This window comes from Falco punctatus (genome assembly GCF_963210335.1).
Source record: "Falco punctatus genome assembly, chromosome: 1".
Lineage (NCBI taxonomy): Eukaryota > Metazoa > Chordata > Aves > Falconiformes > Falconidae > Falco > Falco punctatus.
The window spans coordinates 35,352,014-35,496,192 of record NC_137580.1 but is presented as its reverse complement, the minus strand read 5'-3'; the positions used below and the strand labels follow the sequence as shown (position 1 = coordinate 35,496,192).

The following is a 144,179-nucleotide window of genomic DNA, read 5'->3' as shown; positions in this document are numbered from 1 at the left end:
CACTCTTCTCAGACCAGCAGTGAATGTTCAGGACCAAGACCAGAGACAGATCAGAAGAGGGTTGGAGTGAGGGCTTACAGCTGGTGCCAGCCTCGCTGCTTCTCCTGAAGAGATGGGAACATCCCTCCTTCCTCCCCACAATTGTTTCTGGTCCTCTGCAGCTAGAACCAGACCAGGGGCCCAGAGCTTTGGCATTGGCAATGCAGGTTGTGGGGCTGTGGTATTTTCGGTACCAGAAGCTGTTGACTGATGTAGGTAGATGTCATCTTTGCCCATGTTTACATCCCACTTTAAGTGCTCCTTGTAGCACAGCATCAGAACACGCCACAGTTTTTTTAAAATATATTCATCCATTTCATTTTATAAGTATAGAAGTTCTTTTCTACAGAGGAGCAGAAGTACAAAAGGATAGTGTAAGACCACATAGGAAGACTCTGGTAAAGCAAGGCCTTAAATTTTTCTCTTCTAAGTCCTAAAGCTGACCATTAGTGAGCTGATCCTTTTTTATTCTCTGCATGTTCTTGTTTTGCTAGCAAATATTGTAAAGCTGTGATTTTCTTTTTCTACTTGGCTCACCTACCACATATGTATGTCTTCAATTCTGGAGACTGAATAGGTACATTTTTAAAACCAGTGAGCCAGTTGGTATATATAGTACTCCTATGTTTAAAAATGCCTTTGAAGACTTGTCCAAAGCTCACTGAAGCCAATGACATATTTGTTTAATTTCAATGGAGTATGTATCAGGATGTGGATGAAAAGACAAACTGTGGTCCTGCTTCTGCACTGAGAATTAAAGCATGCATCCTTGAAGGTGTAGGACATAATTTCCTTGTAGGAGTAATGAAAGCATCTGGGATCATGAAGAAATGGCTCAGTTTCACACTTTCTGAAGTGTGCACTACTGCCTGAAGCAGTACCCATCTGAACAAAACTATCATACAGATGCCTTCTCTGAGGAGTTTTTTTCACCAAATTACCTTCTATTTTGAATTCAGCAAGACTGGAGAGAAAATGTATCTCAGTCTTTAAAATAGATTTAGAAGAACTTTGTAATCTGCAAGAACTTTGTAAAGCAAGTGAAAATAACTACCTGCATTTTACTTTGCATAGCAACGTTTTCATTGGGCCAACAGCTATTGTTCATAGAATCATAGAATAGTTTGGGCTGAAAGGGACCTTTAAAGGTCATCTAGTCCAACACTCCTGCAATGAGCAGGGACATCTTCAACTAGATCAGGTTGCTCAGAGCCCTGTCCAGCCTGACGTTGAATGTTTCCAGGGATGGCCATCTACAACCTCTCTGGGCAGCCGGTGCCAGTGTTTCACCACCCTCATTGTAAAAAAGTTCTTCCTTAGACCGAGTCTGAATCTGTCCTCTTTCAGTTTAAAACCATTACCCCTTGTCCTATCACAACAGGCCCTACTAAAAAGTCTATCCCAATCTTTCTTATGAGCCCCCTTTAAGTACTGAAAGGCAACAATAAAATCTCCCTGGAGCTTTCCCTTCTCCAGGCTGAACAACCAACTTTCTCAGCCTTTCTTCATAGGAGAGGTGTTCCAGCCTTCGGATCACTCACACAGCCCTCCTCCAGACCCAATCTAACAGGTCCATGTCTTTCCTGTGCAGAGGGCTCCAGAGCTGGATGCAGTGCTCCAGGTGAGGTCCCACCAGAGCAGAGCAAAGGGGCAGAATCACCTCCCTTGTCCTGCTGGCCATGCTGCTTGTGATGCAGCCCAGGATATGGTTGGCTTTCTGCGCTGTGAGTGCACATTGCTGGCTCATGTCCAGCTTTTCATCCACCAGTACCACCAAGTCTTTCTCTGCAGAGCTGCTCTCAATCCCTTCATCCCCCAGCCAGTACTGATACCAGGGGTTGCCCCAATCCAGGTGCAGAACTTTGCCCTTGGCCTTGTTAAACCTCAGAATGATGGAACAATTATAAAGTCTTCATGGGTCAATTTTTGGACTGTCTTTAGAATAGAAATGGAGGAAAAAACCTTGCCTTTTAAAGCAATAGTAGCATGAAAAAACCCACAATTTTTCAGTGTGTTATTATTAACAGAGTTGATTATTTTATAAAAAAACCCCTGAAAGATGGTTATTTTCTTTTTCTTTTCTTTTTTTTTCAGAGAAAATGTGTTGTTTCTGACAAAATTATTAAGTGAAAAGAAGAATGTGATAGCTCCCATTTCATCTATGTCACAATCTTCTGGGGTTTTAATTTCAAAATATCTTTATTTCAAACTTTAATTTACTGTAAATTACAATACAAGAAATCAACTTTGACACAGACTGTTTTGATTCGACCTTAAATATTTTTTTTCAGGAAGGGAGAAAAATGTGCACCACTCTGGAGAGTGAATACATGATGGGCAACATTGAAGTATGCTCACTAAACCCACAAACCTTTCAGCTGCTGGCAATAGTTCACTCCTGATAAATACAAGATGACTCTGTTGCACTGTGAGTGCAATAGTGCTGTGAGACTGCAGAACCAGCTTTGAACAGCAGAACACTTGAATGTGAGACGTTTGCTGATGAGATGTGATCAGATGGAACTATTTTTTTTCTGACAAGCCGTCAGTACCATCTGAAGCCAGTACTGTTGCAGATTTACCTCTGGTTGAACTGCACTCTCACTCTACTTTCACTGTAAATTTGCATATGAAGATAACAGAAATTGTTACAAAGAGAAATAAAATGGATTTCTGGTAAAATATAGACTTCTCTCAAACACTTTGTGCTGTCTTCAGAACAAAAGCCTAAATTTCAGCATCTTTCTGGACCATTAAGCCTTCTGAACATCTTTCAGCTTTCTCAATTACCCATCCATCTCTACAATCAGCCTGCTGTTACTGAGGAAATACCCTTCCAGAGGGGTATTAGGAAGTCTATTTCAGTGATTATTTTATAAGGAATAATGACCACTTTGTTTCATTAGTGGCTTTCTGGTTCTAATCAAACATTTATTTTTCACATTCACCAAACAAGGATGTACAGCATATGTTAAGGGAACTGTGTGTGTACCATATGGCTAAGAAGAATAAATGCTGTATAAAACGGAGAGAGTGAAAGAGGAAGAGTAAGGTAATATGGTAGATAATGAATTCAGCTACATTATATGATTTTATTGTTATGAGGCTGCAAAGATGAAGGAATACTATGGAGCACACATGGATTTTAAACCCCAGTGACTGAGTTTTACGTTTAATATTCTAAACTGCAATTTCTTTTCCCTCATCCTGATCTGTAGTCATGAAATGACAGAGGTGGAAGGCTTAATTCTTGTATATAGTTGTCCTGTCTAACTCCACCTTCAACTGAGGAAAAGCACATTAAGTCCAGATATGTGAAACTGAAATCACCACCAAGGCAGGCCTGTGAAGTGTTGGCATTGGGGCAGGATTTTCTGTACTGCAAAACAGCACTCTGATAATTTCTAAGTACCAAAAACACATAGTCTGGCTTATATTAAAAGATGTAGGCTCCAAAATAAATTTAAGGATTCCTTTTAGAACTTGGCTGGATTTCAGAAAGTGAATTTTCCCATTGCTCTAATCATCTGTTGTTAAGGTTGAAAGTCAGGAAGCATCTTGAGCTCAAATCACTAGAATGAAGGGCCGAAATAAAAATGTTTTGATTTCCTAACCCAGAACCTTAATGTTTAAGAGGTGTTCTGGAAAAAAACCCATGTTTGTTGGATATAGCATGAAATATAGATGGGACATTTTGAGCCATTATTTACTGCAAAGTTTTACCTGATATTACACCTAGGTTGCTGTGATTTGGAGTTTGGCTGATTCTATGGCCAAAATCCCACATAGTACTGAAGTCTTCAGCCGTGGTATTAATAGTGAAATCTGCATTTGGCTGGGCAATTGTCTGAATTGCTATGAATACAAATCTGAAGAAATTAATCAGATTATAAACTGGCACAGAGCTACCTACTTTAATTCACACAGAGTCTCATCTTAATAATGCCACATTTCACAGGAGAGTTAATTTTGTAAGTTAAATACAACAAATGCTCACACTTTTACCTTTAAGTTGTGTATTACAGAGTCATGGTTGTACATTATATACTGTCTACAATCTTGCTTACATAGATTATAATTTATGATTGTTACAGCTACAGGTTATTTAATACCAATATCTAAAACCTGTGCTCATTAGGATCCTAACCTGTATCTCTCCCTTGAGAAGCATATTATCATGGTTGGCAATATCAATAATTTTAGTTAAACACACCCCTGCCCTGATTTTATGATTTAAAGGAAGTTACTGAGAACCCTCCAGTTCTTAACATATAATTTAGGATCAGCTAAACATACACAAGACCATACTTAGTGGAGAATTAGAGGTGTATAAATCCATATTAGTTTTTCTTTCCAATTTTTGTTTCAAGCATACCTGGTAGATTTATTGCTTGACTGTGCTTCAGTACTCTGACTCCCTGCGGTGATTTCCAAAAGTCTGCAGGCAGGAATATGCCCTCACTGCTGCAAAAGATTATGACATCATGGATGTTAAAAAGAGAATGAATGATGTGGTTAGCCATGCATTCAATATATTACTAGAGAGGGGGTTATATGGAAACATGGCCTTTCTGTCAGGTAGAATGAACGAGATATATAATTTGTTTTGTCCTTCTCTTAAAAGAACAAGGGAAAGGAGATAATCTATCTTAATAAGGGCATGCTTAGAGTATCAACCAACTAGAAAGTAATATATTTTTAAACATCCATATGTGATCCCCTTATTAAATTAGGATGTTGAGCTAAATTTAAAGTATCAATATATAAATCAGTCAGTCAGTTAAATTAGCCAGTTTTATACTGATAAATGGGAGTTAATAAAGCAATTACTTCTTTCTGAACCATAAGGCTCTGGTTTCCAAATCAGTTGTATGAGTTATGGATTACTGACATAATTTACAAGTTTTCATTTACCTAACTTACATCCTTGATTTCTGAGGAATTAGTCCTTTATTGTATTAAAGGCATGACAAAGCATCATTTGCATAATATTAAGGTTGGGGCAAAGCAACAAAACTCTGACTTCTGACTTCTCAGTTTATGGTAACACAGTGTTCTTTACTTTAGCTCCTGTTGTTCATAATGCAGAGAGTTAAGGACAGAATTGTTGCCTTAATATTGAAGGTCATGACTTTTCAATGTGTGTGTCGTGACCTATGTTCTATACTTGTAGAGTTTTGCCTTTTTTTTTCTCTCATTTTTGCAAGCACACACCAGTAGCAGGCAGTTCTGCACCTATGTTGGCCATTTGCTGTGAAAGAGGGGGTATTAAAACTTGTCAGTGTATTGCCACATAACCTTCACATTTTCTATTTTTATGAGGCTCAGCCTTGTATAGGTTGACGTCATTGAAGGGTTGGAAATGATTACAATGTGAGCAAGGTCAAGCTTATACAGGGTGTGCCGTAAATAAATTTTCATTTTAAGTTTTCACACGCTTTTCTCCTTTTAATGCTTACTGCCTGGTATTTATCTTATCATTCTACTCGGCTCTTGGACCACACAAGTCTTGATAAGCTGCACAAACTAGCTGAAGTCAGGTAGAATTTTACTGAAGTCCAATTGGCTGTTTACAAAGCAGTTCTAAAATTCGAGAGGAAGGTAGTAGTTTGCAGATTAAATTTTTTACTGTCCTCTACTTTGCTACTGGTTAGGAGCATAGTAACATAAATGGTAATAGCCATTATGAAAGACAGTAATAAGAACATTTCAGGAAGACTTCATGATGTATACTGATGGTGTCTGTCCAGTTCATTCAGTGTTTCAAAAGACTGAAACAAAACCAAAAAGCCCCAAATCAATAAAATGGTATTCTTATTGAAAATAGCATGTTTCTCATGAAGAACATATTTGGTTGGGAAGCAACAAGCAGCAAGCTGAGAAATCAAATCTGGCTACATAGTGCCTGAGACATTCCAGGTTAATGTAAGGAATGAATAAGAGTATAGACAGAAAAACCAGGTAAAAATAAGGGAACCAACAGCCTGCTGAAGCCAACCAACAAGATTTATGTGGTCAAGAGTAGGATTACCCTGCGATCTGGCCCAAATGTCAGACTCCATTTTATAGACTAGCAGAATTAACAGGAGCCTGGTGAAAGAGCAACTTTAGTCTCCTTGTTTGCTTTGCCATGTTTACCTTGCAGGCAATCCAGAAACTAGATTTAGCACAAAGCATGGATTGAACCATCTGAGAGATTGGCTTCCATCTCCCCAGCATAGCTCCATTCAAATATCCACTGTTAGTAGATAAGCAAGGCTCCTAGAATCTGTCTTTCCTAATGGCATGACCAATCCTGTTGTGAAATATGGAGGCAGTGAACTTAGGCACTCACTATAAAGAAATTATTTTAATTAATAAAAGCAACTTTTCTATGACAAGAATTTAATCCCCCCCAAAATGCATTAAAATACTGTGAAATACTTACTTCAGAATTATTATACACTAGTATATGCACAAGTGCATTACATATTTTAAAGCTTATAGTATCCAAGCTTCAAATATTAATGAGCCAAACAATAATTTGTGACAGAGGTAGTCAGGTGGTGATCTCCTTGGTATGTGTTTGAGACCAAGCATGGTTTTCAGATGTCAAACTGTATAAAAATGCTTCTGAGGAAATATCATAATGGGTTTTCTGTAATTTTACCAGTTTACCCTCAAACCTTATGTAATTGGATAATATCTGTTATGTCAAATAGCTCTGACCAGAGCAATTTGGTCGGCACTACTGGCATTAATATTACCATAAGACAATAAGTCTGCCAGTTCTGTTGGTGTTATGTATCCTCTGAACCACATGCCTGGCTAACAGAAAAGTAAATGAATGTTTAAATGAAACATAAACTTACCAAATGTTATTGAATAAGATACATTCCTAATAAAATATTAAAGCCTCTTAATAAAGTTAATAAAGTTAACTAGAAAGACCAATGTTTGGTAGACCTAACAGAAACTGGCTAAACTGACTGAACTATTCCAGTGTTGACACAGGAGCAGCCAAACTGCTTCCATTTACACACCTTTCTCTTTGGCCCCAATGAAAATGGAACTCATTAATCATTTAAGAGGAATGGAATTTTGGCAGAACTTCATTTTTACCTTCAGTCACCTATAATTTTATGGGAATTTATATAATACAACTTCCTTTAATATACCTTCCAAGGTGCTAAAGGTAAGCTATTTGTTTACAGTATACAGAGCAATGCCAAATCTGGCTGGTCTGGAGGCAAGATTTCCCAGACTTTTGATCTGCAGGCTCTGGTTTCCAGAATGTCAAGATCCATGTTAAAAAATGAATCTGGTGTACAGAGTCTGTTCATCCCATCTCCAAAATTATAAAACAGAACCAGAAAAAGAATAAAGGCTGATAAGAGATGATTAAAAGTATGAAATAACTACTGTATATAGTTATATATACATATATATAGAATAGTGACCAAAAGGACGATGGTCTGTATAGAGGAAGTATTTCAAAATCAAGAAGTGTGTGGAAGAGGTGAATATAAGATGTTTATTTACTTTTTCTTCACAGAACTCAGCCCATGAAAACACTGATAACAAAAGGGCTTTTGTCTCTCCCCATATAACTAAATGGTGGTCACAGACTACTATGGTATGGAGCTGTTTGCTGCAGAATGTTACAGAAGGCAAAAATACAAGTATTTGGATTCAAACAGTATTAAAGTAATTCTTGGAAGACAGATTCATCAGTGACTTTTAAATACATAGGAAACTGCTCAGTACTGCGAAAAATTGAGAGATTGTTCAGATTGTTCTGTACTTGTTTTTTTATACCCCTACATGGCCACTGTTGGGGGTGGGATAGCGGGCTGTCAGACCTTTGTGCTGAGATTGAATGGCTGTTATACTGTTAGGGTCCATGACACTTTTAACATGCTCAATTGTTAAGAACATCAGGGAAAGAAAAATTCTCATCTGTTATGACTGATTTTTACCCCATCTCTCTAAATTGCCCTCCAGATCAGGTCTCCTTTTTACTCAGCCATGCATCCTTCCTTTTCCCCATTTCCTTCGTGTCACATATACCCCTGTTAGCATTATTATTAGGAGGAATTTCGGTATTCTGTATGGCCACATCTGTGCTCTATAGATAGTAATTTTTCCTTCAGGTTTGAACTAAATGACTGAGTCTCACTCTCATCAAACACTGAAACCTTTTTCCGAACACAATCAGGCCTCTCTTTTTGCAAGAATGGGATATCCTACTAAATAAAAACCCAACAAATGAAGGAAATACATACAATGCTCCATTTAACCATTGACCACTATATTGGCTGCTGCACCAGCATAATATTTCATACATTTATATGAGTAAAAGAAGCACTAGTAGAGAATTAGTGTAAAAATGTATAACCTTGCATAGTATTTCCTTCCATGCTAGGGGCATGGTATTTATACAATTACAATTGATCTTTGGATGAATGTACAACTTGTGAGAATACTAAAAATACGGTTGTTTTTAGGAACTGTAAATTGGTATTGCTCAAACGTGATCCTGAAGACAAGCTATATCAATACAAACCTGTATGAGGCTGTTGGTGTGTCTGATCAGGAAAAAAACACAGAAGAGGAAAAATACACCCACTCTGTAATAATGATCCTGAATTCTATTGTAAAGGCCATGTTGATTCTGAATATCCAAGTCATGATATCAGTCAGGCAGAAGCCTCAGATATGTTTTGTTTTATATATATGTATATATGTATTCTATATAGAAAGAATTCAGCCACTATGTTCATCTCCTTAAGCAGATAACTACATTTTCATACCTGATTGTTCTGAGTCAGATTAAGTGTTTACATTTACCTCTTGTTCTATTTAGCATAGAGGGCAGTGGTTCTAAAGCCCGCATGACCATGCCAGTTAATGTAAGCAAAAATCAAAATCCTTTTGGCTTTGAAAAAAAATTAAAATTGGGTCAAATTCAGGCTGTGTGTACTTAACATTCTCCAAAATGTTGCAGATGGGTTGAATGGAAGGCTGATTTTGATGAATGTTTACAACTCTGAAGCCACAATGCAATGCTTGTAAATTCTTTTGGGATGATTAGAGTGATAGTTTGGCATCTACCATATGAGGTGAACTAACATGATAACTGATACAAGTAGATCACCCTATTACTGTTCCTCTGATATGGCTGATATCACTGATATGGAATGACTGGCTGAGTAGGTGAGGGAAGAGTGGTGGATGTTGTCTATCTTGACCTTAGCAAGGCTTTCAAAACTGTCTCCTATAATACCCTCATACATAAACTCTGGCAGTGTGGGTTAGATGAGTGGATGGTGAGGAGGACTGAGAACTGGCTGGATGGCAGAGCTCAGAGGTCTGTGGTCAGTGGGGCAGAGCCCAGCTGGGGGCCTGTAGCCAGCGGTGTGCCCCAGGGGTCAGTGCTGGGTCCAGTCCAGCATACCCACAGCAAGTTCGCAGATGACACAAAACTGGGAGGAGCAGCTGACACCCCAGCCGGCTGTGCTGCCATTCAGAGAGACCGGGACAGGCTGGAGAGTTGGGCAGGGAGGAACCTCATGTAGTTCAACAAAGGCACATGTAAGGTCCTGCACCGAGGGAGGGACAACCCCCGCACCAGCACAGGCTGGGGCTGACCTGCTGGAAGGCAGCTCTGTGGAGAAAGACCCCCAGGTTCTTCTCTTCTGGTGGACAGCAAGCTGCCCATGAGCCAGCAGTGTGCCCTGGTGGCCAAGAAGGCCAAGGGGACTCTGGGGTGCATCAGGAGGAGCAGGGCCGCCAGGTTGAGGGAGGGTATCCTCCCCCTCTGCTCTGCCCTGGTGAGGCTGCATCTGAAGTGCTGTGTCCGGTGCTGGGCTCCCCAGTTCAGGAGAGACAGGGAACTACTGGAGAGGGGCCAGCAGAGGGCTACAGAGTTTATTAGGGGCCTGGAGCACCTCCCTTATGAGGAAAGGCTGAGAGAGCTGGGGCTGTTTAGCTTGGAGAAGACTGAGAGGGGATCTTACCAATGTCTACAAGTGTCTTAAGGGTGAGGATGGGGCCAGGCTCTTTACAGTGGAGCCCAGCAACAAAACAAGGACAACAGGCACAAACTGCAACACAGGCAGTTCCACCTGAATGTGAGGAAGAACTTCTTTACCTTGAGGGTGGCAGAGCACTGGGACAGGGTGCCCAGGGAGGTTGTGGAGTCTCCTCTGGAGGTGTTCAAAACCCACCTGGACATGACTCTGTACAACCTGCTGTGGCTGAACCTGCTTTAGCAGGAAGGTTGGACTAGATGATGTCCAGAGGTCCCTTCCAACCCTGACCATTCTGTGATTCTGTGATATTCAGCTGCTCATCCTGGTGAATTTTTAGGAATCCTTTTTGGTTGAAAGAACGAAAAATTAATTTTCAAAGGAGCATTAATCTAAGTGAATAAGTACTTAATTCCCTTGTACACATTAAAGGACCCAATCAGAGGGGTTTTTTGTTGTTTTTTTTTTTTTTTGTTTTGTTTATATTTATGTCTCTGACATTGTGTTTTTAGACCTCTTGCACAAAACTGGAAAAACTGCAGAAAAACTTCTTAGGCTGCAAGGATGAAATGGAAAATGATCTTATACACTCATTTTTGATTTGGATTACCATGACACATTTTGTAATGGCAAAACCAATATAAACCATTTTGGATGGTTTCATTCGCTTCCCTCTCACTGGAGAAGCTTGGGTGCCTCTCATTGTGGCTCTCATATGCCGCTGCCCTCCAGAGAGCTCATTGGCTGGTGCAGGCAGATGCCCTTCCCTCTGGAGGCAGCACTTTTGAGTACACAACTGTATGGGCCATGCAGGTGCCAGGAAGGTGCATGAGCCCAGAGGGATTTTCCTTCTCCATGCCAATAGTGGACCCTCAGGTCCCATTCTCGTCACCTTTGCGGTGAACCTCCACTCTCCGGGGAAGATTTATATTCTCTTGACATGGAAGAGTTAAACGAGGGGAAAAAAGACTTTTACACAGCCCTGTAAAAGTCGTGTTTTGCTGGCAAACAGCAGCAAACTTGCTAGGCTTTCTTCATTAGAGCCTTGCCATTTAAGCCATCAGCGTCATTTTGTGAGGACATCAAACATGTGTACACCAGATGCCTGCAAAGCAGAGCAGCACTAAGGACCTGACTCAACTTAACAATAATCTGCGGACAGCGGGTGTGAACCTGAGCTGGGCCAACACCTCATCAGACTGCATGGCTAATTGATTTCAAAATTAGAGTTGGTATTTCTGAACAATAATCTTAAAAGGCAGCAATAAAATACATCAGAATCCTTTGAGCTAGCCAAGCTTTCATCCAAATGGCTTATTACAAAGAGCTGGCACACCTGAACTTTGGCATAGACAAATAAATCCCAAAACAGTAAATGGAAACCACATTTGGCACTGGAGGTTTGTCAAGAGAAGTTTGTAGTCATCAGGAAACAAGATTTTGGATTTTTTTTCCTTAGTGGCAGGAAATCATTCACTGGATGTATTTTACTCCAACTGCTGTGATTTATGCAATGAAAATATAGGTAGTGTTGAGGAGAATAGGAGAATACGGTGGTTTTTTTCTCTCTTTTTTTTTTTTAAACGTTTCACAATCCTCAGGATCCCAGAAGCTCTAAAAGCACAGCAAGGGTTACAGTTATCCCAACAGTGATAACTTAATTGCATCTGTCGGCCTCCCTCTTTGAACTTTGAACTGCTGGTTTGTGGCATCATGGTCCAAAAGGATTTAGATCTGACTTTTGTGTGGCTACAATAAATTATACCCAAGTATCTGAGCAATGCCTGGAATCTTATCTTGAAGGCAGGATGAGGCATCTCACTTAGGGGATGGTATAAATTTGGAATACAAATCTTTCCAGGAACTAGCATATCAGACCTGGTAAAAAAGATTGTTTTTTCCTTCAGAATAGGTTGAATTATAGGAAACTCAAGAATATGTAAATAAACTCATTAATTTCCTCAAATATTTCCTGAAAACATGGCTTCTCAGAACGACTTAAAGATAGGACTAAACAAATCTCTGAACTCAGAGGCTGATCTGTGAAGTACCTGAAATCCACTTGGACTGCTTGGCTCTTTCCATTGCTTGTAAATATTTTTATATATTCGAATTTGATGAATAAAGATGTAATAGTCTAGAGGCAATTGCAGCTTTCATCATTAATTGGTCTAAGTGAAATGTTACTCACTGTTTGGTTACTAGCTTTGTGTTTAAAATTAGTGGTTAAGTTTCACCATTCTGACAGTCTCTGCTTAAGTTTGTGACAACTGAGGTAGTCTTGTTCACAGTTTTGTATAATTTATATTCATATTAGTATGGTGTCAAAATTAGCTAAAAATGTGAATGTTGTTGGTAAGTATTACATCTTCACAAGCAGCCCTAAGAGAAGTACGACTACAGAATTGTACATTACTCTGCCAATGGATATATGCAGTCTTTTAGCTATGCATGTGACAGACGTAGTAAGCTCTGCCTTGGACACTTCAAAATATTGGTTTTTCTTTCAGTTTATGTCTAATTACAATTTTCAGGCATGGCCTGATTCTCATCTCACAATGTGAGTTTCCAGATGTATCCCTGGATTTTCACTGGGTTATTTGTTTGAGCAAAATTGGTCTGTGATATGCCAACTTTCCGATTATACAGGACCCAATTCAGTTATACATGTTTTAAACCAGCCTAATTCTATTAGCTGCCAATCTGTAGTGCTGTGAGAGGATAATCAGACCTTGGAGATTCATCTTGCCCTTTTGAAAATTTTTGCTATCCACACTGTTACATCTCTTTATCTTGCCAATGTATTATTGTGTCTCCAATGGGCTAGGCATGTGAGAGCACCTTTTAGTTGTGTACTATATTTTAGCCATGATCAGTTTTAGAAATGTTCTTCACTTGCACAGGTTTGCAGTGTGTGGGGCACCTCACATTTTGATGCATTAAGTAACTGCAAAGGTTGCTCCTCTTACTATTTCAGTCTAGTAAAAGTAGCTGAAATATTGGATTTTTTTAATAAAATACCTTATCTTTTAGGCAGCTTTTGGTACAATAACTCAGGTTTCTCACATCCATACACATATTGACTTAATATCCAATTACTTAGCCATTAATGCTCATCTACTTGTTTGTCTTTAAAACAAAGAATAAATTAACTTAAACGTGTAACATGCAAATAAAGACTAATGGGTCCGATTCAGATCTCTCTTACATCTGCTCAGATGGACTTCAGCAAGGGATGCATAGGTACAAATGAGGGCTGATTTGCCTCTAAATTTTTGCACTGCTCATAATGACACTTGTGTAGTATAAAATCAAGGACTTGTTTTTGTAAAACTGAGTAAGAGACTGATACTTTTAACTCAATTGCAGCATGTGGTTCTTCATGTTTTCCTCCTTCTACATGTATTCATATGCAAAGCAAAAGAATACATCAAAGTGACACAAACAGCATAACAAAAATCCGTCTACAAAGTCCTGCGCCAGCTGGTACTCTTACATGGTTTAGATTAGAATTGAGAGTACTAAGGCTGGACCACCACAGGAGAAACAGCTAGGGGACACTGTGAATGTTCCCATGCACAGTATTAGACAAACACCTGGGTCAAATTAATCTAGGCTTATCCACTGTGAAAATTCACAGGGTTTAATGGCTTTTCTTACCTGTGAAGGGGTGGTCTAGTTATAGGACTTCTGTACAGAGTCTGATGCAGAGGGGTGGATTTCAGATTGTTGTGCTAATGTTAAAGGTCAAAATCTATAGTAAGAGGCAAACAGGTGGGAGTTAGCATACACCAAACAGAAAAATACAGCAAAAGCATGAATTCCTCAGTTTTCATTCATTTTTGAGTTTCAAAGAGGAACTCAGATGTTACTGAGTAAGTTTTCAAAAGAAAACTATTCTTACGACTATAATGAAAAATAATAAAGTGTATTCCTGCTGTATTCTGCAGGATTATTCCGTTCTAGAGATAGTGATACATGTGTCATGTCTGTACTTCTGCCTACTTAGTTTAAAAGCTTTTCCTTTATTTATGTCTTAGACTATGCAAAAATACTTCATTATAAAATGGTTCTCTATTTTCTCAAAGTTTGGTCACTCTGTATCTACATTTGATGTTAAAATATTGAACAGGATCATGCTGTACTTAAAGCTTCTTCAGCTAGGTCACAGCAGAACCAACAGAGAGGTGATATGGACCGTACTCATTTACAAAATAAAAGCTTGGCTGTATGGTGTAGTTTTAAGAATACGCTTCAAATACATCAACAGTCCCGTTAGCTGTCATGCATAAAGAGAGGTAATCAGCTGGTTTCCTAGCTCTAATGCTGCAGTTAAAATAGCTTTGGATTAGGGTTTGTTTGTTTGCTTTATCCGTGCATTAGTCTTTGATAACAATGCTACAAACAAGACTGCACTTGTCTTCTATATGGAGATGGATGAACTGGCTGCCTCCAAAACAAGGCCAGGAATTCGACAAGATAACAGGAGAGAAATCAGAAAGTAACTGGAATTTTTACAGGGCTGCTTCTACACTGTTAATATCTCCTAAGGTTATTGTACTGCTAGCTGGAGCAGCTCCCTGACTTGGTGCTTACATTGCTGAATGCTCGGTGGGTACCTCAGTGTCCTCAATGACATGAAGTGTTTTAATGTGGCCCACCACAGCCAACAGCAAGCTGTACCATGGTGTAGTGTTACTGCTTTATCTGTAGTGATAAGGCAACAGCCTTGTTGCTGTAGGAAGACTGTTGCCTTATCATTATAGGTAAAACAAAAATCTTGCCAGTAAGGTTTAATGGCTATTAAATATTATACTTAATCTGACACTTGTGTACATATGTCTGTCAATGTATCAGACATAAGATTTGGGTTTTTTTTCCAGTTTAAATGAGCTGATCATCAACCTATCAATACAAAAAGTAGAAATGAGGCATAGAGACAGAGAAAATGAAGCAGTTCCAACAAAAAGGTGATCTGAATAAACCGTGAAGTTGGAGGGTGGGCAGAAAAGGCTAAACAAATGTGTTATGCTTTGGAAGAGTAATGATTTTGGGATTCTAATTTATTACAATTTAATATAACTCAAAAACCAACTTGGACATTTAAATCTGTAATTGCATATAGAATTATATACTGTGGTACATAATGATTGGTGAATGTATGATTGTCCAGAAACGGACTCTTAAGGAGAATGCTACAGGACCCTGCCACCATTGCTATAGTATAGGAAATTTGGGAGGGGGGTGGTGGTGTAAGTAGAGTTATATAGTTCTCATGCAGGGAAGAAGAGAACACTGAGAAAGTCCTACAACCTGACAAGTACTGCAGGCCAATATGAACTACTTGCATCATGGCAGTCAGTTGAGGTGGCCCTCTGGGAAGAGAATGAAGGGCTTCTCAAAATGCATAGCTAAAAACTTCAGCATGTGGAGCTCTTTGTTGATTTCTGGGGCTTGGCCCTTACAAAGTTACAAATAAAAACCCCAAAGGAAAAGATGAAGCAGACATGACAAGAGTTGTGGAGAAAATTATTTGTAATACTCAAAATAACTTTAGAAGGGTATGATACATGGGTGTACCACATGAATAAAACTTTAAATTGGGCTGGAGTTCTTCCTCCTTCTCCCAAGATGTTGCTTTGCTAAATCATGTGGGCAGTTTCAGAATACGTAATGCACAAGGCACAGCCTGTTAAAGGCAATGATGATATTGTATTAATCCTCCTGGTACTTCTTCAGTGTGTTTGGCTCTGCTAGCCTTAACTTAATGCGGATAGGAGTCTAATAGACATTGAGGAAAGTGGAAACTGCGTTCCTCCCCACTGTGGACTACATGTGAGTGTCACAGTGTGACCTGGCCTGTCAAAACAATGTCAGCAACCTGCTGGTCTAAAGAAAAGCACACACCTTACAGAATGACAGTGTGCTAACAAGAGTGCTAATGAATTTTACTCAGATCAGAAGGGCCAAATTGTCATTTGTACACTTAAAAATTAATTTTTATGTTCTACCAAATATTCCCAGCTTCAGTAAATGTCTGATACAGCTCCACTGACTTGAAGGAAGCGGTGCTAATTTGTGCCAGCTGAAGATGCTGATGGCAGCGATGAAACAGGACCATAATAAGATGGCACCGTTTGAAAGTGGAGTAATGTAAAAAGAGAAAATAATAAAGACACTAAGTTGTCTGATGTATGGTATGAGGACAATAACTTCAAGATTAAACAACATGCTGATTAATATGCCTAATTCTAAGTGTATTATTTTCAGAATTGATTTGAATTTTCTAGTTACCACTTTATCTCTCTTGCTGTGGAAATGGATCTATGCCTTTTTTTCTCCTTTTATAGCCTCATTTTTTCTTCTTTGTCAAGCATTATCAAACCATGACACAAATTCAATTACGCTGCTGTGATGCCAAAACCTGTGGTCCTGGCAAAATGTATCATGCAGCATATCTAGGTAAGTGAATTAAAAAAGCATCTGAGCAGGTATCTGGTGTGTGTCACAGTTCATTCTTCCATAATAAACTATGTTCTCTTTCCCATTCATTTGTCAATCATAGTAACTAAAGATTATTATTTGCTGTATGTACGTGACACCAGCAATTTGCAAAGTCTGTTGGCAAGAAAATCAGGTTAGAATGACAGAGTGAGAAATTAAGCAGAAGTCTGATGTAATTAGCTACAACAATCAGTGCTCTAATTTCTGATTTATTGTTTCCTGTTTTCCTGCTGCTTTCAGTCCATGCATACTGTATGTGCTTCATATAGGTCAAACAATTGCCTTATCAGTCCTGGCAAACCAAGAGGTCACAGTTAACAATATTTATTTAAACATGCAGGATGCTTCCCACTGCAATTAGGAAATAACTATTACTAATAGGTCTTTGGTGCTATTTCCTCATTTATACAAATTTGTAAAGAAATAAAGGCAATAGGGAATTCAGATTTCAGACTTCTTCATGAATATTTTGTGCAGATACGTTAGCATTTTGTTTTGTTAAACTGACCACAATGAATTCCACCAAATGACAATCTGACAAGATACTAATGTGCAACCTTTACATTTACATATACCAGTTTAATAACAATGGACATGTAGCATATTTTGCATTATGTAATGCCAGATCTTAAAAAAAGAGACTATCCAAGTCTCGGTCCCTCTAAAATCAATGAGAGTTTTGCTCCTGACTGTGATGGGATTATGACTTGGCCCTAAAAATTTGTTCTGGCTGCCTTTTTCCCATTGTACGGAGTTCAAGGTCTTTGGATGAGCAATCCCTTTTAAGTAACCCAGGACTGTGCATAATTTACTCTTACACAGTTCTTGCAATTCCAGTAGGAATTCACATGACTGCTTGTTTTGATTTGAAATCTGCACAATAAATTGTGCATCTCACAAGAAAGACATTTTATTCGACTCTTCAGGTAACAGACATACTTTAATAAAAAGTGAAGCTAAGAGACACCCTCAGAGGTCATCTAGTCTGGTCTCCAAACTATTCCTAAAAATAAACTAGAACTGAAACATTCCTGACAGAAGCTGGCCTAGCCTGTTCTTTTAAAACTCCAGAAATGGAGATCCCACAACTTCCTCATGTAAACTATTCCACTGCCTACTCCAGTACCCTTACAGAAAGATAATAGGGGAAAATTCCGACATAAATAACCTTGTTGCAAATTAACCCCTTACTTATTTTCTTTCCTATAGTAGACATGGATATTAATTTAATATGTTTTTCCTTTGCAGTAATCTTTTATTACACAGCTATGTCACATCTCTTCTTAGTATTTTCTTTTCTAAAATAATCCATTGTAGCTTTTGTTGGAATTCACATTTTCTTGACCTCTGATCATTTTTTTGTTTTGTGCTGAACCTTATCCAATCTTGATAGAGCAATTGCAATACTAGATGCTGTGCATACAGCTCTTGTGTTTATATTTCCCATTGTGATATTTGCTTTATTGAGATGTAAAGGCATTTTGACTCACATGATACACTGCAAGATACAGATCCTTTCTGTAGGACTGCTATCTAGGCAAGTCATTCCTCATATAGTATTCGTGAACTGATTGTTCTACTTAAAGGTTTTATTTGCCTTGATTGAATTGCTTTCTATTTATTATAGCTTCTTTCTCCATTTGTCTTGCTTATTGTGAATTCTAACCTTGTCCTCCAAAATGCTTGCACTCCTCCCAGCTTGGTATCATGTAAGAATTTAATAAACTTACTGCCTGTTGTACCACCCAAGGCATTAATGAAATGGCTGCACGGTGCCAGACTCAAGACAGATTTCAGTAGAACACTAGCTGATACAGCCTTTCAAAATTCTGTTTTCCAGTCTCTTCTGCACCCTCATTACAGTAGCATCAGGTAGAAAAGTTGTTTTCCTGTTATTTTTTTTTGTTGGCTTTTTTCGGTTTGGTTTTGTTTGGTTTGGTTTCTCCCAGTAGGTTAACATGTGTGCAAAATAGTATTGACTGTTTTAATGAAGTGAAGCACATAATTTTTAGTTATTGCTTATCACTTGTTAATCTTTTAAGGGCTTAGTAATAGATGCTTTGTTTGTTTTCTAATGGTCTGAAGTCAGGCTAGCTCTTCCATAGTTCCGTGGCTCTCCCTTTTCCTGCTTTTGGGAATAAGCGCCATACTTGTCTTTTTCTGATGATCCAGAACATTGACCTCTGCAGATTCTCTAATTTCTAATGATCCTAGGATTACCTCACCACTGAAATATCTCTGTGAAGTCCTGAACAACTCACTGCAGCCTGAGGTTTTACCTTGTTGTCAATGTTAATCACAGAACTCATGTAATCTCAGATGACAACTTTTCGTGAACCGTGAATCAAGAGTATTAAACATTTTACCCATCTTGGCATTATCTAGCAATACTAACAGTACTGTTGGCTTTTCATCCCTGTCAACTACCAGGCTAATTCATTGCTTACAAAATTTAGCTGCTAGGAGAACAGCCACCTGCTCAGAAACACTGGGCAACACTCATTTGTGAGGGCAAATTCTGGAGTCATCTGTCAGAGCCCCAGGGCAGTGCTGGAAAGGAGTCACGACTGCAGCATATAATAGCAGCAGATTTAGCATGTAGGCAATATCAAGGAGCAAATATTCCACAGACTTAGTTTATATCATGTGACACCTGCTGCCTATAGAGTTGTGTGACATTGCTCTACAAACGGGTGCACCAGAATGGAGGGAAAAGGAGTGATGGGAGGGGAAGAACATAAATGTCAAAACTAGCAACAACATGAACTGCTAATATTATTTTCAGGAAACAGAAAAGGAAGAACACTTCATCTAAAGAATATGCCACACAATATTCTTGCAAAAAAAAAATTGGACTAGGGCAACTTAAAAAATAAAGCTTGAACTTAAATAAGTAGAATCTATGCATGAATGGAAGATGATGGAAAACTTCAGACATTAGGTACCAGTAATTTATTTGAAGTAGTTTTTATAGCCAAAGTTTATTTTCTGTTTTCATCCAAACTACATTTTTTATTTAATTTTATAGTTTATTTATATATATATTAAATATTTATTTATATATTTGTTTTCTTTTATTTATATTTTAGTACATACAAACTACAAGTAGCCTCTTACATTTATTTATTGGCTTCTTGGACTGTAAGTGTCTCTTGTATTACTGTTAGTGGGTTACCCTGTGTTTCCCTGTAAAGGCTCCTTTATGGACTGAAGGCTGCACTCAAAGCATGAAATTTCGCTCTCCAGCTGAAGGGAACTTACTGTCAATTCTGACTTTCTAACTATTGTTTATAATTTGTTTTTATTTTTTTTAATTTTCAAATCCTTACTTTTCTTCCATTTGTTTCATAATTATTCTTCTCCTTGAAGTATATTGTATGGGTTGGGTTAAAGTTGGAAATGAAAGTCGCCTGGCAGTTTTTCTCAAAGATTTGTAAAATGTATGAGCACATGGCCTGAGAACTTAGTTATAAGCTAATATTACCCAGACTGAATTTTTCTTTTGGCTGGTTAATATTCCCTTAGGGTTTGGTCTTGTTGCCATTGCTATCAATGGGAAATCTCCCATTAGGTTAAAAGGGTGTGGAATCAGGTCTTTAAAAATTTATATTGAAACATGACATGGTTATAAATGTTAGTAAATCTTCCAAGAGTGATCTTTCAATGGCCCTAAGAATTCAGGTCTAATTCACACCAACTTGCGCTTTCTGAAAAAGAGCAATGCACTGAAATGTTGCAAAATCCTTCCTCGTTCCCTATCCTCCTGAAAGATAAAAGAAGTGTGTGGGGTGCTTCTGAAGAAACTTGTGCATTGAGGATGGATAACTCCACGGAGCATATGCATTTGGTTAGATTCCAGCACACGTTCAGGAGCTTTCTGTAGATACTTTGAACACTTGGGTTCCTGGGCTGAGATTTAAGCACTGGCAATGACCTGACCTCAGGCTGCAACACAACCTGAGTGTGTACCAGGAAACCCACACCAGCAAAAAGGGAGCTGCTGTGCCATCCAGCCTGTACGGTGAAGGAGGTAGGGCTTCAGAGCACAACAGCCTCACACAGCTGAGACACAGACATTTAACAGCAAGATCAAGCAGTGCTTTAGCTTCTCTTTTTGTCTATTCTGACGTCCGCTGTCTGCTAGCATTTCTGGCTGCTTCTGAAGTTTCTACTTGCTTCTGATTTACCCTTACTACTTAGAAGGCTTACAATTTTGGAAACTTTACTTACTAGTATTACTTATTTCTGGTGCGTATCAAAGCACTTCATAAACAGGCAGAGCTTAATCCATCGTTCTTCACTTGTCGAATTTTGGGTAAAAAGGGACAGCACAACTAGAATGTAGCTGTCAAATGTGTGTGCCTGAAGGTACTGTAGGAAAATATCACCGTGCTGCTGTGCTGGTTATCATTCAAGAATATAGGAAAATATCGTAGAGCTTTCTGTGAGCACAGAATAAAGTACTGTAAAAGCCATTATCGAGCTGAAGAATTTTTTTTTCCTTTGACAGTTCTTTACAAATTTACATCTTCACCAAATGTTCAGCTAACAACAATCATTACAGCTTCCCAGATGCCAATTTACACCACCTTAGAGTAGATGAAGATAGCTGTAGGATATCATAAAGATAAAATACACACTGATATATAAAGTCCTTTCACCAGGTCAGGCTGGTCAAAATGTAAGGAACTATTTTTCTGCAAAAATAATAGCTTCTTGGCCAATAAGCATGGCTGTCAAGAAAATCATTGGCAAAACCCCTCTTTTTGAATTTAAATTAGTTCTATATTATTTTTTTAGCACCTGTGTTTCTCTTTCTTCATAATGAAATGGTCTGGGGCATCGGGGTTCTTGTGCTCTACTGTCTCTGTTCCCCAAAACTGAAAAGCCTGGCACATTGTTGCTCATTAAATAGGAAAATTTAGTAATGCATATTATCAAATTATAACTTCTATGAGACATTCCTATAACATTTGTCACTTTTAAAAAATGTCAGAGTTATGTAGAGCAAAACCTATAAACCTGTCTATCGCTTTAGCTTAAGACTCCTGTGGGTCTGATAGAGTTAGGGTTTCTTGTACAGACATATACAGAGCAGAGCACCAGGGAACAGAGCAGGAGTCTGAGTGAACAGCAGATCTGTTGCTTTCCACATGCAGTCCAAACGGAATTTCTTTGGTCTGTCCTGAAGAACCTCAGAAACCCCAATGGAGGGGATACCTCAAATCATAGCAGCATCAACTGCATTTGAAGTGTCACTGTTGACAGATAATATAATTTTGAAGGACAAAGATCCACAAATACAAATGTCTATTGTGTCCTAACATTCAACTGACCAAATACATAGTGTTTTTACTGCTATGGACTAAAAATGTCAAGAATTAATATTTTGGCTTCCAGTTAAAAAAAAGAAGCACCTGTGACTTGCTAACTCCACTACATTTATGTTCTTGGTTAAAGCTAAGCACATGCTTCAATGCTCTGATGAATTAGTGTGAGTTTTTTAAAATAAATAATTATTTCAGCAAAATTATTGATTTCTACATTTCCATTCATAGCCAATTATTTGCAGCACATGTAAATCCAATGTGACATTTTGAGTATAACACTTAAATTTAACGTTTGTGGCTGATAATCATTGCACAGATTATTAATCCTAGATATTAATTTTCTACAATTTCAGGAAAGTGTCAGCACAATGCTATTGTGGTCTGCAACCATCCTAATATTTACGTCCAGCAAATTTTTAGTGGACTATTTTTGGGGGAGTATTTTTCCCAAGATAAGTGAGTCAATCTTACTTATTCACTTCAAAATTGTAATGCTGATTTTTTTTTTTTTTTGCCAGTTAATTTGGGGGTAGAAAATATAATTTGGGCTCAGTCGCCCTTGTTTGATAATTTAATACCAATATTACTTACATTATTAGTTTTACTGGTAAATCAAGGAGCAAGTTGCCGGAATCCAGCTGTGACCCCAGGGCAGGAACTTTCTGCTGGCTGTCACCTTCTGACAGTTCGGGCTGTTAATTACCTCCAACAGTTGGAGCACAAGCACCTCTCTGTCTGCCAGCTGGCAGCCTCCACCTCACACTGGCAGCCTGAGAAGATTTAAAACCTGTAACAAAAGGCTGCTATGTAAACAGTTTATTGTATAACACATAATGGCAGCGGTAGACCCACACTGGGAATCAAAGGTAGTCTCTGCACTCAGGAGTACTTAAGACTGGAAATGATGCAAGGTCTTGCTTGCCTCTTTGTGTCAGTCAGCAGACAAAACCGGGAGCCTAAACTGAAACAGTGCGAGCTAAGGCTGCTCAGACAATGAATACTGCCATCTAAATGTCTGAATTGTTGCAGTACTGTTATTACTTTAACATGTGAAAATAACACAGCAAGACTGCAATTGCCTGGTGACATGCCAGTCACCAGCCAAGAGGAAATGCAAAGATCACCTTTGAGGTTTTCTTCTCAGAAAACAAATGTGGACTTCATGAGCGTGTTCTCAGGTCCCCAAGTCCTTAAGGTGGCACAAATGTCTCCTGGAGCTTTAGCTGATATATATCAAGGAAAGAACTCATAATTATACATCTGAGGGAGCAGTGTCATTGTGTTGTATATAAAATTTGTGAACTGCTTGAAAGGTGTAAGAAGAAGGTTCCTTATTCCAAATTCATGGAAGGATTTCTATATGTCCAGAACTGCTCAGAGCTTGCAGCTAAACCAGTGTCGGATCCATGCAATGTGAAATGCCCAATAAGTGTCTTGTATTTCAGCTTCTGGAAGGTGTTATTTCATGTCTTTACTTGCCAATCATGCAACTTCAGAAAACTGAGGCACCCTAAGCAAGGGCCAAAGAAGGTACCCAAACCCTTTTGTTAGCTTCAGCTGAGTGGTTAGAGCACTTGCTGAGAGGCAGATTGACATTGCCATCCACCCCAAGTCTGAGAAGGTTCAAGCCCCCGTCTCTCTTTTGCCTGGAGAGCAGCCTGATAATTTCCAGGTGAGCTTGGGCCACTGGAGACCTAGAACTGCAAAACTGATGAAATCAAACAGAGCAAGCAGGAGCACAATGATGGACCAGGATGAGACGGATTGCCCTGGCAGGGAGGTGTTCTGGATCGCATCCCTGTTCTCTGTAATGCTCAGGTATTTTATGCGCTGGCTGCTTGGTGCAGTAAGTACAGTGGTTTTGTAACAGAAATTTGTGGCGTTTTACAGTCCTGAGATAACAACAAAATCACAAGTTATTTCACAGTTTCCAATTGTGTGTATAAAAATCTGAATGGAATACATATAGGTAAGGAATATCCCCTACTATTAGGTTTGCATATCTAATTTAAGACTGTTCAGACATCTGCTATCTCTCTGCCATACTTAGTTGAAGGATACTAATACTGGTGGTAAGTCAGATCTTCCTGGGGCCTTTAAATGGTATCATTAGAACAGCTGAAATAATTTTTGAACTGTAAAAAGCGAGTGGAGCAGTAAACTTTGCATTTCAGGATAAGAAATAAGTGAAAAAGAGATCTGTAAAGAAATTATTGCTGTGGACATGTTTTTGATCATTATAGAACATCCTTTCTCTCTCTCTGTCTTACTAGGTTTTTACTCAGAGTCATAATATTCCATTCATATCTTGGTAGAAATACTATTTCTTATGTGGAAATAAAATTTCATGTCAGTGGTACGTTTCCCACAGATGTCACAATATTGTTTATTAAATTTATTCTAATAAATATTGCAGTTTATATTATATGAAATGACTCCTAGAGAAAAGGAACTACTCAGCTTAGTGAAAAGAGTTGCTATTGAACTAGCGAGTCCTAGGGATTTCTACGGTAGAATTGAGCATGAGTTCCCTTATGTAGATACAGTTCCCAGTTTTTGCAAGTATTTCACCTAGCTCATCTTTTAGATAGACTTCACTACAGAATTTGCTTTTCAACATGTTTCAGCTCATGTGTGTGGAAACAGCTCTACCTCCTCCATCCCTTGCAGGCGAAGGGAAGTTGGAAACAGAACAAAGCTGTTCAGGAAAAGGGGAGGCCGAACTATCAGCTTTGCAAAAATTAACAATAGCTGCGCAGGTACAACCTGCCTGCTCTGCTGACTTCTAAATGAGTCTAAGCCTCCCAGGCTGGAGATGTCCATATTATTTTTAAAAAAGAAACATCTGGGAATGGCTTTTATATCACTATGGAGCATGCTATTTCACTCCTGTAATGGCAATTTGTGTATTCCTGACAGCTGTTTCAAAGCTTCAAGCTTAATGAGGTTTAATCCCACAATGTCCATTTAGACCAAATGGCTCCTGAGGTAGGATGTAACAAATTGTGGTTTTGGCTACAATGGTGCTTCCCAGAATTTACACCAGTACAAACAGGAGCAAAGTTTGGTCCTGTTTGCATAATGCTGTATAATAACAATGCATAACACTGAAAGATTCCTAAAATGTGTATGTATTCTGGATTTTGAAGTTTAATGTTTGAGAAAGACAAAAATAACTTTAAATCAGTGTTTTATATGATTTATACATGTGAAGCATTGCTTGTAAATTCTTTTTACATTAGTATTGGAGGACGCTTTGCAAATGATGCCCAGAAATGCAACCAATTGCCAGTGTAAAGAAAACCTGACTTCACTACTAACTGAACTTCTCCTCTCTAAAGTTGTGGTAAACCTTCTGATAGCTCTCATTCCTGCACATAATTCCCCTCTCTCACGATTAACTGCGTCACTGCTGGCCCAGCAGTCACGTCTACCCCATGTTGCCATATCACACGGATGCTCCCTTGAAGCTGGGGAAATGTCAGCAAGATATACCTGGTATCTATCACCAGCAGTCAACCTATCAGATAACTGACTGGAGCAAAGCCATTTCAAAGTAATATTCAAAATTTTCTATGGTTTTCACAGATTGGAAGCACCCTGATAGTATCGCTTTTTTTATTTAAGATGTTTTTTCATTTGAATAAACTTCTATTTTATTTGGCAGTTAAAATAGAAAATATAGAAATATGTCAGCGTGGTTGTCTTTATCATATTTGAATATATTATTTAACATATTTTCTAGAAAAGACTTTTTTTAGCAAATTATTGTTTTCTAGCCTTTTTTAGTTGTAATAATCATTAAAATACAATTTCTTTTGCTTGAACATTTTTGTATTCCCCTCTCTTTCCCAAAACATATTTAATTTGATTTTTGCTAGAACATTTCTACTAGAAAATCTTTATGGTTACTTATGCTGTTTCATTATTTCATTGGAAAAATTCATAGTTCTTTATTCATAATTCTTTTTCTTTTTCCTAAAATAATCAGATTTCACAGTCTATTTCATAGATACAGTGCTGGGCTTTTAAGATGCTTTGATATATGAGCTCTTTCAACTACCTTAAAATTTCAAGTTTCACATTTTCGTTCACATAAATTTTTTTTAAGGGTTGTTTTTTTTAATGATGACAACTCCCCACGTCCATGCCTTCTTTTTGCCCAGCTGTATCTTCACATCACGTATTTGTTTCCGTTCACATCATGTATACGTTCCTGTTTCACGCCGCTCACTTCATGTGGCTAATTTTATGCATGTGAGTGTTCCCACCTGACTCAGTCACTCTCCTGAAGTTTGTCATGGCATTGGTAATGATGCAGAACAGTGAGCACAGGGAGTTCCTTGGCATTCACTGTCTGGAGCCCATTGTAAGCTGCTGAGTGACAGCCCTGCAACACGAGCGAGCCTGCTGGCCTGCTGCTCCTGTCTGATGAAGACATAAAATTCTGCACTTGAGATTGGAGGAGATGCAGCCTGTGGAGGAGGGATCCCTTAATTCCCCTTCTTTTTGTGATTTCCAGCGCCATAGAGCAGAGAGAAGTGAAGGAGAGAGAAGTGCAGGAGGAAGAGGCATTGCTCAGGCTTTCTTTGATCTGCTCCAGGTGAAGCTTTTCTGACCCAGGCAGAACAGATCAAAGAAAGAAGCCAGAATACAGCGCACTCGAGTGTTTCATGACTGTAGAAAATACTGCCACAAAAGTGCCCCTTTCTATTTTGAAAATGTGCTCACCTTACATATAACCTGTCATGGCACTTATTACTAAAACCAGATGATCACCAACTATTGATTATTTTATATACCTCCGTCAGGAAGGCATTAGCTCTGTAGTGTCTCAGATAAAAAGCCTAGTATATGTAGAGTGCAATAAACCCAGCAGAAACAAATGAAAACAAATTGCCCATCTATTTTATTTCTAAAAATATCTTTGCTTAAAGAGATTCTCATTTCAAGTCTCCAGTAACCCAGTGACTGGTAGAAGACTTCCTTTGATGGCTAGTAAACCTTCACTCTCTGGGTAATTGGGTCAGAGGCAGCACACACGCTGGCACATTACCGTCTCCTTCAATCTGCAGTAACAACTCGTCTCTAAAGAATGGAACGGTGTAACCGGGTCGGGCCTAAATCCTGGGTGCAGCATATACGTTGTGCTAAGCTACGTGCTGCGTGCTTTATAGCCATAATTAGATAACTTTCTGACCCAAAGGGGCCTCTGGCAAGGGCTTATCTTTGTGATTGACTTCCCATGCCGGGAGCGGTGCCACTGATGTCCATCGACTCTTCGTGGACCTTGCTGGGATTTATCACAGTGCTCGCACGTCACATGCGAGACATGCCTGCAGCACCAGCCACAGGAACAACCCCTTTGCTGAAAAGTCACAATAGCCTGGCTTATGGGGTTTGCTGGTTATATTTTCGTGCCTGGAACTAACGGGCAATATCAGCCGCGGGGCTGAGTGCTGGTTCCCCTCCGAGTCAGAGAGAAGGGTGCCATCTACTGAGGCACTCACATCCCCTCCAGCACACACAGGCTTTTCTCAAAAACCTCTCAGCTCTGTGCGAAGCTGAAAAGCTCATAAGACCAAAGTAAACCCACAAATTTGATGAAACTCACTAAAAGAAGCATTTCAGGAAGAGCTGTGTTTGTTCAAATTACTGTGTTATACCATTTGCTTTGTGCTAGGAGTGAGTGGCTTTATGATGAACAGGGGGGCTGATGCAAAAGATCATTTTGGCACATATGCTTTAAATTCATTATAGAAACCTGCCAATTACACTCTTACAGAATGGGATGAACGGAGTAGTTATTGTGTAGTCATTTCAGTTGTTAACCCTGAATTTACTTCGTGTATTTTTATAGAATCTGGAGTTTCTATTAAGCCTTTGTTAAAATCCACTTGATACTGATGGTTGTACAGTGAATTATCATTTTATGCCACGTACAGACCTCAAACCCATTATCCTGCAAACAAGTTATAGAACTATTTCTGCCAACACTTTTAGCTGATACAAAAAAAATTCCATCACTGTGACATTTTGTATAAGGAGGGTCACAAATAAACAGCATATTTTCCTCTTGCAGGAACATTTGTCGAAAGTTGCCTTCTAGTACTGTAGTCAGTATGTTTGTTTCAAAAGCCAGATCTGTATTTTGGAGAACAGACTCATTTCATTATCTGTTGGTATCTGTCTTCTTTAATGAGAAAAGGGCACTAAAGACACTGGAGAGACAGACCAAATACCTTTATATGTGACTGTGAGTAAATCACAGGCTGTGCATAAGCCCAACACATGCTTTCTGTTCATAATCCACAGGGGAGTGTACTAATCATGCATTTTTACTGCAGCTCGATGTATCCAAACATTTGACCAGGTAAAATTATTGGAGATGTCAGGGAAAAAGATATATTTGCTGTTCTTACTTTCACCTCATCTTAGAACATAAAACCCTGTAAATAAAAGCTAATCTTGGCAAATCATGCAGAAAAAGTCAAAATCAAGTTGTCAAAGTAATAAACAGTCCAATACAGCTGACAGGTTTCTTTGTTACAAAATAATATACATGTCAGCTGTAAAAAAGATAGGCTGAGACCTAAATGTACTGTTTTTGAAACAAGTGTGAAAAGTTCTTGTTCTCAGGATCCTATACAACTAAGCTATGATAAAGTTTAAAAAGAAATTTTGATATTTTTTTCCCCCTAAACATTTCTCATCACCCTACCCTGATCTAACAATTTTTTCCAGTCTGATAGATTGCAAAAGCAAAGAGAGTCATTGGCCAATAGCTTTACTGGCTTTTGGAGATTTTTTTCTTTTATCAGTGAGTGTCATTTGTGATTGGAAATAGTTCAGGCTTATGCCATTTGTGTCCTTGCCTTTCTTATTAACAGATTATGAAATAAATATGGATTTTCAAATGCAGATGTAAATGCCATGACTGTGTTCAAGAAGCATTTATGGCAGATCAAATTGTTCTCTGATGTTTTTGGACAGATTTTAGAATCAACAGGTTAAATTAACAGGAGTTGTGAATTATATCTGAATGGTATTTATAAACAAGAGTCAAATTTATGCACGCAGGAAGATATCGAGAAGTTTGAATAACACTGCCAGCATGGTACTGCCAATAGTCTTCCTCCCCTGCTTTACCACTCATTGCTAGGGTTCTGTTTTTTAAGATAAGTAAGTCTCTAACCAGGTATGTGTATATTGATTTAAGCTTCCAAATAAAATAGAGCACTGCAGCTGTTATGCTAGAGGTCACCCGCTTGCAAAAGTACTTTTTTTTCCCTAATCTTCCTAGTGTATTGCCACTTCTTTAATGCAGCTAAACTAGTGTTCAAATTATTTAAAGCCAAGTTCATGTTTCTGAATGGAGAAATGCCAATTTAATTTAGAAGCAGTATGGCTTAACTGTTTCTTGGTGTTTGATATCATCACCTATGATATTGCAAAAGGTGATTGAATACTGTTTTCTGAAAAAGCATTGAAGAATAAGGGTTGAGCATACCTGCTAAAAAGTTTAAGTGGATTCTATTTCTTTTCCATGCTTATTTTTGTATTATTGTAGTTTACAGAGTTTCTGAGCTCACAGAAGCCCTGTTGTGCAGTCACTGGACAGAAATGCAACAAATGGCAGTACCTATTCAATGCACCTTGTAATGATTTGTTGCGTTTTTCTTTTAATACTGCCTGCACCAAAACTGTGAAGAGTCATCAAAGATTTATTGCAGTCTGTCTGGGCTACATCCAGAGAAAGATGTCAAGATGCCATAGTCCAGTGATTACCAAATGGTATTTTTAATGAATTGTTTTAAAGTTGTCAATAAGCAGAGAATAATCAAGAAAATACTGCCCTCACATCTCCTAGTTAAATGTGAACAATATGCATGTGAACTTTGTAGCCTATTGCATGCATGGAGGGCTATGAATCATGAACTCCGGTATTTTAACTCCGGCTTTTATATTTAGTCATCGTTTGGCTTTGGACACGGAATTGAGGCACTCCATATTTTACCTTTTGTATGTTTAAGAAAAGGGAGAGATGGCAACAGCATACTTACCCACCTCCCCTTTTAAGGGATGATCAGTTAATGCTGTTACAACACTTTGAAGATAGGCTTTCCAGAACTTAAATATGATTAGACATTTATACAGATAATAAACCATCCATACTTACCTAGGATAAGATACAGGGGATTTAAAATACACAAGCTTCCTGGCATAACTAACTGCTTGAGATTAGGAGGAAAACCTTTCCTACAGGCAGCTTATTACTCAGGGTATTACTTTTGGTGGTTATGAGGTAGCTTGCATGTTTCTTTGAAGCATCACACACTGTTGGCTGGAACAGGATACTAGGTTAAACAAACTGCTGGCCTCAACAAGAGTGGCAGGTCTTAGTCTTCTATGTTTCTAGATCAGGGGTCCTCAAACTATGGCCCGCGGGCCGGATACGGCCCCCCAGGGTCCTCAATCTGGCCCCCGGTATTTACAGACCCCCCCACCCCCTGGGGGGGAAACCAAGCAGCTGCAGACGACTGCCTGCCACTACATCCGCGCGCCGGCCCCCTGGTTAAAAAGTTTGAGGAGCCGTGGTCTAGATTCTCGATGGCTGGTGGAGATGAACCCTTTTGCTTCTGTGTGCCTTGGTAAGGTGCACAACATACCTGGCTATGGCTGTACCATATGGCTAAGACATGTCCCATATGGCTAAGACATGTCCCATATTGCCAAGCTCTTAGGTATTTCAGGTTTTTCACATTTGTTATATGGAATTTCAAAGCTTGCGGTTCTGATTTGGTTCAGTGGACATAATTCAGATAAGAAGAGCCTTATTAATTAAAAACTCTCAAAGCAACCCAAGTCCCTTTGCCTGAACTAGAGAGTAATTAACCAAGCAATTGTGGCAACAGATTTGGGGTTGTGTCACCTTTGCCGACAGAAGCAGAACAGCACACCTGAGTATCCCACTGGTATACCCCAACTCTCCTCTAGCCATTGCCCACCCATTTTGGGGATTGGGTTAAACCCCAGCAGGTTGGCAGAGAGGACCTTAGGCCACCTGTGTCACTGACCGCAATGCCTGTGAGCGGGTCACTTGCCTATGTGGTGCTGGAGCAGGCAATGTGGAATCTGAAAGGGGTTTGCTAAGGCATACTGAAACACTAAAGTTGCTGCCAAAATAAAGTCCTTTGTTGGACTACTTTGAGCAAAAGAAAATTAAAACAATAGATATGAACTTACTACTAACAAATAAAAACATTCCTCCTTGAGAAAATATTTTTTGCAGTTTTGCCCTTGTATTTTTAAATACACACCACTACATGCAGTGTGTGTGTGTGTGGTATATGTGTATGTGTTTGTGTAATAACTAGTTTAATTTCAGGCCTGTTTATTTTTTTTAACTTGCTTATCAGACAGCATGTCTCATTTAATTTTTATTCAGTTCATAGTTTTGGTTTTACTGCCTTATTATATTCTCTAAGTTCACCGGATATTTCTCTTTCTTCACCCTTTCCCCCCCTTTTGTTATATGCTTTATTATATATAAATATATCCATATATACACAGAGAGAACAAAAGAACTGCTTATGAGAGATCTTGAAACCCTTTTCCTTCACTAAACAGCGAGGAGAGATTTACATTTATATGTAGGGAGCTGGGGGCTGGGAGGCAGAACGCTAACACAGACAGCAGTGAAGTTACACAGATAAATTTTTCAGTTCTTTTATCTAGTAAACATCCTAATGATCAACATCAAAGGCTGAAGAAAGAATCCGTTCTTCTCTTTTGTGCCAGATCGAGAAAGAGTGGGCTCTTTTACATCTCATATGGGAGATATGAGGAGCCTTTGAATGGATCATTGCTTTTTATGAGTAGTAATGAGGTGAGAAGTATTCTAGTGTGTGGCACAGGCTTTCATTAAAAGCGTGAAACAGAATGGCTTATGGTTAAAAGGAGTAATTTGTTCTAACATACTTGCTAAATTGTGCTGTAACCATGCCAGGTCACTGGACTACATTTTCCATAGGATTCCCGAATGCATTTGTGTGTAATTATTCTGCCTGTATGGAGTTCAGGGATTTTTCCAATGGCTTGTGCTAACTAGTTGACAACACTCATTCCTTTACTGGAAACTTCTTTGAATGCTAAATTTTAAGAGGTGCAGAAGAGCCCAGATTCTGTTGCTCAAGCCTATATTTCTTCAAAAGAATAAGAACCAGCAAAACAACATAAAATGAGTGTAACTGATCGAAAAAAAAAAAGGTCTTAGTAACACAAAGAAATCGCAGGAAAACTATTCCCACAGTTTCCGTCTGCCAGGATTTTATCAGAGAGGTCCGTGCAAACCAAAGGTAACTAAGCCGGGATGCAGCACTGTCTCTTACAGTAGCATGTTTGAGCAGCCCGGCTTCCCAAAGTGCTGCTCCATCGCTCGGCAAGCAACGGTGCTCCCCACTTTGGAAAATCAGCCACTTGTGTTCTGGGGCTGCTGAGAAACATGATAACAATTATGCAGCAGCACAGATACCACAATGAGCAAACGCTTTTCCGAGGTCTCATTCCTGTCATGTTTGAAGTGAGGAAACTTCAGTTGTGTGCGCAGTACAAATTTCTGCCCAGGTAATTTTTTTGGGAGGACAGAAGGAGGTATAGTCTCCTGGAAACACTCTTGAACTGTGAAGGAGTGGAATAAATCACAATGGCAAAGGAATAGTTTTTCCAGAGCAGGTTATGCACACATTAGGAATCCTTTTGTCAGCAAAACACTTGTAGCATCCAGGTCTGACCTTTAGGCATTAAACCCATGCAATCTGCTGAGGACTGTGCATCCAGTCGGTGGCAGAATAAGGAAGAGAATGCAGGCTACAGCCTTCCCCTGCTCCAGTCACCACATCGCACCGCCTCTCTGCTCTCTATAAACATGGCTCTGTTCCCGGCACTGACAGAGAAATTGCCTGCAGTCCTTGCCATGCAAAAACCCGACAGGTCTGAGTTTTAAACTTGATCCAACGTAGGAGTAACAACTGATCAGGAGATTTTTCTACAAAGCTTCCTTAGAAGGAAGTGCTAAGTCATCTAAATAAAAAAAAGCAGAAATGATCAGCTTCAATTTATGTCTTTTACAACACACACACACACAAAAAAAAAGTGGGGAAAAAATCAAAATAGACAGTATGTTTTTTTTTTTTTTTTGTTTTAAAAAAAACTGTTTCACTTTAGGACAAAAAAATAACTAAAAAGAATAAAAATCTTACCAAAATATTTTAATTAACTCAAGCCAAGCTTTTGTTTGGAATGCGCATTGATGAAAATTTATGAGATTTCAACTTGTTGCCCTGAGTCAGAGCAGGAAAATGTTTGAAATCCCAAAACCACCTCATTCCTAGCTTTGAACTAAGGGAAGGGATGGGAGTGTGTGTGTGTGTGTGTGTGCGCACACGCGTGTTCATGCGCATGTGTGTTTGGCAGCAATTAAAATACGAGAGCTGTGCTTAGATCCATATGCTTCCTAGAAACCGATAAAAGTTCCCGTGTATAACTGATGGAGAATTTTTCCCATAATATTAAGACAGCTGAGTTAAGTACAGTTGTTTCTTTAAATCAGCTTACTCTTTCTTTCTGTACGAGTCAAGGTAGGTACGAGTCCTCTTTAACTTATTTGTATGAATGAAAAATAAGTTCTGCGAAGAACATGAAATCTAGTCCTGTTACTATTTGCCACTTAGAAACCTGAGAAACAGATTAATTGATTGCACCAGATATTTTCTAGCCATACTGTGAAATGTCGAAGAATTCAATGTTTTATGTTCATCCTTAGCGCTGGGGTCATTCCTCATAATCGTATTCACAGTTTTATTTTAAAATGTTAGTGATGATGATTTAAATGGCTTATTTCAATGATGTGGAAAAAAAACCCAAAATGAAGCAGCGAAGTACAGTCTGCTTTGCTTAAACAGCTACTCCCCCCCAAGTGTATATATATATATGTGAGTGTGTGTATGTACATATGTATAAGTATAGTAGGTATGTATTATTATACATACATATATATTATTACATAATGTGTATACATTACACTGAACATGCAACAAATTCCACATTAGATTTTTGTATATGTTACATTGTTTACCCTAGTTTTTCAGGCAGAGAGGTTAAGTGACAGGACTAAGATTGGGCATTATGTCAATAGACATCTGGAAATCCTGAGTCCAGCCAGCAACTATATTTTCTCCCTGGGTACAAGTAAGGAAACTCGTCTGGGTTCTCAGACAATGGGATGAACTCAGGTTGTTGTGAAGGTTTCAAAGGATGCCTCTGACAAATGTTGGCTACTTGCTTATTGGGAAAATCTGAATATCATGGCATTGAAAGGTCTTCATGGGATGAATAAGATAAATATGGCTTCAAACCATATTAATCAGAATGCCTATATCCACACACTCTAAAGTTATGACATTAAAAGAAATTTTCTATTGTGTATTATGAATCACAATTTTTAACATACGTTTTGGCATTGATGCCTTCTCTATGGTTTTAAACAGTGTTTGAAAAGAGGTCTCTATTTTTTACAGATGTTTTGAAATTTAGGTCTGCAAAGCTGTTTTGGCCACCTTGCAAACACCATAGAGTTTGTGCTGCAACTACAATTAATACACATTTTAAACCAAAATTTACTTCAATATAATGTCACTAGGCTGCCAGTGTTGCCAGACTTTCCCCTTTATCCCACTTCAGATGTAGACTGGTTTTAAAACCATCTGTTTGAAATAGTTTATTCTGTGAATACTTGCTTAATTGATAATTGCTTAAAAGGGGGAGAAAATAAAGATGAGCAAATAAAATACTTGAGGCTATTTGGGAATCAGGACAATGCAATACTCCATAGACATGGCTACCAGGAGGCAGGATCCTGACCACCATTTGAAGCTCTTGAGCCAAGTTTACCCATGGAAGACATGAAGATCTAGAACATATTGATCCCAATCTTGCCCTGATCTTCCAGACAGCATTCCAACATCTTTTTGTTACACAGAAACTAAGGTTCTTAAGTTTGCAAAGGACTCTCAGATTCTGATAAAAGGACCATAAATACTGCTATTGATGCCTTCTTTATTAGCAATTATTACAAAATCAGGAATACGAGCATTGAAAGAGAATGAGACGCCCTGTGTCTCAGCTTCTTTTTACAGTGTGTGTACAGTTCTCAGCATATTCCTATATGAGTTTCACAAAGTTTAAATGACTTGACGGTATATTCAAACCCCCTATTAACAGACAGAGTCTGAAAGGGATATGTTTGTGCATATATAGTTGCTTTGTGCAACAAATTCATAAATTACTCCAAATATTTCTTTATTAATCTTGAGCCAAATTATCTTCAATCATTCGTCTGCACATTTCTTGCTTCATGGGACCTAGCAGTGATGGTAAAAAAAAAGCAATATTAGAAGGGAAACAAATTTACAGAATCTAGTGTTCGTGCTATTTTTAGGAATCTGTGTCAAGGTCCCATTATCCCTATCTATCCATAAAGTATCATACAGTGGAGGGGCATATGTTTTTCTCAGGTAGTTCCATTACAACCAAAGTCCTGTTGTTTTCTTCCTGTTACCTGAGAATCAACCTAGCATTCAGGAAGAAATTACAGAAGGCAGGGATACATGGCCTCTTCACTCCTCTGATTTTGTACAGGACTGGATTTCTAATTTATGTTATTTTTTGCCGAGCACAAGTTTCTCAAGAAGACAATTATATTCTTTACGGTGACCGATTACATACTTCTGCTGAAAGTTTTACTTAGTTGCCTTCTTTCCATGTCCCTCGCCTTCAGACACAGGGCAAGTCTTCAGCTGGCAGGCCAGGCTCCATTCACGCTCTCCGGGGCTGTTTTTTGGGTTTTAGGCACCAATGCCGTGCCATGACTCCTGCAGGGAGCTGCAGCCTTGCTTCACATTAACATCCATGCGCTGCCAGAACCTTTGACTTACTTGCCCAAAATTTCCTTTCACTCTGAAAGGCCTGACTATGTGCTGAAAGGTCCCGTACGTCAGGGTAACTCATTGCAGATATAACCAATTTAGTAGATTTTGGATGAGAAGTTTCATTTCTTGCCCTTGTCCTTCACGCAGGTGTATGGGGCAGATGTCATCCAAGTTAAAAGCCATGTGGGTATGGAGCTATGTGCACTCCAGTGATCCCCTGCCGCTAGATGTTGTGTATGTACCTTAATGACCTGCTGAGACAGCAGGGGGGAAGGGTAAGGGGACCAAAGTAAGAATTAGCACATTAGTGGTTTCAACCATAAATAGATTATCTCTACCCCGCTACTAAACTTTTCTTTTTGGAATTTACAAAAGCTTGCTTGACATAAAGAATTTCTCTTTGTCACTTCTGGAAAAGCTGAAAGTCTGTCCTGTGGAATTAGTGTGTTTCTCTATTAAATTTAGGATTAAACCTAAGCCTGTTACTGAGTACTTAGGGGTGCCAGAGGCTGGAGCTGAGTAGAAAACTGCCTGCAGCAATCTCCCTCTCTAACCTGCCCGGGGAAAGAGACCTCAGCTGTCCCAATGGCAGCTGCAGGTAAGGGCATCTCCCTCATTTTTCTGTGCTTACAGATCTAAACCAAACAAACCTTGGTGATGTTGCTTGTGCATAGTGCTGAAATTTCACCGGTGTGTTAGTCCTCTAATTAAAATCCCCAAAGCATGGAGTGCAATGAGAAAAGTAAGTCCTGGTGCTAAATGGAAGTGTGAAATGGAAATGTAGCTACAAGAAATGAAAATAATTCCAAAAGGAATTTAACAAAAAGAAGAAAAATGTGACGGTCAGTGAAAGGGAAAATTACTGCTGCTGCTTTTTTTTTTTTTTTGAGGTCGTCTTTAACATTTTATACCACTGCACTGATCTGACATAGGGCACAGCCATATGAATAGTTGCACTGGCGCAGCTGAGTGGGCAATAAATTGAAGCTGGGGTTGACCAAGTAAGGAGATGAAAACAGGAAAAAATTCAGATTTTTTTTTCTCATTTTGCTGTTGAATTAATCATAATTTGAGACCAAATCTGTGTTTATGGGGGTTTAACTCCCTGTCCCATGTTTATGCGCATCTCAAAACACCAAAGCAGAACAAGATTTCCTGGTATGACAGCTGGAGTGACTGTGCCCTGCAGCCGTGAGGGACAGTGGGGGTATGGTGCAGGATATGGAAACGTATGAAGTACTGTATCATGTTCTGACCTACTGAAATACGTGGGTCACTGCTAAAACTGCCATTTCCCATAAAGGCTACACTATTCTAATGTGTTTGTTAACATTTTTCTTTTAAAATGCTTAGAGGAAATTAATTTTTATAAAAACAACAGTTAAGCCTGACCTCCAGTCCTTAAGCTCCTACTTGGGCCTTAGAGATCCAGCACATATGGTACAGTATATTATAACCAGCTGCTAATTGAGGTCCCTGCAAACGTGGCTATTAAGGTCAACTGCATTGAATGAGGACAGCTCAAGCTTTAAATCCAAGGGATATGTGCCCTTCTGCTGGCTACACACAGCTCCCTTTGCTACTGTAAAATGGACTTATCCATTTTCCTAGCCAGCTTTGTTATTATTTGTAACACTTCTAATATTATTATCCACTTATAAGTGCATTTGGAGCTACACATCAGAAAGTGCAGGGCCATTCCTCAGAATCTTTGAAACAGAAGTATATATACACATTGGATTATATAACATATCATGCATATTAAATTAATCCTTAAGTTCCTGTCTTGGACTTCTTTGCAGTGTATTTAGATAAAAATGAAGTGTAAAATTAGAAATCTATAAATTATAATATTTTAGAATCAATGTCAATATTGCAGATCCTAGCCCTATTTGTACTGTGAGAACATATTTCAAACAGTGCTATGTTAACCTTGTTGACTCTGGCGTATAGGAACAGAGCACTATTTTTAGCAAATTCAGTCGATGTGAGACAAAGCTTAGGAGAATCCAACAGCACTGTCTAATAACAGAAGTCTGCTAATGTACATGCAATCTTAACAGTGACTGTAGAGCATATTTGTTTTTTAGACTTGTTTTGTGAACATCCTGCCAATGGAGCGTGAAACTCACACATATCTATACATATATCTTAGGCTTGACTATCAAAGTCAACAGAATATCTCCTATTGCTCCCAAATGCTTATATTAATAAACTGTGTAAACAAAACATTCATGTATTCTTCACTGGGTCTGAAGTCTTACAGAACTGTTGCTGATTAAGGAATCTCTTTACTTAGCATTTGACTTTCACATTTATTTTTCAAAGTATTTCCGTAACAGGACAATGTGACTGAAGTTTCCTGACCCTCTGCCAATCACAATATAACCTTCAAAGGAAAGAGATAACCTCCCACTGAAGTAAGCAACAAAGAAATGTTCTTCAGAAGAAAATCCAGTAAAATTCAAATAGGGAGTGCAAAACGGGAACTGTTTTTGAGAGCCAAATATTGAGATTAATTTAACTCTTTAACTGGTTAGCCCCATAGCAAAGGGACTGATTTAAATCAGAGTTCCTCCTACCCAACCGTGCTGCAGGCAGCAAAAGCAGAGTGAGATAAGACCTTCTGTGGCACACACTTTGAAAGGCAGTGAGAAGCAAGGATGTTTCTGCTAGGACTGCTTGATGTTTATCAAATGGGAAGAGCTGAGATAAGCAGGACTTGAATCCTTGTTTGCATTAGAGCTGAGTGAGCAGTGAAGCTTTGGTCCCTTGAGGTATTCTAATACACTGATATTTATTTTCATCCTAAATCATAATGAAGATTGTAACATCGTGTTTTGTGGGTGGTTTTTTTTTCCTTTTTTTAATGAACAATTCCAAATGAACATGATTTTAAAATGACGGATTTGTTTGACTGCTTTTGCCTATCATGCTACAGCACCCCATGAGCATAGTAGCCCAGATCCCTTGTGCCCAAATTCTTTTCATGGCCAGGTATTCTGGCTGGATGACATTTCTTTTCAGGTACTAGATGTACCTTATCTCAATCAAAGGTATGACTGCAGAGAATAATAGAAAGTGTAGAAGAAAGTGCTACTTCTGTGAAAGTACCTGTGACAATGATGCTTCAATTTATAACCCTCAGCAAAAGATGATAACCTCCCCCTGATATAAGCAAGCAGAACAGTGTTCTTCAGAGGGAAATTCAATTGACAGAAAATAAAAATATTTTTTTTCATGCTTTACACAAGTTTCACAGAAATGGTAATTTCCACTGAGCCCATTTTTTAATCTGTGTGTCTTCTCCCTAGATGAATAGCAAAATGATGCTGTTCAACTGCTGAGAAACTCAGCTCATTTCAAGTACTGTAGTTAACAGTGTTACCAAATCATCATTAGAGGCTTTGTCTATTTTCAGCATTCATTTTTAATTTTTTTTGTGAATGGTATTTATATTACTTTCTAGAAACTCCACTTTTTGACCTGAAAGTTGGAACTCTTTATCTTTGCTCCATGGTGGTGAATTCTTTTCTTTTTTATTTTGTTTAAATTCTGAAGGGAAACAATTCAGAATCAGGCTGTGTATGGGCCTGGCACAAACCATAGGCAATGACCTTTTTTCTGCTTGTGAGTAACCTCCGTGAGCATGTGTGTTTATTTGGAATATGTGTCTGCAAATATTGCTCACACCTTCACTATCTTCTTCGAGTGGAGGAAGCATAATTATCTGGAGGAAGCATAATTATCATCCCTATTAAATTCCACAATAACCCACCATTGTTTTAACCAGCACCAGCCTTCATTTACAGATGTGAAACCAAAGAAGGAACTGCTGTCCTTCTTGCCTAATATTCAGTCTAAGCTTCTAAGTAAAATGCCATGTTCCCTCTCATGAATCAAAAGACATTTTATTTGTGTGGGTGCAGTGCTTGCTGAAGTCTAGAGCAGGAAGAATGGGGAGAGACTGTACAATAAATGATAGTTCAGAAGTTAGCCAGTTGTGGTCATAGAGTCATTATCGTCTGGATAATTGTTTTTCTCACTGCAAGTTAGTCGTGTTTTATTTTGCGCATTTCTCAAGTCACTGAAATTTACCAGCTTTGTGGTAGGAAGATGGTCTCATCCTTTAACAGAAGCTGACAAAGCAGATTTAAACTGAAGCAACAAATACACTGTTATGATAAATATTTAAAACTAAATATTGTCCTTGATTTTTTTCCTTGCCCAGGTTTCATGAAGGCCACTTAAAGTTCTGTTTTGGTACTAAAAGCAAGCAAATATGGAAGGAGAAAGGGAAGAAATCCCAGCTTGTATCTTTAAAGTTTTGGAATGGTGTAAATTATTACAGTGGTTTCACATTTTCATGGGATCAAGGCAACAACAGTAAGCTCATAAAACAGATACCACTAATTATGCAGAGGAGAAGTCATAAAGTCACTGGTGGAAGCATGTTTTATATTCATGAACACATCATTAAAATTTTAAGACGCACTATCAAATTCTACATTTTAATACTACACCAAACAGCATTAAACCCTCCCAACAAGAAATTCAGATTGTTTAATGATCGTGTTTGTCACACAGATTTTATATGTCTGCTGTTGAAGCAGATGTGGACATTTCTGTTGCTGGACAGCTTTTACCGCTGGACAATTAGATATAATTTTTATCTAAACAGTTTATAAAAAAATTAAATACAACAAAAAGAAAAGGAAATCTCCAAAAAGTTAGGAATGTTTAATTGCAGAAATATTTAAATTTACCCAATCACATAAAAATCCTTTTATAGCATTGTCAATTTGTTTTTACTTCTCTTGTATTTCTTTTTTAATTAAAAAGTCATTTTAAAGTAAAAGGATAGTGATTCAGTCAGGCTACAACCCAGCATGCAAATGTTAGGTATTTTAAATGAATCTTTAAATCAAATGTGGCTTTAAGTTAGCCATTTAAATTAAGGGAAAATTTAGTAAGAGATATTTCAGGCTTGGCTGCTTGGCTGAATCTCTTGGAAGGCTGAAGAGTGTCCCAAATGATTTTCATTACTGTCATGAAGTGACTGAGGCCACTGTGAAAATACACATATGAATTTTAAGGGTTGAAATCCTTCGATATAGAAAGAGTTGCAGCAGATGGTAAATAGATGGGTTCTTGTCGAGACATCAACAGCACAGGCAACACTTTCAAAGCTGATTCTTGTAATCTACAACAAAGGCTCCTGTTTGTGGGTTTGGACTAACAGATGCAAATAGCTGTGCAGTTGCACATTCACACATGATGTCCCTCCCTTACCCCTCGTGCGGACAATGCAGTCTTACTGCTCTGTTCCCCTTCACTTCAGAGTGAACTCTGTTGCTTCAAACATTTGGGACCTCTAGAAATAACTTCCCCTCTAGAAAGAGCAGGCACAGTCAAGCAAATTAAGAACCATTCTTATTTACCAGTGTTGACAAGTAGAAACTCAAATATTTAACACAGCATCCTTTAAAGGATATATTTTTAAAACTTGACAATTCATTTTTTGATAAAACCTTATCAAAAGGACTAAACTGGTCTATCTCTACTTAATTGCTTGCTTTGTGATGTCCAGGTACTAGCTAATGCCATAATTAAACATTTATCTGACAAAAATTCAATTGAGAGTTTCAATTATTAACACAGAATTGTTAAAGTGAATTCTGTTAGGACTCAGCAAAGACTTCTGTGTAAAAAAATCAATGGCTCAATGTGGCCTAATATTAGGTCTTCTCTAAACTTTCCTTTCTCCAGAGCCAATATTTGGCCTACACTATCTGCCAGCATCTTTTTAATGAGAAGCACACATCTAAAACCTCTCACAGCTCTCAAAATTTGGGAGTAAATATTTTTAAATTAAAACCGCATGCTAAGCAGTGCAGATTTGCTGGTGCAGATGTTATTTTTGGCTCATTTTCTTTAACTGATTCGTAACCAATATACTTCAAACTACGTTTCCACATTTATTATTCTCCTGAATACCACAGATAAAGTGAAAGACATTAATAGCATAATATCTCAAGTTATTTTAGACAGTTTACTACTTAGCAGGAAAATCACTGTTAAAATTCTGTGAATAAGGTGTATCCTCATGACACTATAAATATAAAAATTGAGAAAAAAGAGAAAATGGATATAAAAATTACTTAGAGAATGGGACAAGAAGGACCATTTTTCATTAAATTCTACACTCCACCTCTCTCAGGAGGCTCACACAGTCCTTTGGCATTTAATCCCTGATTGTACTGTATAGTTCTGCAAGCACAGTACAGTCAGGTCAGCTTTTGGGGTTTTCATTAACAGTGCTCCCACATTCATCCCACGTATTTAGGATTCATAATAATGCCTATTTTTGCTGTTGAAATTTATGCCCATTATCCACAGTGCCACTCTCCTCTGGAAGAAACTGAAATCTCTGGTGAAAATCACAGAGGTTTCCACATTCTGCTAATTCTTTGTTAATTCTCTGGTTCTGAGGAACTCAGTTGTCAGCCCTATTATGTTGGCCAATGTTTTTTAAAAATGGATCATACATTTTTTCCATAAATTGATCTAATTAGCCTTATTCCTTCAAATGTTGGCTATTCTTGAAACCACACTATCTCAGAAGAACATGGGCATTCTTTCTGGTCATGGGTGGAAAAACACTAACATACTTTTGGATTTCAAAAATTGGGATCAACCCACATTAGCATTCAGAATGGACAGTACGATGACAGAAGGCTTAAAGCACAGAGATACTGTCCATGCCATGTACAATAGTCTGTTGAAATATTTTCCTTAGAGACCAACATTGCCAGTTGCTTCTTAGTTCAAACAAAAAAATTTTCTTCTTTCAGCTGTATTTAAATAGGGCAAACAGGTTTTGACTGTATGATTATGCTATTCTTACTGTTCTGAGGAACTACTCTGTAAAAAAAATATTTTTAATTTGCATATCATGTAGGGTTAATATAACACTAATTTCTAGCCCAAAACTTACTTAGAGAATTGAGATACTAAACAATTGTGACACTGGGTAAAAGGACTTTTTTTAAGCCAGCCAAGAAATGTGAAATTTGAGAATGAGAAGTTCCTCAGCCACAGACATAAAGACAAAATAATAGACTAAAATCAATTACCTATACATGAGCTTACACAGGGAGTCTGAACATAGATTTAGAAAAATGTCTGGACGCTATGGATCCAATCCACTAAACATCTACTATTTTTGTGTACTACTATGATAAGTAGGCCCACAACTGCTAGAGAACTCATGACGGCAGTAAACAGCAAATGCAGCTTTTGCAGGTTTGAGTCTTTTGGCAGAACTGCAGAGGGTTTGCACATTTCTCATTTTTATGTCTTGAAACGTTTTTGTTTGAGGTCTTCCTGTTAAGTTTCACCAATTATGACTTAGACCTGTACAAGATAATTCTCTATCCTTGATGCTGAAACTGTTCACAATTTCCTTAATTACTAATAAGCTATAAAGTAGAAAAACTAAGCTGTTCTGGGGTTCTTACATCTTTTGAAATTATTTTACAAAAATTGTGGATATTTTGCAGTCTCACATTTTTTTGAAAAAAACCAAACCAACCAAAACACAAACCTGCAGGTCATTCATTTTTATTGCCCTCTGGAACAGAACAGAAATGTGCAAGTGATGGAAAATGTCAAAACCAACATTTTCATTGAATTGTTAAAAAAGTCCTGATATTTTGGTGAGAAAAGATTCAGGTTAAAACTTTTTTGAATTACATGTTTACAGACTGTCATTCCATAACCAGAATAATAAATATTTAAAACAGATAATTCCCTTTACCAAATCTAATAATGACACCTTGCTAGAGACACTGACTAATCAGTCAGCAATTAAATCTGGGTGTAATTTATCAGACAAACTTAATTAAATACATTTTATATTGTATATTGACTCTATAATTAGGATTAATTGGTACTTTCATCAATTTTAGTGAGGTTAAGGATTAAGTAGGCTTGGAGAATGATCTGACCTTTCATTGCAATTCTGCTCCCACCAAAATCTTTAGCTGTTAAATTCACAGTTGTGGGTTTCATAGGAGATTGCTACAAAGTAGTTTTGGTGCTGTATGGTATTATCCATGCCTCACTTTACCTAGTCATGAAATAGCTAGACCTTAACAGAATAGTTGTTTTGAAAAGTTATGTCAAAATCATATTAAAATATAAATTTTTCCATGTTTTGATGTTTCTTGTTACAGAATAGAAGCTGAAAAAATAACCAAATTAAAAAGAATAGAGCAAGATTAATGTTTATGTTTACAGGAAAAAATTCTTGAAGTTAATATGGCTAGCTGAAAATTTCATATAAAAACTCTTTTTCTATGAAAAAATGGTTTATGATTTCAACTTTTCATGAAAATGTCCCTAAACAAAACATTTTCAGCCAAAAACTTGTCTGGTTTTGGTTATTTGAGAGGGAGGAGGCTGAGGAAGAATTAAAATTTTGCAGTATGGGTCTAGAAGTGCTCTGCTGCACTTGGTTATGTATATTTAAGACATATCTCCCTCCTGGCATGATTTGCAGTACAATAATGGAGCAACACTGAGAAACCCACACTATTGCTCTGTACTTAAATTCCCAGAATTGTCAATCTGGCAGCTCTCACAGTACAACATTTACATAATTTTTAAATTACAGACAATTATACAAAACCCTTCTCCATCAAAGGATCAGTTTCCTTCCCCACCCTCCCTCTGAAGTCAATAGCAAAACGTCCTTTCTCAGCAGTGGGGAAAAAAAAATATCTTGGTAATACTTACAGAAGAGCACTGTATGCTCAAAATTGTTATGATTTTTGCTTTTGCCTAACACTATGGTATTTGAGAAAGTATGTTAGTAATGGGGATGTTATAAACAGTAGCTATGAAGGTGTTGGTGCGTTGTTCAGGAAGCGCGTGTATGGTGACTACAGAATGCTAAGAAATAAACAGGTAATAATGGATTTTTAGGGTTGCAAAACTGCAGACTCCTTTGACTTGAGATGAAAAAGGGTTTGCCAGGAAAACTATTGATGGTTTTGTTTTGGTGGTGTTTTTTTTTTTTTTTTTTTGTAGGCAAAATTGGCTTTACTGAAATAAATGTAAATTGTAATTGTCAAACAAGGAAACACAGTTTCTCTGGTGCCTCCTTTCTGCTGCCATCAACCCTTCAGCTATATAAGAATTACATTCTTTACAACCGTAAGTGTGAGACAACGCAGCTCTTATCTGTCACTGGTACTGTGAAATTTTTTAACCAAATTGTAGACAGATGGATAGACAGATGCAAATACAAATGACTTACCACTCATTTCATTTCAGACAGTGATGTAAGCATGTGTGTGTATGTGTGTATAATATACAACGTTTATGTGTAGGTCCACATACGCACACACTTATTGTGATTGGTGTTTGGCACGTAACTGTGAGACAAACAAGTGAGAGAGAGAACTTGGTTGCTTTTTTTGTGCTTTTATACAATGATTCACAAAAGTGTTTAGTTATAAAAAGCTAAATGTGAATGCTTTTTCTTTTGCTAAAGCAGCTGCTCATATGAAAAAGGAAAAAAACCAACAAACCCAGCAACTTTTCTTTGATTTTACTGCAGGATACATGCTCAGTTGCTCTTCTAGTGGTGCCCACAGAGCCGTGTAGCAGTGGACCTTGCCCCTTTTTGTAGTTAACCAGCAAAAAGGCTGCATCTGCTTATTCTCAGACATTAATATAGCTAAAAGAATAAGACATCAGAGGTCTGCAAATGAGAAGGTCTTTTTAAATTTACAAAGCATTTGCTCCTGAATCCACCTCAGCCAGTTTTGGGAAAGCGCTTTTGGCACCAAGTCACCCTTCAGGGAAAGACTGATAATGATCACTAAAGACATACTACGGGCTCCTGCCTCCCTCACTTCAAAGGCCTTCTCTCTTAATCAACATTAAATCATCATTTCGCCTTGGATATAGGGACAGCTGTACACAATCTATTTGTTTTAAAACAGATTAGGAATGGTTTTCCTGCCAGAGTATAAGCTGCATGATAAATGTACTTGTAAGACATAACTAGGAAAAACATCGCTCCCTTCGTTAGCTAGATCCCAAAACTAGCTGAGAACACACAGCGTCATCCCAGGACTGGATACATCCTCAGTTGTTTGGCAATTCCCAAGGGCACTCAGAAAAGAAAAGTTTAAAAAATCAAGTGTGTGTTGATCCTAACTGTGCATTCTCATGAGTTGTCCGTAAGCAGCAATAGTCATAATAAGTAGCATAAGGTTTTCTAGATTTTCTGCTTTCTTCTTCCTTTTGTTTCACCTTAGAGTTACCTGACTTCATCCACTGACAGTCTCACAAGGTGACAACAAAGGCCTTTTATAATCCAGTTAAAACCTGATAGTCAGTTGTTAAAAAATTAAGTAAAAGGCCCTGAAATATAGAGGAAAAGATCCCTCCTCTAGATCCATACTGGAGATATTTTTACATAGTTGCTAAGCAGCCCTCTACAAGCTGGTTTTCTTACACAATACAAATGCACTGACATGCACACAATTTGAAAGAGAAGCCCAGAAAAAAGGCATATTTCCAGAACAGGACAGTATGTATTGCAAAGCAGTGGTTCCAGAGAAAGATTTGGGAGTCAAAATGAGTACCCAAATGGACATCATTCCCAGTACAACTTTGTGGTGAAATGAGATACTCAGTTTTTGTATGTGTAGAGATAATAATAATAATGGAATACTGAATGAATCCTATTGCCCACTTTTTAGAAAGATAGTGAAAAATTAAAATTGGCATATCAAAATATAACAAAGAATATTTCTCACAATGAGAAACTTTGAATGTTCAGTCTGTATTATATTCCAAAATAACCCAAAAGATTGAAAAGCAACTTGATTGTGTGACATTTATTCCTTCATGAAGAGAAAATTGTGTTTGAAATCCTTTACATATTAGAGAATAACAAAATGAGTTTAAGAGAGTGGAAGCTAGAGTAAGACTAATTCAAATTAAAAATTAGGTCCAGCTTCTGAGAGGACCAGTAGAAAAATCTGTCAAATGAACTGGCCCCTTCTGCACTTGTTGTCTCTTTTGCTATCTTTAAGCCAAAACCCACCCACTTTTTTTTTTTTTTTTTAATTTTAATGCAAATTAAATTGAATTCAGAAGAAGCCAACTTAAAAGTAGTGCCTTCCAAAATAAGAGCAATGTAACTAGGCGGGTGATCCACCAGGCTGTGTCTTGAGGTCACGTTTTCATCTCATGTCCTTGGTTCAAGTACAGGTGCCACTGCATGCCTAGCATTCTCATTCAGCTACCTCAACTGTGCATGTGAATTGACATGCCTATGGATGCCACCAGTTACAATCAGTACACATACAAGGGATTAGGACTGGTGTGTCTACACAGAATGACAGTTGTGCCCAGCTATTACAATGGTATTGTTAATTTCTAAAAATACCCATTATTGTTAGGACCTTTTTCTAAATCCAAGAAAATAAATTACTAAAAACAAAAATTCAGGTTTCTTTATGCTTTTATGATAAATCACAGTTTTGCCTTAAGCACTTAATCTTTCTTTAATTATTCTTTTCAAAATGAAGAATGTCTGTTCTTGATGCCCTTATGACAAAATTCAGACTATTCTACTCTAAAGGAATCTAACTGAGCAATATTTCTCTCTGTTATATACATATGACTGTGCTATTTTGTGATAAAGGTAGTAGAAGATGAGGCATCTTGCCAGAAAAGTAGAACCCGGTGTAGCAAGGCAGATGATACCATTGACTTCAGCTTTCACACTGTGTTTATCACATGGTGGATAGGGAGTAAATGAGAAACATAGCTTAATTTCTTTATGGAGGTGTTGTCATAAAGAGTATTAGACTTCCATGAAGCTACTGCCAGGCATGGGAATAAAGGGAGAAGAAAAGATGACTACATTAAATTTTAGCTAGTAAACAGTACAGGGAAACAGCTAAGCAAAGGGAGATCAGGGTATAAATGGAGTAAAAACTAGAGAGATTTTTGACAAAAAAGGATTAGAGAGGAGACAGTCCTGGTACCACTGGGCAGAAGAAACTACACGTGTGGGAAAACCGTATCCTGGCTAGAAAAAGGCTTCGCTTGCTAGAGCGGTGTAGAAATATTGAGTAAAGGGAGGCCCGTTCCTTGTCCTCCCAGAGAACCTTTCTCAGTGGATGAGAATGCACCAGATGATCTAGCTAGCAAGCAGGATGCAAGGAAGGAAAAAGCATATAAAATGAATCGTATGCATTTGAAAAACAACAGAATGCAAATCAAGGCAACATAAATTATAGAGAGAGGGAAAGAAAGTTACTCCAGGGGTTTTATCCCCCTCCCCCCACAGGATACAAGCTATTTCCTTTGACTTTGCAATAGTAATTTCAGAATGCTACTTCTGGCATTGTCTGAGCTGCATGTATTTTCAGCACTTGGCAAAAAGACATTCAGAAGATAGAGGTTGTTCTTTTACTTGGGAAAGGGAATTAGACTTCTTGCACTGTGACAGTAAATAATGCATTTCTCCACTGAGGTCACCATTGCACAGACAACAGCAAATTTGGCATTTCCTAATTTTTGGCTCCTTGACTTTGCAACCTAAATAACTTTCTTCTCTTCATTGAATAATTGTCCACATGGAGTCCATTTTTATTTTGCGCGTGCTCATGGCTAGCTTCAGGCACAGGGAGCACGTACAGTCCAAGAATGGACTACATGTGCATAACACATTTCAAAGAAGTACAGTTCCTGAGAGGTAAATAACTCCTTATTAATGTGCAGTATTGAGAAGATTAAGATAGCGTTCTCTGACCATTGCCGGTGCAAATTACTGATCTTTCATAATGTGCAGTGGATAGACCCGGTTTTGATTTCTCAACAAACTCTCACTACTAAGTAATTCTAAGAAGTAATTTGAGGCAATTAACAATTTGATATGACTGAAGAATTGCGTCCCTTTTTAAAGTACATCAAGCTGACTAAAGATTAAAAAATTAATTTCCAATAATGTACACCAGTATACTATATTTCTAAGATAATGTTACGTAAAAACGCTAAACAATGTTACTAACAGTAATGGCAAGGGAAAGGGTTATGGCTTTAATTTATAAAAGCAGTTATAGGACATAGGAATAGCCATACTGAATTAGATCAAAGCCCCAGCCTGTAACAGTGACCAGTAGCAGATGTTACAGGAATATAAGAGATGGTAACCCCTCCTCTTCTATGCAATCAGACACGGTAAGTTTATACCACCAGACTTCCCTGCCGAGGGGCGGATATGCAGCAAGGTAACAAACGGCCAATATCTTTACCTGGTTATTGACAGAATTCTCTGCTTTTCAGAATTCTGTTCCATGCAGTGAAAGATTGCACTCTTTTGACAGAAGATGAGAAGAGGTTTTGTATATTGCTGATATTCACTGAGCAAAGGATATCATCCTCTTCAGAGGAGTTACGACACACTGGATGCCAAGATCAAGCAAAAAATCCGAAGTGTAAATCCGAGTTTGTTCCTATAATATCTAATAAAACTGCTGAGATCGCTGGGTGTTTGCCACCTTTCAGTGCCAGTATATAAAACTCACAGACCCAGCTAGGTAACTGACCCTTATTGAACTGACAACTTGTAACTTTGATTTTTAGTTTTATCTAGTACAAAAAAAAAAAAAAAAGTAAAACTTAATTTAAGAAAAATAAAACACTTCAAATGTGTACATTTTTAGTCACTGAGTGCTGTCATTTCTTCCTTGTGGGAAGAGACACTTGTAATAGATATACTGGGACATAAGAATTATGTTTTCAGTAGTTTATATATTTCAGGGCTTGCTTTGTCAGTAACTGTAATTTTGAAAAATTGGTAAACTTAAAAGAATTCAGATGGATAGTTCTGCTTTCAAGTAGTAGCCAATGGCCACCAACATGCAGTATCACAGAGCTTGGGAACTCAGTTATGTACCTGTCAGACACAAAGAAGAAAAAGGGAGGAATCTAAATCATGCCTAAACTGTACCTAGTTTGGATCTTGCTGCTCCTTTACAGACCTGATGAACAGAACCTCAGCCAGCAGGTTTGTTCATAGGAAGCTATTCTGAAAATTATGATGGGAAGGTCAGAGCCTCAAACTGCAGTGGAGTTGCTTGAACTTATCGGTGTATCTGGGTACTAACTTAGAGGGAATATCAGGTCTTGTGTAGAAGTAGTACAACAAAGTCCATCAGTGTTCATGTCTTTCAGTTTACATGCCTCCCTAGACGAGAAAGGGTTAAGCATGAGTTAGGGATGCATGTGAAAATATATGGGTGGAGTAGGAAAAAAAAAATCTCTTCTAGTTTGAGCCACTCCATCTGTTCCCTTAATTCAGTGGCAGACCTTGACTGGACCCTGGGATCTGCTAGTCCCACACTTCATACAACTTCTCTCTGTAAATTAAGCTGTTGGCCTGTGCTGCTGAGGGTTTAGGAAGGTGAGTGATGACCTTGGTTTGAGTATGTTTGTATAGAAACATGTCACTGCAGGATGATGTCTTTCCTCCAGGGACATAGGGCCCAATACTAACCATTTGTTAAGAAAATACCAAAGCTAAACATATCCAGTGTATGAAAGGATCCAACACCCTTGCCAAGTGTAACTTTCACTCATCTTTGAAACATCAGTGTACACTATATTTTAAAGGTTATTTTTAGCACTAGTCTTTTAAACTGTTTCCCATCTGATGTTAACATCTTGCAACTTTAAAACTAATATGAGTTATTTTTATTATTAAAATGGGAAATCTCTTTAATATATTGTAGTATGGCAATATGTTTAATATATGTTTTAAAAAGGAGATCTAAAATAGTATTTATTCTCAAGAATGAGGACACACAATTTCAGAAAAGTCACACAATGCTTTCAAGTTCTATGTTTCTTTATATAGCAAGGATTAAAAGTAAAATTTTAAGGAGGATATAGATCTCCTTTATTCCGTCTTTGCAGTATTTTCCTGGCAGTCTTCTATGTTCCTGAGTTCTGGTGCATGTGTGTTGTTTGGAGATTCTGTTGTAGTTGTTCAGTTTTCTAAGAAAGTTCTGTTGTTAAATGACAGGAGTTCTCCTGCAGCATTAATTTTGAAACCAGATAAGGTGTTCAGTCAGACCAGTAGTTTGTGAAGTCACAAAAAAACACAAGTCAATAAATTCAGGTTAGAATCACATTTTTTTAAGCCAGGTAGTCTTAAAACTGAATTCCTAACTGTGGATTTAGATCTGAACTTTAGGCATCCGAGTCTGAAAATGCTGACCATGTTTAATATCCCTATTCAGGATTGATTAATATACAGTCAGGATGTTTTTCCATACAGCCAGCCTATAAATGTTACCTTTCTAAAGTTCAGCCCATACTTACTTGGTATGTCTTTAAATAATTTATCTTCCTTCCCTACACTTTTTAAATATTTCAGCCTAGTTTAGGTTGTGAAACACTTGTGAAATTGCTGATTCAGCACTAGAGCTTCTCCCAAGTATGAGGGATAGCTGGTGTGGGGGACAGCCTTTGTTTAAACAGGAAAGAATGAAAACCTAACACCATCAGAGTCAATAGGAGCTTTGCCACTGGCTTCCATGTGGCCTGGATTTTACCCAGGGAGCCACCTTTGGTCTTAAGTAGTGTAAAACAAGTGTGGCTGCACTGAAGACTGTGAGGGTGCAATGTACAGAAGTGGTATGTGAGGGGAAATCAGACAAAAACAGTCAGAAGAACTACAAAAAGCTGGTCAACAGAAAGTACCTGTATTAGAGGAGAGTGCATTTTAACATTTTCTCCCCTGCAATTTTTTTTCTAAACATATATTTCAGGAAAGACAGCCTACCACCACGTGGAACCATTCCTAACGGGTGTGTTGTAGAAAGTGAATTATAACAATGCTGTAACTGTGGGGCTTTTCTCTCCTGTAATGGATGGTGAATGAAGTTAACTAAACCCGATCATAAACCATTTCTAAATGTCTCTTTTCTTCCACATGTAAACACATGTTTTTCTCCACATGTAAAAAAAAAAAAAATCATACCTGAACTTTTATCAATTCCCAGTTCCTGCTCACTCCAGCATAAACAGAAAACTGCCAACACATTCCAATTGTTCCTCTCTTGCAACTGTGTCCTTTAAAGAACTGTATTAGTTAAGAATGACTTAATGTAAGGAATGCACTCAAACTCTTTAGCTGAAAATAGTCTTTATTTACAACCAGTTTTGTATAATTTTTTTGGAAGCTGTCATTCCATTACTTTTCACATAAGTCAAAGCAGAAAAGAAATGTATTTGATTAGAAGAGCAGGAACTAAAGGTCATTGCATTCAAGAAGCATATGCTTTATTTGGCCCAGCCCTGAAGAACAGAATAAAAGACTGGAAAGATATATGGAGAAACTCTCCAAATGTTTTCTGGGTGAGAAAACACTTTTAATTTAATAAATTAATAAACTAGTAAATAAACAGAATAAAATGTTAAGTGCATTTTGTTTTATACTGAGTGTAAAGAGGAGAAAAAAAAATCCTTTTAACAGCAGCCAGCTCATTATTCCCAAAATAACTTCAAGAGATGCAAAAGCCTGCATGGTTAGAGGGCCACAGCTAGATGTCTTTTGGTGTAGGTAAATTGCTCCGTGGGAGCTGGGTGCAAACCACCTGTACTCCCCTCCTTCCAGAACACAACTCTGCTTTGTGACAGCTCTCAAATTCTAACAGAAAGAAGCCAAAACCTTTTAAACCCTCTTAATATGAGAGCTCTCAGAATTTGTCGATTGAGAAGTGCACATTAGGAGGTCGTGTGAAATCCAGAGCGGCTCCAGAGGTGCATGCTGGGGCTTGAATTTTATTTGTAATTAACATGGTGGGCTGTGGGTTGCAACAGTTGAGAAGGTAGACGCTGCTTTGAGGAAGGTCTGCTTCCAAGCAGAGGTGAGGCAGCCACCTCTGAAGTTCAATAACCCTCTCTACCCTACCTACTGTAGACTGTTTTCCTTTAGCAAAAACTTCTGTCAGGTTTTCTGCTTCAAGAGAAGAGACACGCACAGAAGTCTCCCACAAATTATAAAGCTCCTCACCCTTTGAGCTAGCAGCAAATGCCATAACCTGGCTAATAACTGAAAACATCAGATGCTGAAGATATGCCAAATCTGCCAGTGCTTCAGACCTCCTGTGACAGAAACTCCTTGTTTAGCAGGGACCCTTCACGTACATGGTCACCATCCCCACCTGCAGAGAAAAGGTGGTTCCCTACTTTAGATTACTCCAGTTGCTACACAGGTGGAGCATCTTTGCATGGTAGCTGGAGAACAGCTGTTCCCTCTGCTTCTCTATTTCTTGCTCTGTTTCCAGCCACTGCCTCTTGCTGCCAGGTCTGAGGAAGAACACAATCCTCCTGGGGCAGTGGTTAAATATAAGACATGAAGCACTACTTGAATTTATTTCCCTTTACTCCTATTTCTCCAGGCTCTAGTAGAGAACAAAGTGAATGAAGCCAATGGGACAACAGGCTCTCCAAAGAAGCATTTTCAGAAGAGGTGATAATACAAAAGGTCAGCATTATCTTGCTCCTCTTCTTTTTTTTTCTTTGAGTTGTGTGAACCTGGCATAATTGTAACAGATTTTGAACAGTATGTTATCTTACCTCAGTTTAACAACCAAAAGCTTCCTTTCCTTGGGGCCTGTTTCTGTGTGCTCCCAGACAGAGGAGAGGTGCATGGGCTAAACAAAGCCTGTTTATACATGACACTTTGAGTGAATTTACAAGCCTGCTTGAAGACTTAAACGAGCTCTTGTCTATAAGATCTCCCTGTGTGGCTTGTCTTCTACTTGTCAAATACGTATATTTTTATACTGATTGACGCAAATCTGAGAAAATACTGGTTTCATCTTTTTATCTTGTGGGTTTTTCCTACTCTTTCTCTCAGTAGCCTACTAGTAAAGCAACATCTCTTAAATTTGTTTTGTTTCTTATTATATTAATCACTTGTATCATAACCTTGCTCATTCATCTTTTGCCTTGGTTAGTACCAGTATCTGTAGATGCTGTATGTTTCCACAGCCATGAGGCCTGAGCAACCAGAGGGACTGAACAAAAGAGCAATGACAAGAAAATTATCTTAAATATCTTCGCACTTTGTGTTTATTAATGCTGACTGTAGAGAAATAAAAGAAAAACAAGTTATACCCTGAACACTTAAGATTTTATTTAAATATTTTGGATTAACATGGTATACCTGTGTTTACTGCATCTTTTTTTGTTGTTGTTAATTAAGTAAAGTAGATTTATGGCTTATGCAATTATGTCACCTCTGGTTCCTCACTGGAATTAGTTGTTTTGGTGAAGAATGAAAAGTGTGACTCTGTACCACTTTCAGAGAGGAAAATGATGGTTTCAAATTTTAAACCAGATTTTCTCCAAATGTATTTTTAGTCACATTTTTGAGGGAAAGTCTGTAGATGTCAGTCAGTGTTCATGTGCATGCCTGTGATTATATTTCTATCTTACTAAGAGCCTAATATTGCTTCTCAGTATTTCAAAGCTGTAGGCAAAGCTGTTAATGAAAAAGATCTATTTCTATGGCAAGTACTTGACATGGTAAACAGAAAACAGGCTGAGCTTTCAAAATTCAGATTTGGGCTCAATGTTTTCAGACTTGATAATTTATTCTCTGTTGCCCCCTTTTAGAGATGAAATGAATGTGTGAAATTTTGGCACAGTTGGTGTCTGAATTTGTCACACCCTTTTCCCAGACTGGGGTGTTTGGTTTTGTATTCTGAGGGAATTGTTCTCTAACAAATTACAAGAATGTATCCTGGCAGGCTGATCTGAATATTTTCACTCTAGATTTATTTTTTGGTGATCATTTGGTGTCTTTCTTTTAAGATTTACTTAAGAAAACCCCACGGCAGTGGAGTACCTAAAGAACAGGTACTTCTCTGCTCTTTTCCTTTAGAATTCAATTCAAGTTCAGTTTTAGTTTTATTACTCTTTCCCTTCCCTCTCTGGCAATCCCCTGGAGAAAAGCTGGCATCCAGGGACATTAACATGGTAACACAACCCCAAGACTGCACTGCTTCAAAGTGAAGGGAGGCAGAGCACAGGGAATGCATGAGAGCCAGGAACAAAGGTGTTGTGGAAGGGAAGAAATCAGACCAGCCTCCTCTGAATTTCTTCTCTTCCTGGACTGTCTCATGGCACTACATATGCAGAAACCCCTCCACCTCTTGAAACCAGGAGAAAAGAAGCAGGCTAGATTGGGCGCCTTGGCTGCCATTACCAAACAGAGAGCAGCACTTGGTCCTGCCCGTGCAGCCCTGGTGCTTTGGGGTAAGTCTCCATTCAGCAGTTGAACCGTGACAGTAATGATGGCAAGTAGTTCATTGCAGAAGGTTTTAGCGTCCAAACAGAAACAAACCTTGGAAATTACATATAAAGACCAACAAGGAAGAGATGTTAAAGTTGAAAAAGCCTAGGGTTTGAAAATGGAAACACTGAATTTATACATTTATATCTCTATACAATCTGAACTCTACAGTCTTAACTCTGTTGTAATCTGCAGGTGCATTAGGTTTGGATTTTATTAATTCTGCTAACTCACAAGATGTGAAAATGAGCAGTGTGAAATTTATAGTGCAGTGGTGAGTGGCACGTATACAGACAAGGAACTTCTCAGCATAGAAATACTTGTGCTAAATTTGAAACAATAGCCTCTTAATTTAAGATAGTTTTGGCTATGTAACTTAAGATCTAATTTGAAAGCTAATTTTCTTCTGAAGTCCCCTGTAAGAGTCACTGAGATTTTAGAGCTTGAGAACTAAATGTGTAAAGAAATCAGAAGCTGTGAATAGTAGTTTAAGTCTGTTAATGCCTTCCAAACTCAGAAAAGTAATAATTTCAGCCATTTGACTTCTGCAGTGATGGCAGAATGCTAAATTTATTAAGCACAACAGACATTATCACAATATTTTCTAATAATACTGAAATAATAATTGGAAATAATTACTGCATGGCATGTTAATAGTCGTGGAAGAAAATGCAAAGTAGGAGAAATTAAGTTAATACAATGCTAAATCGGTTGTTTCTTATTAAGCTTACAGAAAATTGTACTGAATATTTAGGAGTTTTAATGACCCATAGGAAATTTCATTTACTTCCTTTTGATTCAACACTTTCTTAGTGGGAATTGATAGCTACTGAGTAGCATTAATATTGTAATAGTAGTTTATTTGAGGGGTTTCTATTGCCACCTAGTGGCTACCCCCCCACGCCCTCGCCCCCCTTTTTCTGTGCACTAGCTTGAGCTCTCAAAAGATAATCAGCTGCCTGGAGCAAAGGATTTTGTTTACTGACAAGTGAGGAAGTGATGCAAATGATTTAATTTTTTAGGCAAAAAAGAAAAGGCATGAAGTTAAGCTTCCTTGTTATATGGACGAAAACAAATTTGAGTAACTAAGATCTTCCCCAGCTGACATAAATCAAGATCCATACAAAACTTAGTAATGAACACTACTTAGAAAAAGAGAAGCTATACAAATGTGCTTTTTTTTTTTTTTGCTGCTCAAAGCAAATAAGTATTTGACGTGGCTCTCTCTTGCCTGAGTGTTAATCTTCTGTAGTTCTTTCTGATTTCTGTGGAATTGATCCATTTTTACCCCTGGAACAAAACCTGTTTCTGGTCTTACAAAAAGAGTGAGAAGTTCATGTTGGTCTTGACAAGGTATATTGAGATAAATCATAAGAAATATGAGGTCTTCAGTTCTCATGACTCTTTCTTGATAATGGTAAATATAAAACAATTTTCTGAGCTTTTGCTCTCAAACACTCGCACCTGAGAGTTAAAATAGAAATAGATTAGAGTCTCAATACCCCTTAATTATGCCAATGTAGAGTCTGAGGGTTCACTGGAGCTGGTGGAGGTACTCATGTCTATTGAGGTAAGACTTGCTGCAAATAAAATTAGAATGAAGCCCACAAACTTGAATAAAGTCCAGAAGGTTTTCTTTGTACCTGCTCTCCTGTACAGTATTGTAATATAGATTATAATACAAAACACCTACATGTAAGAGTTCTTTGTATCAGTTTTGTTTCTCCACGAAAGTTTTTAAAAATATCCTTCCCTTTGAATGAAAAACTCTCTTGTATATAAATTACTATAGTTTTTTTGTTTCAGTATAGGCTAAAAAATTGGCAATTTTATTTCTCGAAAGTTCCATTTTAAAGACAAGTAGAAATTGTAAGCATTAATTTTACCTCCACTGCTCAAACAGAAATGGTGTGTTCTGTGATAACCACTCCTTCTTTTAAGATAAACCACACAACTTGTCTTGGCAGACATTCAGCTGTAGAAGACTTATCTGCTTGTAAAGTTTTCCTTTGCATACATGGTCACTCAGTTCAAATACAGTTTTAAAGTATAGAGCAAAATACAGAATGGAAAAAAGTGTAAAATCTTTGATATATTGTCTATCCTTACTGTGTGTATATGGAGTTAACTCTCTCTTTCCTCATGAATGACTCCCCTAGACCTGGTATGTCTTTTCAGAGTCACAAGAACTGCCCATCTGAAATTTGGAATTCCTGCAATTGGAAGCTTTTCTGAATGTTTTTAATGAATAAATTGGCTGGGAAAAGGAGGACTGCTATGAGCCTGACATGGGACTCAGATGTGCATTAATTTTTCCATTTGGTCAAAGCTTTTTTGTGTAACCTTGGCCAGTTCACTTGGGTTCAGATTTTCAGTTATTAAAATACATTGAGGTACTTCTTAAATACTCTTCTGCCTCAGTTTTCCACCTATAAAAATAACATCTTCTGCAATAGCCCTTCTTTTCCCTGTCTTGTGCTTATTTATGGAGAGTAACTAGGAGGAACAAAGCACTTACCTTGCTTTTTGTGTCTGCAAATCCTCCTGAAAGACTGCAAGTTCTTAGAGGCTCATGAAGTCTGTCTTCTCACGAGAGGATCTACGCTTAGGATAAGGAGGCCCCAAACTGGTTTTAGGCTTTGAGTTGCTGCCACGTTTCAAGCCGTAAAATAAAACAGGAAATCAGTGTGAACGGTCATTCTTCAAACTGAGTGTGGCTTATTCACACTGAAACTTCTAATTGCGGAATGAGTGATTACAGTGATTGCACCCTAAAAAATGAACAAGGCTGATGGAAGAGGCAGGATGCTACAGTGAGTATATCAAGGCTACCTGCCAGTCCTGCATCTGTGCTTGCTTGACAGCTCCAGGACAGGGGCTAAGCTGGTGTCCCTGGGAACAGCAGTATCTCCAGTGGTTCCTGATGGAAACTAGAGCCAGTAAGAAACAGCAGTGGCTTGCAATTCCAGTTCTCTTACTTACATGCAACTAATCTATCTACCTAGATATATGTGCTTATGTGTGTGTACGTATATATACAAACATTTGATTCAGAAAAAGCTTGTCCAAATTTCCAGTTCAGAGGGCAAATTTTCAGTGTCCTCTTACATTATTTCCTGAAGCGTGTTTCAAAGTTAGTCATTCCTGTGGGAATTAGTAAGCAAGTAAACTTAAAATTAGGTATTTTTTTTTTACTTTTATTCTCTCTAGAGACATTTTTCAGCTGAATGCCCTGCCTATGCTAATGCAATAACCATCTTTGAAGCACACTTTAAGAGGTTTATTTATAGCATATTCCAGTTTGCACATTGTGTATTTTTCCTGAGTGAAAATAAACTTTGGGATTTCTTTTGATTTTTTTTTTTAAGGGGAAACACAACTTTCAAATGCAAGTTCTCTCAAATAACACAAGAAAAAGCCTTTACTGAGTTATATGTTTAAACTCATCTGTTGTGTTTCAATATGATGAAAAGTACAAATATCTTAATTTTAGGAGTGGTAGTAACCAAATGCATAATTTGCCTGGTTAAAGACAGGAGTTAATGGCAATTTGAAGTTGACTTTACAGCTCAGTAATTGTTAAGTCTCTTGAGTGCTCTGTGCTGCCAGGTTGAGCTGTGGTTTACAGGGTTAGGCACTGGTGCCAGGTAGCTGGTGTGCCGCTCCTGCAGTGCGGTTGCACTCTGGCCAAATGTAAACTTTCCCAGTTGCGAGCATTGGAGTGGCTGTGTTTAAGCTACAGAGGCCTAAGAAAAATTTCTGTAAGGGCATAACAGAAAAACTCTACCGCTAATTGATAGGGTGAGAAGGTCACAGGGAAAATCTGGTCACTTGGATGCCTGAGACTGTAAATATCTTTCTGAAACATTATGGTGTTTGTACGGCTGCAGTGGGTAAGCAAAAAAAGAGAATGAGGCATGTGGGAAAAGATTGAAACAGTCGAGGTACAGAGAAGTAAATGCTTCTAGTTGCTCTCCAATGGGCTCAGTGATTAATGATGGGTTTTGCTGAGCCTCTGGGTCACCAGGGATTTAGATGCTCACCACAGCAACCCTCTGGGATAAACGGAGGTGAGTTCAGGAGTTGTGCCTCTCCATAGCAAGATGACTGGGTCCTATTCAGGTCCTCACCAGAAACCTCCTGGTACTGTAACCAGTACTGTATTGGGTGCCACAAAGATATTTTTTTTTTTAATGGTCTGGGATATTTTGGATAATGGGAAGGATGATTTTATTTAGCAAAACTGGACATGATGCTGGTATTCTCTGCTATCATCCTGGAGGTGTCTGTCTTACCAGCTGGCAGTGTGCAGTTTATCTCCAAAGTAGCTCTGGGCAGCGCAGTCTTACCGCATTTGGGTTTAGCACATTTGCAAGTGCCTGGGTAGATGCGTACCTCCCTGGCTTTGCAAGGGATATCCCCTGCTCCAACAATGTATCAAGAGGAAGATGGGGATGTGTTGCCTGCTCATCATCCTTGCCATGACCTGGAAACAGGACAAAAAAAGTGTTATCGGGCTTTAGGCTTCTACCTTCACTTCTCTCGGTACTAATGTAGTAGCACATAAAGTCTCCCATTCAGCAAAGCATGTAATTTAAGTGAGTAGGCACGTGAGTAATCCCTTTCCTCTTCAGTGACGCACAGCATGTGTTTAAATCCTATTAAAGCTTGTTGGATTTAAACACATACTTAAAGATTGGTGGAGTTGAAAGGCAGATGTGGAAAATGAAATTGAAGAAATGTAATTCTGCCTGTTAGCTTGACAAAGGGCTGACTGCACGCTCACTGTGTGTGGATTCTAGCTGCAGTGTCTGACAAAAATATCCTGGTACAAACGGGAGGATTGCCACACTTTGCAGGTAGATTAGGATTTAGATCCTAATTGTCTTCATTCTCCAGGTGATTTGCCAAAGTAGCATACTGGGCACAAGGATGTTTTCCCTCCCACAAGTTTTGGGTCCAGTACAAGTATTTGACTATTTGTCAGTCTGCTCTGAAGATAATTTGCATTTGGAAGTTTTTGGCTACTCATTCTCCAGCTAAATTAACTTTCCTAAGAGAAGCTGTCAAGCAGCAAGTTTGAGAAGGAAATGAAGTGCATTCTCAGGCTCAAGGAAAAGATGTTTTAAAAATATTCTTAGTTCAAAAAAACCAAACACACCAAACCCCAAACAACAAACAAATTAATTGGAAAAAAATCCCCAAAACCAAACCAACACCACCGCTTATTTTCCACTAGTTGATAATCCTGAAACTCCCTCTGGGAACAGCAAGTCATGCTGCTGAGGTGGGGGGAAAAAAAAAAAAGGCCCCAATGCTATTAGGCCCCCTGGGTACTGTACTGCTTTGCTCTCTCATGGCACACAGTTCATTTCCTGACCTCTGGAGAGATGGCAGGGAAAAAAAGGAAAGAAAACAACTCTTAATGCTAAAGAACGAACATGGAGTTCAACTTGAAATATAGGGAAGACAGTCTTTCAAAAGTTGTAGCTGTATTTAGCATCAGAGTTCATGAGATCCACATGTCCCATCATCTTTTTCTACAAATCCCAGAGGGGAAAAAACACATTTATTATGATAGCCTGGAAGGAAAAAAAAAATGTCTGTTCATCAATTTCCCCGTTTTTTAAGAGATAACCACTGACTCTACCCGTATGTTATCTTTATCCTGAGGCAGCAAATTTATCATAATTTATTCTGCTATATTCTAAATTTACCATGTTGATTACCACTGCATAAACAATGTCTGGCATTTGCCTCGGCCAAAGAATTGAGGCTGGCGCAGATTTGGAGTAGAGATCTGTGGAAGAGCTTCAATTTACTGAAGTGGCTGTAATATCAGTACAAACACCAGAGATAGATAGCTAAGGATATGGTGGTTTTAAAAGGAAAAAAAAAATAAGGATTCTTCTCCTATGTAATGCTAATGAGCCACTTACTGAAATGTATCTGTTTGGAGAGGGAAGTCCAAATGACCCAAGGTTAAAAAACACTAGAAAGTGGTCTGCAAGTACAGCCAACTGGACTCTTTTTCATGGAAAAGCTGCTCTTAAGGCTTCTTAGGGATCAGTGGGTAAGGGTTAAGAAAATCTTTTTGTAATTACTGCGTACAAATATAAGCAACATGAAAGCATTCTCATAAGGTTGGACTAAAACCAGTCCTAACCTTGGGGACTAAAAAGGATTTAAAAGGAGGACCAAAAAAAGGGGAGGGAATATTTACCGAAAAATAATGGAGACCCCATACAAGCAAGTAGATGGAGCAAATCTTGTGTAATTCATAATTTATTTTATTATTATTTTATTAAAATTCATAATTTAATTTATCTTTCTTCATGTCCTGTTTTTCTGTTGTTTTGTGCAGCATACTTTTTCCAGAACACCACTTCTTCTGCATTAACGCTATGGGTGAGCTGTGCCTGACTTTAATGAAGCTGGAAAAGTCTAAATTGACTTCCCTGGCCAGCATTTCCCTCTGGTCTTTTTCTTCTGTGAGACATATCCAGACAAGGTGCAATGTATATATATTAATTTTATTAATTAGGAGTTAAAAGGAACTAATGACAATATTCAATAGCTTATTCCTGGGTCAATGATATGTTTTCTATTGTAAAAAGAAACAAAACCATAACCAAACATAAAACAAAACAAAAAAATCCCAACCCCCCAAAAATAACCAACACCAAAAAACCCCCAAACAAACAAGCAAACAAAAAAACCACATTAAAAAAAAAAAACCCAAACCCCACCAACTTGCCATTTTGGAGCTCTAGCTTGTGCATTAGCTGATTAAAATGAAAAATTAGCTCCTGCCATGTGTGGAGTGTGCACTGTCATGATCTGTGTGAACATGAGAACTTTGGGGCAAGAAGTGTGTGTACAATCTTAGCAAATGCATCTTTGGAAGCATCTTGGAAAGTCTGTCTCTAATATTCCGTGGTTTTGTTTGGAATTTTTTTATCTTTGCTTAATAGTGTTAAGGAAATCCAGACATGGCTATGTTTCTGATTTTCTGAGTTAAGCTAGAAAGATAATTTCAAATCGTTTCCCTCCAGCTTGGCACTTTCTACTGAGTCTGCTGTACTTTGCTCTTCTTCCCTTGCAGAGAAAGCTTAAATTTAATATCAAAGTATGATTCATCTTTAAACAACAGCAAAGGAAATATGCAAGGTTATTTCCAGTGACATCAGTAAATATACTTTCTTCTGTTTTCAAAGACAGAATGCATCCTAAGGGGAGTGCAGATATTAAATGTGACTCTGATACAAGAGATGCAGTGTCAGAAAATTCTATTTACCTTTAGACCACAATTGCCCTGAAACTCATGCATAATGTCAATTACTTGAATTACACCAGCGGCTTCCTAAACTCATGGCATTGCTTTGTGGATCAAACTGGACTGAACAAAAACTTGCAGAACTAAGTATCAGAATGTATTTTTCATGTTTCATTAGTCAGTTCTGTTATTTCAACCTCTGTTCAGCATCTTTGAATCATGCTATACACAGATAAGCAACATGGTGTATCTTGCAAATAACACCAGGAAAACATGGGGAACTCAGTATAAATAAATTAAAATTCAGCACAATTCCAAAGTGTCTTTTGTGGCTGTTACTATATGAGTAGCAAACTCACAGGCTTGACACAGCTAAATGCAGGAGCATGTGCTGACCTTTGAGCATGTCACCTCACCTGCAACGTTACATGCTTGAAGGTAAGCACTCTGCTTCAATGTTTTGCTTTCTTGGGGTCTACAAAGTATGCTAGCTTTCCACTTTAAATCCCAAGAAAGTTTTTAAATTTGGTCTTTGCTTTTTACAGAGCTGTATTATGATATGGAACACTTTGCATGACACTGCATCAGCATGAAATCTGATTATTGTTTTTTCTAGTACCTGAAAATGAGATTATAATAATAAGAGCTGAAACTGGGTTTTTTTACTTTCATTTATTTGCTGGTGTGCTGAAAGCAAGCTATAAAACCCAGTAACTGCAGGCCAAATCAGTCTCCCATCTCTATGCATATGCAAGGTAGGAAAGAAAACAAGAACGTCAGGTCTCTGCACCAGGAGTGGGCAGCTCCTCGGCCCCCTGTAGCACAGATTTAAATATCTTCATATGCAGCTGGCCAGAAGATATTTGGGACAGCCAAAGGCAGCCATGGGAGGTCTTCATTAATCAGTCTGCGCTACCTTCTGTGGCAACTTTACCAAAGTCTGTGCAGCAACAGTATTGATAGTGATCTTTAGCCTGTGTGGTTGAAGCACAAATAAAAATGGGGGTGTATCTCTGTAAAGGTAGCTTCTCTATAAGCCAAATAAAATGAAAGGATTTTTGCTTAAAGTGACTGCACTCAGCAGATGTTGCAGTGTTTGATAAGCATATTCTGTGATTCTCTAGTTCTCCTTCTCCGTTCCTAAATCTTAAACTTGGTTTTCTGTAAAGCCAGCAATTTCTGTGAAGAATCCTTCTGTCAGTTCTTTTCTGTGTTCTATTATGAGTGTTTCTTTATACAGTCTCAAAAATCCACTTTGTATAATGCTGAGTACATGTTTATAGGAATTGATTTTGACGGAGCAATTTGAAATGCTAAATTTTTCTTAATGCCATCACAATCTTCTGGGACTTGAAGACAGAGACATTTGTTCCTACTTGATAGCTTCTGAATAATTGCTTTGAATATTCTATTTGGAATTGGAATATTGGAAAGGAAAAATACAGTACCCCCTTCTAAATGGTTTGGAGGGATTTTTTGGCTGGAAGACAGAGACTGAGTCTTTATTAATGTGCTCTTTAAAGCCCAGTATTGTGAAATACAGTATTTTATTGCAGAGTTCATAACAAACACACTTTGCCAGGAAAAAAAAGCTGTGCTAATTCGTTTTGTGGTATAGCAGTTTCTTCTGTGGCTTTAGCAGCTAAGCAGTGTTATCCATACATCGATTTGGAAAGCAGTTTGAGATTTTTCAAAAAGGTATGGTTAAAACCAATATGGTTAAAGTAATTGCAGGTATTTAAATTCAATTTCATGTACTGCCATGTTCTGAGTAATGCCATTAAGAAAAGATGGAAGTTCTTTCACAAAATATAAACTAGCCTGAAAATATCTGTAATGTTGTCTTGTAATTTGGTAATTAATATAAAAATGTGCTAGTCTTCATGCAAAAGAATATACTTTTTCCCTTCACAGGCTGCAAGTTAGGATACAGGTGAACAAAGCAGAGAAAAGGGGTACACTACTAAATTTAAGACATGAACCAGTAATAGACTCACTGCTTTTGATGTGGCTATGTAATAAATTGTTAAAGACACAGAGACTGCATAGAAGACTTTGCTTGCCGCAGACCCACACAGTGCTGGGTGAGATGCAAGTGGTGGTCACTGCTGCAGGGTACAGAGTGGCTTTTTGGAGTCTTGATCATGCCACTTTGCATGTTCTTGGAGTTCAGGTGAACTACTTTGGCCCAGCTTCTCATGTGGACTAATGGTTGCCTTTGGGTGATGGCACTGCCCCTTCCCAGGAATACACCAGCCAACATCTCAGCCATGTGATAATGTCTCAGGTAAAAGGGCAATAACATTGTGGAGTGATTGTGGGTTTATTTTGGTATTGTATTGGGATTTATTATAGGGAGGAGGGGAAGTGTGAGCTGGATAGAGCAGCTCCTTGAGAATAACTGGAGCCATGGCTCTGTTAAAAGTACTGAGGAATGTGTGTCAGAATATACATGGAATGAAATACACTGCAGAACGTGTTGGTACCTGAAGATCTCCTTAATACATTGCTCAACTCTGGAGAAAAATGTATGCTCAAAGAATATGTTGCTTTCTGCATACAGAGTGCAAACCACCAAGCTCTAATGCACTGTAGTGAAAGTGGTGGAGGTGGTAATATCAGCATTTTGGAGAAGAAATTGTTGCCAGCAGCAGCAAACGTAATCTCTGTTTGCAACTAGATTTATGAGATCAAAATCTGAGAGAAATGTCACACCTGTCTCCTAGGGCACTCCTTTACAACATTCTAAAAAGGCATAAAATGGATCTGGGCATCCAAATACTATTCAATACATCTAGCACAAACGGAGGGGGGCAAAACCTGAAGATGCCATAAAAAGAATTGCCGGTCAGGCAGCTACATTACCTGTGAAAATTGCTCTTTATGTGAATGCTGAAGTTTCCTTGCACCTGCTTTGCATTTCTGACTCATTTTCTTGGAAGTTTTTCTTTAAATTTGGTCACTGAATTTTAAGCAATTGAACTTCTCAACTGGCTTGCCAGGGCAGAGACAGGCTTTTGAAGGTAAGAGTTAGGTTTCCCAGAATAATATCGCTCTATCTGTTTAGTTTTATCCATATATTGCAAGCTGTTTCCACTATGACAAGTCTAAACATATTTTTTTTTTTTTATCTCAGTCTGTTTATATTTTCAGCATGTAATTTAAACAAGATATTATGATGTCTTTGTATCTGAAGTAAACATTTGCTACTTTGACACTGCTAAATGTGATGCTGTAAACTGACTGGATCTTTTCCAGCTCTACCTTGTGTGCCTTGGCTGGCCTAGAACCAGATTTTAATGTTACTATTGGGACTACATTTTCAAAGTAGTAAACAATTAAACAGTAGCAATGTGTGGTGAAGAAATATTTTTACTGTAAGACTTCAGCTGGCTCAGGTTTCTGTTTCCAGTGATTTTACAAGCAAACACTAAATTCCTTCTTTGTTCTTTCCTCGGATAACTTACAATCAAAACAGGGCAGGAAAAGTTCAGCATCACAATTTTATACAAGAAATTAAATTTTATTAATGATTTGATTCTGTGATTCTCTGTCAATTACACAAACCCAGACTTTTTTAATTGATGGTCTCTTAACTGCTATTTTTATCATACTTTCTGTTGATGGAAATATAGGACCGAGGCCACATACTATACAAAGTCTTACTAAACTGCATTTTAGTTTGATTGCAGGCAATAGTCTGCAGCAAATAACTATGGCCTGCAATAGTCATGCAGCAAATAATATAAGAGTGGACAAGAAGAAAGCTTTGAGGGACATTGTTAGGTGTATTCAGTACTGACTTTCACACTGTTATAGAAATGGAATAGGAAAACTTGTATGAAAATCTATACTTGTCCTATCACTTTATGCATTCTCGAAGACTTACGTTCAAGTGGGTTACACCCTTTCAATTTATATTTTTTGTCTTGTCTGGATCTCAAATGGAAATCTCAAAATGGAAAGCTACGTGTCCTCCAATATGTTAAAATATCTATAGGAGGGTTCGTAGGTGTCACATTGTGTCTGCTTGAGAGGCAACTTGGACTTCAGTCCTATGGTGTGCTAAATTTAATGATAACTTAATCTCCAGTCAGAATAATGGGTGGACTCATTAGTAGAGAGAATCCTTTAATGCAAAACTTACAAAGAACAAACATAAGAGCAAAAAGACAGAAAGCTAAATTTTCCTCACAAGGGAGGAAAAACCTCACTCTCTCAAAGGTCTTACCCTATACTTTGGATACACTGTTGACTTTCAGTGGAAATATTAGACAATACTGAACAGAATGCTGGGTAACATGAGAAGTAATGGTTATTCCTTGGATTGCTAATGTCTTTGCTTTGCATGGGTTTCAGCAACATGGGTCTGGAGAAGTGTGTTGTGTACCAGTGGTGCTCCCAAACCTGCAGTACATGGATCACTGGCCTGAGCTGCAGAATGGACTGAAATGGTCCCTCTGCTGCAGCAGAGGTCACAGACGCAGTTGCGTTCAGGTGTCCTCCCCTAGTTACAGCTTTCATGTAAATACTACCCAAGTTACTCTATTTCCTGCTCTAGCCCTTGCTTGTACTTCATCTAGTGCCACAAAGTTTTAGCAAGCTTCATTCTGGGACTGATGTGACAAAGCAATGCATGTCCTTGTAAGCTGTCCCACTGGTAAAAATAGTGTAAGATAACTCAGGAAGCCCCTTCCCTCTCCACTTCTAAGTAGGCTTTTTTTGTGCTGCTTTCCCAGACAATTTTCCAAAACATTCAACTGTAGTGTCACAATTTAATTCCTTGTGCAGTTGATGTTCTTTCCACTGACTTTAAAGAACTTTGGATCAGGCCCTAAGTAAATAATGAGAATTTCTTCTGCCTCAATTTACATTTAATTTCCAAACTAAGCAGTTATGTCTTTAATCTTTATTCTTTAAATTTTTTTTCATGACTCTGCTTGTTATTTTAAGGAAGCAGTAATATATACAGCATCTATATACACCAAGTGCAAGATATATATAGATAGATATATATATATACTCCCTGAAGTTCAGTGGATTGTCTTGGTGAAGGAATGAATATATGACTGTAAGAAACTCTTTAGAGTTCATCCAGAATACATAGCTGCTCATTACATTGCAGCCTGGATTCAGTCAAAGATGAATTTAATAGTAATTTAAAATTTTATTTTTTACCAGTGCAAACCATGGTAAATGGTTCAGAAAAGATGTGTGTTCAGGGAAAGAAAAAGCCCTCTGTTAGCATCCAACTTGCTGCTTCAGCCTGTAAAAGTCAGGAAATGTTAATATATGTTCAACAACAAGTTAAAGAATAAAGCCAATTAAGTCATCTACCATCCAAGGCAAAGTTGTTCCCAACTGTACATTTTCTAGTGTTTGGTCCCAAAACTAAGTGCTTTCAGTTCCATTCCTGTGCACGTGCACATTTATGTGAGGGCCTTTCAGTACAAAATCATGTAACACTAGAAATATTGGCTTCTCCCTTCCAGTTTCCAAATTAACCATTGTCTATGAATGATGTCACCACTGGCATGCTGTTTGTAAGCTGTTTTTGCTATGACTAGAAGTGCTTTGCACCATACTGTACATTCTGTCACACGCTAGCTTTCATTTTCATTTCAGAGCGGAAGGGTGGCAGCGGAGGAAAGAGCATGTCAGGTTGCAGTGGCTGCCATGCCCTCATCATGCGCCGTGCCAGGCCTCAGCCTGCACGTACCCCTCTGCCCTTAGGGAGGGAAACCTAATCCCCCATTTGAAGTAACCTTAGCTGAGATAGCGTTAACTTAACCTTAGTTATGTTAACTTTGAGCCTCATGACCAGTAGAAAGGCATCTCTGGAGGGGGGAATTGGGGTTCTGGGTGCCTCTCCCCACTCCTGGTGGAAAGGGTAACAGAACTCAGTGTCTGTGGTTAGGTGGTCTGGCAAGGTGGACCTTACCAGAATTTTATGCTGCTGAGAGGAACAATAATAATTTTAGAGGAAAAAAATTAGTATCTGGCCATCACCTATGTGAATGATGGTGGCCAAAGCATATTTAGGGGACAAATCTGAGAATTAGGAGAGGGACTGTTAAGGTGATACATAAAATCTTAAGTATATAGACCCATTGGCTGAAATTTAATGCTTTCATTTCTGTACTAACTTTACCATACTAACATTACTTTAGAATTAATTAGCACAGCTTGTTAGCCTTTCCCCTTCTTTAAATGATGTGCTGAAGTGGTACATGATGCACTTTTTCAGAATGTGTTTATTTTTTTCCTAATTCTTACATATATTTTATTAACGCTTTATTGAGAGCTGCCATGTACGTGTTTTGCTAGTGCTAGCAAAGCAAAGAGGAATAATACGGACTGGAAAAGCTACGGGCCAGATGGCACACGGAGAAATGATGGTGGGAATACACTCTTTGGGTTTGAAATGTGGGTCTTTGGGAGAGGAAGAGCAGGGAAGGGGGAATGCTGGCAAGTGTGCCATCTCCCTAGAAAGTAGGAAGGACCAGAACATAAGAACATCTAATGCTGCAGCTCCTGCAAATGTAAGAAAGAGAGAGCAGTGGGAGATTTCTTCTTTATTAGCCTTTAACATGAGATCCGTAGTGTCTGTTCATATAATATCCTTTTCATACAGATACTAAGAATGCAATTTAGATCACTTGGGGTTTATTTAACAAAGGAACAAAGCAAAATAAAAACAAACCTCTCCCAGATTGTGAGGAAAGTGTTTAACTTTCAACAGTTAAGGCATGACCGAAAAGCAGGAACAGAGAAACCCCTCACCTAGCTATTCTGAACCAAGTGTGCACAGCAGCCTCTCCCCAGATGTGTACCCTGTGCAGAACCAGCCTGAGAATGAATTTCATTGTAATCCTCTTTGCTCAGTTCCAGGCTATGATTTGATTTCAAAATTAAACCAAATTAACAGACTACTCTGCTCGAGTGCCCAGTTATTTCAGTGCTTCTCTTCAGATATCACTGGTCTTTCTACAGCTAGGATTCACAGCTTTTCTGGCCGCTTAAAAATAGTAACGAGTAGATAGTTTCAGATTATGTATGAATTGGCTGGGAAATACTGTTGTTGCTTATACTTGTTCTCATGATCCTGCTGAAATACAACCTTATTTACATGCAGCTCTCACTGCAGGCTGAAAGTGTGCTTTTGAAATAGCTCTTGCTCTGTGGCCAAAGTGAGTTGCAGTATTTGCCTTTCTACTGGGAGAGCTCTACTTAAATATCTGGTACAACCATCCAGTGAACATATTATCCAAAGTAATTGAAAATTAACATGGACAGTGACTTAGAACGTCCAGGCATCAGGTTTGAACAGCAAAAGGATTTAGTTGATCCATTTCAATGTAGAATATTGATTAACCTACTTTTGTTGTTTCTGGTATAAGCCCAGAAGATGGTGTTGCCTTCAGACTCACTACCTGTACGTCCATTGCTGATTAGCTGGTGAAAGTAACTGCAGACCCTGTCGAGCAACTACTTATTTGAGGTCCTTCTATCTGAGCACATAGCCTGTAACTTACCTTTTTAGACAACAGAGACATAGATGTTTGAAATCATGCCCTACAATGTCAGTTTATTTCATTAAGTATAAAAGATAATCTAGGCAACAGGTTTTGCTGTGTAGGTAACTGTACACATGACAAGTATTTAAATCTGATCAGATGATTCACATCCTTGTAAGTTAAATTATTAAAATACATTTATTTAAATTTTTTATGCCTTATTTTAAAACCAAAGAACTGCAGATGATTTGATGTAATAAGCTCTGGTTAGAAAGTATCCTAAGTCTCCAGGATAGCAAAATAGCAAAGACTTATTTGTTCTGCCCCAAGAAAATACATGTTTTGTTTTCTGGAATGTACACCAGTAATGGCACAAAATTAATTTGGCTGATGGGCAGGGCCACAGCTTAAATGTCTCCTGTACTTCTCTTTGAGCTGATACTGAGTGTGGAGGTAACTGCATGTAACTCAGACATTATTTTGGGTGAAGGAATTCGTACAAAAGACAGAGTAAAAATTATTAAGCCTTGTTTACTGGCCCATACCTATGAATATATAAGCAAAGTTCAGCAATGAGAGCGAGCATGATGACAACGGTAAGCCCACTGTTACTCATGTATGGCCTTGTAAAGCTGAGCTATATCTACAGATGTACAGCCTTCCTGCACTTTGTTCCAAAGACAAAATGTCTTGTGACTATATTACTGTGGGGGATAATTTTTTAAACCAAAACCTCAGCCCTGGGAAATACCTTCATGGAAACCTGTAGACATTTCCAAATAAGAAACTTGATGTTCAGGTGCCCTTGCCCTAAAGCATGTAGGATTCTTCAAATTAATCACAGTATCCCCAGAGCTAGTTTGATCAAGTCCAGAGACTGGGCACTTGGCATTGCTCCTCTAAAGATAAAATATGCCTTAATTTATTATTTTTTTTTTTTGTTAACCAAGGAGGGGGTAGGGAGAATATGCTTCTTTCTTTTTCTTTTGATTCACTAAGAAAAGAAGCCAGGAGAGGGGACGGTCATGAGAATTAAAGCCAGAGAGCTGGTTCTGTGCTGCACGGCAGTACTATACTGTGGCCCTGCTCCAAGGTGGACCAGGTTGCTGTAGCGAAGGTGACTGTAGGAATTGTGCCTGATTTATCGCAGACGCTGGAAAGAGATTAAAAAATAGGCGGACAGGGAAAAATAGGCTCTCAGTGAATGCTGCCTTGAGATCCCTCTTTTGGGGTGTTTTCACTCCTGTAGATGAGGGAAATGGCAAAGTATGCAAATGCCAGTGCTCTCATTCAGATGTTTATATTCATAATATCTTATGTTAAATAATTTGGAAGACCTGTGGCCAGCTTTCCAGGAGTACTAAGCCCTCATGAGTACTGCTGAAATTGTTCAGTGCTGATTTTCAGAATCTATGTATTTAAGATCAAATTTTTCACAGAACTATGTATGTTAAGATGGTCTCACAAATTTATGACTGCTCCTGATCTGAATTTTTGGTTTCTCTATAAGGATAAAAATACCAGTAATCTCATGGGTCTTAATAGCAAGGTGGTATGAAAATAAATCTGCAAAGCACTCCATTAAACTGAGTATGAGGGAGAAAGGTGGAAGTGCATATAAAAACATGAAGTTCATACTTCTGTGTTCAAAGCAGGGCTTGGGTAACGTGCCTCTGTGTAATACTTAAACATACAATGAATGTTGAAAACATAAAAAATGCAGTATTACAATTTCATCAAATAAGACAGGAGCTGTGTTGAAAATCTAATGTAGGACAATAGAATTAAAGCTGGGTAAAAATAGATTTGCACAGAGAGGCAGGTGATAGGGTAGGTTGCATGAATTCAGGCAATATTATTCTGGCAGTTCCAAGCTTAACCTGTCAGCCTTAACATTTGTTAAGTATCCTCTGGGGGGATACAATTTATGCAATGTTTTCCCATTTTGCTCAAAGTGCTGTGAAGAGTTAGCTTTGCTTTTAAGTAAAATAGTTTGAATGTTTAGATTCAGGAAAGTAAGGGTGCTTTCAAGCAGAAGCTGGTATACATGATAAGAACCCCATCATTCTTCGGCATACTTTGTAGTTGTAATGAACCATTCTGCAGTTCTGTCACAGATTCTCTAACACCTAAATGCACAAAATCTTTGTTGATGTTGAAATGTATGATACTATTACTAACACTCATAGAACAAATCTATATACCTTTGAAATATCTAACTATCCCTGTATGGTAGGAGGCCCAAAATTCTGAATATGCTGTTTGGATGCCTTAAATTCCACTTTTGCACAGAGTAGGTGCTGAATCTGAGAGATTTGATACCCATAAGGAATAAACAGCAAAGTCTGAATTGGGAAAGCTTCTGAGTTTCTTTGAAAATAACTCCAACCATATCCTAGCTCCATTTGAAAAGAGGGATCCTCTCAATCCCTCCTCTTTCTGTGTCCTTTTGCCTATGGAGAGAAAACCTATACACAGAATCCAGATGAGAGCTACATTGCCTTCCTTCCAGTCTTCCATTTAGAATGAACAGGGGCACCTTACTGTCCTCACCCATGCACTAGTCTAGACAAAGCCAACATATCTACATCTGGTGTGGCTCTCAAGAAGGAAATTAGGGAAATTGTTCATTTCCCATTCACCAGCATGAATGACTAATATTCAGTGTGGAGAGGGGAGGTGCATTGTCCTTTATTTGTATTCCTGTAGTGCCTTTAAATTCTAAACATTGGCCGTGAGCTAAACTTGTTTGTTGGTCCATAGACACCATGAAAAAGGGTACTGTGTAAAACTACAGGATTTGAGCAATAAATATACTATGATCTTGGAAATTATGTGGGTTTTTTGAGGCTGCACATTTGCCTAAGTTCTTCACTATAGAAATTTTGGCAATTTCTTTTGTCATTTTAGGAATACTATGTCTATATAGAGAAAAGATTCAATTACTCTGCAATGTGTATGGAGTGCTTTCCTGGCTGTGATTTTGGCACATGATATGGGAAGTATAACTCTACAGTTCTCTTGATTCTATGTCCCAGTGAAGTCAATATAAAGCTTTTATTGATTCCAGTGCCTCAGGATCTGGATCAGCGTTTTCAAAATTTAGCTTCAGAAAATTAAACATATATTCTTACAAATAAAGCTTACAGGACTGTGGATAGTAGTATTTGTGTAAATCCAGACCATGTTTCATCTCTTTCAGTTTCATTTCCGTGCACAGTGTACGCAGCATATTCCTTGGTAGTTACACACACATAACAGCCTTTTAAATTTGCTGGTATCATTTCACTCTCTCATAAACACAAGTTTCCTTGTGAAAGCAATTAGTGAAAGTGACATTACATTGCAGAATCTTAGTTGGTGAAGAGATAAGAAGAAAGCTGCAAGATAGATACGTTAATATCATTCTTGAAGCAGAATGAAAATCTCAGCTTCAGCAATGTCAACAAAAACATGTTTCTTCTCAGATTTAATTTCCATGAGAAACTATGTTAAATTAAAACCTTCCAGTGCAGTGTCCTTCCATTTTTTGCATTTTTACTACCTAGAGATCAAACAGTTTGACACAGCAAAAATTCTAGTGAGTTAGGCAGAAATGCTGATTGGTCTGTTGGCTGGTGGCCGGGGGAATGTTATGACCGAGTAATTATGTGTTCTGGACAGATGTATTAACCAGGCTTCGAGCTGGAGCCACTGGATATTATTTTAGTCATAAGACTAGAGGAACTGAATCATTTTCAAAGAGCTGGCTGGCTGACACTGCTTTAGTGATGCCTGTTCCAATGATTCTTTGGCAACAACTTCCAACACTGCACTTATGACACAGTAAACAAAAACTACATTAAAGGTTTGTTTTTTAATCATAAAGAAGTTGAACATTTCCACTGCACTTTTTTGCTATTTATCAAGAAGCACTGAAGGCTATTGTAAAGCTTCCACCCTTGTTTCTCTTACCAAAGAAGGGGAGCTGTTTAGCAAAACTGTTTTAGATCTGGTGATAGTAAGAATACTTCAGAATTCAAGGTTTTTATCAATTAATTGACTTCTTATTGCTAAACCTTCTGTGTCATATTTGTTTATTCACTCACTTTGTGAGGTGAGAAAGAATGGGGGATTTTTTTGGACTGACAAGTAGAATGAGGGAGGTATTCATTGTCAGCTTCGAGTTAACGAGAGGGTGAGATTTCTCCTGTTCTGGTAAGTAATAACATTATTTTGCAAGATCCTGGAAAATTATATTGATAGGTGCAAAAAGAAGTTGGATGGAAAAAGAAATCTGTATGAAATGCATCTTCACTAAAAAAATATGTAACTTTTACATGCAAAAGGGCATAATGTGTGCATATTGTAATATTTAATCTGTTCTAAATGTGATACTTGAGATATTTCATTGGGATTTGTCACCTGGTAACCAGGCATTTAAAAGGCCTTTGAGCTTTGATGAGAAGTTGTTTTATTCATTACTAAGCCACTTGATTCTTGCAACTAATTTGCAAATGCACATTGCCAAGGACGAGGTTTTTTTGGACGGGTGTTTGATGTTTTTTGTAGTTCTGATTCCTTCACTGGTTCTTTCCCGAGGACACAACATAGAACAAGAGCAGCCCTTCAGAACGAAGCGGGAAAGAGTCTGTTGTTTTGATTTCCCTCTGCAGTGATGGATTATGAATGTAAACTGTTATGTAAGGTCATTTTGAACATTGCCCTGGAGGCAGTATGTCAAGTGAAGCATAGCAAACAAGTCAAAGTTTCTCTTCCTTGGAGTCGAAATGGGTTTAAATGAAGAAGGCTCTTTTCTGCCCTCAGATTCTGAGGGCACGGTATCTGACTGGAAAAATACAGATATGTACCTAGAGCCCTGGAAGCTGGTTATAGGAGTCTTGAGAAGTTTTATTTTTAGGTTTCCTACTTGTTCAGTTGGCTGTGGTAAATGGCAGGCTCTCTGTGCTGCAGGTTCACCCTGCATAAAACACAGGTGATAAAGTAGTGGGGCTGACAACAGCTACCACGGTGCTAAATGTCTGAGGCTTGTGTTTTGTTTGGTTTGGGAGTGGTATGAACAGATGAACAGTAAAAACTGATGAGAGAAAGTGTGCTATGGAAAAATGCAGAAGAGGAGATCAAAATTCTTCTTTCAGAATTGTGCAGGGGTAAATTCTCCTGTTCCTCGATGATTCATGGTGTCTTTTGATGGTTCTGTGCATGCTGCGGTGCCTTTATAATTTGTAGACCCTGACCAATTATGAAGGAGCAATTTGGCCTGCGTGTTTGTCTTCCACCCAGCTTCTGTTGGCAAAAGAGGGGTTTGTCTGCAAACTCCCTCCCCATATACCTACACTGCCAAAACTCTGGAGTCAGCTTGCTAAGACAGTGAAAGAGGGAAGAGTGAGACACTGATTATGTATTTGTTCCCTTTCTTCACCGGGGTAGCCCAGTGTTTCAGAAAAGCATAATGTTTCTCTCTGAAAGAGGAAAAGAAAGGGAAAGAGATAGTAAATGGGTTCAATGTGCGAATACTTTATAATTGCTTTTGTTTTCTTAATATTTTTATAAACTGTAACTTGTTGCCAGTGCAACATCAAATATTGCAGAGTTCTACATATTTCCTAGCTTGATGGAAACAGCAAACAGCAGATGAACAGATGCTTCTCCAACAGGGAACCGCTGAAGGCATAATCAAGGGTTCCTTACATGCTTCTGTTACATTGCCAGTTCAGCAATGAACTTGGTCAGTGCTCTGGTTTGGGTCTTTCAAGTACCTTTCTTGTCCTTAAAAGACTTGAAAGAAAGTAATATTTTTTTTCCTTCTCAGAATCATGGAAGGGAATCAGAAAAGCATACATTTAATTTTCTAAATAAGACTTTGTGTTTATGTGCATCCATGTATCTCTGTCTGGGTGTGTGTGTAATTTATTCAGATTATAATCTGAGAGCGATTCATTGGAAGAACAACAGACAAAAATTAAAGCTCCAAGTGGCACTTCTAAATTTGTTCCAAACTCACAATGTGTCTAGGAGTCTGGCCAAGGTCTGAAAAAGTCTTCAAGAGCTGCTTTCTTCACTGGGCCAATCAAAACCACCCCAAGTCAATAGGAGAGTCTCCTTTTGCATTTGCCTGATTTGGAATGGGCCCAGTGGATCCAACAGGTTGTTGTGATGAGAAGCTAAATTACTGCATATGCATAAACGAAACCCTGCTGTCATACATGTCTAAATTATGCTCATTTAAATCCCCAGGACATGTATGAACGCTCAACAACCATTAATCCTTATCTGCCATAATGAGCTTAAGTTGTGAGCTAAGGTCTCTGGAAGATTTATGCAAGTTTCTTCTTTTCCTTAACTGAAAAAAATTGGCTTTTTTTTTTTTTTTAAAGAGTAGTAATAATAATAAAAAATTAATCCTTCTGGTTTAGTTGTGATTCAGTTACATCTAAGATATTAACACTGAAGTATACAACCCAGACACTGAGGTCTCATGAGGCAAATACGTTAATGGTTTATAGATTGCAATAGCTATTATCCCATTTACTCTCAGAACAAGCTGAGAGATATAAAAAATGAATGGTACAATGAATAAATCTACTGTAACCTAGGCTGAAAGTTTTCTAAAGATGAAAAGTGGAAGGTCATGGGACTTCAGGCTGACACTCTTTTAATAAAGTGTGTTGACAATTGTGTCAGGCAACTATAATCCTTAGACTACAACTATACATGATCCTATAAATTGCTGTAAATGGAAATAAGCAGTGGTGCTTATGGGGATTGGCTTAGTTTACACAAAGCAAAACAACCCACTGAAGGTACAAATGAAGGCCATCAATTTTTCCCTTCAGTTAATTTCTTTAAAGTGTGTATATACTAGTAAAACTATGAAATCAAAATTAGAAATATATTTTGCATGGGATACATGGGTGCACAAACAGAAATGAGATAGTTAAATGCTCTCAAGCACTGGGACCATCAATCCACAATTTTTTTTGATTTTGAATGGTAAATGGTCCACTAATATAATCCTAGGAGATGAGAACCAACAGGATATTTAGAGAGCAATCACTGAGAAATGACGTTTCTCCTCTTTGATATTTGGAAATCAGCGGGAGGTAGGAACTGTTACCTTGAAAGAAATGAAACCCTGCTCACCTGCAAATTGGTGCCATCTTTCCTCCTTCATTCACAGCAACTGTTTGATCCTGGCTGGCTTATAATTTTAGTTTTATAAAAATAAATACTACATTCAGTACTGTCCTTAAGAAAAGATGGAGCGTTTTCATCTCGTCCACTGTATGCGGCTGAAGTAAAGTGCCACCTCTGTTTGCCGTGCTGTGTGTGCTAGCTGTAACACACAGGTTAGTTTGCCATCTGGTTGGTGGTAGGTTGCTTTTGAGTGATTAGATTAGGTGTGTGATTTGTTTTGCCCTGCTATATTGGGACTGGACATTTTTTACTTTTGTTCTGGTTTTTGGTTGGGGTTTTTATTTGTTTGATTTGGTTGTTTTTGAGTACAAGAACAACTAGGAAGGTCATGCCACTTTTAAATACGTACACAGCAAAAGCAGAGTCTGATTTACAATTTTTGGAAGTATATAAAGTGAGAATAAATTAATTTTCAATGTTGCTACATGGGCACTATATTTATACTCGGAAGGCCACCATGCAAGTATTTGTGTTTTCTCACAAACTGGATCACTTTCATACTGGCAAGACTCCTGATACAAATACATTATGGATACAAAGGAAAGCAGACTTTGAATGCAAATATTTTGTTTTGCTTTCAAAACAAAATAAAAAATACAAATCCTGGTGCTAGTGGGTTAGGGATGAGTGGGGACTAAAACAAAAGGAGTGTTTTCATAATTTCTGATCAATAGATGTTTGTACAGCACCATGAAGATGAGAGCATGTTAAGTATTATTAATTAATATTCTTTCAAGATATTTATAAGATATTTATAATATTTATGTATTTGTGACAACAAAAATGTTTCAATATAAAAGTGAATTATCCCAGAAAAAATGCCAAGCTTTTGATCTGCTTATACATCACATCACTGCAAGCCTTTTCCTTTCAACCTAGAGTTACATTCAAAAGCAGACAGATATACAGCTGACGTTTCAAACTGAACGACACTACGATAAACTAGGGTTTCTCTAGAAGATAAAATACATCATAAATCGGTGTAACACTTACCTCATTTTAAATATTACTGTCTCCTTTTATCAGGTAACACTATATAACCTCCCCTTACCTCCTTTCTTCCCATATTTTATTTGGTATATTAATTCTGAACAATGATCACAACCAGAATTTTTTTTAATTAAAATCAAATATATGGCTTTAGAGGCTTAGGTTATCTGATAAAAATATTTTAATTAAAAAGATACCAAGTCTTTTGATTCCCTGATGAATTGATAATAATTGAAACGTACAGTGTTAATTTTAATCTGCAGCCAGTTGTTTAAATAAATAATTCTTAGCCTTCTTCAAAGTCAAAAATTAAGAAGTAAAAATAAATCCCTTAAAGGGAAGGGGAATCTCTGGCCCAATGGACTTTTTTATTATAGATTGTCAAAAAATCACCCATTATTAGAAAAAGCTTGTTATATTTACTTATAAAGTTATTTTGTTTTGTTTTTCTAAGGATAAGGAATTACTTGTCTGACTACAGTACCTGAGTTGTTTCTACTTTCATGGCATTCTACAGGAACATTACATCTCTTACAAATATATTTGCTTTACAATATGCTGGCTCCATCATGATCAACTGGGAACCAGATTTGCCTGAAGTGAGGATTCCCCCCAGGCCTTGCCCGGAGTATGCAGGCAACAAGGACATATTTCAAACCAAGAAAGCTATTTGCATGTCCCAAACAGGGTTGTTGTGTAGCAGCTCTGCAATGCCCTGTTAGAACAATATGGTTTAAGGAGAGGGTAGGAAATAACATTCTAACACCTCAAGAAAAAAATCAAGAGCCTACAAAACCAGGAAAGAGAAAGTAAACATTGATTTTTCATTTTTTTTTAATTATTATTATTGATACCGTAAACCACTATCAGAACATTTTTTTCAGGTATTTTTGAGAACTTCTGGGTCAAACTTCTATTTGAAAATATGCTTCAGTACAAGCTTTTTAAGATGGATCAGAAGTTTAGGAGTAGTTAATTATTATTTTGAATTGACACCCAGTGTAACATGATTTTGAAAATTGGGACTGAAACCAAAGTATAGCTTTTGAGTGGCAGCTACCATGTAAGAATTTCTATATAAGAAAAGTTGGAAATGCAAGATACATGTGCATAAGTTACTGAAGCAGTCATTTTTTTCCCCTTTGAGACTGTTCTATTTAATTAGATATTAATTCCAGGTGGGATGTCACCTGGAATTCTTTCATTTAGAATGATTGATTTTTAAGATCTAATCTATTTTTATAAATCACTGTATTGTGATTTTGAATGGAGCATGACTCTATTCAGGACAGTGATTTAATTCTGTTGTGACTATTTTGACCTTAAATATTAAACACGCATGGGATACTCAGTAACAACTACTAAGGAAGGCTCTTCTGAATAAAAAAATTCTAGATTTACTTTTTTACAGAAATTTGAGATGTCTTTATTTTTCCAAATCTGATGATGACTAACCAAAATCAACTAACTACAATCAAAATCAACTAAATTCAAATAAACTGTTATGTTTTCTTTGTTGTTAGGGTTTTTGAGGGTTTTTTTACATAACAGTTTAGGTTAATCTAAACGTGCACTGTCTCCAAACCACTGGTAAAATAAAAAGCTTGGGAACAGGGAGATGCTGTGTGTGCCTTTGAATACTATGTAAGAGTAAAAAAATGCTACTGTGCTTCCCACAGATAAAATAGCACCGACTATGCACGGTAGCAGACCAAGTACACTGAGAGCGTTTGTGCAGATGTCAGGATATGGAGGGTTATTCCCTCCCTTTAATATGCCTTCTGCCTAACGAGCCACCTTATTTAGGCAGCTCAATAAGTGTTGCAGTTTTCAGAAGTGCAGGACACTTTCCACTAGCATTAGTGGGAATTGTTGGCCAGACTTTATCTGAGGGCCAAATAAGATCCTGAGAGTTCAGCTGTAGGCATATACCTCTAATGCTTTTGTTCAGCAGCCTGACCTCGTAAAATTTCTTATTCTATACATAGTTGATTACTGTCACTCTTTCCAGATCTTGCAAATATTCCCAGTGTCAAGATTTTGCCCAATTGTTTTCTTGTGTATCAATTTTCACTTTGCACACATTGTTTTGCTTTGATCCTGTAGTAGGGGAAGGAGTAGTATTAATTTATGCATACTATTTGTTATTTTATATGTTATTTCTGAAAAAGTTTCATAAATTCTAATAAGATTTGCCATTTTTAATATTTCCTGAACATGTCTGTGTGTTTAGGGTATGAGACAGGATGAAACTCAAATTGGTAAATCAATGAAATCAGAAAACAGAATTTAAGAAACAGGTAGTTAACTAATTTAACTCTGACATTAAATTAAAAAATGTTGGTGTCTAAAGTGATGTTGCTATTTTCTCATCATTTAATTGACACTTTTTTCTTCCTTGTATCCACCTGATTGCCACCAGGTAACCATAATAACAGAATTAAGGAGGCATTCTGGACAGGTATTTTAAATCAACATTGATTCTTGGTGAGTAGTATTCCCACTTTAAGGTAAAATGGATTTGTTATCAGCTCCACAAAAACATGTTTGGTTGGTACTTTTTAGTCTTTTTTAGCTCTGTAGTAGGAAAAAATAGAAGAAGATCAGTGTGCAAAGCTCGCCTCCCCCCTTGGTTGATAGCGTGGTTTAGAAACAGGTTTGCTGCAACCAGACATCCAATGGCTTGTCTTTCATCTCGTGTCTGTGCTGTTCGCTCCACAAGACAATGGGAACAGCCAATATGAAGAAATTTGGGCTGCTTAAAAGTTATGTCAGCCTGTGCTTTTCTTGAGTATAGCTTAAAACAACATATTTCTTCTCTCCTCTGTGATTTTTTTTCCCTTTAATGAATTGATCTTTTTATTATCTCCCTTCACAGAAGGGCAACATTTGTTTCTTTATTTTTGTTTTGTTACTACAATAGATAACAGGATATTGCAGTCTTTGTGATGATTTAGAACCAAGGGGTGGGGGGGAGGTGTCTGTCTTTCCTTTTTTTTACGTGCTATTTCTTTACCTCCTTTGCTTTTGGTTTTGCTCATCTTGGATTGACCTGCACATGTGCTGTAGACAGTCTTCTGGCTTGCATGCATACACGCACATGTGGTGCATATACCAACAGGATCCACCACGAGAGTCTGCATGCATCCCTGCAAATAAAACTGCTCTCTCTTTTGAAAATGTGGCTTACTGACATGTCTCACAACAAACAAAAAAACCCGAAAACCAACACAACCTCAAATCCAGCATATCCTGAAAGAGGAATGCTCAAAAGCAATGCTAATGTCTGGGGCAGAGGTCTGTGCTCGTGACTGCTTGTAGCTTCCCATTTCTCTACAGGAGAAATCCTAGTACTGTGTGGGTTAGTCTTTAAGCTTTGAAAAAGACACACACACATTGCAGCAACTGCACCCTGAATACGTGCTTAGTGCATGTTTTGATGATGAATCAATTCATGTTAAGAGCGTTTTTCATTTTCTGATGATAAAGCACAAGCAATCATACAGATCACAGAAGAAAATAGTTCTAAAAATTTACATATTCACCAGTTAAAATGTCAGTGGAATAGTCTTCTAAATAAGTACATTAAATTGTTTACTCTTGATTTTTGAAAATAATTTTATTGTTTTGAAAAAAGAAAATCACAAAATTTCAGAGGAAAATCACATCAATTCCTTTGAGATAACGTCTGTCATTCTGGTTATATGTTGAGCAAAACTATAAACTCATGGAGTTATGTCTGCTTACATATTTAGGTCAGAAATTAGTTTTATTTATGAAATTGACTTTTTTTTAAAGCAGAAATAAAGGAAAAAATTTTAAACATCACAAATATTGCTGCCAAGCTTTGCATTTTATAAGTCTCTCTATCATTCTTTAAATAACTTTATTCCCACATCAGGGAAAAAAGACCCGACTTCTGACTGTGCTTTACTGCTAAAGGTATGAAATTTTTTTTTAAAAGGAAGTGTAGGATCAATTTACTGTTAAATGTATTACAGAAGTGAAATATTAAAACACTGCAATGGTATGTTGGAAGCATTTAATTTTGATAGGCATGATGTATAGCTAGGGAAGTAAGTGTACTCAAATAATTATGCTGTCTTTGAAAGACTAGGCAATTTAAAAGTAGATTATCCAATGAGACCGAAGTACTAGTTGTCAAATTTTCAGGAAGTAATTAAACAAGCAGAGGGTCTCTCTTTTTTACTGGCCGTTTCTGGGTTACATAGGGATTATGAAGAGAGACAAGAAAAATGACAGAGCAGGCTAAACAGCACATCAAACTCCCCTTGAAGAAAGCTTGCTTTTTTTTTTTTCCTTAGCAGCTTTCTGACTTACAAGTAAGCTAGGTAACATTTTGCAATGTTTTGGTGCAGGTATAAAAGAATATGTGCCCTTTGGAAAAGCAACAGACAGCATGGACATCTTTTTTTTTTTTTTTTTTTCATACCTCTCAATGAAATCTGTGTTGCCCCTAAAGACTAGTTCTCTGCTTAGCCGCCTTTTTTTTTTTCTTTTCTTTTCTTTCTTTTTTTTTTTTTTTTTTTAGGGCTTTTGTTTAGAACTCAGCTCTTCTGGTCGGCTGCCATCTGGCACTCTGCCTTTTCTTTCCAAAAGTAGGGCTGCAATTGTTTCTCCAGCTGCTGTCGGTGCTGCCTGAGCCTTCGCACAGCTCCACACCACTCAGGGGGAGCCTCAGTCCTCCTCCAGTGTACACAGCTCGGCTTCGTAATGCGCTGGTTTTTCCAGTTCACACACTGCAACACATAATAGCTGCCTCTGGGTTTCTCAGCAAGATTATGTCAGGTAATGAGCAGATATTTACGCGGGTCTTGGTTTGGCTAAGAAATTTTGGTGTCAGCCCCTTGGAGCAGAGAGCAAGGGTCCAGCACGGGGATGCAGTTATATGATCAAAAAACACCCACTGGCCAGCGGCGACATGGAGGGCAGGGCTGTGTCTTTAACCCCACCTATTTCCACTTGCCTTGCTTAGGGATGGACAAAATTGCTCAATTATTAATGATTTGTAAGCCTAAATACTTCATGGAGAAGCAAGATAACTCCATGCATCCTTTGACTTCTACTCAATTTCTTAAATTTCTTTTAAACACAGAAATTGTGGTTTCTCCTTTAACACACACACATACACACACCAAAAAAAAAAAAAAAAAAGAAAGAAAAAAAAGAAGAAAAGTATTCTAGCCCTTTCAGGTTTTGAAAGGCACTGAGTCTGTCTTCCATTTCCTCAGTGTCTGAGCAACAGTAACACAACCATGTGCAGCTCTTTTTTATTTAGAGTCAATATAATTGCAGTTGATAAGGAACTTGATCCAGCGATTACTAGATGGTATTGTGAGAAGATATCTTTTGGATGAGCCACCTTGGGGAATTTCTGCAGAGAAATCTATGCTTTCTGGATCCTAGGTGGGGTCAGGGTTTATTTGCAGTTATGCTGAATCAAATTCAAGGTACACAGGAAACTTTAGAATCAGAAAGTACACAGTTACAGAATTTAAGTAATATGAACACCAACTGAAAGCAGAATTAAATACCTGAGTCTAAAACTGTGATTCATAGATCTTAAACTTTTAGTGTGCTTAATTCATAGTTGTAGCTTTTCATTCTTGTCCCCATAGTCAGGTTTCAGCAGTCATAAACAAATCACGCAAAATGTAGTGGTTTTGTAAATTCTTCTGTAACCAACCTAGGAATCAACCCTTGAGTATCTAGGTAGTAAGTGCTGTATCAAATCAAGAGGTTTTCTGACTTCAGAAAGCTGAGAAAAAGGCTGATTTATCTGCAGTATGTATTCTAGAGCATGTCTAATAATATAATGTACTCTGAAATTAATTGCAGGAAAAAGAAAGGTTCAGTAGTTCGTTCTTGTCTTTACTTGCATGCCAGGTCCTCTGGTAGTCAGGCTAAAATGGCAAGGTCAAGCTATCCCAGGAAAAAGAATAGCCAACTTCAGTGTAGTTATAATGTTTGAATACTTTGAACTATGGTTTAGTTTTGAATTCTCTAAAAACATAAAGAGCCCTGAACAGTAAGTCCAGCTCAAGGCTGGGCTTTGGCACATAGACACTCATATCAATCTCATATCAATTGTTTTTAAGTGAAATAGAGCTGAAAACTGAGGCTCTTCAGAATATACATTAACTTTAATGGTGTTTATGAATTTGTAACAATGAATTATCTAGCTTTTGGCAGTAATGCAGTACTCCTGCTGTTTTCTTAAAAAAACTCAACAACATCCACACAAAAAAAGAAGCTCTGATTAACAGAGAGTAACTCCATTTCAGCCGTGCCCTGTTTTGTCCAAATGTCATCTCATCACCAGAGTTATATTCCTAAATTTGTATACACAGAGCTGATCTTCAGGGAGGAAAATAAAGCTCAGCATACCATTGTGCACTTTTTTGCGTGCATTGCTCCTTTTCTTTCTCTTCTGGACAGGCATGTAGTGACTTTCTAAAAGCAGCCTAGCCGCTGTTTGCAAGATAGCCAAACTATTAAGCATTGCCTGAATAATGAGATGTACTACTTCTACCACAGGGCTCACAAGCTGTTTGGCAGGGTTGTTAACTCAGGCAAATAGAGACATTCTGCTTCTGCCTATCTATGCTGACTGTACAAACCAGCTCACATCAGTCTGCACCGTCCTCCCAGCTCTTCTTGGTCTAGCACCAGGACAGTTCTTCAGGAGCCCTGGCTCTTTATATGCTCCTTTGGGTAACAGCTCACCATCCATCTCATGACAACACCCACAGAACATAATTCAAAAGTCTGTAAAAGCAGGAATGCAGGAATCTTATACATGAGTGTCCAGCCACGAAAATGGCTTTCATGCTTATTCTAATATTTCCATCCCTCTTTCTCTGTGTACTCCAGTAAAGCAGATGCAAGAGGAGAAATCATCCCAGAAGGTGAGGAAGCAAATCAGATCACTGCAACAGGTTTCTCTGAGAAATGCCCCAGTAAAGGGTCACAGGCAGTAAAAATCCCACTCCTGTCCCTGCAGGAGCCTTTGGGAAACCTCTGGCAGTGTCCTGTGCCCAGATTTGTCGTTGCACTGCCCAACGCAGTAAGCAATATCTGAGACCACTTGGGGGGACTCAAGGTCTGTCTGACTGGACTCTCAGAAAAATAGGAAGGGAACCTAAGTATTGTGAATAGCCAGACTGACAGTATAATTGTCTACAAGTAATTGTTTCTCTCTTGACTTGTTCCTGAGGCATGACTCTCCTGTGAGCAAACTGCTGACCCTGCCATTTTCAGTTGCCCAAAGAGCTAATTCTTCCCCCCTACCAGCCAGCGCTTCTCTTACCTGGTGCTAGGAGTGGTGTGGAAAATTTCCATACTGACAACCAAGCCAGCAAAGGCTCTCTTTACCTTCTTTTTTACCCTCTTATACGATATGCAGGATTTGTCTCTAAGACATAAGGATTTATAGCTGTTTACCTTACCCATTCACTGCTTTAAACTGCAGGACATAGGCTCCTGATTAATGCTGCTGACTACTGAACAGCTGCTGTGCTCTGTTACGATGACTGGAAGTTGCCAACGTGAGCTGTTGGAGCAAAATTTCCTTTTTAAAAAGTCTGTAGCTGCCTGTGCAGCAAATAATCCAACATTTCTATAACAAAACCCTAGAGGTGAACTTGTAAATGAAATGTATGCTTTCACTTTAAAAATGGGAATTTGAGAACCTCAGTAAGAAGATATATTTTTTTTTTTAATTTTGAGGCAATCCCCTTAAATGTTTTCACTTCCACATCGCATGAATGGTTATATATTTTTTAAAAACAAATTACCTTTACTCTTTTTTTATCATCTTTGTATTTCTACATGAAAACTGCATTTTCAAAACAATTTCTGGTAGCTGGAAAATTGAGATAGTAGGACATAATGACTAGAAGATGATAGCTATTTTTCTTAAGACTTTCTGCAGTTAGAGTTGCGATGGCCTGGAGTAAGGTGAGAGGCCATTGCTCTTCTGCAGTTGCACCATCTGATTAGGAATGTGACACTACATAGTGTTGATGACACTAAACAGGCCCTTTTCACCCTCTCCATGCCTGGTAAAGCCAGATATGCACCTGCATATCAAGAATATTATACACTGGTTGTAAAGACACTTATGACTGCATCCATAATATACAGGAGAGGTATCAGAAAAAAATACTACCGATATTTGTTAGGAATATGTATATGTGTGCATCAATTCTGTTTTAGGACAGGTCTGTTAACAGACTGATTTTTTTTCTTAACTGAAACAGCTGAATGGAACTGGTTGTACTGTCTGTGGAGTCACCAGCCTGCTAGTTTTAATGGAAATTATGCTGGAATCAGTGTCGTGGGAGAGGCTGACCTGAGAAGAGGCCAAATGATTGCAAACCGGTTTGGGACAGGTGGGGGAGGGCCCCCTTCACACCCCGGAGAGGGGTACCCCGACGGTCATATTTGAGCAAAGGAGTGTTTGAGAGTGGTTCTGTAGATGGCTGTAACACTGAGATCTGCAGACTGCAGATCATCGGTATATTTTCATGTGGAGAACATTGAGACATTAAATCGAAGCTGTTAATTGCAGTTGTTATCAATTACTGTGGGTGCGGAGGGATTACAGGCAGGAATATGACTGATCTGCAGTCTGAAAGCGTGTGTCCAGAGCATCCTTCGGCATCGTGCATCCTCTCAAGCTGCCGAGCGAGAGTAATTCTTCAAAAAAGAGTGGTGTGAATAACTTCACAGTTCCAGTGAAAGAGTTTGGTCGTATGCATTTTCTTCTGCGTTTGGAAAATTATTGGGCGCGATTACAAATGCAGGGAGAAAAACTTGTGGGTTTGTCTGAGAGACGCTGAAAAGCCTTCCCTCGGGGAATCGTTTTCAGCCCTTTGTCGTATTAGCTCAGAGTTAGAAGGCTCTGGATTTTGCCACAAATAATTAAGATACAACTGATTTCGGGGACCTCGTTTGATCCTTTGGTTTCTGTGCAGAGAAACATGAGTACGAATGCACTGGCCAATACACTTAGTTTAAAAAGAAAACCCAAAAAGCTCTGCCAAAGCTTTTTGTTTTTTTTTTTTTTTTTCCTCTTTTCCCCAGCTAAAAGGCCATGTTCTTTCTTTTGCTAGTCCCGCTGTCCTCCTCGAGCAGCACAGGTTATTTGCAGATGGGGGGGGGAGGCGGGAAAAGGTGTTTCCTTTCATCGGCTTTTATTTGCACGTTTGCAGCCGGGTTGCAGGTTCCCCGCCGCTCCCTGCCCCCGCCTCCCGCTGCACCCCCTCACGTAAAGAAGAAGCCCCTGGGGAAGGTTTTCGTGCCTCTCAGCCTTTCCCCCTGTCTCCCGGACTCCTCCTAATACTTTTTTTTTTTTTTTTTTTTCCTTCTTTGGGGGCGGCTGGGCTGGAGCTGAAGGCGAGGGTAGGTGCCCCGCCGCGGGCTGGGGCAGGCTCCGAGCGCCCCGGCCGCCCTCCCCGGCGGCACCGCCTACACAAAGGGCTCGCTTTTGCTTTGCAATGAGTTCGCTCAGATTTATTTACTTTTGCTCTTTCTGCCGTCCCTACACGTATGTAGTGTTTGTAGCTCCTGTCAGCTTTGGGATTGGGTTGGGGGTTTTGTGGTGGTTTTTTTTCTTCTCCCTCTCCCCAGGTTGTTTATTTGTGTTTCTGTGGAGGCGGTTCTAAGTCAGATGCCGGTGCCGGGGAGGGCCCCGTCCAGCCCGACTCGGCGCAGAGCCGGCTCCCCGCCGCGGCGGGCGGGTGGCGGAGCGGGCTGTCATGAGCCGTCGGGACGGGTGAGGGCTCCGGCCGGCGCAACCCCCGCCTGGGCATGGCTGGGGGCTCCCCGCGGCTCTGGGAGTGCCCGAGGAGCCCCAGTTGGGTGGGCGGCTTCTTCCCGGCACGTTGGAGGGGGCATGCCGAGCCCAGCCCCAGCAAATCCCTTAAAAAAACAAAAAAACCCAAAAAAAAACCAACAAAAAAAACCCAAAACCAAACCCAAACAAAAAACCACACCGAACCCACCAGGGTTTTCTAGGAGAAGAAGGATTTCCCCATGACGGAGGGGCTGAGGCGAAGTGGGGTGACCCGAAGCGGCGGGGACCATGCTTGGCACCGGCGGGTCCCGCGGGGCTTTCCCGGAGCGCCTTATATGGCGGGGGGCGGGGGGGGGCGCCCCGGGCACGGCTCTGAACCGCGGGGGAGCTGCTGCGTGTTACACGCACGCGTGTGTCGTTCTAGGTGACAGAGGCAGCGGCTACCGCAGGAGACGGGGGATCTCTGAGGGGAGCCCGTCCCGCCAGAAGGGAGAGTAATGGCATCCCTCCCGGCCGCGGAAGGTAAACTTAATCTGGCCGCTGTGGGTTGGGGGCTGGTTGGTTTGTGGTGGTGGTTTGAGCTTTTTGGTTTGAGTTTCTCGTGGGGTTTATTTTGTTGGTTTATCCCATTTATTCGTTTCTTCTTCTTTTACTTCTCCCCCCCCCCCCTTCTCTTTTTCCTTCCTCTCGGCGTTTACTGAATGGCACGGACCTGCCGGGGGAGAGGGGGCTCTGGCCCCGCGCTGGGTGGCGGGGGAGCAGCGCGGGGACGTGGCGCCCGCCCGGCGCCCCCTCCTCCCCCCGGCGCCCCCCGCCCCTCGCTCCTGCCGCGCAGCTTCGCCCCCAGCGCCGCGGCCTCCGAGCGGTATCAACGGGCGGCGGCGACGCGGCGGGAGAGGGCACTTCTACCCCGGAGCTCCTCCCGTTTCTTCCGTGAAGAAATGGAGGGTCTGGGGGCGCTGGGAGTAAAGCCGAGGGTCTGTCTATGTTGCGTTAAAACGGGGGAAAAAAGAGAAACCTCTCGGAGCGGCCACCTGCTCCTCCCGCGGCTCCCCCCACGCCGGAGCTTTTATGGTCCATACACAGTACAACAGGAGCGGCCGGTCACCGGCTCAGCAAAGGAGGCGTTAGAGGCAGCAGCGCTCGGGCACCGCGGGCCGAAAGCCCGGCCGCCCCCGGCGGGCGCGGGCCGCGGTGGTTCCGCAGGTGGCTGAGCCGCGCCTCGCCCCGCCGGCTGGGCACCACCGGCCGCCTGGGGGGCGGCAGCCGCCGGGCGCAGGGCTCCGCGCCGTACTAACGGGCATTCACCGAGAGAGTTACTGCCAAATGAATGCCGGGATTCAGGCTTCCATTTAATGCCGGATAAACATCTCAGTAACCATGAAAGCAGGCCAATAACTTTATAGAGGAAAGAAAAATATTTAAAGTCGGTAACCTCTCCAGTAGCTGAAAATTACCTTCTGACAGCAAACGGGATTTTTCCCTCCTCGTCGAATCAAAGAAACTTCTATACTTACACTTCACCCTGAAAGGTCTACTATTTTAAAAGTAACGACACCCCGCAGGACAATTTTTCAGCTTTAGAAGTACCTTTTGAACCCAACCAAGCCGAAGCGTTGCCTGCGGGCAGCCCTGCAGGCTCAGAGCCGCCGAGAGCGGAGCATCCGCAGGGTGTGCTAGGACTGTCGCCTACCCGGGGGGGCGCAGAAGTGTCACCCTCCACTGCGGGTCCTGAAGCTTTTCCTACAAGGTTTTCTTTTTGATCTGCTTGCTGTCAAACGAAGTAATTGCCGAAAGGAATTACCCGCTCTGGCGCTGTGCCTTCAGGTAGCAGAGGCTTTACAGCTGTAAACTTCGCATTTTCTGAGCGTCTCCGGCTCATCTCCCACCCCCCCACCCCCACCCCCAAGCAGCACCGCATCTCCCGAGGGCTTTACAATTCGAATCTGGTTCGGTGTTAATCGCGAAGGGGTGGATTATGTCGCCGTCTCTGCCCATTTAAAATGAATCGACTGGTTCTAGTGACTTGGCGGCTGTGGGTGGAGGCCGAGCGGGGTTTTCGCAGCGCGGCAGCGCTGCCCCCCCGCCGCCCCCGGGCCGCCCCTCACCGGGGTCCCTGCTCGGAAAGGCAGATGCGGCGTCGATGACCGCCGCTGCCGCTGGCTTCGCGAGGGCTGCCGCCTTTTGCCGTTGAAAATCCACTTCGGCAATTTCCCCAGGTGGGTCCCTGTATATTAATATTCTCTTTAATGTTAACGTTACTTAAACTCAAAGAAAGAAAGAAACAAACACAAAAAACAACCCCCCAAAAAGGCGCTTGCGACTTTGAATTTTTACCTCTTCTCAGACATGGTTCTAAGCTCTTAATTTTATCCGTGTGAACGAAAGCCGTAAAGATTGAGGTATGGATTCATAAAGGTAGGTACATAAGTGAACATGCAGCTATATGTGAGTGTGTGCTTATATATATAAGCAGTTTTCTCACTTGTTCATAGCACTTCCCTTGAAAAAGAAAAGAGGCTGAAACGGCTAGCCCTCCTCAGATTAAAATCTGCCTGTTATTTTTAAGTGTTTAAATCCTTTCATCAGGATTACGGTTTTATTCCAAATGATGAAGTATAGGGATCTCGCTTGTTGCAGGAAAAAAAAAACAACCCAAACCAAACGAACCAACCTCAAAATATTTTCTCCACCTTCCCACCGCCAAAACAACGAAACCCCTGAGCATCCGAGCATTTTGGGGTTTTCTTTTGCTTTCGTTAGTCAACGCTGAGATTTAACAAACGGTTACAGGTTGGAAAACACATTTGAAAACAGTAGGGTCACGTTACGACAAAGGTCTGGCCAGCATTAATCCAGTGTTTGGAAAACAGTTGACAGTTGTGAGGGTTTCCCCCCTCCCATCCCTCTCCTTCCTTTCCTTTAAAAAAAAACCCCAACCTTTCCACAGGGAATCACAAACCCTGTCTCAGTTGCTCTAGGTGGAGTCCCCTCTCCATTTCCACTTGCAACCAGCACGAAGGGGTAAATTAGAAGATCATTTAATTATTTTCATTCTAATCTCTTTAATCCCCCTTATACTAGGAGCAAATGATGATAATGGGATCCACATGGAAAAGACCCCCGGGAGGGCGGGTTAGGGCAGGGGGATCTTCCCAGCCCTACGCCCTGGCAGGTGGAGACCGGGTGGGGCGGAGCAGGGCTCGGCTCGGCTCTAAAATAAATAACGCGTTGGAGTAAGGCTCCTTCATCCCTGGGCAGCTTATTTTATTTTATGCTTTTTTTTTTTTTTTTTTTTTTCCTCCCCTCCAAGTGACGCGGCTGTAAAGTGACCCAGTTGTCGCCCTGTAGTAACAGGGGACCCTCCTGAAACAGGGAGGCGGGGCGGGAGATAAGACCCCGCTGACCCCGCTCTCCCCGCTTCCCCCGCTCTCTCCATCGCCTCCTCGGAGCCTCAGCAAGGACGAGCTGATTAATTTTCTGCGTTCGCTTCGGTGATCCCCGCGGGCACCCGCGCAGGTCCCCCGGCTGCAGGGGCTCCGCTCGAGCCCCGGCCGGGGAGGTGGAGAGGAGGAGGAAGGGCAGCTTATCAGCGGTATCAGTAATAACCGCTGCCGTAGTAATACTGCCGTCTGAGGTTGCAGGAATAGAGCCAACAGCAGCATCACCGGGCGCTTGGCTTTCTTTGGATGTTTGCAGATCTGTACAAACACGGAACTTGCCGCTTTTTATAAACACATTGCAGGACGCAGTCAATCAATCATACTGGCAAGCAAGCAGACCAGGAGCCTAGGATATATGGAAGGTATAAATATACGCATATAAACCCTGTCAACTTTGTAGTATTTACACTTTTTAATTTTTTTTTTCCTGTAAGCCGTTCTAAGAGAAACTATCTAGAAAGATCCCAATAAAGCTAGGAAATCACAGTGAAAAAGTAGGAGGTGTTGTTAGAAAGTTATGTATTACATTGTATGTTTTAATACCAGCAAGGGAAATGTTAGAAAAGAGATGGAGAAAATAAGTGTTTAAGCAAGTTGGAGACTTAAAAAAAAAAATAATAAAAATCCTATTATACCTATGGTAAGGGACACAATTTCAAGAGTATGTGGCTGAAAAATGTGAAACCTGGTGATTTTAAAATACGAGGCAATAGATATATCTGGAAAAGACATGAGTTTACCAGATTTTCTAGTCAGCAAAGTATTCTTCATGTTGCAGTCATTTCTAGTCTTACTTTAATTTGAAACATATTTGTATCCAGGGATAGGTCCCTGCAAATGCACCTCTGCGCTTTTTTTTTTTTTTCTCCTTTTTTTTTTTTTTTTTATGATCTTTTGATAATAAGAGCTCTGCACGGCATGGAGTTTGTGCCCTCTCTGACACAGAGTCTTTTGCTTGCAGGAGGACATGTGTGAAGAAGGAATCCATAGCACAAAGAGCATAACAGATCTGTAGCATCCTAGTAATGCAGAAAGAATAGTTACATGCCAAGGTAGGAGAAAATCAAGGTCTGGGATTTAAAAGAGGGGCATATTTTGGGCTGGTGTAAATTAGGAATTTCACTGAAACAGAGAGGTGGCTGATACTGCAGAAATGGTGTGTGGTTGTTCTTATGTTGCCATAGTCTGAAACTGTGGCCCTTTCTTCTGGATAGTGAGCATCAAGGAAAGCCCTGGGCTGCTGTGGCCTGGTGGGAGAATGATGCTCAAGAGAGCAGAAGCTGTGCTTTGACAGGAGTATCAAGGGAAGCTTTTCCCAGCTGGCAAAACCTGCCAAACATGTTTGTAGAACTGGGGACCAGAGTGTTGGTTTTGCTCAGGAAAGACCTTGTGACTGCCTTGCTGCTATAGAGCCATTTTCAAGCATATTTTTCTTTTGTGGCAGTTACTGCATTTGTTGTAATAAAGTTTTCTTTTTGAGAACAAACTTGATATTAAACTCACCTTCATTTCATCGTCATCTGTTAAAACAAATCTTAGAAGGAGCCCGAACCAAATACTACTCATGTCAAGAGAGTGGTTTGTGGTGCTGCCCTTCCAAGCTGGCTGGGTCTTGCAGACATAAATAGGAAAGTTGGTGTCATTGGTTTCTCAGAAATTTGAAAGTATGTGTTTAAAAGGTGTGTATCATCAGCATAATAGGGATTGGGTTATTCATCTGCTTACACATAAAACCCCCTCTGTAAGGACTTGTGTTTAAAACAGATTGAATCACTTGATTGCTTAAAGGCCATTTTCATTTTTGTATAACAATTTATACTTATCACCATGTGAGAGCTTCATCAGTCAAAGCTTTATTCTTGTGAACCTGATATATGATTTTCCATAGCGACGTATTATGGAGTCCTTTCACAGAAACTTGTCTTGAGCTAAGGTAGATAAGACTGACATAGTTGGGGATAAAATTATTAATTGACAATTTTCAGTTAAAATAGTACATGAAATAAAAATTAATAATAACTAATAAAAATAACTAAAAATTTTCTGTAAATATTTGATAACTTTGATGTAAGTGATATTTTTGTAAGCACAGTAACACCAGTTCCACATTCTAACTTTCTGGGGTAGTAATTGTAAGGTGACTCTCTTCTCCTCTCAGATACCTGTGGATCAGTTTGGGCTCACACAAAGTTTACAATCTTTATGCACAAAAATTCCACAGGAATGGTATTTTAATGTTACAGAAAAACTGTGAAAGCTCACACATTTTTTTTTTTTTTATATACTCAAAGATTCACAGTCTCCCCCCCTCCCCAAGTATAATTGATTGTTAAGAATGATATAAACAAGGTCTTTTGGAAATGAAGAAAGTGAAAAAGGAGGAAAGGGGGAGAGAATAATATAATACACATACCTGGCAGTGTAAAAACCCCACCCAGCCAGCCAGCCTGGTTTTCTTCAGCCTTTGAGCATACCTTCTAAACGTTGTGATATGGCAAGTGTCAAATCTCTTTCTGAAAGATCTTACCTCTGAAGACAACGCTACTGACTCACCAGACTCTGAGAAGTGCCAGCCAGAGCTGACAGGTTGCTATTCATTGGCATATGAACAAATACATTCTCCTTCGCTACGTTATTTGGTATACCTGCACACTGAGATTTGGCTACAAAGGGGGTGAAACCAAAATGGCACTTTAATCACCACTTAAGCAAATCAGATTATAGTTTACTAAAACTGAGACACCTTTTCTTTTAGACCAATATTCTGCTATGCCTGTACAGGTGGGACTCTGCTATTTATTTTACAGACCTCCTATGCATCATGGGCATTGAATTTCATTATTTCTCTTTTCTCTGAGGTTAAATGCTTTTTGACTACAGCATTGCTTATGTTAAGTACCAGTATTACTTGCACTACTTGTAGTAATCAGAAAGCCTCCAGAGAGTCAACCTGCTTTTGTTTCTCTGCTTTACTGAGAATAGGTTATCCAAAAAGATTTGAGAATATTGCGATGTTGCAGTCGGTAACACAGTGACATTTATCGGCTTAAACAGTGTGCTGAAACCATGGGTCTGTCAGAAGGTCAGGGATTAAAGATACTTCTAAGCCTTTGCTTCTTTCAAACCATAGTGACATCTTGACTCTACTCTGTGAGTTACTGATTGGCTTTTGACAGTTGTGAGGCTGGAATTTCACTAGGGTGTATCTTGGAAGTTGTGTGGTAGAGGTTAATGTTGATAAGGCTCTGCAACTGTTACCTCACAGTCGATGCATAATTATGCTTAGTTCAAGCATGTAGTGAACAACTTCTATAATAGACTAAAGACCACTAATTGGCATTGGTGGAATTAATTTGAGGATGATTTTGGAATAATTATGAGGTTGAAGTTATTGACATAAAGCTGTTTGATTGGCAACATAGGCTTCCTTTTCTGTTTTATTGTTGTTGTTGTTTTGTATAATAGAACAATGTACTTAAAAAATGTTGACTCTCACTGAGAGTACATCTTAACTGCTAACTTCTTGTTTCTGTTACTTAACCAGTGTTAAGAAATTGCAGAGAACATTTTATGTTTTAAAGATAACAAGACTATGCACCACCCATTTACTAATTTGAGGGGAAGAGCAGAGTAGGCTGCAAAGGGAGGCTGCTCAGCCTCACTGGGGACAGCTGTGGAGAGGAGCAGACTTGTCAGAAGGGAGGCTGTTCTGTTACCACAGGAAAGAGGGAGGATGACGTATGAATATGGCTGGGACCAGGTATCCTCTTACAGAAACCACCAATCTCACCTCTCAAAACTTCTGTCTTAATCTGCATTAAAACTAACAAGATACTAGTTTTAATGAAGCCTTTAATGAAAAGAAAATAACTTCCTTTAGCTTTCCTCCCTTTTTACTAATTTCTGTTTTCAGACCCAGGTCATAAATCTTGATTTATGTTTAACAATTTAACTTAATATTACTAAATATTACTCAGTTACAGGAATTTCCAATGCATTTCAGGGTCTTTGTGATTATAAATACAATCTATTTTATATAGGAAGTCAGCACAATGTCTATCTATGTACCATTTAAATCTTCAAATTAGCCCTTTAAGTGCTGTGATTTTCAGTATATGTTATGCAGCACAATGTACATTGTGAACACTTAATACCAATAAAAGGAAATAGTAATATATTTATACATTTATTTTTAAAAAGCTGAAAAAAAGTTTTAGTAAAAGCTGAGTACTAATCATGTCACTTCTGTATTTTATTACACATCTAAACCATATATATAGGGAAAAAAGATTCAAGTGTTTCTTTATCGTATTTTTACTGTTATAGATAAATGTTGTATATCTACTGTAAATTTTGCTGCTAAGCCAGAAAAAAACCCCACGCCCAAGAAAACCAGCTTTTGCTAGTACGAAGCAGAAATGGTACTGTCAGACATAGACAGCATGGAACAGTAAAATATTTGTTGATATAAATTCCTAAGTGGAATTTAGAAATAATATAAATGTTATATATATAACTAACTAATTAAATAAGTTATATGTAATATGAAATGAATAATGAAAAAATGCAGGATCTTGACAGTCACTAAGAAGCACACTGAGAGATGCGCTTCCGTAGCACTTCTAAAGCAGTTCTGTGTTTTCCTTGCTTGTTCTGTCACACAGGTGATCAATGCTGCAGAAGGCAAGTAAGCTTAAGAAGTTCTGCAGTTACAAAAAATATATTTTGATTCAGTTGCATTACATGTAATATGAGAATTAGTCTGAATTCTGGATATGGAGATGGAAGCAGCAGTTGTGAAAATGCTTTTTTAAAAAGGTAAGAAATGGCAAAGATAAAAGTCATGCTAGGAACACCTGTGGCACCATGCTCCATAGGAGTATGTTCTGCCTGGTGTAGCAGAGCAGTACCAAGTCTTTTTCATCATCTACATCTCTGTGAAGCCTCACAGGAGCTTTGGCCTGCTGACTTAGTGGGTAGGACTCACGTGCCCCTTGCACATCCTTGGATACAGGGCTATGTGACTGCAGAAAGACTTGTGCAGCACAGGCAGATGTATGTTTTCTTAGAAGGGGAAGGCTGCTTTTGAAATTAAATCTCCTTTCCTGTTCTTGTTTATTTCATGTGGAAGGAGAGCACAATGCTCAAACTGTGGCCCAGCAGATTAAATTTCACCAAGGAAAGTGAAAAAGGCAAATTATAAATAATTCTAAATATCTACCAGACATTTCAAAAGAATTGCAGATTTTCTTATGTTATGGTTACATACAACTAGTATTGCGAACTTGCTAAGTTTTGGGTATTGGTATCATGCGCACACAGCTGTGCTTGCCTGGAGTCCACCAGAGCATTCCTTGCCACTTGGCAGCCTGTTTGCATGCGTAGGGCTCAGAGGATGAGATCCCTCTAATGGAATACAGCCAGAAATGAGGCAGGTTGCATAGATGGTCTTCGTCCAGAAAAACTTACCAGAATGAGCTTTGATCATCCCTGCCGCCTTTAAAGAATTTCTTGTTTGCATGGATTATAGGATTTTCCAAATGGTTAAATATAAAGACTATGCCTGCTCTGAAAACTTAAGTTTATACTGGTATCCACTGTCAAAACCAGACTATTGAAATAACAAATGAGGTTCACTTCCTCAGAATGTGTAAATGTCCCAACTTAAGAGTTAAACTTTCAACAGCTGAAAGACAATACCACTGACATGTACCTGGCACTAGTTACTCAGGTTTATTTTTTCCTGGAAAGCTGTTTTGGGCGACAGAGTGGCGTCCGGGTTTCCCAGGTTGTTGTGCTGACAAACTGCAGTGGTGGTAAAGGCAGGGAGTCTGACAAAATCTCATTAATCATTTTAAATTAAATCCAACATTCCTCTCCAACACTGCCAAGAAAAAAGCTAACTTTTACAAATGAATACCCTCTCTGAGAAGAACTGGTATCCTGACCGTGCTGCTTTCACATAAATATGCTTGACTTCCGTTACACACACATACTCAGTAAGCGGTATTTTTAAGCTTAAAAAATAATGCATTTGTTGGATTGCTAGAAATCTGAAAAGTGCTTTTTGCTCATTCTCTGTATTAGGTGCTATGAGTGAATTACATAACTAAAAATCAGAACCTCTTCAGTCTTTCAATGAATCATAGGTTTTTGCTTTTTTAATATAGAGCAAATACAGAAAGTTCCTTTTTAATGCAAAAAAAATCACATAGGGAATGCAAATATTCTGTGTAAACGTTTTCTAATCCATCTCTTCTTTAAGCTTTTTTTATATGAATATGAAAGGAAAATGCAAATTTATTAACATCATTGTCAGCAAAAGCACTGAAGTGATGAAGGAGCAACATGATCTCTCTGAAGCTTTTCACATACACATTAATATCTGTAACTAATCCTAACTATCTGGTTATGATTTAATTACACACATTGTATGGTAAATCTTAACTTTTAACGTCTGATAAATAATATTAAGACAATCACATAAAATTTTATCTTACTAAAATCACTATTATAGGTAGATTATATAAGTTTGTATATTATTTCTCTTTAAGGCAAAATGAAACCATAATGTGCCTATGGGAGACACAGGAAATCCTTTAAGTCTGTTCTTTGTCCATTTTAATAGTGCTTTTGAGATTAGAGTGGTAGATTTTACAATGGCAGAGAACAAGTCATCAGCCTTAATGTTTATTAGTTTTGATACTTACATGAAATATGTGAAAAGAAAAGAAAACCCAATTCAATATATTGCAAGTAAATCTGACTTTTCTAAATACTTACTGTTGTTATTTTGACATTTTAACATGATCAAGTAGGTATTCCTCAATTTTGCTTAAACACTTAAAATAATTTAGTACTTGTTTTCTAAAAATAGAACTATAAAAAAAAATCAGATTGCACAATGACAACCTTACACAGAGAGAAAAAAACAACTATTACCACTTGAAAAAAGAGCAATTCCTGTTGATAAATTTGTTTATATAAAGAACATTATTAAACTGCAGTATACTGAAGAGGAAACAGTAATGTTTATTTGCCTAGCTAGACAGTTTATTTTCCTAAAACTGTATTTTGAAACTGTTTATAATTTTTCTTTTTCCATTGAGGGTGAGTGGGAGGGAAAGGTTGAAGAAATTCAGGGTTTTTTTCCCTGAATGCGAATTTCTTGCCCACATCAAAATTGACAAACATCTCTAACTTACAATTGTTTGGGCTTTCATATGTTGAAGGACCCTTGATTTATTTTAAAAAGCCGAAGCTATATAAATCTGTTGTTTAGAGTATGAATGGAAAGTATTCAAGACAGAAGTAGAGTTTTGAGAAAATGTAGATTATCAGACACTGTCTATAACTAGACCACCTGAATATGTAATACATGCCATATTCCTTGAACAAATGCAGCGAGTCTCAGACTTCAATACAGGCAAAAATGAGCTGTATTGTGTGACCCTTTACATGGACACAGGTATACTCATTTCCTCTTCATGAACAAAAAACAATTGTCCTTCTGTCACATCTGTGCATGCTAAAGTTAGCAAAATTTCAGAAATGGCCATTCTGAATACCGCTTGAGTGTCTTTTAGGACCAGAATAACTAGTGTTTGCAGGGGGATGGGCTGCAGGCTCATTTTTTCCTTCAGCACTACGTACAGCCGGTGTGAAGGCAACATTACATAGCCAAAGTTCCAAGGACAGGCAGTGGTGGAATCACTGTAGCTCAGGAATCACTTTGCAGTTATGAGGATGATCATGCTCATAACTTAGAGGTTTGGGATCCTCTAAGTCTCCTGAAGTGCTTCATCAAGTAACTACGCCCACATCATATCATTAATGATGCCTGGATCAATCACTGTTTTCTTTTAAAGTACATGGAGACACCAATAGTGCACTGAAGAAGACACTGTCCAGCACTTCGTTTTTTGAGGGCTTTTAGTGGATGACTGAGAGAATTCAAACTTTACCTTCCACACTTTGTTACTGTTACTTTGCATTGTTACACCTACTTAAGACTTTTTTTTTTTTTTTCTTTCATGACAGAAATTTGCCTAACTTTATGAAAAGTCTAGACTCTTAAACCACAAAAAATTACTTCTCTGCCACTCTGGAGAAATACTTCAAAAGAAGAAAGGACAGAAGAAACGTCTATTGTAATTTTTTTGTTTCTTGGTTGCCTCTAATAGAATTCACACTTGGCATGTTGTGTTTGCTGTTTTCTGTTCCAGTCTGCATTAGTAATATAATGTAGAGCGTGACCTGGTGCTAACCATCTAACATTGTTCAAAATCCTATTGTAAAGATCAGATGCTGTTATCTGCATGTGATTAGGAGTATTTTTTTTTCTTTTTCCCCCAGACTTGCGTCTTACGGAAACTTTAACCATACCATCCTGTTTCTGATTTATCTGCTTGGATGTTACACTGGCCTTGAAGCTTTCTAAACCTTGTTAATAGACGTACTCATCTGTTCCAGAAAGAAAGATTCTGTCTGCCCGGAGGCTTTGTTCTGTATCTCTTTGAGGATGGGAACTAAGCATAACTCGAAATTAAGAGAAATGCAGATTAACAATTCATACTCTTGAATCAGTGCAAAATCAAAACCAGCATCACTAATGTCAACATAAGTACAAGTCAGAAGAGAATCAGACCTCACTCTGCATTTGTGGTTTGAGAAGAAAACATCTCCTGATAAATCAGTTGTAATTAAAATCACTGAATTCTTCTTTTTACATGTGTAACTTTTGAGAAGTGTTTTGTGGAAAGCCATATTCTGCAGTCTTCATATAAGATCGCTTTAAGGAGCACAGAGACACATCCTTTATTGTTGGTTTTACAGATTATATTAAATGTTTTTCAACTTTTTTTTTATTTTAATACAGGACCAGATATGTGTGCCTTAAAGTTCCCCAGCGTTCTGTATACTCTTTATTTGCATTTCAGATTAGTTGACCACTGTGGAATGCATCCTTGGGCTTTCTGAAATCCATGAAATGACACAGGGTGATGAGAAGTTATCCTGAGAGAAGGGGGTGATATTGCAAAACCTGTCTGGAAGATAGCAGCAATACTGCTGGTTCCTGGCTTTGGTTGTGTATGCTACACAAATACAAATGGCATTTATGCTTGATTAAAGGTAATGTAATCAAACCCACAACTTTTTCTGGGTGCATTTTTGCATATGAACCAGGGCTATAAACAAAATGTACTAAACCCTTGAAATAGGAGCAGTAGCTACATTTCTTTTTCTCCCTGTCATTTATGTAGCCCTTATGTGGACTATCACTGTCATCACTCTTCTCATATCCAAGACAAATGTAACACCCTCTAGGTGCCAAACAGAAAGCAGCACTGTGGTCAAAGTGCATGCCTGTGTGGAGTATGACCTGCATTCAATTCCTGGCTATGCCACAGGCTTCCTACATTAAAAATCAGAATAATTTGTAAAACAGAACACCTTCCTACCTCACCTCATGGTGTGGTAGGGAAAAATGACACATTTACTTGTTACCATGATAAATCCAGATGATAGCAACAGCTGAATAATATGTAAACAAACATAATCAGGAACAGCTCTGATTTCCACTACGTGTTACATCAATTTCAGAAAAGCACTGCTCCACGAGTTATTTGAACAAAAACCTGCAAATTCTCATTCAATTTTTGCACATGCATGGTAGCTGCACTGCTAATATTCTACATACTGAAGAAAATTTGTCAGACACAACCTTACTACAACCATTTTTAGAAGTATTTTTGTAAATCCAGACCTATTTAAAACCTAACTACAATGACAGATTTAGAAAGAGTAATTCAGTCTCTGTGTCTGAAATAGCTCTCCAGTCCTGCACAGTCACTGCTCTAATCTTGCACAGTCAGTTTTTACCAGCTTTAGCAATGAGTCATCTGGCACATATTTCCGTAGGCATTTCCATCATTGACACTTCAGACTGAGGGAAGCAGTTGAAAGCAGCAGCAAGTTAGCTGCCCCTGCCACTTTCCCTGTTGAGATTTTTTCCTTGCTTACCATGCTGAATAGATGATTGTAGTTGTCCTACATCTCCAGTAACTGGTGTCTGCAATATAGGTCAGCTCTATCTATGCAAACTGCACGACTTCCCTAGGCTATCCCTGCATAACATCAGGGTTCACCTAAAACAGTAGTTGTAATCTTCTTTCAGATTGAGTGAATAGCAGATTGGCAACTTGCTAATTCAAGTTAATCAATATAACATTAAATAACAGCTTAGATATTTTACAAGTCTTCTGTCATCTCCTAGAATAAACTTCACTGCAGTATTCAGACCAGTGTTTCTCTAACTTAAGTAGCTGAGGTAGGCATCACTGTAAAAAAGATGCAGAAGAAAGAAGTACACCACTATTTTAAGAGATAAAAGGAGAAATTTTAGTTAAAATATTTTACAATAAAATAATTATGATTATAAATCTCTTTAGTTAAATATATACACATTACAGGGTATTCTAAAAAGAATGAACTTATTAAAGTTTCAAGCAGATCTAATGCACAAAGTCACCACTTCGTCAGCTTAGACTGTAATGTCAGTTTAACATTTGTGAATGGCTATATCAGACTAATGGTGGTGTTTTGTGCAAACCTAAAAAAATTATGAAAAGCAAATCTCCAAATCCTTCCGTTCCCACAGTAAATAGATAGAAAAAGTAGTTTACACATACACACACTTACACACACAAACTTTGATTGCATACAGAGGTTAGAATGACCAGCACTAAAATAACCCCCATTTCTACAAAATAATTAATTTCTTGATGTAGCTTTTGAAAATTACAAGTTTTAAGTGCTAGCAAATTGTGCTTTTAGGCAGCCACATGGCCAATAAGGTAGATGTTGTCATAAAGGTGCCCTACAAAATCTTCACTAATATTCTGTGCAGCTCGTCTTGTATTTCGGATGAATTCCCGCTTTGACATTTTGTTCTTCACATGAGGGCTTGTTAGATCAATGGAAAGTAGAATCAAAGAGTAACACAGTACATAAACTGCATCTAGACAAGAGAGAATAAATAAAAAAAAATTAGAAAGGACACTGTGATCATTAATAATACTGTTCCCTGTCTGAGAACCTTACAGTCTTCATCATCTGGGCTTACCATTATATACATCTACACATATGTAACAACCCAAAAGGGTATCCCAGTGAAATAAAATATAATATACTAATTTTCAAAGTAATAACGGCAGAGTATCTTTTAATGCTTCTACATTACCCAAAAGTCACTAAGGGCTTTATGCACATTCATTGAAACAGATTCTTGAAGTTTTTGTAAATTAAGGCCAACATCCTGCTAAAGCTTATCTCTAAATATGTAAGCAGTCCAACTGCTGAAAACTGGCTTCCCCCCAATCAATTAGAAATGCTTGTTAACTTGAGCGAGGCCCAGAACTCCCTCTCATTTCTGTGGGACTATCCACAAGGCAAAATGTGAAGTATCTAAGTCTTTGCAAGAGGGAACTTAGAGATAGTACACAGCTTAAGCACAGACAAAAGTGAAGGAAAGATAACATGAAAATAAAACTCACTTACCATCTGGTTTAAGAAAAGAATCTTTATGTTTTTTTTCGTTTATTTTCAACCCAAGTAGAACGATGCCTGTATACTGAACCCTCCCAAGCCACGTTTGTACTTGGAGAAATACTTGTTTAAGCGCTGAATTTAAAACTATCACAAAACAGTATCATCATCCAGAAATATAAAGACTGATCCATTGAATATCGAAGCTCTATTTTGCTTACCAGGGCTAAGGCCAAGCTCTCTCATCAAATCAGGGTTACAAGCACAGAATCTGTGAGAGAACTTTGTTATGAGAGTCTCAAGGTACTCCCCACGCTCCTCAGGAGCATGAATGTGTCTGAAGAACTCTCTCAGTGCATTTGGCAAGAACTGATTTCTGAAGTTGTGCAGCGTCACAAGGTCATCCAAAACATCTCGCCTGGTAGAATAAAATCCCATGTAATTAGAGAAGTTTCTTTTAACTGTTTAAATATGAAAATGTAGGTTTTAAAAATAAAAAAGCTTTACTTTATGATCTTTGTCTCTTGCTGAAAGACAAAGGAAATTATCACTAACAGCACAAAGATAATATAAACACATGTTCTTCATACACTTACAATAGTAGCCAAATACTATAAAATTATACATTCATCAGGATTCTAAGTTTCTTTATACGTATATTCAATCACAGTCTACATAGATGCTTCACTTCCTTTAAACTGTCTGACAAAGCCATTAAAAAGATAGTAAGGGGAATAGATTCATGTGTGTCACACATTTTGGGGCCTAAGTAGAAGCCGTTACAGGAGTATCTTGTTAAAACCAGGCTTAAGTTAGATAAAATTCGGTCACAAAACCCCTTTGAAGTCTAAGTCCATCAGGGTGTGATGCTCTCAAGTGTTTTCCACTGAACACAGAAATATCTAAAGGATTCAGACTAGCCTACATGCCCACATGTGCAAAAAACATCTGAAGGAAATTTGGAAGCAAATTTGAAGTGAACTAAAGAATATTCTCGTATGTTTATCCTTTCTATTACACATTTCAGTGCTAAAAGAAGTTTCAACATTTAGAAACCTAGTTATTTTTAGTGCCTGATTACACTCTGTTTATGAAGAGAAGATGAATGGCAGTAGTGTTGCTAATATAAACTTGCAATCTCATCTGCTAAACGGTTCTGTATTTTTTTTCTGTTGCCAAAAAAATTGGTAATACGAAGTTTTACAGCACAGAACTGTCAGCAGTGATAACGCTACAGAATGACTTCTTTTATTCCTTTAGTGGTACAGGCTGAGGTAGATGAGAAGCAGGAGAGGATTCCTGCTGGAAGTGCTGCTGTCCCTCTGCTCTTCCTGTTTAGGTCCAGTTATTACTCTCCTCCTCTTTCAACCTCTCCTGAACGTTTGGGTACTCCTTTTTCCTGATACTGCACTACCCCAACCTGAAGATATCTTGGAGGGCAAGAGAAAACATTGTGGAGGTAGAAGAGCATGCTACAGCAGGCAGTGTTCCCTACTGCAGCTCATGCTGCCTCCAAGAGGATACTCCATTGCATCTTAGGAGGTGGGTGTGACTTCTGCCCGAGAAGTATCAGATAACCAAACAATGGCTAAATGAGTTAACATTAGTTAAAAAGCTATCATCACTTGGTAAAGTGGTAACTGCTTTTGCTGATTAACACTCATACTAGACAGGAAAAAAAGAAAACTCAAGTGAAAAAACCCAACAAAATCGCTATAATCTTCATGCTGTATGACATCCAGATTTTATCCTGCACAATTTAAATGCTCACTGTAACTTCAAAAACATTTTATGCCCAGAAATGCAAAAACACAGAAGCAGCACAGGATGTGAGATTTGCTAGTGTTATCCGTGGTATTTTCAGTGGTTCTTATAAAGTGTTAGAGTCACTTAAATCCCTGTTAACTGTTCATATTTAGCAGCAGCGTTACTTAGTTGCATTTTCTTGATCTTTAAAATTACATCCGTACAAGCAAAATATTGTTGAATGGTGCTGTACATTGAAAATGAATAGGAAATGTCTGAAGAGAAATTCAAATTACCTTTCATCAAGGTAGATTCTCAGCTTCTTCCAATTTAGCGTTCTTGTGCAAAAGATAAACTTAGCTATTTCTTTTGGCGAATCATCTAGTATGCCCTTTGACATAAAGTAGTTGACTCCCTGAGATAAAATACATGTATGTATAAATATATTTACTCTTCATAATGTGTTTAGGAACAAGTATTGTACTTGGCAATGTAGGAACATAATCCTACTAATTAGTTGGTTTGTTTTTCAGAATTATTCTTCTTCCTCTAAATCACATTTCAACATGCATAATACACTCTAAAATTATAAATCAAATGCAAAGAAACAATTTATTGTTATGGTTGAGATTTTACACATACTCATAGCAGGAAATTTAAAATTATGAACCCCATAACAAGCATGATAGTTCTTTAATAATTTCTTCACAGTGTGCACTAGTATTTTGATATTCATACTTTTGTAATTGTATTTAAAATGCTGTGGGGTCCATAACTTCTAATTTCTTAACTTCTGTAAATAAGAAAATCTTAGCCATAATGTGTTTAATCTTTAATATCTTTCTGTAAAACATTGATGTTCTCACATGTATACAATGTATCACATTCAAATAGATGCAGTAAATGCATTTGTTTAAATGTGTAATAATGTAAATAAACACAAGCACACTGATTTCAAAGCATAGGTAAATATCAACATATATAAATATGCATACACATAAATAAGAACACTGTACCTAACAAAAAAAGTTTTTAAAGATAGGACAATTGTGTATATCTTATATTAATATTATGATTTCCAGAATTTTCCACACTTTGCCAAGCACACATTTCTTATAGATTCCACATGCCAAATTTAATTTAAAAATATTTCAGTGATAGTCTGGATTCTCTCTGTTCATTGAAATGTCTCAAAGCATAAAATTATTTTCTTTATGATCTCAGAAATCAAAACCAACCTAAATGGATTTTAAAATGCTCACATTTTTCAACAACAAAAATCTAAATCTGAGAATAACTATAAACAATTATTTTCAATTCAATTTTGCAGGGGCTGGGAGTAGTTCTGACCATTTGTTACAAAGACGTGTTACTTAAGTACAATATTTCTTGACTATACCATAATGTTGAAATAATGTAAAAATGTGCAGGACAGTGCATTTCTGCAAAGGATAACGTACTAAGGCCACAACCTAAATAACTTTTAAAATACTTATGAAATCTTTTTTCATAAATCTTCTGATATCAGACTTCACAATATTTTGCAAGTCTGCCCTTTTAGATTACATCACATCAGGGGCAACCTGTCATTCAGTGTATAAACTAACTTCCCAGTGCTCTTCAATTTTGGTTAAAAAAGAAATAAAGGACTGAGTGCAGGTTTGGAAAGTTGTTTTATAAAGTCGCTTAGTAAAGCAAACTCTCAATTATATTAATCAAAAAATAAACTCAATATATGTTTAAGATATCGATAACACAAGTAAAAAGGCAACCAACAGCTGTAATATTATCTAGCTGTTTTCACCAGTCCATAATTGCTTACATACTTACAAGACAATAGCAGCTAATCAGCATACCTTTTTTTGTTAAAGGGATGTTTTATAAAATGAATAAGAAGGTTTTATATAGGTAAGACAGAAAAAAACCTCTACCAATTTTAGACCCCGATTTTAAGAAGAATCTTTATTTAAGACTGTAATGAAATGTGTTACACTGTAAGATTACATATAAGTCCAAATTAGATCATATTTAAGTTTGACCATAATATGGGTGGACAGCATAAGATTAAGTATTTTCTTGAATTAGAGCTAAATAGTAAACTAAAAATGGGAGATCAAAGTTAACATCAACTCTGTATTAATTCCTCAAGTATTATGGCAATTTATGCAAGACTAGCAGAAGAACATCTTCACATATATCCTGACTTAATGAGACTTACACATTTGCTTTAGTAATAAGTGTTAGCTTAAGGTAATATGAACTGAAGTCTGGCAACAAAGACTCAGTAGTATTCCTGCTGCATTTATTTAACAAACACTGCACCATATCCAGAAAATACCTGGCACGTCACAGATGAGGCAGGATGAAAATAACACCTTCTTTAAGACAGACAATGGGTTGGTTTCTCTGTGACAGTAAATACCGTAAGTAATTTCTTTCATGCACTATATTTCAACTCAATGTAGGATCTTCCCCTGATAAGCTACCAATTCCTTGCAAAGCATTTTTATTCTGTCTTTAATTCTCTCTCTCTCCTTCCACCCCCTCTTCCCCCCATCATGCTTGATGGTATCTTCCCGTGAATGTCTTGTTACTAATTTTCCTCATCTCCACAAATAAACAGGGTATAAATAAAATATACTTCAGCACATGCCATCATTTTTAGTTGCTTTTTATTTCTTCCTAAGTAACCACAACTACTTTGCAACAATAGAAACCTGATTTCTCTTTAAAGTTCTTAAATTTTGACTCACAGCAAATGAAATTTATTTACAAGATTTACGGCATGCCATTGAATCTGCTTTTTGTAACACTGTAAACACTGCCTTGAATTCCTCCCTGAAGCCACACTTCAAATAAATCACTTTTGGTAGCTAAAATGGTCACTCCTGGCAGGTATACTGGCTGATATAAGTAGCTCTACACATTATTAAAATGTATGCTAAGATTATTTATCAGTCATCTGGTGATTCTCTTCGGAAACGTTTGACTGAAGTCAGGTAGGCAGATCTGTGCCACTATCTACCAGGTCTGAAAAGGTCTTTTTAACACTCAGGAAACACTGCAGGATCAGCGCACACGGTTATGTTCTTCTAATTCTGATTTAGTGGAAGAGTAGTTAGGTGAACAGTACAACAGCAAAGATTTCCAGTAGCTCTGTCTGCCTAACTTAGACGAAGAACCTGCTTGTCACCATAATGTTCTTAACATTAGAGAATTAGGAAAGATGCCTTAAGAATATTTTGCCTTTGTGACAAGAATGCTGCCACTGAGCTTTAGACAGCCCTCGATAAAATCTTAATGTATGAAAGTGCTGATTTAAATTATATATGGAAATAACAATCATAACTATACACTAGTTGTAACAACAAAAGCCATTCATTGTATTTCAATGTTATTTTCTACATAGGTTGCTCCTTTTTGTACAGTCAAAAAATGCTTCTTTTATCAAGCTATTCTGTTACTGCACTGACACTCCCTGCTTGCTTTCTACCTGTTCCCAAGAGCCTTTCCATTCATTTATATCCATACAGGGTATTGAAAATTGAGAAGCTTTCTTTTTCAGTATTGGTTTCATTTCTGCATTGATTTTCTTCTCTGCTAAGAGTACTTTCAGAACATTTCAGTACAGCAGTCAACACTAGAACTTTTGCAGTTGCCTTTGACATCTCTGTTTAGATATGCATACAAAACAAACCAGGCATGTTCTAAGGTAATGGCATAGAAATTTTGGAATCAGTGTTTTTCTACACATATATGTGATTTCTCTTTAAAATATTTAAATGGAATTGTTTGCAAAGTCAGAGTTGGAAGACAATGAAGCATTTTACCCAATGCTTATTTAAAAGTAGTGCAAGAAAATACATGACAAATACATTTGTCAATAAAAACAAGTTCCACTTAATATTTGAAATTTCAAATTTAACATAAATGGTTGTACATATGCTCTATTTGTTTAGCTTGAATAGTTTTGAAAGGTGACTAAATCACTAGTAGCAGACTGACAGTAACATTTTTAGGCGATTTATAATTCTGTGAGTTATATGCTTTTACATTTTGGTAGGATTACATGAGTATCAACAAAAAATGCTGATTTCTTTGTAATATGGACTGTATTAGAAAAAGACGATTTTGATCACTGACCAAATTCAAGTATCCTTAAGCAAAAGCTGAAGATATACATGAATTCAAGTTTAAATACTAGCTTAACTATTTAGATAAATTCTTTGGGGGCCGTGACTGTAATTTTATTCTGTACATACAGTGTCTGGTGTAATAGGACCTCAATTTCTAACTGGGGCTTCTAAGTAACACTAACATTATTAGTAAATAATAATTAGACATGTATGGTATTATTCTGATTTTTCCAGGGAAATGCAGTATCTTAATATATTTCATGGTGCCTCCTCTAGAACAAAATGCACAGTACTGATGCTATATTTTCTAATAGAAATTTTTAAGATTCTTTTCCTAAGTTACAAATCAAGTCATTTGGTGACAAATGAAGACACAATATAGAACATACACTTCAAACAGTGTCTCTTTCACTGTGTGTCTTTAAAATATAGTCTCAGTGATACACACTTATGATGGCAAAAATCACAAGCACAACGTAGAAATACTTCTCATGTTACATGGAATCTATAACTAATAATTTACAAGATTAAATTTCTCTGCCTTTAACGTACAGTTTTAATAAGGTTTCAGCTGTCTGGTCCATTTCAACTTTTTAGATAAATCCCACAAAAGAACTTCTTCCTTCTACAAAGGGGTCCTCAAACTTTTTAAACAGGGGCCGGCACGTGGATGCAGTGGCAGGCAGTCATCTGCGGCTGCTTGGTTTCCCCCCCAACCCCCGGCAGCGTGGTCTGTAAATACCGGGGGCCGGATTGAGGACCCTTGGGGGCCGTATCCAGCCCACGGGCTGTAGTTTGAGGACCCCTGTTCTACAACATACACATACTTCTAATAATCTCAGGGTGAATAAATCAATGCATCCCAAAATTGGCTTGCTTAGTAGATCACTAAATTGGGTAAGTTTAAAAAAAAAATGGTTAGAAACATTCCATGATTTATAGGCTATCAATAATTAAAAGTCAGGTAAGGTAGCTTTATGCAAGTGGCTAACAATTCTTTTATAATTAAGAAAAGGTCAGAAAATTGACCCCCCTAACAAAAACTAAGGCTAGTTGGTAATGAATGAGACATTCAGAAGAGTGGAAATCCAGCCTTACTATAAGCACTGTCTTACTGTACTTTATTGTTATTATGCTACATAAGGGAAAACCTGATCTCTATTATAAAGTGTGAGAGTTTAGATATAGTCCAGATAGCAACAGATCCATAAAAACACATGCTATTAAACAGAATCAGTTAGAATAATTATTATTAAGAATGAAACAAAAAATTAGATCTTCTTTCCTGACAAAGAATTCTCTTTTCCACCTTCAGTTCCAATTTTAACTACATAAATAGGTCCATGTAATAAATGTGACAAAATATTTTGTAGGGAGTTAGAAACACCATACAAAACAGTGGGAAATAACTCCTGGTTGCTTACAAATTCTGAGTCATAAGCATATGAGCTATGAAATGAGCACTGCATGAGAAACATTTCACATACACATACAGTCTTTAGAATAGAATACAGCAGAGACCACGTAGGCAGATTAAACAACATAATATTCATATTGAAGTGTTAATACTAACACTAAACCACCCCCTTTCCCCATAGAAACAAAAAACAAGTTCCAAAATCTTGGCTACAATGGTGCTGCCATATGAAAAAATATCCCCAAACCAACAAACAAAAAAAATAATGAGATACCAAACATGCACTGGAGTTTTTTTTTCAGATTATGTGTAACGTGATTAGGCACATCCTTCCAGCAGAATGTGAGCACCTGCTATGAATTATGCAAGCTCATGCACACAATCAATACATTAAATTACAGCAGATACCACAACACCATGCACACAACAATGGCTAACCAGAGAATCCTACCACAAAGTGTGTAGATGCTCTTCCCTACCCCGTGAGCCACCGCTAGCTCTGGAGCTGTTGCTGTGGAGCCTGGTTACCCATTTTCATGACATGGGCGGTGTCCTTTGGAGAATCTTGCTCCTGTGGCTGTAAGTATTCCTATTTTTATAGTAATTTGATCAGGTCTGTTATCAAATGTAAAGCAGAGTTTGGCAGGAAACTCAGAGATGCAATTTGTAATAGTGGAATGTCATATCATATATTCCAGTCACAGTGTCTTTATAATAATAATTCTGCCAATATCACAGTTGTAAACAATAAACGCAACGGTATTTGTGAATTCTCCTGAAACTCAGGTCCTCAATGATTCCTACCAGGCTATGGTGCTCCACAGGGAGAGAGGAACAGAAGCCCTTAGGAGATACCCTGAGGTTCTCATCTCTTACTAGGCCTGAAGCAGACTGTTTGTACTACTATTGTACAATATAAGCAAAATGAACCCAGAAGAAGTAAGTGTAGTATAATAAATTTAATACCTAATTTAGGTATATTATAAGGTAGTTCTAATTTGCTTCATTTCCTTTAGTGTTTTTTTTACTCAGTGCCTTTTGCAAAGGCTCCAAATACTTTAAAACTACCAAGGGTACTTTAAATTAGTCTGGAATATAACAGCATATTATAAACTAAGATAGTAAGTGAAAAATTACATTAAAACAAATCAAAAGACAAAAAATCGGGTAGACAAAGATGCTACCAATTAAAACTTGATATATTCTTGAACATACATTTATGTTACCTAAATATTGTATTTCATTTATGTAAAGCTTTACACTTATTATTATCATCATCACTAAACTCCTGCTGAAAATCAAGGCTAATCACTAAAGTGGCAAGGTGCTGGTAAGATGTCTTGGCCCTGCAAATCACAGTTCAAGGCAGCATTCTACCAGAAAAGAGACAAAATACTGTAATTTGTAACTAATAAAAGCAGTGGGTTTCTTCATTTAACAGAATATGAGATAAAGCAAGAATTTAAACAAAATCACATTATTGTAATGATGCATGTGACTGCTTTATTTATTTCACCTCGTGGCCACAAGTTCATGTTTTCTGTATTCTATCAGCAGAGTGAATGATTTGCTCCTAGAATTCTGTCTATCTTTTCATGTTCCTTTAACCTATTTCCTACTTTGGATTTATCCAATCACCACTTCCTTGTGTATGAATAAATACATGCAGGAAGTTAACACTACTTTTTGTTCTGTACTGCGTACCTTCTTTTCCTAGGAAACATGAAGCAGGAGTATGGTTTTGTACGTAAAAGACTCCCTGTCACTTGGGTGTTAATTGCGTATCTCCCAGGCAAAAGCTGCCTACTCTCACTCTTTTCTTCTTTGAAAGGTGACAGTGAAAGCAGAAACTGACTTTTCCAGGTAGTTAACAAACTAATAAATAGAAACCTTTTAGTCTGACATGAGGTTATTTTTTGAAAAGAAATATATTTTGTTATATAACACAAAGAAATATTATGCATAACAAACATCTACAGAAATCAAACTAATGTTTAGGATAGTTTAGCAGTACATCTTTTTCATATTTCAAATTTGCTCCCTGATAGTGGAAATATTTAAAAATCCCTTACAGGAACAGTAACTGTCATAAAGTAATTCGTGTTACTTTATATCTCATCCTGCCTTAAGTGAAGCTGGATCAAACTCATACTCTGCAGAAGCATTTTAGTATTTAAATTTATGTAAGCATATTTTATCCTTTTCAAATTCACCATATTCTCTTCAGTTAGGATATCTGTCTCATTCCTAAGTCAATACGTAGCTATGAACTTCTGGCATCCATAGGTCAGACCACTGTACAGAGAGCTTAAGAGGCAAGCCACGTAAATGACGTGCACATATACCATATGCAATAAAATATCAGGATAGGGCTGTAATTTAGTATTAATCATTCCTACAGTAAAACAAGCACCTATTAAAACTTGGCCTTTAATATGGCTATAATTACAAAACAATCAGAATTATTTTAACTGTTTATCACTGTCAGCAACAGTTCACTTACCTCATCAGGGTTGGCATTAAAGGTGAGACTGCCCTCATCTAGCTGCATATACAATTTTCTAAAAGAAAATCCTAGAGGCGGATTCTTATTGTATATAGAACAGTGACCCCAAGTGGATTTGCACAACCTATGAAAATAGAATTAAGTCTATTATCAAAATTCCTTTCTGTATTTCATGTATGTTACAGAAGCAAAATGAAATCAACATTACAAAGCCAAATATTCAAACTATTGGAAAAGTTAGAAACAGGTTGATCGTAACACTTAGTTGTTAAGCTTTCTGCATGTGTGTTCCTGAAGTCTTCAATTCGATGATTATTGTTTTCTGCTCTCATAGGATTTGCTGTAGTTAAGTACAATCTCAAAACATATCCCAGTAGGTGGCATCATAGCAACGTCCACACAGCTGAGATCTCTGGCATTCCTAGTGTCTGAACACTGGGTAACCGTGACAAGTTGCCCTTCCTGCTGCAGTATGACAGATTAAAAAATTGTGTTTCTTTTCTTGTGCCCCAGTTGTGCAGCGAGACACCACATCTGACCAAAATTATGTCATTAACTCACTGCTTTCCCTGTCTGCCCTTTTTCCAGTCTTGACTAGTCCTAATTGTTTGATCCAGCCCCATCCCAATCTTCCATCACTTCTCAGTTTCTTTCCCTTCTATCCCACCCTGACTCTGTATGTTTCATGTTTCTGTCTCTCATCTCAGTCTCCTTGATGACACTATCTGAAATTGTTGAACTTTCACTTTCTAGGCACTCTGCTACCTAGATTCCTTACTGAACTGGTAGTTCTGCTTCAACACACGTGTTTTGTAAATAATTATGAGGCACAATGCTTAGGACCCAACAGGTAATCACTGAGACATGGGAGACACTTCGTTTTCAGTTCAGGAATGTGTCTTCTTTGGACTGAGTTTGGATCTGCAGCCTCAGGGCTTGCCAATACCGAAACTCAAACACATCCAATACATGTGGAATATGGAAGACTTAAGTTGTCTATAGACATTAAGCAAACTGAGTTTTTTATTTATAGCTAAATCAGGATATATTTTTCACTACCAAAGCCTATACTTTGAACTGGGTATTTTTTGGGAAGATTTCACTAAAAAGCTATTGCCCAGGATGAACTCTGAGGAAAATATGTATTTCCCCCCTTCCCTGTATGTTAAAGATATACACTGCTTGTAGTTAAGTAGCTCTAGTATCTTCAAGCTTTGGTCCAGGGAATATATTTGTATTTAATGTGGTTTTGATACTAAGAACTGAGTACAATACAAGGCATACTGATATACATGAACTTAGAAGCTTAGCAGATCTTCACTAGAATTCCTGTTTCCTGCCAAGACAACAGTCCCCAACAACAGAACAATTGTGACTAAGAAGTTATAACTGCACTGTGCTACTGCTGAGTTCACAAAGTATGATAGGAAGGGAAGCTGCTTAACTCAAATGCAGAGGGGAAGAGATAGATGAGGGAAGGAAGAGATGTAGAGCACAATAAGGAAATTGCACCTGAAAAGCTGCCCAACTATTACAGAAATACTACTTAACTGTCTGTGCAGTTAAGGGGTAAGAATACGTTGTGAAAGAAGATACAAGTTCTGCTGACCATCTACTCTAAAGATAAGCATGATTTCATGAGTCTTTCCTAGTCTTGTAAAACATAAAATATCAAAGAAAATACTTCTAATTAAATGTTGATCTTATTCTGTTTGATAGAACATTCCTTTATCTCCTGGACATATGAACTCTGCCTATATTATATAGATGTGTTTCATTTGTTAGACTGCAGAAATTTCACTTGATGCATGTAAAGAACCAACCTTTTCTTTCCCCCTTCCATCACCATCTCCCAAAAACCATGCACTTAAGTTGCTTTAAGACAAATATAGTAGATGAGTTCTCATCCTTTTCCACCTGGACTTTCAGCTGAATACTTTTGCTTGCTAAAGCTAGATATTTTTTTGAGGTTCAGAGAAGCAATACAAACATTTGAGATGTGTTTTGAGCTAATAAAAAGGCGAAGACAAGTCCTTGTTTTTTTCCCCATGATATATTAAACAACAGGTGTGTAATAATACACATGTACTTGTACCAAGCACACTTGCATATGTAGTCATCTCCAGTAATCCCGGACAGTAAATGGAAATCCAGAATAACACATTTTTAAACTATATTCATGTTTCCCCATGTCAAATCTCATTTAACTTAGGAAACCTTTGCTAAGGTTAGAATGACAAAAAGCATAGACTGAGCCAAATTTAAAATGTAATAGTTTGGTTTTGTTTTTTTTTTTTTGCTTACCCTTGCCAGAGAAGCTCATCATTAGCAAGATCCTGCCAGACGCATGAAGCTAGACAGAGATCAGTTGCATTCAGGTACGACAAAATAGTAAAACTAAGCTCTGGTGGCAACATTTCCAGGTTAATGAATCCTTCTTGTTCTTTAGATTTTCTTGTCTTCAAGAGGTGGTAGATGTCAATGCCTCCTTGGGCTTGCTTGCGATGGCTTGTGTTGGAAACACTGTTAGTAGCTATCCTCCTACCATGTTCTCTGGTAAGATAGCCTTGACTGCTGTATCCTTGGTGTTGCAGTTGCTGGCTCCTAGCAACTCTCCAGAGTCCCTGACCCATCTGCGAGCCTGCTGGACATAAAATCCAAGTTAAATGTTGACAGCTATTTATAAATATATGTAAGACAAACTCAGCACATACTGGAAAAATAAAATTGTAGGACTCATATGAATAGGAAAAAAGTGAGTTTTGTCAAAGTTATGCTGATGATGTAATCAGTCTCCAATGGAGCGACTGAATAAACACTGAAAACAAACACCATAAAAAACTAGATTTAAAAAAAAAAATATATGCTTGAAGAGTTAGAAAATTAACAACGAGCTTCTGCAAACAGCACCAAACTTAACTTGTATCTTATGCAAGTTAAGAAGCCTTAATCATCAGAACATTTGGAATTATTATCTTTAGTCTTCCTTTAAAATTTAACAAAAATAGCTTATTTAGAGTCAATGAAGTGCTATGAAATGTAAGGAGAAACAAAAATGTTGTGACATTAAGACAAAGTTTAATGTCTTCAATGACAATGCATTAAGGATTCAGTTTCTTGGCTTTGAGCACCCAAAGTATCTTTTCAAGCTTTCTTGCATAGTAGCATAAAAACTTCAGGTTAGGGCTTCTTATAACTGTGTTTGTTATTTTTTGTCAAACTTTGCTGCAGATAGTAATAATAAGAAGAGATCCTGCATGTTAGTCAGTTATTAAGACTTCTGAATGCCACAACTCAAATTTCAGTAACCAACTGTATTTACCAAGAGGGAAAATTAAAGTACAATAAATCATACCAATTCAGTATGCGAATGTTGTCTTAATCCCATCACAAGCAGTGTATATATGGTGATTATCTTATTTTTTAACCTTTGCCATGATGACTGCTCACTAAAGTGATCATACTAGTAATCTGCATGTTCCTGATGCCGACTTACAAAAACAAGAAACACTTACAGCCTGGCCTGGTAGGATCTCACATGTATTTGAAATTACGTATATTCCATTAGCATGGGGAATTAAAAATGAGATTTTAACACAAAGGCTGGACATGAATGCAAACTGTTCTACATAAGCAGAAAAAAACAACCCATGCTGAGTGATTATGGGAGAAAAATGGAGAAATTACAGGAAAAAAAAGCATAACCAAGATGGAAGTAGACAACAGACAGGTTCAGCTGGCTGGTGAAGCAGTTCTCTACAACGGCAGCCATTCAGAGGAAGTTCAAGAATTCATTTCTAGATGAGGCCACAGTTGTGAAGAAACTGTAGCCACATGTATTATATTCAGTTTGGTAATAACGCAAGATTTTACATAAATTCATCTTTATTTTTATTCTCATGTCCTGTACAGTTACATATTTGGCTTAATTTTGTCTTACAGGGGTAGGTTAAACCATGACTAACTGCTACAAATTATCAGGCAAGCTCAAGAAAACAAAAGCTTACTGAGTCACAGCATAAACAGAATATACAACTGCCTGCAAGAATGTATGCATAAAGAAGGTAATCTCATTTTCTTGAGACGAGCATATAACTTTTAAAAGTCCTTAGGGCTACTGGTAAAGCTGCTTCTCAAGAGGAAGCTATACCACAATCTGCCATGTGAATTAGCCCTGTGAATGAACTGAACACTGCCAACAAGATATTACACTTTCAAATAGACAGATGCCAAGTTTAGAGGCTGTGTTAACTCTCAGAAGATACCAGATGATCTGAATGACCAAATAATAATGATCTTTCGATTCAATTATGTGAGAAATTTGAGGTTTTGAAAAAGATAAACGTATACATACACATGTAGATGTAACTCAAATACAATCTACATGCTTTCTCAGTGTACCTCTTCATGTAAAAACCAAAACAAAATCTGCTTGAACAATATAGCATTGACTCCATAAACAAAATTATAAAATAGCCAGTCAGCAAAGTACTAGTTTCAGGGACAGACAGAACCAGGAGTGAGGGCCTGCAATTCCTCATCGCTGTTTCAAATCCTTAACCACTAAGGCAACAAAAATCAGAAGAAAAAAATATGTCAACATTACAATGTTAAACCTTGCCTTTTACAAAAGATGAAACAAGAGAACCTATTCTATGTAAAGCGTGTATATCAAGTAGAGAGAAAGTTCTGCCAAATGCAGAAATTGTTTGCTGAGGTAACTTTTTGCAAGACACATTAATGAATTTGTTTTGCTAGTATTTTTGCCATCTTTCCTGACATTAGTTTATATCATTATAACAAAGCCACATTTCTATACCCATTTGTTAACTTCCAACTGTTAAAAATCGTCTGAAAATACTTATTATTTGGGCACTGTTTAAATAAACAAACAAAGGAGTAACAGGAAATTTAAGGCTCTAAAGATTCATTAGGAATTATATTGTGACAAGTTTCATAATCATAATACACCAGGAAGACAAGAAAGACTAGCAGCATTATCAGGAAACTACTTCATAGAAAGGCCTTCTATTTCATAGAAAGGCTGTGCCCAGTCAATTATCAAGTGAACTTTATGCTATCAGGTAAGCATCTGGCAACTTTATAATAGCTTTCAGACCTCTTCAAAGTCACATTATCTTTCTGTTTTACATGCACTACTAGTAGTGGTCACAGAGGACCAAGGTTTCCTACCTAGCCCTAAATCAAATATCCAAATTTTATTTGCTAGTTTAATAACTTTATTGCAATATTCAGCTAGAAGTTCCTGTCCACAAAATACATTCTATTGAGGAATACTGAGCTAGCAAGAATATCAACAGCTCTTGTTGGCGTTCACAGGGTTTTTCTCCCCACACAGAAGTTAACTACTATACATCACCAACAACATTATCAAATCTGAATTATTTAAAAAATACTGTCATTCAAGAAACCAGCCTTCTTATAATGCATTCACATATTTAAACAGAAAATATCACTGCAGAAATAATTTTAAGTCTTTTTTAATGTAAAATATATTTTGAAAAATATGTATTTGCTATTTTAGGTACCATCTGAAGAAATTTCAGAGAAGAAACAGTGAGCCACAATTTAACCCATTCTAGAACCAGGTGCAAAAAATCCATAAGCTTTCACGTGTGTGTAGCAGCTCATGTGCAGTTTGTTAGATCACTTCTTATCTTCCTCATTGTGCAATTACTTTCAGCTTCGTAGTAATTCAGGAGGAATGCTTTGAGAACTCACTCGTAAAACAAGAAAACCCATTGTTATTATAAAGCCTTTTAACTAATGGTGTCCAGAACTATGTTTTTAAATTACTTTGAACATACACTTTCAATTTCCAGATTCAATAGGCGACTCAATTGTATGTTTCCAAACTTCCAATTAAGTAACTTTGATTATCTAATCATTAAAACCTCTTGATAGCTTGGCTGTAATAACTACCACAGCAAAAATGACATCTAGCTTGTTTATAAGTTGCTGATACTCTGCTGGCTCTGTCTGATTCCGATTTTACTCATGTTTTCTTCATGTTACTTTCTTATTGCATAATAAATTATTTTGCAGTGTTGATGAGCATGATAGGATACTAAAAGCTAAATGTAATCTAGATTAATGCTGTATTGGTGTCAGCCTCTGCTTTATTAAATTAAATAAAAGCCCAACACACACTCTCGATATGAATCCCCTTCCACTTTACGATAACCGAACCCCACAGGTGCTGCTTTGCGACCACAACTATCCAGACAGGAATTCGTTCCTTCCTTCTACGCTACCGAAGCTGAGGCTTCGCTCACGCAGCAGCATCCGTGGCCGGGGCCTGCTGAGCCCCGCACCGTTAGGGCCCTTCCAACCCGGCTCCAGGCCATTACGCCGGCAGCTCCGAGGCTCAGCCAGTCCCTCCCACCCAAGGAAGCCCTCGGCCAAAGGCCGCGGCTGCCCTCCCGCCGCCCCGAGCTGCTCCGCAGCCACCCTACTCGCCACCTCCCCAGCGCCACACCGGGCTGCGCCTCCCCCGCCCCGGGGAGCCGGGGCCTCGGCCGGGGCAGGGCCGCCTCCCTCCCGGCGGACGCCGCCGAGCCCGGCCCCCGCGCGCCATTGGGCGCCCCACGGGCCGCGGCTCCGGATTGGATGCGCCGCCTGCCCATCCGCGCCCGCCTGCCCCGCGGAGGGAGCCCCGCGGGGCCTGTACCTGTGCGAGCTCGGGTCCCAACCGCCGCCGCGACGAGCCCGGCCTGAGTCGGTGCGTGAGCCTCGCCGGGCAGGAAGGGGCTGAGCGGGCCCCGGCGGCGGGGAGAGGCGGCGAGAGCCGAGGAGGCCCCTCCAGCACGCAGGGAGACCGCCGTCGCCCCGTCTCCTCGCCCGGCGGGTTTGACGTTCGCTGTTGTTGCCGGAAGTGACGTCACGGCGGAGGCACGCGCGGGAAGCGGAAGCGGCCGTTGGGTCTGGCGGCGGCAGATTCGGTTGGGAGCCGCGGCGGGCCGGCGGGCTCCTGAGCGGAGACGGTGGGGCACCCACTGGCCCGGGCGGGCGGCCTGGCGGGGGCGGCGGCGGCTGGCGCGGGTGAGCGTCAGGATCTTTCTTGGGGCAGGGGCTTGTTTCTCCTTAGGGGCGGGCTGTGCGGGACGGCCCCGAGCCTAGGGCCCTTCCTCGCCTCAAGGACGGCGAGCCCTGCGGCCGAGCGGGGGAGGCCCGGTCTCCGCCTGGCATAGGTGGGGGCAAGGAAGGGCGGGCAGGGAGCTGGGCCCGGTCCTGCTTTTGCCAGTTCTCCTCAGGTCGCTGGTGCGGCTCTGGGAGTGCAGCCGGCCTTGCCCCTGGCAGGGCCGCGGTTTTTTCTTCTGTTTCGGTGGCGCCCAGGGCAACCGGCCTGCGACGCGCAATTCCTTTGCGGTCTTCGCGAACTTGCGGTTCGCTTGTTCGCAAGTACCTTGTGTGCTTCTGGTGTGTCTGTTGCAGCTCGCACGATAGCGAAACGCAGTATTTGTCCTTGACATTTTTGTATCTCTGCATAATGCGTGACTTCCTCTCCTGCTCCCTACCTCATGTAACAGAAGAGTCATATAATACCATTAGAAAAAATCAAGTCTCTTTTTGTTAGACATTTCAAAGACAGGGTTTACAGTGTTAAGATACTTTGTAAATTGCATGGGTTTGAGATTGTTTTTTTTACGTTCATTAGTTCTTTGAATACCATATGCAATTTTGAGAGTTGTTCTTTAAACTGCTTGCAGTTCTATGTTATCATCTCTTAAAACTTAATTATATATGATTTTATTTTGGATAGCCAATGTTCTGTAACTGTTCTGTCATTCCTGAATTCCTACAGGCAAAAGCTATGTGCAACTTACTACTGTTCACCTCCCTAAGATGTTAAAAGTATTTTCTGCTTACTTTGTTATTTTTTTGATCTCTTGACCTATTCTGTTTGTATTGACAGTAGTTGCCAGTTTTTACATCCAGAGGTCTGGTGTAGAAAGGATTGTTGATACTTTGGGAAGCAGCCTGTATGATTAGATTAATTCCTATGAGAGAGTCTTCTGTAAGTATTTGCGTTGCAGATTAGAGCTTCAGTTTTATGTCAGACTCCTTGAGACTTGTCTTTTGAGATCTGATTAAATTGGCAAAACCGTAGGATGGATCCTCTGTAAGGTAATGCAGGAAGAATAGCTGCCTCAGTTTCTAATACTTGAGGTTAAATTTTCCCAGCCTTTAATGCTGAGTGTTGTGTATTTATATCTAGCATGACTAATAACCCGTAGTAATAATTAAAGAGGAAGAACCTGATAATTAAATAGGAAGAAAATACTTTAACAAGGACAGAACACAAGTGAAGATCTTCATCTTTTGAAGACTTCTGATTTAAATACCAGAGGTACAAGGAGAAAAATACCCAGACCATTGTGAGTGCAAGCTTTAACTGTTGGTGTTTTTTTGTTGTTTTGGATTATTTTTTTTTAATTACTCTAAGTGAAGTGTGTGGTCAAGAAGTTCCTTTCAAGAAGACTCGTTGCTTTAGTGAGTAGGGCCAAATAACAAAGCTCAAACTGGAGTACCCATTGGAGTTGATTTCTGACAAGGCTAGGCATAATCTCTTTGGAGTATTTGGTCTTTTGGTCTGAATCTCATATGTCAGCAAGAGAAATGATAAAAAGTTCCGTATTTTGAGGGTATCTTTTCATGTATGGCAATGCCTGTTTACTGCTCAGGTTGGTAGGCTTCAAATTATTTGTTCTCTGGCAAGAAAAATTCAGTGAAGACAGTGGCAGGCAATTATCTTCCAGGTTCTTTCTGTTCTAGGGCTTTATACTGGAATAATTACTTTTACTGGGGCTTTTGGGGAAGTACTGTAGAGGATTATGCCAGTCACAAGCAGCTCTCAAGGATGTGAGGAAGGAGAACTGTTTGTGTGAAGTGTCAACTTTATGTACTTCTGTACTTTAACTTTGTCTATGCCCCCCCCCTCCTTTTTTCCTTGTGTTTTCTCAAAACCATTCAAAAACCTGAGTTTGGCAGTTTTCTAATACACTTTCTCAAGTTCTGTCAGTCTGTCCAGATTGCTAAGATGCAAGTAATTTGTTTTCCATTGTGACCTAAGAAGCTGGGCTATCATCCTGTCTGGGTTGTAGAAGACCTTATACTGGTTGCTTATAAAAAACGGTTGCAAGATACAGTAAACAGTACTTGTATGCTCTCTTTAAATATAAATGTATTTTGAAGCAATGGAGTGAGGGACAAGGTTCTTTAAGGTAATTAGTAGTACTGATACTTGAAGGTACAGCTTCAGGTGTTTCATTTTCATCAGCCAGGTGGAGTTGCCAGTATTTTTAGAGCTTTTATGGCAATCCCCCATCCCCCACCCCCATTTGAGAACTGACTAATCAGTTCTGTTTGGTAAAATGTATTAAAAGTATGAGTTTCCTGTACTTACCCCTTTGACAGATCTAAAACCTGATTTGGATGGTGATTTCATGCTTTACTGACTCTTTTTTGTTACCTTTTTTTCCTCTCTTTTTTTCCCCCTTCCTATAGTTTTTTTTCTTGCAGTCTTCAGTGTCCCTGTGGGATAGTCCTGGAGAGCAAAAGGCACCTTTTTGTAGTTTGCACAGTCATTAGATGAATCCCTTTATTCTGTGAAGCAAAGCCCACAGCAAATTAAAAGCAGATTCTCAACTTGTGTGTTACAATGTAGAAGTTAAACTGGGATCTTTTTGTTATAATCTCAATAAACTTGCATCTGTTTTGAAGTATCTAGGCAGTTTGTTACCCCCTTCCCCCTGAACAATTTTAGGTGTATTTAATGGATCATCTAAATAGGGAAGTATTGTCTGTGATGAGTTGCTAGTCCTGTCTTCTGATGTTCACACGTCCAAACATTGTTCTTTTGGCCAGTGAGCTTGGGGCCAGGTGAATAAAAGAATAAGAAGCATTCTAAGCTGAAGAATGCAAAAGGTTTTCACTTCTGGTGGGGTTTCTGCTCCTTTGAAACAGCAAAGTAACTTTTTTTCACTCAGTGGATTTGGCCAGTCCTAAATTCTTATTATGCTTTCAGGTATCTTCAGAGGTCTTTGATGGTTGATCAGATTGAGGATTACTATTTGATTCTATTTAGAATGAATGAAGATGATGAATGGAGCCGTAGCTCTGTGCTGTATTGGAACACTTAAGAAATAGTAGCGTCTAGAAAAGAAGAGCAAATCCCTTTGAATTTCAGTGATAATTCTATTGCATTTTATAATTTTTGTGTACATTTTTTTTATTTTTGAGGACAGTGTATACTATATGACATTTATTTCATAATCTGAAAGAAGAATAGCATTTGGAATAATGGCAACAGGAGACCTAAAAGGAAGTTTAAGAAAAATTGAACAAGGACTTCGCTTGTTAAATTATCCAAGAGATGTGGATTACACAGTGTAAGTGGCAGTGTGAATAGATTTGTGCTAATACATGATGACAGCAAGATGTGTAAAGATATGTATAAATATTAGTGTTGCACCTAGTGATGAGCAAGCAGACCATATGTCTGTGGGAAGTTGAGGTTCGATACGTGTGAACTGGAAGATAAAAGGATACAGTTTTGCTGTTCTGAGCAATCCTTAGAGTAATCCTGAAGTGTATCATTATCTTGCTCGCTCTTCTGCTTTTTTTCTTTGATTAATCTCTCATCTCTCACCTTTCTAATTTCTTTGAAAGTACTAGCAAAAGAAAATTTCATTCTGTAAAGATTAAAAAATGTTGAATGTTGAGGTGGAAATATTGGTGGGCTTTAGACCTGACTTAAAATTATATGATGGTCTCAAAAATGTTGTTTTGAGCGTTTTACATGCTGAAAGATATGTCTGGGGGAAAAAATGCCTTAAAATGAAGGAGATACTTGGTTATAACTTGCTGACTATGTTAAAACACCTTTCAAGTTAAATGTGTGAATTCAGGTAAGGAAAGGCTTTTGTTATCTTCTGCTGTGTGAAATACTTTTGTTTTTCAATAGGTTAGTAAAGGGTGATGCAGCTGCATTTTTACCTATCATCAGCTATTGTTTTACATCTTTTTCAACTTACATAGCAGAGCTTTTGGTAAAGTGCAATGTGGAACTCACAGCAAAGAGTGACTTGCGTTTTATTGAAGCTATTTATAAGGTATTTATCTTTATGTTCTTTGCAGGAGAGATAGAGTTTTGAGTATGGCCTCATAAAAATTAAACATCTAATATGAGTTTTACTATGAAGCAAAAATTTTTGGCAATGAATGTGAATTGTGATTCTATTAGAATTGAAGATGAGTAGTAAGTAATTGTGTGGCAAGTCTTCATTTAGATTTTCATGAAAATAAGTTTGGGTGTTATTAGCCAAATCTCAGATTTGAGGCAGTTGCAGAAAAAGTAATGTTGTTTCATGTAGTTTTGCAGAATATCGAAATACCTATTATATAATAGGTTTTATAGTAGTGACATTAGAAGAAATCATAACCAGCAAAAAATCACATCAGACTTCAATAATTATGATGAAAGCACAATTAAGAAATACAGCTATTTTAAAACACCATGCCATATTAATATATAAAGTCCAATACTTAATTTATAAGTTGGAATAAAATTATTAATGGAATGAAAATAATTTTGAACTATCCTTAAAAATATACGTAAGTACATTTTTGTAATTGTGGATTGATGTATTAATGAATACTATCTTATTCAGGCTAGTTTTTCATCTGAGGACAGAGGCTCTTCTACAAAGAGACTTTGTGGGAGCCTTACTTAGCACTCTGACGCATTTGCCAAAATTAATAAACTTTTTATTGTGTGTTCGTTTTAAAAAGTTTTTGTTAAACTTTTTTCATATTAATGTCTACAGTCATGTATTTAATGAATCTTAAGACTGAGTTATATTTTACAAGAGTGATGTGAATGAAATGTTTCTGGAAGAGGTATGTTTCAGGTCTAGTTAGAAGAAACAGCTGAGAATATATAAAACAAATGAGGAAAAGTTTAACTGCTGAAGTGCAGAATGAAATAAACAATTGTAGAAAAATAAGAATCTCAGCGTGCCATTTCTACAGCAAATTGTGCAATGGTTTTGAAAGTGAAGTAAAATCTTATTTTATTGCAGCTTCTTCGAGATCAATTTCAATATAAACCAATTTTAACAAAACAACAGTTTCTTCAGTTTGGCTTTGCGGAAAGAAAGATGCAGATTGTTTGTGACATTATCAACTGTGTGGTGAAAAAACATAAGGAATTAAGTAACTCAAATAAGGTACTGATTAAATGGTAACTTTATTGTAAGGTTTCTTTTGACATACTTAATGCTGCAGGTAGAAGATAAAGACCAGTTTGTTTGAAGATGCAGCATTGCTGATGGTCAAAATTGGGGGAAAATTGGTATGAAGTTCCCTTGTAAGATGCTGGAGTGCTATCAGGTATACAAAAGACATGAAGCTGCTGATGCTGTGTAGTATTAAAACAGAAAACATTAGAATGAAGATAAAGCTGGTACTTGGTATCTTTACAGTAAGTGATGCTTTTTCTTTTGCTCTTCTCAACACAGTGAATGTGTAACTCAATAGACTTAGCAGGTAGATGTAAAAACAAAGCAAAACTGATGTTGAAATTCTGGTAACATCTAATTTAAACATGACACGTTTCAGTGGTGTACGATTTAAATCATTTTCAGTAGTCAAATTTGTTTTACATTAAGGCATAATTTTTTCAGTGTATGCTGTGTATCTGTGCTTTAATAAAAGGAATTTTCAGTTCATATTTAACATAATTTTGTTTCATTTGCATTTATAATTGTCATTTCTGTGTTTGTCACTTTTGGGGGCATAGCTACATTTTTTTGGGGTGTGTTTGCTTGTCATTTAACTCTGCTGCAAGTTGTCTTTTCTGTTTATGACCGACTTTGATGCAGCCTTGCATAGGCATTAATGAGTGTATGAATATGGTGTTCACTTCCAAATATTTCCTCTGTAAATTTGGGTCGTACTTATTTTTTTATTTAGACATCACTGTACTGCAGAGGTTTAAATGTGTTTGTGTGTGTGCCATGTAATCTTCCTGCTTGTTAATGATGTCAGATAATGGAGTGTGTCATCCCATTCCCATGTTCTGTGTGTGTCCTGGAAAATATTCCGGTGTTAGAAGCATAATATTTTCTCCTTTTCACTTCAAAGGTTAAATTGCAAACGAGGAAAAAACTCAGATCTGTTAAATGTGAAGTATGGTCAAATTATGGTAATGTCCTTGCTGATCCTAGTGGCAGTGGTCTGAATTCCAAACAGGTACAATCATAGTTTTATGTTGTATTATGTCTAAAGGTTAATCTAATCTGCAGCAAGTCAGGTTCTTTCTGGAATATGTGTTTTCATTTAGGTTTTTATGCTTGTTTAGATCAGAGTTGTTGTTTGTTAGTTTTTGGTTTTCTTTAATTTACTTTTTTCCCCAAAGTGTGGTTGACTGAAATAAGCGCTCAAATAGAGAGGATGTTGCTTCTTTGTTTACTGAGTAGTTGATCTCAAAAGTGTTGGTGGTAATGATCTAGTACTGTTGTTTGCCATTAGAATTCTACCAAGTTGAGGAACAACAATGATGATGCAATTGGAAAAAGGATATACATCTAGTTTGGAGATTGAAGTGTGTTTGGCCTAACACTGCACTGTTTTCAACATAGCTTTGTATGTATGTAACATTCCTCTTGGCTTCAGTTTTATGAGAGTAACACTTCATCCTATGCATTATGCTACTTTTTGCCTGTGGAGGAGACACCTCTCCTAATATTTTATGCTAAAAGAGTGTAAAGCAAAGTTGTACAAAACTTATAGGACTGTGACTGCCCATAAAATGTTGGTGATTTCTATTTAGAAGGAAAATACTGCCTTTAGCAGTGAAGAAAACTTCACAGAAAAGGTATTTGGAATGTCTTATCTGGCACTTCTGGTTGTGGAGTGGTAGAACCAAATGGGGATATATGTGAGCATATTAAGAATTCCCTAGAAAGACAAGTGTTTCAGCTTCACTAAAGTGTCTAGGAATCTGTAAATATTAAGGTGTTGCACAAATCTAGTAATTGTGGGTTCATAATCATTAGGTAATATATTTTGTTTTGTGGCAGGTAGTGATCATAGGACTTGATCCACCTGGAAGGAAAGGCAAAATTTATCTGTTTTCTCTAAGGGAAACATTCAAAAGAAACAAAATGTGTAGCTAGTAGTGCTATTTTGCTGACAGTTGTCAAGGAAAAAGAGTTCTGATCTTCCTAGTTAAACTTCTTTTTCTAAACATTCAAGTGGTGATTTTGATGTTGGAACTGTCTATACATATGTTAATACATATAGCGAGATTCATACCTCCTAATCAACACTTTGCATCCAGTTGGTATAATTTAGTCAGATTTAAATAATAAATAAATGCATACTAAAATGATAGGTCTTTTGTGTCAGTTACTTGGCAGATGAATTGAAATGTTCTTGTAATAATAACACTGGTAACTTATTTTTTTTTAACATACTCAAAAGAAGCCTCAAGTAGAACGGCACTCAGGAAATGAAGTTAATTGTGACCTTAACCCACTACCCCTTCCAGCACAGGGATGTAATGAAGAAGAATCGTACCTTGATAATGATGTTGTGGAAGTCAAATGTGAACAAGTAAGAACTTTTATTTTAATATGCTGTCTGTATGTATTAACTTTTCTTACAGGACTTTTCTAAAGGGATAAAGGTTTTGACAAGGTATCTGGATGGTCTTGAAGTATAACGAGTAGATATCTATCAAATAGATGGAAAAAGTTAAAGTCAGTTAAATTGTACTGTCCTTTCAAGAGCCAATACTGTGAATAGTTTCTTTTAAAAGCTGAGTTCCATGAATGGGCATATTATGGCAATTCTGAAAGAAAAATAATTTTCTAATGTAGCAGCACATGGTTACTGAACTTGAGGAAGATTCTGCTTAATTTTATTGATCAAATCATGAATTATATCTGTTTTGAAATTAGAGGACGTGTGTTCCATATTTTCAGGTAATAGAAGATAATACTCAGATTGAGTTCCTGAAGAGTCAGCTTGCCGATTGCCAGGAAAAACTTCATAAGCTAGATTGGATGGAAGGTAAACTACATGTTTTAGAAGAGAAACTGAAAGGAAAGGTGATCATAGATGAGAAGGACTGGAATAACTTGTTGAGTCGAGTTTTGCTTCTTGAAACAGAATTGTTGTTGCAATCCAAAAAGGTATGTTAACTTCCGTTTTTCTTCTGTAACAAAAATTGCTCAACACAGTGTTGTCAGCCTGTTTCTGCTCTTCCTGCCTCCTGATGTGTGCTTCTTCATTATTTTCAAAGACATCATATGAAGGGGCTGTTAATGGAGTTGGTATTTTTTTCTTAACTGTTGTGTTGCTTTCTCATGCTCTATGAAGCAAAGCCGTCCATTGGAAATTGTTTTCTTGCAGGAACAGAAGGTATAGCTAAACCTGTTTTCATTAGTAATGACTGTGTGTGTTTTTATTTCCTAGTGAATTTGTAGAAGGAAGCTTTTGAAGAGTCTTAATCATGCTGTCTTTGAAAGCTTAATATTTTTGTAGCTAAGAGTTTCATCATGCTAGTGACACATTTAAGGGTTTTCTTATGCTGGTCTACATTATTCTGGCCTGCATTATTCTGTTTTTCTTTTAATGGCCTGCAAATGGTTGCTGTTGATACAGCTGAATATCTATTTGTTAATTCTCCAAACTCTAATCAGGTACAGATATTCCCTTTGGAAGATTGTCTTCAGTCTGTATAACTCATGTTGACAAAAGTAGATGGCTTGCTGGATGGAATATACAAGGTTAATGGAGAAGTTAATTCTTGGTTTAGTTTGTGGCTCTTTGAAATGTCTAGCCTGATTGATGGTCTTTCTCCTTTTTGCACCCCCACTCCCTACTTTTTATTTCTTGTCCATGGTGTTCACTGCATTTTTAAATGTGTGAAAGTGCTATAGTTGTGATGTGGCTATGTTTGGCATATTTGTCAGAGTAAATCAAGTATTTTGTTGTGTTAAGACTTATTTTTTGTGCTGTTGAAAGGTCCCTGTATGCACATTATATAATTTCATATAGGTACGCATGTAAGTACATGAGTACTTGAGATGCAGTGAACCATAGCATCAATTTTGTGATCACATGCTTAATTGCAAAGTGTATTTGCATATGTATCTCATGTATCCTTCAGACACTGTCAGATGCTTTCCAGAAGCTGAAAACCCATGTGGAAAATAGTTGATCAGTGTTGCATTTTTCTTTGTAGTTGCAAAAATGTTAAATTTACTTGTAAGCAGGAGTTCTGTGTGCATTGCTGGCCCTGCAAATTTGAAAATGTTGCTAATACTTATATAAAGACATGTTTTTGTTTTTTGTTTTTCCTGTGTGCCTTGAAAGTGTGCTAGTTACGCGAAGTCTTGAAGAAGTGTTTGGATTGATCACTAGGTTGTTTCTAAAGGCTGTAGCTCAAACTGTAAGGACCTACATTCTCAATTGCTTTTTTCTTTTTTTCAAACACACTTTGAGGTCAGTAATGGCTCAAGTGATTTACCCTTTGAAATCAATTTCTTATGGATATTGTAATTTAACTATCAGTAGACATATGTCCAAATAACACCACCAATGATAATGTTTTCTTCTGCTAGTATTCAGCTGAACAGCCATAGACAGTTTTGGTCCTGTTTCAAGTGTATCCTCTTTAAAAGGTGTTGCATTTATGCTGGTAGCAGCATGGGAAAGCTTATGTTTCAGCCTAGGCTTGTTCTTTTATTTCTGTAAATCTGTTTTATTATCACTTCAGTAACATGTTTATTGCATAAGATTTGGAATAGTATTTGGGTAATATTTGGAAAATACTTAACATTAATATTACTAAAGAATTTCCAGTAAGATAATTGTATTTCTGTACTGCATGTTACTGAAATAAGTAATCTGCAGAAACATATTTGAATGTAATTTGTGCGTGGCATTGTTGCTTGTCTCTTTCTCAAAGCAAATAAGCTCTCTTTTATACTTAAAATAATCTTGAAAACCCTAATTTTTTTCCATTAGGCATTTGAAAATTGCCGAGAAATAACCCTTTGGGCCAGAGAATTGCTGTTTTTTTGTTTCATGAAATTCGATCCAAGTTGTGCTTCACAGATACAGAAGCAATTCAGAATTACTCTTGGAATTTTTCAGGGAACTTTTGACATCTAGCCAGCGTAGCAGGAACACGCTTTGAGATGTGTCTTGCACTGCTGCCAAAGTAGCAGTAGTTGTGCATTTAGCTCTGCGAAAGTCTGAAAGCTACCAAATCCATTTTAATGAAAGGAACTGAGCAGAAGTAGTCAGTGCAGGTATCTGTTTCTGTATTAATTTTTTTAGAGGTATTAATTGCTACAGTTTTTTCCAGCTTCTTCCCACATGATATGTATTTCTCCCTCTTTCACTTGTTTGGGCATAATATTCACCTGTTAACTGATACAGTTACTCCAGTATATAAAGTGCTATAATTTACCAAAGGCTGAGATTCAAATCATAATGATGACTAGTTGGTGAAAAATGTCTAGGTGTTAAGTGTTGGATTTCTTTTATTTTGAAATTAGGAGATTGTACTAGAAAACATTATTGTTAGTACAATGTTAATTCTGATTCCTGGTTTATGAACAACCTTCTATAAGCTAGATGGAGTTAAACGGAGAACTTTTCTTAAAAGAGCCCTGTCTCATTTAGAAGCCTCAAACTAGCTTAAAATAGACTCTTGAATTCTATGCATTTAAGTGGAATGAATTTCAGTTCATTTATAGGCTGATTTTTTTAGGACTGAGGAGCTGCATTTCTGAGTATCAACCAGAAGTAGAAGGTACAATTATTTTGCTAAGGTAATGGCAGTCAATGTCAAGATGTAAGTGTTAGCCCAGCCAAGAACAGTCTGATTGTTCATTCTACTCATACTGACGTTATATGTACTGTCCTTGGACCTGGTTTTGGCCTGTTCATGAACAGCAATATTGATGCTTGTTGAAAAAGCGCCCATGAATTAGACTAGGTTTTTAATGCAGTGTATGTGTGTACATGTTGGATGTTTCTATAAAGACACTTGTGCGGTGCCAGCATATCTGGATGGTGTAGCAAATACACGCATAGCTAGTACTTAAATATACTTTTGTTCAGTCAAAAGATGACTTAGGGTATATGGCTAAAATGCAGTAAACTTATATTTCAGAGAGACTTACCTACAGAGGTCAGCAACATCGGCCAAGATTGTACTGCTGGTAGGATTCCAGTTTCTGCTGGTGAGTATTATTGGTTTTCTTTAATTAACATCATATATTAAAAATTCTTGCAGATGTTGACTAAAATAGTGTTTTTTAAGTAGACAATTGCAATTTTGTGACTTAGGAATTTAAATGCATGCTGCAAATTAGAAGTTAACCTGCTAGTCACTTCATGTTTGTAATTTATTCTTTGGAAGCTTTATTTACTGAAATAGTTTTTAAAGCATTAATGAAAATATAGTGTAGTAATTAATGTGTACAAATAACTACTAAAAATCTCAAAGATGCAAATTTAAAGTACTCTAGCTAAAGCTGTGAAAAAGCAATGTTATCTGTGTTTTAAAGTAGCTGTAATGCTTTAAAAATAAGCTGCTTATTTGTAAGCACAAAAAATTATATTGCTGCAATGGGTTTGTTATAATCCAAATAGTGTCATATTTATGATGGGTTTTTTACTTTTATAATGGGGCTCAGGACGAATCAGGTCTTTCTCATTCATAATCCATGTTATTTTTCAAATCACTGCTGAATATTCTCTATAGTTTCATCCCTTTTGAAGCAGTTAGCAGGTATCCAACTAGCATGTTTACTAAACTTTCTTATTTTGAAGAGCAAGACAAAATCTTTTTTTTTTCTATTTCCAACTCCATTTTGATAATGTACAAGAAGTAAATAGGACAGCCTTAAGTGGGAAAGAAATTAAAAATATTCCCCAGGCCATAAGTAATTCTGTCTTTCTCAGTCGGTGGTAGCTCTTTAGCCCTTGCGTTGCATCATCTTTCTTTAGTAATTTGGCCTGTTTTCCCTATGGCAGCTGTTATTCCTACCACCAGTAGTAAGGAGGGTATTCAGTTTCCCATTCTCACTTACTAGGTTCGTCCAGTGTTGGGCTCTTGCATTGACATTAAAAGGGAATCTCAGTAATGCAGCTTCTGTGGAAATTAGGAAGGTAGTTTCTCGGTTATATTGAAGTTTGTTTTAATTATGAAGTCTCAGAAATGGGACCTTTTTACAGACCTTAGACAGCTTGCTGCATGTTTACTTCCTTTCATATATTTAGTGGTATGTTACTGACGCTTGAGGACTTTATAGTTAGCAAGGAGGCTGGTGGTATTTAATAGAATTTTCATATTTTCAGACTTCTAGAATTCTGGATTTGTTACTCCTATTTTTCTAAAATATGATTCAGGAAATTTTAGGCCGGTCTTAACTTTTCTGTCTGAGACGTACAGTACTTGGAATGCTTTGGTGCTTATTTTGGTTGTAGTGCTCTTCAGGAGTGACAGCTATACAGAAGAAACATATTTTAATTGTATTTTATTAAAAATAATTTAATATTATTTTAATTACAGAGTAGTGTAGCTAAACATGTTCCACAGGTATGATCTGTAGATGATGGTCTTACTAAAAATAAGCGTAAGGGAACACTTTTTTTCCTAAATACTGATTTCTCTTCCTGACAATAGTATTCTAAAATTGCAGAGTATCAAAACCTTCGCAATGTAAAAGAAAAGTTTTTCCGCTGAATGGATGCTAAACCTATACCAACAGGAAGAAAGCTAGGGAAACAGCAAGAGCCTGATACAAATTTTAAGCTAAGCAAGGAGGTGATTTTGTTTATATTTCTACTGCTTATAAGATGGGTTACTTAGCACAAATTAAAGACATGTTTGAACAGGCAGTTTGCAATAAATAAAATATAAACTATTCAAAATTACTATTAAATGTTTGACCCAGTAATTAGGCTTAAGTCTTAAGTGTTGGTTTTACTGTAATCAGGATAAAGGTAGAATTCCTAGTAATCTTTTTTTGAGTTTGTCTGTGTGTTATACACAGTATACTGCACTTACCTTGTTTTAAGAAAATGAGAAACTTATTTTGGATCCTCACCAGTGGCTTTTTTTTTTTCCCCTTTCTAAACAATACATTCTCTTCCATTATTACATACTGTAAATCAAGCTATTTGATAGCTGACCTTGCAATAAGAGAGTGAAAAGACAAAGGTGACATGAAAATGAGTATTTCTCCATAGATACAGAGAGGAAGGAGGACATGCCAGAGAGCCTTCATCAGTTGCCTGGATACAGTTCACTGTTATCCCCAGACCCATCTCCCAAAGCCATGACCATTAATTCTCAATGTCTGACAATTTCAAAGGTAAGTAAAACGGGCAAATGCTTAGCTGATTTCGTTTGTGAGGTCAAGAGAACAAGTAAGCATTAATTTTAATTGTATATACTAGTGAAAAACAAGGAAACTGTGCAAAACTACATCTAGGTCTGTCTCATAAAAATCCTTTTGATATGTAAACAGTGCTTAAAGTCACATTTTCTCTATGGATTTTTGGGCTGAAAGTCCATTTGAAGAATGTTAGCTTTGAAGAATTCACTAACTTTGTTGCTTTTAAATTGCAGGAGACAACAAGACAAAGAATGGAAAGGATAAGTAAAATGTAAGTAATAGGAAAGGGCAGCAGGAATTCATTTCCCAGGAGGGAGTTGTACTGGACTGAGGCATTATAGAGAACATACATATGTGTTCCAAACCTCAAAGGTCTCTACATCAGGTGTGGCATTTCCTTATGACTCCACTGGATAATAAATCCACTTACAGTTCTGTATTTGTGGGATGAGTCACTGTTTTGGTTTCTAAAAAGCAATAGAAAGCATTCTTAATTATTAACTAGATATTAAAGAGTGTTTAGAATCTGGTTGGTAAGGAATAGGAGTATTATTTACTTTCTGATAGGAATTCCCTGGAACTTCCAACTTTTCATCCTGAAAAATAACTACAATATCTTAACTCTCTTTTTTAGTATTTAAGGAGAAGTAAAACCAATTTCAGCCTAAGCATTGTGATAACTGTATTAAGGTATATTTGATGCTAGTTCTGAGATCTGTTACAAAATATTTTTTTTGTTTGAAATCTCTTTATTATACTTGAAGAGAAAACATTGCTGTGTAATGGTTCTTTAGCTACAGATTTCTGTAAGTGCCTGAACTGAAAAAAGCTGTAGCCTTTTTTGTGATGAAATTTTATTGTATGGGTTAGTTCTTTATGTATATTTAAGGTTTGTTGATATGTGGTAGGCATTTAAAATACAAAACTAATTGCAGAGGAAAAGGGGAGATGAGAGGAAACTTCAGGCTTCTTGCTGCTTGGTAGTATTTTGGATTCATTTGAGAGTTAAAGGCAGGTCAGTTATTTCCTACCACATTTTAGTAAGTGTGTGTGTAAACAAAATTTATTTTCAGAATTGAAGAAACCTCAGAATTGTTGAAAACATCAAGCAACACCACTTGAGAAGACCTGAAAGCACAGGTCTTCAGACCTGGTCTCTGTAGACTTGTGGATATCAGAACTAATATGTATGTTTGTACAGCATTAAATTTTTAAGATGTCAAATTTGTAATAAATTTTGAACAAATATTTTTCTAATGCATCTGTGTGTTGATTTTCCTCCCCTGGCCCCAATTTTTGGTTTCAAAAATTGTTCAAATAGCTTCCTCCCTGCACATCCCCCCCCGTCCCCCCTCCACCTTTGTAAAGTGAAGTCATTACAGCAGTGTATTTTTGTGTTGACATTTGTTAGCAGTGTGCTAAGCAATACGTTTTTTAGAGTGCAGGCTTGAGGACCGTGGTTTACATCCTGTTGGAAACGTTCCAGCTGGGACTTGCATATTACACCCAAGAGGCATTCTTACATACCATCCTACCATCTGTACTGTTGAATAAGTCTTAATGCAAACTTAAATACACAATTTCAAATATGTACCTTTTTTGCTGTTATTTTTTTTAAAAACAAACAAACAAACAAAAAACAAATCTAAGGTTTCTTGCTGAGCTGGAGTGCACCAATGCATTATGGCTTCCATTAACACTGGCAAAGTGAGGGTCAGTTTGATCCTAAACACTAAAATGTGCAAGCAAGTCCACAGACTTTGACTGCAAGAGATGTGTTGAGTGTTTTAGTGCTCTTACCCAATGCATTTTAAGACCAGCAGCACAGATGGAGACCATCCAGTATACAAAGAGATGCAACATTTTAATGATTTTAAGCTGTATTAAAATTTCTCTTTAGAGACGTAGGTAGATGTAAGACTCCCATAAACATTACATAATGAAATCAAAGATGTGTGAAGTTTGATAAGATTTATTTATTACTCTTAAGTAAATTGTTACCCTATTGTATCAAGGTGTCTTTGTGCTATAATATTCCACCTATAAAGTTTTTTTGAGTTTGATTTTGCAAAACCAGTGGATTTTTTTGGCAGGGTTTGTAAATGAAGGTAAAAGCAGCTGTTTGACATTATGCTGTAAAAAGTGATTTATATGTTTTAACTAATTATGATTTTTTTCTATAACCATATGGAATATAAATTGACTATTTTACATACAAACAGAAGAACATAGTGATCCATTATATTATATAAACTAGCTGAGTTTTTTTTACTTTTGCAATAGAATTTACTTTCCCAGTTGTTTAAAAAAAATAAATTATAAAGTTGGAAAGTTAGATGATGTGAACATGTTTTGCTCCTTAATTGTAAATAGACGTTGGAAATCACTGTTCATTATCCTAACAATGAAATGAGGTTTTCTTCTGAATGTTAGACCAATTCAACAGAAAATAGGTGAAGTTTTTCTCAAATAGGACTACAGCACCATCTTGTGGAAATCCTTATACAAAGTAATTACCAAAGGAGGAAAAAAGTATTTTCTTAAACAGTTAAAGTTATTGCTTTAAACTAGTAATGATCATATATTTTGAAATATTACCTCTCTTTAATTTTTCTGCTTTGCCTTGGAATCAAAGAGGATTTTATGTTTTTATATTCTTATAATTATAATCTGCATGATAATTAGTATGTATGATATCTGATAATCATGGCAGGAACCAGGAGAAAGAATCTGTTGTTTCTTGAAGTTACGGCAAGGATGGGATGTGTTAGTCAATATAAATTATTCAAGTTACAGGGATTTATCATTGAATGCATCTGATTAATGCAGCGAATGTTAGAAAAAGGTCTTTCAGTAGGTGTGCAATTTAATATGTAGTGCTGCAAAATTGAAAATCCAGAATTGTTGAAACTCTTTCCTTCTTCTGGAAACTTAAATGCAGTACTATGCAATGGAATTCAGCCTTTGTACGTAAAGGCTTTGCTTCTCCTGTTTTCAGGACCAAGCAGGAGCTCACTTTGATCAAACTGAAGCCAAGGTTGTTTTACTGTTAGGGCAACAGAGTGAATTTGCTAAAGGTGGTCTTCTCACATTTGCTTTCTTTTTTAAAAAATGAAATTCGGTTTTGGAAGACAGTACCATGTTCTGAAAAAGAAATATTAATAGTGCATTCAAACCCTCCTTACATGGTTGAGTTTTTTTTTTTTAATTTTTTTTTTTAAGTCAGTTCTATCAGTGGAAACAATTAGTACTAGTGATGCTATAAGTCACAGTAAAACCACCAAAGCAGTGCGATGCTGGGGAATACATGTAATGACTGAAAATAGCAAGTCTTTGAGTAATTGCTGATGCAATGCTACTTCAAGCATTGTCACAACAGTTGAAGAGTTGACATTCTACATGTGTGAACAGTTGGATGGGAGGATCTTGCTGAGTGCCAGGAGATGTTAGATACCTTCTGAAACATAATTTTTAAAAAAATCCTGAGACTATTCCTCATGATAGTTTGTCACGCCTAGTTCTCTCCAATGAAGAAAAAAATTCCTGTTCAAGATATATGTTCTATGGTTATAAATCATTAATCGAACCAGTGCTGTTTTCTTAAAGTTACTGACTTTAATTTAGTTTAACTATAAAATCAGTAGTATAGATATATAAGAATTGTTCCGACAACTCTGTTTCCTTAAATATCAATAGAATAATTCCACCTTATGTAACAAAATATTTATGCATTACGTGGGATAGTGAAGCATAATTGCATTAAAGTAGAATGCTAAAACTGAAGCTTCTAAAAAAAAAAGAGTACTTTCTAACCTAATTTTTTAAAGCAGGTTTATGAATCTATTCAAACTTATGGGATTACCATTGAGATCTTTTTTTTCCTACTCTTTCTTATCCAATATGACTATGCACTTACTGAAATGAAAACATGCAATAGAAAACATAGTAAGAATCCTCTCACCCCAAATCTGTAATATTGAAAAGCAGTCTGATAACCTCTCAGTTATATTTTCCATCTGTGTATATACTACTACATGTTGTGGAATGCTAGTGCTCTGGGTCATAAGTACTAAGAAAATTATTGTAGTTATGACCCTAGAATATATTCTTTATGATGTTACTTTTGATGTTCAAGATCTGATACTTGTGTTGTAGATCACTCAAGTCTGGTTGTACCTAAGTATGAGACAGGCTCAGTTCAGTTATATCCTGGTGTTTATACCTAACTTGGAATTGTTTTGCATCTCCACAAGTGTATTCAAAGCTCAAAGCCTTAATTACTAAGTGTGTTCTATTTTCTTGTAAGTATGTCCAATTTTCTTATGCTTATTCTTGCAGGTTTTTTTTATGTGTTTCTGCTCTGGTTTAGTCTTATGTCCCACATCAGGCTTGATTCAGTTTCTAGTCCCAACAGCAAACGCGGTGCAGAAGAAACCTGGACTGAAAATGTTTTTGAAAGTTTTACATTCTTTTAAATTTGCCTGTTACAGAATACTTGTTGTCTTGAAATCAGTTCTATTAAGGAGAAAACCTCTCATGGAATTTGCAGAACTGTAATCTAGACTGTGAGGAGGGCGGTTACTTGTTTTTCCTTCCTTGTAAGTCTAGCAGCGATGAGTAGAGCCACCTTGTTTGAATTCTAATATAAAAGTAATTTTGCTGCTTTTTTTCTGGTAATGTGGTATATTTATTGTAGAGTTTTGAAGAAATATTCCAATGTGAAAAATATTGCACACATATATATATTTATGTATATAATTATTTTTTATAGCTTGAGCTGCTAGTAGTATGTAGTGTTGTGACAGTTTATACCTGATGAGAGTGGCAGTTTTCCTCTCTCCCTGTGAATTATCAAATAGGTGATAGCTCTTTCAAATGAGGTACTCCTTCTAATTTTTTTTTTAAACAAGAGTATCTGTTGAGTTATGGGGGTGGCTGTCTGGTGCCCATATGGCTTCACAGCAAAGTTTGTGTTGCTAAAGTTGCTATTACAGCCTGTGGTAGAACCAGCCTATCAGCCTATTGCTCATACTAAACCCAATGTTTTGCTTACAGCTATTTGTTTTTCCTCTTCTCTTGCACATTGTTTTTTTTTGTTTGGTCTATTGTATCTATTCTTATTTTATTATTATAATAAAAAGCTAAAATCAAGGATATAGATACACTGAAGTTTGAGAAGTACATTCTTGTGTTGTAAAGGTTAGTTTTTTTGGAGAAAGAAAAGAAAGATGGTCAAAATATGAGAAGCTACTAATATTCGTGGAATTTACTTAGTTACTTTTCATTAGAGGTGGTTAAAATTCTTTACTAATCATCAATGAACAAGGGCTAAACCAGCTTTTTCTATTAGCTGCTTGTTTTGACATGGGAACTTAGCCTTCATTTTGAAAGTTGCAGTTGTAATTTAATCTGCTTTTAAAATTATTTATTTTACACTACCTTTCTTTCCAAACACTTACAGTTCCTTTGCAGTTTCTTTCTAGAATCTGATTTTGACCCTGTGTGGTGAAAATCTAAGTAGTTCACTTGTAATCCTGAGACAGCAAAATGCACTTCTTCAGGAAAGCTATTAAATCTGCAAAAATTGTTGAATGATAGTATGTTGCTTCTGTGGTATCTAGGCAGATTTCTGTGCAATAGAGGCCTGTATTGTGTTCTTTGTAGGATACCTAGGATGATGCAGTCTGTCAGCTGTGAGATGAGCAATCAATACAAGGGTACTAGTTAAAACACTTGTGACTTTAGTGTTTCAAATGGGGAAAAGAAGTCATACTAAAAGTGTGATATTCCTTCACTTGAGCATCCTACAGTTGATGTCATGAGGTGTAGTAAATTTAGTATACCTGTTTATGCAATGTGACCTTATCTTAAGAGAGAAAGATGCTATATCTGTGGTTACAAACCTCATCCTCTTTGGAAGCAGTGAGTTTTTTTACTATCTGGAAGAAAACCCTTATTATAGCTTAACAACAATAAGCAGTAGTGTGAGGCACTGTTGTTCTAATACAGCGATGTGTGTTGGTTTTCCCCTCCCCTTTACCTTTCCAGTTATTGTAAAGGAAGCTTCGTATGCTGTAAAGCAAAATAATTTTTGATGGTAGGCTCTGGAATCAGCAGAAATATAATTGTTCCCATTAGGTTTATAATGATTAATTTTTAGTATAAGTGATATCAAATAATATTATGCCTCAGGGTATTTTAATCAAAGACATAATTATGTTTCTAAAACATACTGCAAGATCTTCACAAACTTTCACGCATGTATGCTCATTTTACCTGGTGTTGCTGCGCTTTGTTGAGTGCATGTTGAAATATGAACTGGGATTAAGAGAGCTGCAGTTAGAGCCCTGAATACTTTCCATGAATGCTGAGAATAGTTTCACAGAGCTGAAGTGTTTGGCAGCTTAAGGGATTTCCTCCCACTGCTGCTCATTCCCATCTGACTATTCTGTGAACTGCATTTTGTAACTGATGTGACTTAAGCATACTCTTCTGAAAATACATTGTGAGGGATATCGATAGTTTTTTTCGGTTTGGGAATTTTTTTTTTTATTGTGGTTTGTTGGGTTTTTTTTCCCCTTCACATCAGCTCTGTGGTCCAGCTTATGACATTGCATACAAACATTTGCATCTAAACTTTAAGTTGGAGCAGCATGCTGTGGTGTCAACAAGTAACTGGGCAGCAGGAGATAGAATGGGTTAAGTTAGTGTTCTACTGCAAAAGGATTTTTTTGTCTAAGCACAGAGTGAGCTAGAAGTGAAGAAGTTCCTATGCAAAGTCCCAATGTACGTATTCATGAAGACTTGTTTATTGCATGTTTGTTTGATTTATGTTTGACTTGACTGAATGAAAGGGCAAATGTGTGTCTGAAAAAACATGGAAAATAGGATTAAAGAGAATCAACATTTTGGAATTGGGTCAGTTTTCAAGTGTTAAAATAGCTCTATTTATTACATGTACTTCTGCTTTATTTATCTTTTCCCCTCCTAGACAATTTTTGTTGATCTGGAGGCATATTTTTCATGTGTCTTTAAAAAAATATTTCTCCCTTGTTGCTATGTAAAATGACCATAAAACGTACAGGCAAATGCAAAAACCAATCCTCAGGGAATGTTGGAAACGTTTTGTATTGTGTTTTAACATGTATGCACGTGTAAGGCATTTAGAATAGTATTTCATATTAGTGATCACACTGTATTGTAAAAATATGAAAGAAATCCTCCCTTCAACCTTAGTTTAACCATAAAGTGATAAGCTAGACAATCTAATTAATGTAGTTTGAAGCACTTCACTACTATAAGTGACATTTAGCATATGTGAAGACTCTCCAGTTATTTTTAGCAGTGCATGTTCATTTACTTCATAGGTGATCAGGTTGAATGTGCTATGCTTTTCCTATCATACTGACTTATGATCTGGGATTACATAGAGTCTTTATCCCTATATTGTTGCATAATTCATTTATAGTAACTTCTTTATGTCTGCTTTCTCCAACTGTAAAATTAAGTGATTCCTCTTGTTTTCCTCCTGAGGGTATTATGTGGTTTGGTTTATTGTTTATGCCCACTTTAAGAATTACTTAGGAAAAAATGTAGTCTGGTTTTAAGAGTTCACTTAATTGAAACCATTCCATTGGAACCCATGGAAGGAACTAAAGGCTAAGTTCATGAACTTGTGAGCTTATGTATTAGTAGTAACTTAAGCTCCAGCTTCTTGTAGTTATAAAAGTAGTTGACAGCTGTGATAATTTCAGATGAAGTAGTTATTCTTTTGTGTGAACTATAGAAAAATAGGTGCTGATATGGTGGGAGATTGCTAGCCTGAATACCTTATCAAATTCCTTTAAGCTGTGATATAACAATTTATGACAAGTGACTCCAGTTTTCTGTAGGTTTTTTCATATGTCACTGATGGAACGCTTCTGTATTCTCTATATTATATATAGACTTTTTCATGAAGATGTACCAGCAAACAATTGCTTTAATTATTTTGTAATTGAACACATTAAAAACTGTTAAAACTTTTCATTTGAAGCTGACTTTGACTTGCATAATATTGCATTGATGCACTGATCATAAATTGTCTTCAGTGTAAATTACTCCTTTACTTCTGCAGAGGGAACGGATACAATCATTATGTTATTTTAGTATATATAAAAAAGCAATTGTTCTAGTGAATGGGAGAGCACTGAAAGAGATTAATGTCTTGTTATTTCATAGTTGGTTTTGTGACTTTAGCTTTGTGTAAAAGTATTTTTATTACAGGCATGGCTTTGATATACTTCTGGTTTTTGAGTTTAGTGAGTTTTGTGAGTTTTCTGATGATCTTCCCACCAGCTTAAAAGATTGACATAAATGTGTACTAACTAATACTGATCCAGAACTAGAAGAAGCTGTGATGATCTGTAGGTGTTCTTGAAAGGCTTGTGAGCTTTGCTGTACAGGTACAGTTTCACCTTAGCAACAAATTTTAGATAAATCTTCATGATGCATGAACATCTTTCTGTTTAAGAAGAGAAGCTGCTGGAGTAAAGAGCAAACTGAAGTCCTCGTAGAAGTATTTATGGCCTTGAAAAATGTATGCCTAGAATATGGAGGTCTTTCCTGATTGAAATAAGGTCTGCATAGCAGGAGATTATCCTGGATGAGATAAAAATGGAACTGTAATGGAAGCAGGAAAAAGGCTCTGGATGAACCAAAAGCAGGTGTCAGTGGGACTTATGTTATTTAAATAATGCTTAAAAGGTTAGGTTCGTAATGTAATGTGTCTGACAGTCAAGCGAAATGAACTACAAAGGGGATGCATTTAATTAAAAGTATACTGAGAACCATTTGAAATTAGAACGGCTCAAATGAGTAGGAAAAATACACTACAGTATGATGGCCATACTGATAATGAAGTGGAATAGCTCTTTTTGTGACCAAGGCAACATGATGATTACAACTTAATCTTCAAGGGTGATGTGTGGAAAGAGAGGAGATGGTTCAGACTCGTAGACTGGTCAGAAGTTCAGCAAACATTCTACCCAGGAATCCCTCCAAAACTGGGAGAGTGGTGAGCTGTGGTGTAAAAATGAAAATGTTTGACACAATTCTGTTAAAAAAAAAAATAAAAATGAGGCTGTATGCCTTTGGAGGGAGGTGATTAGACTTGGGAGTCTGAATTGGTGTTTCTGTTCAAAGCCTTTTTGTTGTTCTACTTCCAGGCAGGATTTGGGTAATACCCTCTGCATTCTCCATGTTTTCATCAGAACACTTCTAACTCCCTGTTAAAACAAAAATATCAAAATATCATGCTTCAGAATGTGGTCATCAAGGTCAAGGAGGAATTTGTGCCCAGTGTATGCATGATTGATGAGGTCTATCAAGGGCTTGTGGGATATGGAATGGGCTTTTTGTTTGTCTAACAAAAAAAAAATATGCTCCATATTGCTAATCTTAATAATTAATTTCTGCTAATATTGCAATAAAAATTGAATGCAAATTTTAATATAAATTCTTTATTGGTATGTTTTTCCTGCTTTGCTGACAACCATATGGACAGCTATTCAAGATCGGGGTCCTCTCTGACTCACAGATGGAGTGTCAAAGATCTCAGGTATTTTATTTTTTCTGCTGCATGAAGCAGATTTTTACTTACTAGCCTAATTTGGGTATATCTCAGCTAATTAGACAACCACCATTATAGAAGCTTGTTGGAGGTCCATAACCTTTGATAAGCCAAAACCAGCAGCCCTCTTTTTTTTTTTCCCATGAAGTTCTGCCCTGACCCTTTGTCTGTCCCTCTTAATGAATTGGTTTATCAGGAAGGTCTGCACACAGAAATGTGTGAACTGGATCATTTCAGCTGCGGGGAGACCAGATGCAAGAGAGAAGCAGATTTCAGTCAAACTGAATTGGCTAGGCACAAAGTCAAGGCAACACCAGAAGAAGATGGGAGTAAGCAGGTGGGGGTACCCAGAAGCGAGCTTGAGACAGCTATCCTCTTTGGCAGTAACAGGCTGTGATACTGTTGTGTTACAATATTTATTGCACATCACCCTCAGTTACCTGAGCACTAAAAGTCCTTTCACTACTAAGGACTTTGTTGTGAAATTGCCTGCACAGGTTAATTTTCCTCTTCTATGATTTATGAGGTGAGTGAATACTTGGGTACTTTGTCCTCTATTATAGTACCTCCTCAGAGAGGCTCTTCTCAACCTACTTTACGTCTGCTGTGGTGATTTTTGAGTGCCTGTAACATTTTAGGGTATATATGAGGTCAAGGCTACTATCACAGATATCACAGTCACCTTGAATACAATGAAACCACACAATGCTTTAGTTTTTTGGTTTGTTTTTGTTGTTGTTTGATTTGGGGCTTTGTGGTTTGTTTTTTTTTTTTGGTGTTGCTGGCCAGTTATGTGTTCCTGTATATGTCTACATTTTTCTTTTCCTGCCTTAACACAGCAATGACTACATGGCTGTGTAATAATAAAACATTGTAGTAGTAAGTGTAACAGTTAATAAATATTGTCATTGTTCATAGCTCTATAAAGCACACAAAACACTCTCCTTTGATCAGTAAATTAGTAACATTCAGTCACTTTAATCTTTAAATATCTTCCAACGCTTTGTAAACTTTCATTTTGTAATGGGATGAAAAAGAAGAAATAAACAGGTTGTTAAGGAAAACCAAACACTGGCATGGTAAGAAGCTCACTGCTAAAATAGTGTTTAGTACATAAACTGAAATATTTTCAAGCCTCTGAAATACAGCAAAAGATGTTCCAGTCATTCCTTATTTAGATTCTTGTGGCCATATGGTTGAACTGATATAATAGATGCATACTGCCTAAAGATGCTAATCCTTTCCCTGCTG

At 37.9% G+C, this 144,179-nt stretch overlaps 2 protein-coding genes and 2 long non-coding RNA genes across 8 annotated transcripts; 3 read left to right on the top strand and 1 right to left on the bottom strand.

Moving 5' to 3' along the window:
- The first annotated feature begins 77,893 nt into the window (after positions 1 to 77,893).
- On the top strand, positions 77,894 to 101,805 carry LOC308057113. The gene is made up of 3 exons (XR_013925140.1): positions 77,894 to 88,595; positions 92,478 to 92,568; positions 96,181 to 101,805. It is a non-coding gene; the product is annotated as an uncharacterized lncRNA (long non-coding RNA).
- Positions 101,806 to 102,289: 484 nt separating this feature from the next.
- Positions 102,290 to 119,829, bottom strand: FBXO8 (F-box protein 8). Of its 2 annotated transcripts, none has more exons than XM_080373121.1 (6): positions 119,560 to 119,829; positions 115,173 to 115,512; positions 112,866 to 112,992; positions 105,106 to 105,224; positions 103,285 to 103,481; positions 102,290 to 102,536 (listed from the first exon to the last, which is right to left on the bottom strand). In XM_080373121.1, the coding sequence occupies exons 2-6, from the start codon at positions 115,499 to 115,501 to the stop codon at positions 102,349 to 102,351; spliced, it is 960 nt and encodes a 319-aa protein (XP_080229247.1). In that variant the 5' UTR covers positions 115,502 to 115,512; positions 119,560 to 119,829; the 3' UTR covers positions 102,290 to 102,348. The 2 variants fall into 2 exon arrangements, with proteins under 2 accessions (XP_080229247.1, XP_080229246.1); XM_080373120.1 differs by having other exon boundaries at positions 115,173 to 115,509; positions 119,560 to 119,693.
- Positions 115,520 to 119,045, top strand: LOC308057154. The gene is made up of 2 exons (XR_013925157.1): positions 115,520 to 116,932; positions 118,414 to 119,045. It is a non-coding gene; the product is annotated as an uncharacterized lncRNA (long non-coding RNA).
- CEP44 (centrosomal protein 44) lies at positions 119,816 to 136,474 on the top strand. 4 transcript variants are annotated; one of them, XM_080373005.1, is made up of 11 exons: positions 119,816 to 119,936; positions 123,132 to 123,280; positions 123,856 to 124,003; positions 124,973 to 125,119; positions 126,036 to 126,143; positions 127,380 to 127,508; positions 127,880 to 128,089; positions 131,086 to 131,155; positions 133,170 to 133,294; positions 133,552 to 133,589; positions 134,392 to 136,474. In XM_080373005.1, exons 2-11 carry the CDS (start codon positions 123,192 to 123,194, stop codon positions 134,438 to 134,440), a joined length of 1,113 nt encoding a protein of 370 aa, XP_080229131.1. In that variant the 5' UTR covers positions 119,816 to 119,936; positions 123,132 to 123,191; the 3' UTR covers positions 134,441 to 136,474. The 4 variants fall into 4 exon arrangements, with proteins under 4 accessions (XP_080229131.1, XP_080229129.1, XP_080229132.1 ...); XM_080373003.1 differs by having other exon boundaries at positions 127,377 to 127,508; XM_080373006.1 differs by lacking the exon at positions 119,816 to 119,936 and having other exon boundaries at positions 119,967 to 123,280; positions 123,861 to 124,003; positions 127,377 to 127,508.
- Positions 136,475 to 144,179: the final 7,705 nt, after the last annotated feature.

Excerpts from the sequence above, each read along its gene's own strand:
- CEP44 (XM_080373003.1), top strand. The coding sequence starts at position 123,192 with ATGGCAACAGGAGACCTAAAAGGAAGTTTAAGAAAAATTGAACAAGGA. Across the intron at positions 128,090-131,085 it reads TGTTGTTGCAATCCAAAAAG|AGAGACTTACCTACAGAGGT; the intron begins GTATGTTAACTT and ends CTTATATTTCAG. Across the intron at positions 133,295-133,551 it reads AATGTCTGACAATTTCAAAG|GAGACAACAAGACAAAGAAT; the intron begins GTAAGTAAAACG and ends TTTAAATTGCAG.
- FBXO8 (XM_080373121.1), bottom strand. The coding sequence starts at position 115,501 with ATGGGTCAGGGACTCTGGAGAGTTGCTAGGAGCCAGCAACTGCAACAC. Across the intron at positions 112,993-115,172 it reads GATGAGCTTCTCTGGCAAGG|GTTGTGCAAATCCACTTGGG; the intron begins GTAAGCAAAAAA and ends CTATTTTCATAG. Across the intron at positions 103,482-105,105 it reads AGAATCTACCTTGATGAAAG|GCGAGATGTTTTGGATGACC; the intron begins GTAATTTGAATT and ends TTATTCTACCAG.